Genomic DNA, 126,485 nt, shown 5'->3' with positions numbered 1-126,485 from the left:
TCTCAGGATACGACCAAATCTTGATGCATCCTAACGACTAAAAAAAACGGCATTTATAACAGATCGAGACACATACTGCTACAAGGTCATGCCATTCGGACTAAAAAAATGCTGGCGCCACCTATCAGAGGCTAGTCGACGAAATGTTCGCCGAAAAAATAGGAAAAACTATGGAAGTGTATATCGACGATACGCTCGTAAAATCCCTAAGGGAAAACGACCACATCGAACATTTGGTAGAATGTTTCAAAGTACTCAACAAGTATCAAATGAAGCTTAACCCAATCAAATGTTCATTCAGAGTCTCATCCTGACCCGGTGAGGAATCGAGGCAAATCCGGATCAATTGCGAGCCCTGAGAGAAATGCCCTTACTTCACAACAAGCGCAAGGTGCAAAGATTGACAGGCCAAATCGCCGCTCTCAATCGCTTCATCTCCCGATCTACGGATAAATGCCTTCCATTCTATCGACTCCTTAAAGGAAATAAAAAGCTCGAATGAGATGAAAAATGCGAAGAAGCATTTAAAGAGTTAAAAACATATTTGCCAACACCCCATATCCTCACAAAACCCGTTGAGGGAGAACCACTCTACCTATACGTCGCCGTATCCCAAGCGGCAGTTAGCGAAGTGCTTGACAGGGAAGAACAAGGGGACCAACGACCGATATTCTTCGTAAGTAAGTTGTTAGTCGATGCAGAAACACGATACGCTATTATGGAAAAATTGGCATATTGGCTGTCGTTTCTGCTGCACGGAAACTCCGACCGTACTTCCAATCCCACACCATAATAGTAATGACGACCCAACCGCTTAGGAGCTTCCTCCATAGTCCCAGCCCGTCATGGAGATTGACCAAATGGGCCATGGAACTAAGCGAATACGACATCGAGTGTCGAATTAAGACATGCGCCAAATCACAAAGTTTTGGCAGATTTCCTAGTCGAACTCCCCATAGAAAATCCCGCCGATGCAGAAATTGACGGCGCTTAGGTACTAAAAGTAGACGGGGCGTCATCAAAATAAGGGGCAGGGTAGGGATCCACCTAACATCCCTTCACGGCGAAATAATCGAACAATCATTTAGACTCGACTTCGTCGCGTCTAACAACGAAGCCGAATACGAAACGTTAATAGCCGGATACGATTAGTCACTGCTGTCGGGACAAAGCAAGTCCAAGCTTTCTATGATTCGCAACTCGTAGCTAATCAATATTCCGGTGAGTACGAAACACGAGACGAGCGAATGGAAGCCTATTTGAAAGTCATAAAAGACCTCACGGCGCAGTTCAAGCAATTCACTCTGACACGAATCCCTCGAGGCAAATCACACACACACTTCGTAGTATCCAAAAAAAAAATTGTACAAATAATTTTGAAACATTAGAAAATGAGAGAAAACAATTCATATAAAGTGATGGTTACTTTTACTGAGTTATCGCTTTTGTAATAAATACCTTCATTTAATCATTCTTTTCACACTAAAATAAAATTATTCTTTTTCAACCTTCTATCTTTTTTCCTTTTACCAAATTTCAACTTTTTATCTAAGTATCAATATATTCTTTTAATTTCTCAACAAATTTCTATGAAAATATTGATTACATTATCTCTAAACTACGGATCAACAATATTCTAGACTACGGATCAACGAAATTTTATTACAATATTTATTACATTTCTTTTAATCCAAGTATCGATATTTTCTCTTAATTTCTCGCAAATTACAAAATGGAAAAAAATAAAATTCTCATTCCAAATCCAAAATAAACGAATCCAAAAACTAGGGATCAACAATGTTGATATCAATTCCGCATTATATCAAAGCTCATAATTTCAAGATTCATTGATACTCATGACCATTCGACAAAATATCCGTGAAACACTTACGAAGAAGGTTTTCCACAACGAAGTCGAGGTACAAAAGTTAATACTAAAGCTCATTTATTTCCATCAACCCTATGTTCATGGCCGGTCCACCGTCATGCACACTTCTTACTATAAAAAAAAGCAATAATAAAAAAAGTTCAAATCATTGCCGGTGGTTGATTGCGACATAAAAATATATATAAATGACCGTTACATAATTTAACCAAACGAAAATAATGATTTAACAAGCTAAACATAGATCTAGATAAATAAATAAAAATACACCATTAGCAATGATTAGAAAAAGGATAAAAAGTTCAAATCATTGATGACGTTACGAAAAACCATTTAAAAGACCGAAAAATAATTCGTACAAAGCGACGGTTACATAAGTTTTTTTTTCTTCACTAATTTTTTTTTTTAATTAAGACCATCTTTAAATCATTCAATTTACACTAAAATATCTTATTCTCATTCAACTAAATAATTCTCTCTATTTTCCTTAATCTCTCCATAATTTTCTCTTAAATGATTTTTTCCTGATCTATTCCTAAAATGGAATAAAAAAAATCTCATTCGAAATCTAACCTGGATCAAGTAAAGACTCTGGGGTTTCGGCAAGCCACTGAGACGTCCATTTCATTAACAGGCTTTCGTATCATAGATTAAAACTCATGAATCCGATAACTATAGGATCAACGATATTGTTATTAAGCCCGCATTATATAAGGGTTCACAAATTCAAAATTCTTTGATGTTCATGTATGTTCAACAAAAAATCAATGTAACATTTAGGAACCTCAATCCATAAGAAAATCTTAATTTACAACAGAAGAAGGTGTTCAATAATGAAGTCGAGGTAGAAAAGTGAGTACCAAAATTCATTTTATTTCCACTAGTCACTACCTTCATGACACTTATGATGGCCTAAAGCTGGCCATATGGAACCCGGGAAATGGGATCCCCTGGTCCCGTCCCATATTTTGCGGGAAATGAGACTCCCGGAACCGTAAAAAATGGTACCGGGAAATCTCGGAACTATTTTCCACGGTACCGAGAATTCCCGGTACCACATTTCGTGGTTCCGGGATTTCCATATTTTCCATATGTTTTTTTTTTTTATTTTAATCATGAATACATTTAAAAATAAATAAAAATTCATATATTTTCAATTAAAAATATAATTTTAAAAATATGGTACTAAATGATGCTAATATGATTTTAAAAATATGGTAAAAATATGGTCCTATTTCTCGGATTGTTCTGGGACAAAAGTCCCGATACCACATTTCATAATATGATTTTTTCCCATCTCCCATAAAGGCATGCATTAGCTTCTAAATTGAATCAAAAGATCAATAGTTAATACTTAATAGTTGTTGGACACTCCGTTCTCCTTGACACGTTTCTACTCATGTCACTCCATTTCATAAGCTTTATGTATCGAGATTTGTGCAATCTCTAGCAGATCCTTACAAAATTTTTTTTTTTTTCAAATTTGACCGTGTTTATCCTATAAAAATCTATCAAAACTATCTCAATAAAAATCTGTCAAAAAAAAATGAAATCCGGTAGCTCGGTCACAAAAATCTTAAACTAAAATTATCACAATAATTAACTAATTATAAAACTTAGAACATGCTAATTAAACTATTTAAAACAGTAAAGTAGTTCTGTTGTTACGTTGTTTTGTTGGCTTTATTTTTTAGTGCAAGTGGTATGGAAAGATGTCGGATGTTATGTTTCATCTTCTGGGTTGACATCTTTCCTCGTGTGTGCAGACAGTATTTCAGGCAAGTTTCCAGTTTCGACAGATTGCTTCGCTGGTGATTTATTGCTGAGTTATTGCCTCGCTGCTGTCTTCATTACAAGATATCTGCCTCGCTGGAGCCTTCATTGCAAGTTATCCTCCGCTGCTCTTCATTGCACGAATATTCTCTTTGATGGAGTCTTTACTTTGAGATATTCGCATGAGGCCGGGTAAGGAAACCCGAGATATCTTCCAGGATTGTCCAGCTGCTATAAAAGCCGTGTGCTCTCCCTTAGCAGCCCGGACACTTTTTGATCAAACACTCAGAGCTCTTAGACGTGCAAGATCGGCGGACTGGGAGGCTGTGTGTTTTGGTTTTAAGTGGTGTACTCTCTCAAACACTTTTCTACAGATTGAGTGTATGTGAGATTTGGGTTCTTGTGCTTTTCGTGATTGAAGGTTCACGTGCTTCTGAAGACTGAAGGTCAACCGAGCCAGGAGGTTGCTCGAAGGGTGGAATTGAGACGGAGCTCAAATTCAGGGGGAGTCCCTGTCTAGGTGATCACTGGTAGTAATAGTCTCTAGGTTTTATTGATTTGTTGATTGTAATCAGATATAACCTTGTGTGTACTATTGACTACAAGATAGTGAAAATCCTTTCCACTGGCAGCGTGCCCCCAGATGTAGGTGTGTTTCACCGAACTGGGTAACCATATCCTGTGTACTTTGTTTACTGCACTTTTGTTGTTTATACATATCTGTGTTCAAGCAAGTTATCGGACACATTGTCAACACATTGTGTGCGACATCTTGCCATTGCAACTAATCAGAATTTCAATTGGTATCAGAGCAGGCACCTTGATCTCTTAGGTGGTTTCCTGTATTTTCTTTCTGATTGCCTATTATGGATAGTTCCCGAGAAGGAGGTTCTGTCAATCGCCCTCCAGTACTCGACGGAACCAACTATGGATATTGGAAGGCACGCATGACCGCCTTCTTGAGGTCCCTGGATAGTCGAACATGGAAAGCTGTGATACATGGGTGGGAAGCTCCTGTGACTACTGATGATAAAGGAGCCCGTACTGGAACCAAGCCGGAAAAAGACTGGACCCCCACTGAGGATGAGGCGGCCCTTGGTAACTCCCGTGCTCTCAATGCTATATTTAATGGTGTTGATAAAGATGTTTTCAGGTTGATAAATACTTGCACTACTGCCAAAGAGGCCTGGGAAATTCTCGCTGTTGCTTATGAGGGAACTACAAAGGTCCGGGAACAAAAACTTCAGTACCTCACAACCAATTTCGAAGCTCTCATGATGCTCGAGGACGAAACTGTCGCTGAGTTCAACGTTCGCATTCGTGATCTCGCCAATGAATCATATTCTCTCGGAAAACCCATGACAGATGAAGATCTTGTTCGAAAAACCCTGAGAGCTTTAAGCTCCAGATTCAAGATGAAAATCACGGCCATTGAGGAAGTTCATGACCTAAAGACGTTGAAATTCGACGAACTAATGGGATCTCTCATGACATTTGAACTCTCTCTTCCTAAGGTGGAAAAGAAACAAAGAGGGATGGCCCTCAAAAGTTCTGTTCATGAACCGAGGGATCAGGTATATTCAGACTCTGACAATGATATTGATGATACTATTGCTATGCTTGCAAAAAACTATGGCATGGTCATGAAAAGACTCAATCAGATGAATGGGAAAAATGTCTCACATGATGTCAAGGACAACTTCCAACAACGTTTCCAGAAAAATACTTATCCTCACAGGAATAGTAAAAGTGGTGAACGATCTGGGAAAGGCAAAGGCATTCAGTGCCACGAGTGTGAAGGATTTGGACATATTCAGAAGGAGTGTCCCAACTTCCTCAAGAGACAGAAAAAGGGATACAACGCTACTCTTTCGGATGAAGAAGATGAAGAGAGCGACTCAGATCAGATAAGTAATTTTGTAGCCTTTACTGCTTTTGTTCATACTCATGAGTCTACTAATGAATTTGGTGAGTGCTCTCAGAAATATGTCCTTGATGATGAACTATCTGACGATGCTATGAATGAAGCCTACAATACCCTTCATATCAAATGGGTTGAGGAATCTCAGATTCTAGACAAACAGGGTGCTCTCATCCTTACCCTGACTGAAGATAAAGCTAGACTTCTGGAGACTATTGTGGATCTAAAGAAGGAAGTCAGTCGTCTGAATGGCGAACTCGAGCACATGACTAAAACTGTTAGAATGCTGAATTCTGGGACTGACAGTCTTGACAAAATCCTCACCATCGGCAAACCCGCGAAGAACATGAAGGGACTTGGATATACCCATGGCGCTTCATCATCCCAGACTACGTTCGTTCCCCAAAAGCAGACTAGCCAGATGTCACGAAACTTGTCTCAACCATCTGGTAACAACAAATTTCATGACATTTCTCGATATCATCAATCTGGACCAAACAGGTCTCCTGTCAACAGACCTCGCTGGGTATGCCATTATTGTGGAAGAAATGGACATATCCGTCCTTTCTGCTATCGTTTGTATGGGAGAAATATCCGTCAACACAGGTCCATCCACAGAAATGTCTCTTCTCATCAACAACCTGCTACTCGGATGGAATGGAGAGTGAAGAATACCTCATATCGTGCCAACATTGCCTACACCTCTCTGAGCGCTTCCACCGGGAATGACTGGTACTTCGACAGTGGCTGTTCTCGTCATATGACTGGGGATCACACCTTTCTGACCAACGTAAAACCTTACTCGAACTGCCATGTTACCTTTGGAGATGGAGTCAAAGCCAAAATTGTGGGTAAATGTCAATTAAACTATCCTGGTATGTCTTGTTTGACTGAGGCTTTGTTGGTAGAAGGACTCACTGCTAATCTCATTAGTATTAGTCAACTTTGTGATCTGAATTTGCATGTCAACTTTACTCGTGATAAGTGTGTGGTGATTAATGAAGATCAGGATGAACTTATGCGAGGAAACAGATCACGTGACAACTGCTATATGTGGAACCCCGCACCAACCAGCAAGTGTCTCTTGACCAAAGCTGATGAAACCAAGCTGTGGCATCAAAAGCTCGGTCATCTAAATCTCAGAAGTATGCAGAAAATTGTCTCTGAGAATGCTATCATCGGTGTCCCAAACCTGAAGATTGTCGAAGGTAAAATTTGTGGTGAGTGCCAGATTGGGAAACAGGTCAAGAAGTCCCACAAGATGGTGCAACATCTTACCACATCTCGGGTTCTGGAACTTCTCCACATGGACCTAATGGGACCAATGCAGGTCGAGAGCCTTGGAGGGAAGAGATATGTGTTCGTCTGTGTGGATGACTACTCCAGGTACACTTGGGTTGATTTTATTCGTGAAAAGTCTGACACTTTTGCTGTTTTTGAAGCTCTTTGTAAGAAGGTTCAGAGAGAAAAAGGAGAGAGCATAGGCAAAGTGATCAGAATTCGGAGTGATCATGGGAGGGAATTTGAGAACATAAGCTTTGCTAAGTTTTGTACTGAAGAAGGGATAGCACATGAGTTCTCAGCTCCCATCACACCTCAACAAAATGGAATTGTTGAAAGAAAAAATCGAACCCTTCAGGAGATGGCTAGAGTAATGATGTTGGCCAAGAATATTCCACCACATTTCTGGGCTGAAGCTTTAAATACTGCCTGCCATATTCACAATCGAGTTACTATTCGTCCAGGTACTTCCAGCACTCATTATGAAATATGGAGGGGGAGAAAGCCAAATGTAAAATACTTCCATGTTTTTGGTTCGGTGTGTTATATTCTTGCTGACAGGGATCCACGGCGTAAATTTGACCCGAAAAGTGATGAAGGTATATTCCTTGGATACTCTAGAAATAGTCGTGCATACCGTGTTTTTAACAAACGCACTAAGACTATAATGGAATCAATAAATGTGGTGATAAATGATGATGATCATGATGCTACTAACAGTCCTAATGATGAGGATGAAGTTTTTCCCAGTAACCCAGATGTCAGGACAGATGCTGATAACTCCTTGGACGACATCTCCACTGGAAATCCAAATGTCAGGACTGATGCTGATGACAAAGTTAGCGACATTGTTCCAGATGAAGGCTCCCCTCCTAAGACTGAACAGAGAGTCCCCTCTCGAAGAATTCAGAAAAATCATCCTGCTCATGAGGTGATTGGCGAAATCAGTGAAGGAATAAAGACTCGTCCAAAACCTCCTGTTAACTACCGGGAAATGATTGGTAATCTCTGCTTCGTCTCTAAGATTGAACCAAAAAATGTTAACGAGGCTATTGATGATGAATATTGGGTTAATGCTATGCAAGAAGAACTGGTTCAGTTTGAAAGAAACCAAGTCTGGGAGCTGGTCCCCAAGCCTAACAATGTAAATGTCATTGGGACTAAATGGATTTTTAAGAATAAATCTGATGAACATGGTAATATAACTCGCAACAAAGCTAGACTTGTGGCGCAGGGCTATTCACAGGTGGAAGGCGTTGATTTTGATGAAACCTTTGCCCCTGTTGCGAGACTTGAAGCTATCAGACTTTTGCTTGGCATCTCGTGTCACCTGCAATTCAAGCTTTATCAGATGGACGTTAAGAGTGCATTCCTCAATGGGTACCTGAATGAGGAAGTTTATGTAGCTCAACCGAAAGGGTTTACAGATCCCAGCTCTCCACAACATGTCTACAAACTCAGAAAAGCTCTCTACGGCCTTAAACAGGCCCCTCGTGCTTGGTATGAAAGACTTACCCAATTTCTTGTGCAGAATGGGTATACTCGAGGTGGCGTTGACAAGACTTTGTTCGTGAAAAAGGAGAATGGCAATCTCATGATAGCTCAGATTTATGTTGACGACATCGTCTTTGGAGGAATGTCAAGCAAGATGGTGGATCTTTTTGTTCGACAAATGCAGTCAGAATTTGAGATGAGTATGGTCGGCGAATTAAACTACTTTCTGGGTTTTCAAATCAAACAAATGAATGATGGTATCTTCCTTTCCCAAAGTAAGTATGCCAAAAACTTGGTGAAAAAGTTTGGCCTGGAGAAATCCTCTCACAAGCGGACCCCGGCCGCTACTCACATCAAACTCACTAAGGATGAGCATGGAGAATCTGTTGATCAAAGTCTCTACAGGAGCATCATTGGCAGTCTTCTTTATCTCACTGCCAGCCGACCAGACATAGCCTACTCTGTAGGTGTTTGTGTGCGCTATCAAGCCAATCCCAAAGCTAGCCATCTGGCTCAAGCTAAGCGAATCATAAGGTACATCTCAGGTACTGCTGATTTCGGTTTACTATATACCTATGATACTTCTTCTACGCTTGTGGGATACTGTGATGCTGACTGGGCAGGTAGCACGATTGATAGAAAGAGTACTTCTGGTGGATGCTTCTATCTTGGAAACAATCTCATCTCTTGGTTCAGCAAGAAGCAAAACTGTGTTTCCTTGTCCACAGCTGAGGCTGAATACATCGCTGCTGGGAGCAGTTGCACTCAGCTTCTCTGGATGAAGCAGATGCTCGCCGAGTATGATGTTGGACAAGATGTCATGACATTATTCTGCGACAACATTAGCGCTATCAACATCTCAAAGAATCCTGTTCAACACAGTAAGACCAAGCATATTGAGATCAGACATCATTTTATTCGAGATCTCGTGGAAGAAAAGAAGATCAAACTCGAATACATTCACACCGAGAAACAGCTTGTAGACATTTTCACCAAGGCTTTGGATGCTAACCGGTTTGAAAATCTCAGATCCTCTCTTGGGTTATGTGTTATTGATCAATAGCAATTATTGTTTATCGAAGGATTTTTTGGTCTTAACTTTTGCGCTAATCCTTCGCTGACTCTTGTTCGTGTTACTGGTGTGTTGTTTCTCTCATGGGCCCATGTTTCTGGTTGGCCCATTCGACTGATTTGCCGGGCTATATTGCCAAGTGTTGTCTCTCAGGGCCCAGGAACGTTCAAGGCCCACTTGAAGTTGCGACGTCGTTTTTCTTGCCATGATCTCACCCATGCAGACGGTTGCTCTTCCGAGAAAGAAGGGGAAGTTATTTCCTGTTTGAATTTCGAAATTTCCTATTCTTCTTCAGTGCTCCTAAGATTTGTTTCCCGATTTTGCTTTCTTACCCATTTTGACAGTTACCCTTGTGGCAGTTTCCCTAAATTTTTATTCAAAATGGTTTGAACGAGAAGTGGAATCAGTACTACCACTCATTCTGAGAAAGCCACGATGAAGAAGAAACATGTCGCCTCAAAGAAACCTGGGGCTGAGAGTAACATGCATGGTGTCCGGGTTCGAGGTCTAAACCCCAGCATACGCGCCGATGGTCAGGCCGGAGGTGCGAACGCTGGGTTGACGGTCCCTCCTAAAAACCCATCTCTCTCTGCCGCCAGAAGTGCTATTTTGAAGAAAGCTGCTCTTTCCATCGCCGACATCACAGGAGAAGCAAGCTCCAGCAGTTCCTCCTCGGAAAAGGGACAAGACATTGCTGATCGCGAAGAAGAAGTCAGGTCTGGAGAGTCTCCTATCGAGAGCCCTCATAAGATTGTTCGAGGTAACCCCAAAGCTCCTACTGTTCCTGATGTTAGTTCTAGAAATAAGATTTCGCGCCCTGATGATCATGAGCCTACACCTGAGGATGTCATTGGTGGCATGATGGGCTTGAACAAAGATGTCACGAAAGATGTGCCCACATCTTCCCAAAGGGAAAAGAGGAAGGGTGATCAGGTTCAGGAGGCTGCAGAAGACATCCTCGCTTCTCTGAAGAAGAAGACTCAGAGAGATGATGATGTGTGCTTGGCTACTCTTCTGTCTGAAAAGAGGAAGAAGATGAAGTCTTCAGAAGAAAGCTCTCCAGTTGTCCCCATCCCGGCTCAGAAAAAGAAAAGGGAAAAGATGTGCATGATCAAGAAACGTGTGAAGAAACCGGCTCAGACTCCCTTGTCCCCAGTTGTTGAGGACCAAGTGATTGAAGAAGAAGACTCTGTTATTCCTCTCGGTTTGGGAAACAAAAGGTCCGTAGGAGGACAAAAGCTGCCGAAGAATATTCCTGCTGCTCCCATGGATAATGTCTCCTTCCACAAAGAAGATGGTGTTCTCAAGTGGAGATATGTCTATCATCGCGCCATTTTTCCTGAAAAGGAACTGTCCACTGAGGCGCTGAAAATTGATGCCATTATGGAGATGAAGTCTTCAGAAGAAAGCTCTCCAGTTGTCCCCATCCCGGCTCAGAAAAAGAAAAGGGAAAAGATGTGCATGATCAAGAAACGTGTGAAGAAACCGGCTCAGACTCCCTTGTCCCCAGTTGTTGAGGACCAAGTGATTGAAGAAGAAGACTCTGTTATTCCTCTCGGTTTGGGAAACAAAAGGTCCGTAGGAGGACAAAAGCTGCCGAAGAATATTCCTGCTGCTCCCATGGATAATGTCTCCTTCCACAAAGAAGATGGTGTTCTCAAGTGGAGATATGTCTATCATCGCGCCATTTTTCCTGAAAAGGAACTGTCCACTGAGGCGCTGAAAATTGATGCCATTATGGAGCTTCTTCACGACGCCGAGATGCTGAGGACTGTCACTGGCATTGGAGTGTTCTATCCGGCGCTGGTCAAAGAGTTCATTGTTAATCTCTCCTCTTCCTTTGATTCTCCTGAAGACCCAGAGTTCAGGAAGGTCTTTGTCAGAGGTCACAGTTTTGAGATCTCTCCTGATGTGATCAACAAGTTTTTGGGCCGGGGGAAGATCATCACAGCTGATCGTGTTCCCTCTCTAGACGTCATCGTGCAAGAAATTACTGGTAATGATACCAAGGTCTGGCCCTCTAAGGGAACTTTGCCCTCTGCCGAGCTCACCGTCAAGTACTCTGTCCTGTATCGCATTGGCATCGCCAACTGGGCTCCCTCTTCTCATGGGTCCAGCATCACAGCAGATCTCGCTCGGCTCATTTTTCAGATAGGTACTCGCTCCTCTTTCGACTTTGGTGATTTTGTTTTTGATCACTTGGCAAAACATGCCAAGTCTTTTGCAGTAAAGCTTCCCATCGGCTTTCCCTCTCTTATCACTGGGATTCTGCTTTATCAAAACAAGAACATCTTGAGGAGCTCAGATGTGGTGGGTAAGCGTCCTGGTGCCCTTTCCTTCAGTCCCAAATTATTTGAAGGGAAACATGCTCAGGATCTTGTCAGACCTTCTGGCGAGACATCTGACGCACCTGCAAGCAATCTTCACTTGAGTTCCATGACTGAAGGTGTTCAGAGAAAAGTGGTGAAGGAACTCATTGAAGAAGTTGAGATTCTGAAAAAGACCATCGAGACTCTCTCATCCAGAAAAGCCATGTGTGAAGCTCTTCTCAAAGATCTTATTGCCCCGAGCTCTGCCACCTCGTCTCAACCAGGTCCTGCCACTGGGTCTCATATCTCTGAAGCCACTGAAGACTCTGATTCTGAAGATGATGTGTATGTCTCTGAGAATGATCAGGATACTATTGGTTGATTCGGTTCTGGTCTGTAATATTCTCTGTTCTAGACATCTTTTGCTACTTTTCCCTTTGTGCTTCAGACTGATATGTTTCGTTTTGGATGTTTGTAAGACAGCTCTATCGTACTTTTTCTGCTGAATGATATGCTGTTTTTCCTAGTTCTCATTCCCTTTTCAGGCTTTTGTTCCTCCTTCTGTGTTGGTCGTTCCTTGCCTTTGGTATCTTTTTGAGGCAATCAGGGGGAGAGGCGTCATGAGGTCATTTATTTTGACTCTCTTTCTGGTTTTGACGCTTGTATGAGAACTGGTCCTGGAAGTGCTTGCCTAAAAAATAGCCAAAGGGGGAGATTGTTGTTACGTTGTTTTGTTGGCTTTATTTTTTAGTGCAAGTGGTATGGAAAGATGTCGGATGTTATGTTTCATCTTCTGGGTTGACATCTTTCCTCGTGTGTGCAGACAGTATTTCAGGCAAGTTTCCAGTTTCGACAGATTGCTTCGCTGGTGATTTATTGCTGAGTTATTGCCTCGCTGCTGTCTTCATTACAAGATATCTGCCTCGCTGGAGCCTTCATTGCAAGTTATCCTCCGCTGCTCTTCATTGCACGAATATTCTCTTTGATGGAGTCTTTACTTTGAGATATTCGCATGAGGCCGGGTAAGGAAACCCGAGATATCTTCCAGGATTGTCCAGCTGCTATAAAAGCCGTGTGCTCTCCCTTAGCAGCCCGGACACTTTTTGATCAAACACTCAGAGCTCTTAGACGTGCAAGATCGGCGGACTGGGAGGCTGTGTGTTTTGGTTTTAAGTGGTGTACTCTCTCAAACACTTTTCTACAGATTGAGTGTATGTGAGATTTGGGTTCTTGTGCTTTTCGTGATTGAAGGTTCACGTGCTTCTGAAGACTGAAGGTCAACCGAGCCAGGAGGTTGCTCGAAGGGTGGAATTGAGACGGAGCTCAAATTCAGGGGGAGTCCCTGTCTAGGTGATCACTGGTAGTAATAGTCTCTAGGTTTTATTGATTTGTTGATTGTAATCAGATATAACCTTGTGTGTACTATTGACTACAAGATAGTGAAAATCCTTTCCACTGGCAGCGTGCCCCCAGATGTAGGTGTGTTTCACCGAACTGGGTAACCATATCCTGTGTACTTTGTTTACTGCACTTTTGTTGTTTATCCATATCTGTGTTCAAGCAAGTTGTCGGACACATTGTCAACACATTGTGTGCGACATCTTGCCATTGCAACTAATCAGAATTTCAAGTTCAAATTTAATTAAAAACCAATCAATTAATTTTAAAAAATTAAAACGGACACATTTAGAAAAACATCAATTTTAAACCTGTAAAACAATCAATAAACTTATTGTAAAAATTTAAAACTAACAATATTTTAAAAACATCAATATTAAACTTATACACAATGTCAAACTAATTAAGCAAAACCAACTAGTTATACAAACTTAAGACTAAAACAATGTTAAGAACATCATTTTAAATTTAATTAAAAAAATCAATTTTGACCTGATTTTGAGCTCGAATATTATTCGCGTGCAGCTGTCTAGTAAGAGTATGAGATAGGTTTGGCATCTGATGAGTGTATGCAAAATCAAACTTTAATTAGAATAAACAAACTCATTTATCATGATAAATCCTAGTACTTTATTCTAACACTTTAATACTATACTAAAGAATATGGTGTGGGATCTCTTGTTTCGCATGAGATATACATATTGTCCGGCTTTATACACAATTGAGCGATCCATCTGGTAAAATCAACTCCTCGCCCTCTATGAATACCAGTGACCCTGATAAAGTGTAAAATTATCGATTTACCTCTCAAACTATATTTGTGTTCAACTCTTCTGTTTGTAAATAACAAGCTAATATATTATACCAACTTGCGACATATAATTTGCAATGTCTTATTCAATTATCGTATTTATTGGTTAAAGTCCGGTTTTTTATTCACTTCTATAAACAAAGAATGAAATAATATCTCTCGAATTTCCATGTATGAAAATTTCAAAATTTTCCATAAATTTGAATCATGTCCCCAATGCTCGAAGTTTTGTCCATATAGGCTCACATCAAAGAACACAACAAGTTATGTTAGATCTCTCTTTACCTCTTGATTTAGGTGATTATAATCTTACCATTAAACATGAGTTATTCAATAATTTGTTGTAAAATTGTTTTAAGGACATTATTTTTTTAACAAAAAATTAGTCAAATAAGCCACCGAAAATCTAAGAATTGCTAAATAGCCAATCTTTTGTAATTTTTTTGTAAATAGCTACCTTAACTTATTTACGGCACTCAAAAAGACAAAAATACTCAAATACATTCCCATCTATTTTGGGTTTTTTTATATTTTTTTTAGTGCCGTAAATAAGTTGAGGTGACTATTTACATAAAATTTACAAAAGATTGGCTATTATACAAAACGCTATAAATCAAATAGTTAGATAATTAAAAGAATTTTTTTTAATCTCTCAAGGAGGTCTTATTCAATATATGCTAAAAATAGCTAGATCAATAATAAGAGTCCAACTCTCAATAGATTACAACATATATTGTTCAATTAGTTACATACTAACTGCCCGACCATATCAACAAACTATGAATAGTTTACTTTCTCATGTACTCGTGTACTTAATTTTCATCACGTTGAAATCAATCAAGGAAATATAAACCTTCTACAAGGAAACTAATTTCCTTCTATTTTACCATGGTCCATTACCATCAAAAGTGATTTTTCATATGCTAATAGTTAAATACCGTCATTTTCCTTATGATAAAAACGACGTCTCAATTGCTAAAACGACATTACATTTACAAAAACGGCATCATAATGCAAAAGGATAACTTAGTCAAATAGGGCGAAAATATGCTTGATCAAAACTGAGGCCGATAAACATGCTTACAAATTATTTCATGATGACACGCGGCCCTGCTTCATGCCAAGCGCCAAAGCGACAAGCGCCAAACGTCAAGCACCAAGAGCCAAGCGCCAATATTCTATAAATAGCTCACTCACACAAACCAGAAAGTAAGTCATTCTAAACTCAGAAAAGTGATTTCAACTAAGAATTCTCTCAACTCTAAATTCTCTTAACTCCCATTTTTTTCTCTCAAACTCAAAAAAAATCTCTCACCTCAAATAAAAAAAGGAATAATCTACTCTCATTCTCTGTAGAATTGAAGAAGAAATATTTCATCTCTCATATTTTATTTCATAAACGAAGGCTAAAATTATGCCAAATTACATTCCCTCTCAAAAAGTGTCAAAGAGCTTAATTGAGAAATCTAATTCTCGTGTTCTTTGCTTAATAAGAGGAACATTATATATATATATATATATATATATATATATATATATATATATATATATAAATACCCCTTTGTACCTTCTATTCCAGCTACGGAGAAGAACACGACGAATCACACCGCGCACCTCGATTTCCTAAGGCCTCCATTGCGGTCGTAATACTACAAGTACAAGATATCCTCTCTCCATTACGATCTTTTAGAAAACCATAAAAATTCGACACTCACAACTTAAGATCGATACTCGTCGCCAGCTCGCACCACCAACACGTGTCTCGTGAATGTTATCATAGAAATCGCATTAACACTAATTCCATTAATTACAATTATTCTATCAATTGTTAGCGTGTTGCCTAATCAATACTGTATTATTGTAATTATTAATACTTGCAATACTGTATTATTGTCGACAAAAATTCAACATAGTCGTTTCTCAATGCCTATCGAATTAGAAAGAGAGTGAGATGTTTCAAAGAGAGAAGAATATAAAATTAAGGTTCTTGAAGAGGTCTTTTCTTAATAATCTTTAATCATAAATTAATGTTTAATTAAATTGAAGAAAGAAATAATATGTTTGTATATTAATGAGGAGAGAGATTTTTTTTTAAAAATTTTGTATTATAAATTATTTTGAACTAATTTTTTTAAAAACCCATTAATTTATCATTAAATATGAGGTTTGTCACGTGTTTTTTTTATCCAACATAACAGAGGAAGTACATACGGTGCAACTAGTACGAATTAAGTATTATTACCGGCGCAAAAAAAGGGCAATTAGACCCGTAACCCAATAGCTCATCATCTTTTTAAGAATAGTCAAAATTTCATTTTATTAAGAAAATAGTTCATCAGGTCCGTAGTAAATTAATTAACTAAAAAGTAAATTAAATTAGAGAATTGTCACCAAGTAAACCATTGGAAACGTGTAAATTTCATTTTAGCTCACGTTTTTTTTTTAAAATATCCATCATGCTGACGTGCCAGACTTTTAATACCCTTATTACCCTTCTTTTTATTAGTTAATAAAATAAAATTTTGAAATTAAAAATAACCAATTTATTAGTAAAATCTCCCTCATTAATAGGATCTCAAGCTCTCTATCGATATCCTATCGCTCTCATTTTTTTTTTGAATTTTTCTCTCTCTCCAAAATCACTCTCTCTCTCTGATGCAGTACTGGAATACGAAGTCGGAATTTCGCAAATCAGTATAGATTTTTTAGTGAAAACAAACAATCTTGTAAATTTGTCACAAGCGTTCGATGATTTTAGTCAAATTTTACCGTTTCGGCCTCCAAAACGGTGTTTTATGTTTTTATCCGATTAAGGGTTTAGAAACTTATGGCTTGATTTCTTTGTTGTTTTATGTGGATTACTTGATGTAGGACTCGCAACCGAAGAACGGGGCTAGGGTTTGTGACGACCCGACTTTTCGGACCGTCTTACTTATCTTACTTTTTAAAACTTAAGAAAATTTGAGGTAAATTTTTTTTTTTAAACATAACTTAAAATATAAAGTTTGAAAACTCGTAACCTAAAAATAATTTTTCATTTAAACTTGATGAACGAAAACAACCAAAAAGTCGAAGTTGCATAATGGAAATTTAAAACCAACAAAATACCATCGTAAAATAAATACCATAAATAAAGTCGTAACCTTTAACGAAATTGAAAAACATAACTTAAACTATGAACAATAAAACCTTGGGTTTGGATTATTGCAAAACTGAAAGCAAAGCGTAAGTCTTTTTATTTTCGAAAACGGCAACCATAACTCAACCCTCTCGCTATCGCCGCCGCTGATCCACCCTCCTCACTTGCTCATATGTTGTTTACCTACAACACGGACGTATAAACATAGAGTGAGCTAACGCTCAGCGAGAATACCTATAACTCACAAAACATAAGTAATAAAATAAAATGCATGAACCGGTTATTAGTATTTTAAATTTAACCGTGACATGAGATACCCTATTTAAACGTCTATCGTATTTTAGTTCGGGGGTCCCCTAGAGTAGCCGTACCGATTTCAGTGTACACTTTGGTAACGAACCATGGGGCTGCGACCTCCCATAGAACGCCCCGTCACATACATAAACATATAAGGAACTCTCTATGTGAGCCCGTAGTTCGGCTCGAGAAATTCCTCTAGTTACCTCCGTAGTTCGAGGCGGTACGACTCTCTTGCTTACTTAACTTATTAACCGTGTTTATTACGTTAAAAGCATGAGCGACATAAGATAAAAAAAAAACATACATGATAACATAGCTAGCAAGATAAGATGTGTTATAGATATTCTAATACACACAACATAAGATAACATAACTCACATATCGTCATACCAAATCATACCAAGCACATTCCGAACAAACACACACACAAAAATTCACACAATACATAAATACTTCATATCACATAATACTTAGTATATTTTGAACTAATCCGTGTTGCAGTGAGATTATTCTCACCTGGATATCGGAATTAGGATCGAAGACCGTCGAAGGAAAATGATGCTCTTAATGACTCGGAACCTAAACGGAAAAGGTTGACTATTACTTATCAGGTAAGAAAAGGGATTTAATACATGACTTAGTTTCTGGAAATTTCAAAATTTCGGCTGAAGGTGTAAATTACGAAAATACCCTTGGGGTCGATAAAATATTTTTTTTTTAAAATAAATCTATAAAATTACTGTGAGAGCGAAATAATATTTGGAACACTTCTTACTTCAGAGGCATGTACAGAATATGCTCAGATTATTTTTTAAAAAAATAAAAAGTGTAAGAAAGCAATATTTAGTCGTTTTAAAAACAAAAACTGTTTTGGAACGATTCTGCGCACCGTTTGGATTTTATCCCAAATATATTCTGTGGGCATCCAAAAATTCTAAAATTTGGAGTAGATATCATAAACATATAGAACTAGGCCGTGTATAAAATTAGCTCAAAAAGAATTTTGTAGATATATAAACAAGACGTTTTGTTGTAAAAAGATCAGGGTAAAAACTAGTCTGCGCACTGATCGCAATTAATTCATAAAATAATAATGAGAACTCGAAAAATTCTAAAATTTAAACCACAATTAAATAACATGTGAAAGTATAATCTGTAAAAAAATTAGATTCAAAAACCGTTTTTAGCTATTTTAAAACGTGCGATTTTTACACTGCTTAAAACTGATTTCTAAACAGGAAATATTAAACCTAATTTTTCACATAAAAAAACGAAATAAAAGCATAAAAAAAATAAAGGAAGAGTATGAACTGACCACGACAACTCTTGATGAGATAAGGAAAAAGAATTCGGAAGAGGTAAAAAGGCGTTTAGGGTTTTTCTTTGGTTAAAGAAAAATTGATGAAGATAGTAGGCAGAATTTTGTGAGCGAGAGAGAAAAAAGTTTTTCTCATGAAAAGGATCAGAGTTATTTATAGGCTGTGAACGCTGAACAAAATAAAATCAAAACGTGATAAAAGATACTATTTTATTTTATTTTCTTTCCTAATATCATGAAGACTCGTTCTTCCAAGTTCAAATCGCAAACTTATTTATTATTTTCTTTTCATATAACTGATGAGTTGCTATATTCAAGGCATGTATTCTTCTAGAAGCGGTGCAAAAAAAACCACTTGCTCAACACTACTTTCTCGGGCAGGAAAAAAAATATATACACACTAACAGTGCAAAAATATCTCACGTGCTCATACTTTAATATGTTTGTTGCTTATTGTAGAAAATAAACAGATATGTATACCTTGAGAAAAGAATACTTATTATTATCACCCACTTGTATATATACATGTGTGTTGTTAATTGTTGCGTGAATATTTACACATCAACACCTACACTTACACATCATTGATAAAATAATTAGTGTAAAGTTACACATAGGCTATATACGTACATATTTATACCAAAAAAAAAAATTTCTAATATATCTTGATAAAAAAAAATAAATCAATAATAGGATTTCACTAATCTTTTAATAGTCCAAAGTTTTGGGTTGCCACAGGGTTAGTGTTTGAAGATCAGTGCGAAGATCATCAACAGCGATTCTAATTTTTTTCTTCTAAATCTTATTAATTTAATATTCGGTAATAACTATTAATAGGTAACTGGATTTATGATTTTATGCCGTTGTTTTTCAAATTGCGCATTAATAATTGTTAGTATATGTTAAAGAATTTTTGGGTTTATGTTTTTCGAAGTTTTTTTAAAAATGTGCAGCTAATATTCGTTAATAACTGTTAATAGTTAGGTGTCTTCATCTTCTTCCGTGGGAAATTTTTTTTTCTTCTCGATTTGATATTTTTTTTGGTTAATGAAAAGTGACAATTTTTTTGTTTAATTTGTTTGATTTTTCTTTTGTTAATTGTGATGATTTTTTTGTTAATTTGTTTAATTGTTTAATTTGTGCGATCCTAATTATTATGCTTTAAAAAAAATTCTAAAAATGGATAATTAAAGGTATTTAGGTAAAATACTAACATGTTTGGCTAATTAACCTAAATTAATCAAACTATGGCTACATTGCAAATCCTATGTTTCAATTTGGCTAGATTTCATCAGTGCCCATTAAATTAATTAAAGAGTAGATTAAAGTTACTCTTTAGTTAATTAATTGTAGGACTATTTTCTTAATAATGTGAAATTTTGGCTAAAATCTCAAAAGAAGTTAGAGGATTGACTAATTGAAACAAATTTTTCAAAAACTAATGGATATATATGTGTAAACATCATATATTGTTACTGCATTTTTTCAAAAATATTTATGCACAAGTTTCAACAAAATTTGGACTTAGTAATTGTATTTTTTTTTTTTAAAATTAACATATAGAGTTTTAAATCACAATAAAAAAAAAGCTATTTTATATAGAAAAAAATGAAAAATTATACAAAATGGCTATTTGAGATTAGTAGTTAGAAAAATAGACAAACTTTTAAGTTTGAATAAAATAGCTAAATTTACCTTATCAATTTACTTGTTGAGACTATCATTAAAAAATTTAACGTTGTATATAATAATATACAACTCTAAAAAAATTAATCACATAATCAAAAAAATTATTAAGATTTAATAATTGCACATTTTTGTAAATTTTGTAACATGAGACAAATCGTAATTTTATTTGATGCAACGTCATTTGATGATGATTTCCCATTTTAAATACAAATAATTGGCTTCGTAGCCATCTTAAAAACTAGTAATTTGGTTTTAGTCAACCTTTCGTTAATTTCCCGTAAATAACCATCTTTCTTACGTGGTATCTTATTAATTGAATTAGTTTTACACATTCGCCCTTATTTATTACACCCGCTAATTGAATTAGGCAATTTTTTTTTTAATTTTGAATCTAACCGATTTGGAAATATTGTTAACGTGTATTTGGAAATTTTCAGCGTTGACTTTAACTAATTAGTTTCTATTTTCGTGGCAATTTATTATGGATAACATCTGTAAATATATTATTCATTTATTGATATTATTTGTTTTCATAATTTTAGAACGTCCAAAATATTTCCAGAATTTTTTTCAGTTTATTTACACGAATATACTGTAAATCATCTTTGTATTTACAATGCATTTTACAATAAAACAATTGGTATTAACTGTAAATAAACGTCGTATTTACAATTCTGGATAAGAATTCACCAGAACCAAAATCTCAGCAAATTCACAATCACTGAAACAAATCTCATACACTTAAAACCACCAGCAATTCCGATGAAAAAGAAGAAGAATAAGAAGAGAAAAAAAAAATCATCTTTGTATTTACAATGCATTTTACGATGAAACAATTGGTATTAACTGTAAATCAATGTTGTATTTACAATACTGAATAAGAATTCACCAGAACCAAAATCTCAGCAAATTTACAATCACAACAAATCTCATACACTCAAAACCACCAGCAATACCGATGAAGAAGAAGAAGAAGAGAGAAAAAAAAATGAAGGATCTTCATTAATAAAAAATAAAACATTTGGGTTCTTCTTTCCGTAAAATATTTGGGTTCTTCTTTCCCAATTCTTCTTCTTTACAGGCGACGGAGAATCCTTCATCGCTGGAGCATCGCCGCTCCGACACCGAGACTCATCTCTCCTCTTAGGGTTTTCGTTAGAGAGGGTTTTTTTTTTTGGTTGCGTGAAGATTTGATTTTGGTCAGATGGTTTAATATCCCGTGTTAATTGTATCCCTCAATTTGCGCGATGTAGTTATGGCTGAAAATGGGCGAGAAATATTTGAGGTCATTCAAGTCTTTTAACATGCTATAAATAGATTCATATGGCTATTAACAAGAAATTAACAAAAGGTTGGCTAAAATCAAATTCTCATATAGCCGTGTGGCTATATACCTAAATAACCCTTTTAAATATCATCATTTCTGTTTGATGTAACATATAATTGAAGTTTATATTGATTAAAAAAAAAAATCTTACTTGTTCAAGTTTAAAGGTTGTTTCTTTATTACTTTTGTTGTGTTATGAATTGTAACGGTCGTAGGGTGTAATATTTTCAAAATAGCGATTATAATAAGAATAAATTGTATAATTGTCCCCTGATTTATGGTCTCACTGCAAAATGCCCCATATCTTTTTAAAACTATTTGTTAACCCCCTGCTATATAAAAAAGTAGCAGTTGGGTCATTCCGTCAAAAAAGAGGCCCAATCGTCAGTTAAATAATCACGTGGAACGCACGTGTTCTGGTAAATAAGGGTAAAATCGTTATTTTGTTAGTCGGATGAGTAAGTGTATTTTATTGTTTGTTTATTCATTTAAATTAAATAACTTGAGGTGTCAGAGTAAATTAAATAAAGAAAAAAAAATAAGTCGAATGTAAAAATCTCAAAATCGCATTTCAATTTAATCGAGTCTTAACACTAAAACCCTAGAACTCAAAAACTCTATTTGTGAACGCCCCGCCGACGAACGCCCCAGAAGCTGAAGAATGCCCCGCCGACGAACTTGCTCCACTTCGGAGACGAGCTGTAGATTGTCCTCGAGAAGGCGACGACGATGGAGATGATGTTGACCATAGCGATGACGATCGGAGGAATCATGAGCGGCGACCACTTCACAAGGTAGAGATCCGCAAAGACGTCGTCGGCGTCTTCCCCGGCGGCGGACTTGGAGGTGAGCATGAAGGAGATCTCGATCCCGACGATGACCGTGAGGAGGCCCTGGACGACGGCCGCGAGGTGGGCACTAGTGCCGGAGTCTCCGGCACTAGTGCCCACCTCGCGGCCGGCCCGGAGATGAGCCAGAACTGCTCGTTGTGCCACCACTCCTCGAGGCCGACACCGGACCACTTGACCTCGAGGATGGCGAGGCCGATGAGGCAGACGGTGATGATGGGGAGGTAGATAAGGAAGGCGACATTGAGCGTCTGGACGATGAAGTGGCCGGAGAAGGAAGCAGTACACGATGACGAAGATGGAGGTGAACGGGTAGATTCCGACGTTGAGGTACGCCAGCCTCTGGAGGAGGAGAAGCCGCCGGGACGCCAGCAAGGCATTGTTTCGGGAGAAGAAAATCTCCATCGAGCCCGTGGAGATTTGGATAGCTCGGGGCTCAGTCAATTTGGTGGTTCTCTCTTTTTCGAATGGTTTTATTGAATGAAAATGAGAACTGAAAATAAAATGAAAAATCAAAGCAATTCTTTTACTTCATACATCGTCCAAGGACATTCTCGTAAACTCGTTTAACTCTGGTACCATGTGATTACCACGTGGCCATTTAACTGACGGAGTGAGCTTATAATACACGGAAGGTCCATAAATTTTGTCGGTCATGATATTGAGGTCCAATAACCTCAACTTTATATCATAAGTCATCTTTTGTCGGTGAGGTCATAAATCAAGGGGCAATTATACAATTTATCAAGGTATTGAAATTCCAATGCTCATTTAAAAAAAAAAAAAAAAATAAAAAAAAATAAAAAAAGTCCACAATGGTATCACTCCGATTCCCATTCTTGTTTTCTCAACCCATAAGGCGGCCACCTCGAACCCCCTCTCCCACCTCCCGCGGCCTCAATGCCGCCGCCGTCACTCTCGCACTCGCCGGCGCCGGCGCTGCCGCCTCAATCGCAGTCTCGTCCGGAGTCGCGTCGCCGTTTCTCGACGACGCCGCGAGCTTCTTCTTCGCAAACCGTTCCTCGCGTCGCCCACTCTGGGGCTCGCTCTCGCTCACCGATCCGGCGCTGGATTCCAGAACCGGTGTCTCGTTTCCTTCGGTGCTCTCCGATTCTCTCAGCCTTCTCGGCGTCGGCATCAGAAAGAAGAGCGTCTTCGGTCTCAAGAACATCGACGTCTACGCTTTCGGTATTCTTTATCTTACTCTCGACGTTCTCATTCTGCGTTAGGATACAGAATTGAATTTACATTTTTCTTTCTGTCTTTGAGATTTGATGTGCTTTGATTACAAGTTTGTGTTGCCAAGGCGCGAGATGAATTTGAAATTGAGCAGACTAGTTTGGTTAGATAGAAATGTCTGCGATCGAAATGCTGTTTTGCGTGTTGCTGTCCTTGCTCTTCTATCCAAATGCACTTTTTAGGTTGCTTGTGATTTGATTAAAATGCTAGTGAGAAATTTGAAATCAGGCAGACTAAGTTTTTCATCAGCTACAAAAATACTTGTGATCCAAAAATTGCTATGTCTCTCCATAGGAGTTTATGCCGATGAGGATGACATAAAGAAAACACTCGGAGATAAGTATGCGAAGCTTTCGAGCTTAGAGATCGTTCAGAGCAAGGAGATTAGTGATCAACTGTTGGAAAGTGACATAAACATGACTGTAAGGCTTCAAATTATGTACGGGAGATTGAGCATTAGGTCCGTACGCAGTGCTTTTGAGGATTCGGTTGGAAGCAGACTGAAAAAATTTGGGGGTTCCGAAAATAATGAACTCCTTCAAAGGTAAAATTTGATCGGTTATCTACTTATTGTTTACCTTTTTATCATGAGCATTGTAGATCATTTAGAATTGTAGATTGAATTTTTTATGACGTTGAATCCATTGTCAATGTCAAATCTTGTGATATATTGTTGCTGTGACTATTAGTCTGATAGCCACGGAAATTTCAGGTTCACATCCCAGTTCAAAGATGAGTATAAACTACCACAGGGATCTGTGATAGAACTTGCAAGGGAAAGAGGCCATGTTCTTCGAACAACAAGTAAGATATTTTTGATGTAGACTTATCTTTCTGTTGCACTATGTTGAATGTGTGTTGGATTAAAAAAGAAAAAAGAAAAAAAAACTGATAAGACTACGAAAATCTTGTCAATAACGTCCGTATTGCAGAGAGAATCTTGGCATAATAAGCTTAGAAAAAGTTCAGTAAATTCATCAAAGCCAAGCGTAGTTCATAGAAAAGCTATAGAAGAAAGAAAGTATTTTGTAATGATAAGTTGATAGTTAGGGGTCAATTACAGAATACTGAGAAGTTTCATCAGTCTATCAGTAAGAGGGATTATTTGAGAATAGAGGTACGACTATTAGAATTCTCGCTGTGGTCTTCGGTTCTCTGTGCATGTATGCTTAGAAATCAAGCAAGCAAGGGACATTCGGTTCAGATAAATGATTTCTCAAGTTTAACTTGTAAAAAGAGTCACAGAACCACTTGAAGTAGAAAGGTCTAGATCGTAGGGATATGCATATCATGGAGATATGAAACTTGTCAAACAGATTTTGCTTCATTTAACTTACTGGTCTAGTACATCTATGTCTCTAGAAGTTTGTACTAAAAGATCCGATTTCCAAATTTGGAATGCTTATCAGTGTGGACATATATGTTTATGCCAAGTATTGTACAGGCTTAGTCAAATGACCTTGTTTGAAAGTTACAGTTGCCTAACCTTGACTCAGCTTAGCATTTGCTCACTATTTCATGTTGTTCTTTTACAGGCATAAAAATATCCGGAAAATAAATATTTTTTGTATACACATTTATTTTTCTTAGAAAAAATTTAAAAATTGAATTGAGAATGAAGTTAGCATTTAAGTTGTAAATGGTGTAAAAAAATCTTTTACAGTACCAAACTTTTCTATTTAATATATTAGCGGATTCTACTCGTTTAAATTTCTCTCTCAATTTTCTATCATATCAAATATGGTGTCGGTGCTAGTTTATAGTGTGGCCTTGAGACTCTTGACAATAACCAATTCCAATATATGATGGGAATCGGTTTGTTGTTTTCAACCTACTAGCGAACACATGCACGATGTTTTGTTTTTTTTTTGTTTTTTTTTTTTTTTTGTCTTTTCCATTGTCGCATTCTCGTTCTCTCTGAACAGCTTTAGTGTCTGAAAACATTAAAGCTGGACATCCATTCAACGAACTGAACTAAAAGAATGATTTTTATAAATTAAAAAACGAGTGACTCTCTCCTTTGTACTTGCTCCCTTTTGTGTATATGTTTTGCACAAACGACATCTAATTTAGATGTACATCTTTGTTCTTTCTTGCCCCCGTGCCCTTAATAAATAATAAAAGAAGAGGTGTTTGAGAGACATGTGGATGAAATGTGGCATTCATGTAAAATGCAGAGCAAGAGGGTAAAAAAGGCATAACGAAAAATATCTTTCTATCGATTTGTTGTCTCCAATAATCAATCATAATATCTGTGGCTTGCAAATTGCAATATTGACTGTTTTTGTTGGTTTCATTTCATGCAGTTGATGGAAATGAAGTGGGAAGGATTCAGAGCAAGCTGTTGTGTCGTTCCTTATTCGATTTATATATTGGCGACGATCCCTTCGATAAACAAACCAAGGAAGATGTCCATCTCACCGTAGCTTCTCTCATTGACAAGTAGAGAGATCAAGTTTTGAGCCATTTCAGATTCAGACCACAAAATGTCGCCTTCAACATTGTGTTGTACTTGTATTGTTAGTTAGAGCATCTCCACTGGAGCGCCAAATCCCAGCTATTATAGCGTGGGTGCTCCAGTGGGTCTTCATATCTCACGCTATTATAGCGTGGGATAGAAATTTTGAACAGTGCAGCGCTATTTGTAGCGCTGCACTGTTCACTGCTCTATAAATTTTAAAATTTGCTCAAATACCCAGATTTTATATAATTATTTAATATTTATCCCTAAAATTATTTAATTTATATAAAATTTAATATTTAGCATAATTTAAAAGACAACAATATTTTAAAATACAACAATGATATATGCACATTACAATAAAATTCTAATATTAAAACGGTCATAATAAATTAATATCAAACACAATTACATTAACAATTTTATTTTTTTGTGTTGTAATTTTTATTAATAGAGTGAAAAATAAAGTGAAAAATAGAGTGGGAAATAGAGTTCGATTGGAGAGAAATCACTGTTTACTGAAAAATAGAGTGAGAAATAGAGTGATCGGTTGGAGATGACCTTAGTGGCTAATGAATTTACTCTACATTGCTTTGATACTGGAAATTCCATCTTTTTAAATAAATAAATAAAATATTCAATATTGTTTGTTTGAAATCTGTATTCATTAAATGGGGAATGGACGTGAATAGTGATTTTTTTAAGAATCATGTTTTTAAATATAGTAGCACTCACGAGAGAAATTTCTCCCATCCTACTCTTACCATAATTGCAGTGTTTTTATTTTATTTTTTATATGACATTTACGATACTTTCATCATAAAACATAGTATTTCTTTCACTATAATTAACATAATTGTCAACATAAATACAAGTTCATGGATGAGAATGAGATTGACAAAAATTAGAAGCTTGCAGAGTAAATTAAAATATTAAGTATTAACAGTATACATTAAAACGAATAAAAAGCAGACTATAAAAATAAAGTGTAAAAATAAATTTTTTTCATGAATATTATTGTTCCAACTAAAAAATTGTCAACTAAGACTATTTGTGCTGTTAGTCTTTATTTTCATTTTAGATTTGATAAGAAAATTTTCGACCTTAAATTTTTATAATGTCACAATTTTTTCGGTTAAAATAGTCAAAATTAAAAAAAAAAAAAAATAGTAAAGGGAGGAATTAGAAAATTAAATCATCAAAGTTTAGGGACAACATTAAATTTTTTTTTTTTTTTAAATTTCAAGACAAACTGTAGAAATTCGAAAGTTCAAAGGTCAATTAATCTTTTATAAAAAAAATATCAGCGTATCTTTTGAATTGAAAAACATATAACATTACAAGTGATCCGCAAAACCAAACTGTGGGGTGAATTTCAAGTTGCAAAAACAGAAGAGCTCAACCATCTACATACATCATACTCTTTGCATTCATCGCTATACAGTAAGCAATTCCTGAAAGACAGTACAAAGTGAATAGAAGATCAGGGCTGACACAAACATCTGTGAATTGATAGAGAAGTAAAATATATACATTATTAAAAAAAAATCTACATAAATAAGAAGCATATGATCAAAACTTAGATTGAACCACAAATTTCTTTTTCAACAGAAAATATTAAGTATTGAATAATTGCTTGTACCTTTTCTTTCTGCTTTAGAATAGTATCGACCTTCTTCATATACTCATCGGTCAATTTCTAAACGAGCAAGGAAACATTAGCGCTAAACGTACGCAAACTTAATGGACAAAAAGGGTGTCGATGAACAAACTAAAGCATTCATAGGTTACCTGTAAATCGACTGACAAGTCCTTTACATTATCTTCAGAGAGCTTTTTGTCCTGCGGAATTGGGAGCAATTGGAATTTAAAATAAAATAAAAAAGACAAATTGAATAAAGTTGAAAAAGCAATAGCATAGAGTGGTGTGACTTGACTAATCGAACCTTCTCAAGTTTTTCGTAGGCCCGTAAACCATCTCTTCGTATATTCCTGAGTGCAACCTATACTCATCGGCGAACAACTAAATGAATACATATCTTATGTCCTTGCATAGCATTTGCAAGAAAACACAAATGAAAGTCTCATTTGAAATTTAAATTATATGAAGGCATGAATGTTTAAAACTGTCAATAAAATGCAAATGTACCTTTCCTTCTTCAGCCTGTTTTGCCACAACTTTGGCAAACTCCTGTACTTTTAATGGTTAGCAATAAGAACACGAACATTAAAGCTCACGATCACTTCAAAAGGTAAAAGGTACTTTCAAGCGATAATGTACCTTCCTTCTATCTGAAGTGAGTTGAGGGAGTGTCAGTCGTATCACGTCACCGTCATTGTTTGGAGTCATACCAAGATCAGAGTTGACTAATGCTTTCTCAATAACTTTTAAGCTAAATTACATGTCAAAAAAATGGTTTAATAACAAGGATAAGAACCGTATGGATATTCAGTATCAAAATAGTTCAAATCTCTTACAAAAAATAAAAAGTAATCTAAACAAAAACCAAGTATACAGAGAAAAATGCAGATATAAACACCAAGAGTCTTACGATCTTATTACTGTTTTTTTATATCATTATCATTATTTCGACGTAGCATTTGCCACATCAATATCGTGCATATTATTAAGTTATGTGGTTATCACGAAAGGAAATTTCCCGATTCCAAATGATATATCTCGATATCTTCAGTCAACTGTCACCATCAATATAAAACGGAATACCTGGACTTGTCATAAGGCTGAACCAACAGAGAATTTGAATCAGGAGTACTGATTTGAGCAATAGTCTTCAAGCCAACTGGACTTCCATAATATTCAACCTTCAAGCACAGCATATGATACATGATTAAGGATATGCCTAAATGAAACATGTATGGACACAACTCTATGTTCAAAACGGATACAAATGTTGCGAAATTCAGAGTAAACTGGTCACAATAAAGCAAATGATAAAATAAAAGTTCAACCATATGCAAGTAATTTGACCAACACACCTCAATCTTGTCAAGCATGGCTGGGTTTGAACGCCCCGTTCTAATGGAGTTGAAGTTGTTTCGCACCGATTCAATAGTTTTCTCCATCCTCTCTTTCTGCAGAATATGATCACACAAATCAATAAACAAACTCGAACTGATTCCGAGCTAGCATCAACTAAAAGCCCTAGCAGAGAAGAAACTTACAACATCTTTTTCAATCGTAAACTTCTCCGCTTCAATTTCATCCATAGTCGCGGCCTTCACAATGCCAACCCTGGTAAATCACAATTTCACCCCCAAAATCAACCACAATTGGCATAAATAAGTCCGACTGAACCAACGAATCAACTATGAATAATCATCAATATCAGAAAACACGAATTTTTGAACTTGCCTCTTCGCAGGCAAATGACTAGCAAGAACGGTCTTTCCTTTCGCCGAAAACCTGGCGTAGCTCGCAGCGGAGCTCCATGAACGAACGTTAATCCTGCTCGGACTACATTTCGCAGAAGCCGGTCCTCTAAAAGAAGAATCTGCTGTACATTTCACAGTAAAGAGGCTAAACGTCTCAAGCTAAAATCGACGAAATGGCCTCAGAGCGGAATCGTTCGATAGGTTGAAAGACGTGAATTTACCTCGGAAAGAGAGGATGATTTGGGGAGAGCTTTGGTTGGGTTTTAGGGCAGACCGCGCGAGAGGCGTTGCCGGAGAAATAGCTGTCGCCATTAGAGACCGAATTGCGTGGGTGAGTGAGTGAGTGAGGGGTTTTGTAATGGTTTGTGGATAAGGGATTTTTTTTTCCCCCCCGAGTCCGCGCAAAATGTAGAAATAGGGTATGACACGATATTGATACCAAGTTTTCATTTTTACCTCCAAAATCCAATAATCACGCTTATAGAATATCAAATTAAAAAAATTATTCGCATTTAATACCTCACGCTTATAAATTATAATACCAAGTTTACTTTCTTACTTCCAAAATCCAATAATCATATCAAAATTTAATGTTATAATTCATTTTTTTGAATAAAAATAAGGGGAATTGCCATATCCAAGACTTTTTTTTTTTTTAACTAATTATTCCAATTCCTACACAAATGAAAAGGGTACCCTAAAAATTCGTATTAAAATCGAGTTTAAGTACAATAAAAATATGATCATATTTCGTCTTTTTAGTGTAAATTTTGACGCAGATTATTGATTTTTGAGGAAGACATTGTTAACCAAGAAAATAGTATAATTCAATAATATAAATACAAAAATCATCGGACTCATTAGATATCAGCGGAATCCATGAAACTTCCATAAAAGATTACAAAATATTATAAAAAATTTGAACGTGATTCATTACTTATCTTATTTAATTTGGTGGAATAGTGGCATGAAGTAGTGTGCTGGGTGGAATGGTGCGGCTGCAGTCATTAGTGGCATGAAGTAGATCTACAACGGAAGCGACGGTGGTGTGATGATACCTAACAGCGATTTGGCGGAGACGTTCACTAGCAAATGTGTTGCCTTCTTGGTCGTCGTTGATGGTGCTGCACCAAGAGTCACCATCGGATGTCCTGTTTTTGTCGAGCCTCTGCCCAAGTTATTTCTCGGACAACTACACAGCGATGGTGGTATCTTTTTATCATTTTATGTTTCTAAATTGATTTCGTTTATTAGTACTCTATCTTATTGTTGTATTGTGTTTGTTTTTTTTTTTTATTGGAGACAGACTTACCGCCTTCCACTTTTCAAGTGGTATTTCCTGTTAGATTTTTGTCTATACAGACTGATAAATCATCTTTTTCATGGTCATCGGACAGCGGTTGTTTGGATTTATCCATCAATCATTGTAGATATATCAAAAGAGCCAAATGAGTGCTCGAATTTTTTTTTTTTAAGGCAGCTTTGCTGCAGTGGGGATTGAACCCACGATCTCTACACAGGAGGTGGTGTGGAATTACCACTAGGCTATCTTAGGTACCACATGAGTGCTCGAATTTAAATGTGTTAATCTTTTTCTGTGTTGGAAGGCGAATACATATACTTAGTGTTAGATTCATTTCGACCTAAATTCGTGTTATGTTTAAGATGTTCTTCACTTGTATCCATGGGTGTTTTACCCTTACTCTAATTAAAGCTTTGTGCAATTCTAAAAAAAAATAATAAAAAAAACTAATCACATATTTATTTTATTTGTTTTTTCTCTTGATAATGTAATTTGGATTTTTCTTTTCATATGATTAATATGCTTTTGGTATTTGATTCACAACTAATTAAGTTTAGATGTCTAAAAAAAATTAAATAAGTTAATATGTACTCGCCTAATATTATGCCATTTAATATGCAACCATGCGAGTATACCATTTAATTACTAAAATATCAAGTTACTTAAAAGTTATAACTGGGCCCTTGATATTTTCTAGGCAAAAAAACAAGATTGATATTTTCATGGCCGAAATAATAGGGAAAAGAAAAACAGAAAATGAATTTTTATCTCGCCGATAAAATCTTTTCTGTTTCCGGAGTCATTAGTTAACTCAGGTTTACACGTTATTCTGCATAATTTTTCATTTGACTTTCTATATTTCCTCTTGCTTGCTCATCTTCCTTGACTAGAAGAAAAAAATCTAGAGACATATCTTGGTTCGGTAACCATGAGTTCCGTTAAAAGCATTTCTATGGTTTTGGTGGTTTTAATGGCATGGTTTGGGGTTTCTTCTGGAGTCCTTTACACCGTTGGCGACATTCACGGATGGAGTAACCACAGCGACGTCAATTACAAGACTTGGGCTTCTTCTAAGCAATTTCATATTGGAGACTTTATTCGTAAGCTTCTCTCTCTCTCTGCCTTGAAAGATATATATTTTGTTTGTATTCGCATGGCTTCACGTGCGTAAATGGAGAATATGAGAATCTGTGAAATGTACATTCAGTATTTTTTTTTCAGTTTTCCATAGGGACCATCATTTTGCCCAAGAGTATAATACTTTAGCATTACTACTAATACACAAAATTAGGCTGTATTTGTTACTTTAGCAATGGAAATTAAAATGACTCAACTATGCATTGCATTTTTGTTTTTGCCCAAATTTTTATCAGCTTTTTACATCTTTAGCTTATATGATATTTTCGTATATGCGGCTTAATCTTTTTTTTTTTTTTTTCAAATTTACCCTCTGACTGCAATTCTTGGTTCCGTCACTGCACGTAGGTTTCAAATACGACCCAAGAGTGGACAACGTGGTGAGAGTGACCCACAAGAATTTCAGGGCATGCAACGCAACCAATCCGATCCACGTCACGTCTTCCGGGGAAGACATCGTGGCGGTGAAAAACCCGCACTCGCACTTGTACTTCATCTCGAGCGCTCGCGGGCACTGCGAGGCCGGCCAAAAGGTCGATATCCGAGTCTATCGCCCGCCTTATCACTATTCCGGCGGCAGTTCCGGCGGCGCTCCCTTGGAAAGCGCCGCTCACCGCTCTCTCCACCGACCAACCACCGCCGTGCTTCTTCTTTCAGTGCTCTCCTTATTATTGGTGGTGGTGGCTAGATAGTTTGTTGTCTTTTTTTTTTTTTTTTTTCTTCCCCCATGTTATCAGTTGTAATCATTTAAGGTTTTTTGTTTTGTTTGTTTTGTTTTATGATACGTTCTAGATAGGTCTATATGTGCATGCATTGTCAGGTAGATCGAGTTTTGGTTAGAAAGGGATTGTTATATGAGTGTTTTTTTTTTTTTTTTTTTTTTTTTTGTTGAGTTGAACTTCTTGATCTAGACTGTGGTTATATGATTCTATTATAATGAAACCGGCCGGGAGATTTATTTGGAAAAAGTGAACAGCTTGTTGTGAAACTAAACAGATTTATCGGATAATATTCACTGAAAGTTAAATAAGTTTGCCGGGAAAATCTATAATTTGGTACCAGCTGTCAAATATATATATATATATATATATATATATATAACTAGAATTTCTTTATTTATATCTCTGTATACGAAGAATTTGTTGCAATTAGTCAATTTCCTACATTTTTTTACTATTTTAGTTAAAGTTTTGTTTTATTAAGAAAGTAGTTCATAAAATGGAAATAAATTAAATTAACTAATATAGTTAATTGAATTTATTCGTAACTATTATCTTAATGAAATCAAATTTTGATTATTTTTTTAAAATGGGTAAACTATTGGGTCAGTGTCCTAATTGTCCCATATAAAATTTGTTATTGCCCTCATTTTTTCAATAGCCTTTAATTAATTTCTTTTATAAAAAAATTTCTTCTACGTTTGTTTATAATAATAGGTTTAAATGTAGACAAAAGAAAAAATTATTAGAAACTCTTTTAAGGTTAACGTTTTGCTTCTCCTAATTTGTTTTCTCTTATAAAATTTATATTTGATAATCGAACTCTCCTTCATCTTAATTCCTCTTCAGCGGTACTATCTATATATGTGCATAACATCTCTACAAAAATAAAAATTGTTTACCTATTGTCACGTGGAAACATTGATGATAAGTGATAACTACGAAATTGGTATAGTTTATTTTAATGTAAGGCAAATTTGTGCAAAAGGTCACACAACATGGTATGACATACTTGTTGACCAGGACAAATCAGCAAGATCATATGACCTGGGGTAACTACGGTCAAGATTTATTTCTATGCAAGATCAGAACCAAATAACTTTTAGGGATGAGTTGCATTAGGAAACCGTAAAGAAACACCCAGTTGGCGAACCATTATAGAAGAGACATTCTACCATTATTAGTTCTTTTTGTGCATTGTTTATTTTCGAGCTTGAAGGTTTTGTGAGAGTAAAAAATTTGACAATGAATTTGTGCGTAATTTTTTGTCTTGCTTTATTTCGCTTATGTGAGAGTGGAAAACATTGAAGTTGTAAATCGTGATTGTATATTTACGATGAACTCTTCAGAAAGTGTCAAACTAGAGGTAAAGAGATTTCTAATTAAAGAGACCCGAGTCGACATGTAGTAAAAGAAAAATGACTCTAGAGTAGAGATAATTCCATTAAGTACTTGCCGATTGTTGAATTTCATTTGACCGGGTCATAACCCTCCAAATCAGACTAATACTTTATTGTGTCATTTACTTATACGTATTGTTATATTTATTTGTTCATATTTTGCTTCTATGTGCAACGTGTCACGCATCTTGTCACAATGCTATGGTGCGACATCTTGCACTAAATCAATGAATTTTAGGGATCATTGAAATATTTCACACACACGGGTAAGTTTTTATTATAGTTTTGTTTCGTCAATGCTTTTCGATATGGTTTGGGAGTCAATCACTGAAAGTGCAATATATTTATATTTGTCTAAGGAAACGGTGAGATTTCGATTTGAAACTCTTTCATGTTGCCTTGTTCCCTTCCCGCAATCATTATGCGGAATAAGATATTAAGTTCATGTGTTTCATCCACCCGCGTAATTATTATGTGTGTGTTTTTTTTTATTTAATATTTCATACTATACATTATGTAGAGTATCCTCATTTTTTCGATTTTCTACAAAAAGAGTTCCCTAATATTTTCAATTTTACAGTTAATGCCTTTGCTTTTATATAATGCGAATTTATACCTAAATTGGTCATATAAGTATAGCTCTCTGATTTCTAAATGGACTAGTTTAAAAAACGCGCTACGCGTGAGTCAGTAATTTTTTTTTTTTTAAAAGTGAAAAAGAAAAATAAGTAAAATAAAGTAAGTTTAGACTTTTAATTGTATTAAATATAATATACATTAAAAAAATTATACAAAATATATTGATAAGAGAGGGAGGAAAAAAATGAATATACATACAAAAATTATACAAAATATATTTATGAAAGAAGGAAAAAAAATTCAAAATCGGAAGTAAAAAAAAGGGAAAATATCAAAACTATCCCTCGTGTTTAATCGAAATGCGACATTTATCCCTTCTATTTCTAGAAATATCAGACATATCCCTTTAGTTTAATATAAATGACATATACCTCCCCTAAAAAAATGTTATATTACAAATATCACCCTTTTCGTTTATTTTTTACAAAAAAATAATTTAAACTCCCCAAAATACCCTTAATAGAATAAATATTTATTTACTATTTTATTAAAAAAAAATCAAAATCCCTCTTTATAAAAAAAATCCTTAACTTTTTATGAAGAAATTTTTTAATTTAAATTTTTTTTATATAGAATAGAAAATAAAAAATTATTTCATTAAGGGTATTTTGGGGAGTTCAAATTATTTTTTGTACAAAAATAGACGAAAAATGGTGATATTTGTAATATAACATTTTTTTAGGGGATGTATATGTCATTTATATTAAACTGAAGGGATATGTCTGATATTTCTAGAAATAGAGGGGATAAATCTCGCATTTCGATTAAACACGAAGGATACTATTGATATTTTCCCTAAAAAAAATCAAAACCGAAAGGGAAAAAAATGGCTCCACGTGTCGCTGCCTGGTGGCATCAGATTCAAGTTGAAATAAAAATATATACAAAATATATTGATGAGAGAGGAGAAAAAAATTAAAGGTCGGGAAAAAAAATAAATGATAATATATGTTATTGATATAGTATAATATAGTATTAGTAATTATGATTATAATATACATAAAAAAATACAAAATATATTGATGTTTGGAAGGGAAAAAAATCAAAATTGGAAAGCAAAAAAAAAAATCAAAATCGGAAGTAAAAAAAAAAATCAAAATTGGAAGGAAAAAAAATGGCTTCCACGTGTCGCTGCCTGGCGGACCAAGATTCAAGTTGGAAAAAAAAATATATACAAAATATATCGATGAGAGAGGGAAAAAAATTAAAGGTCGGGAAAAAAATAAATGATAATATATGTTATTGATATAGTATAATATATTATCAGTAATTATGATTATAATATACATAAAAAAAATATAAAAAAATCAAATTGGAAAGAAAAAAAAATCAAAATCGGAAGTAAAAAAAAAAAATCAAAATCGGAAGGAAAAAAAAATGACTTCCACTGTCGCTGTCTGGCGACACCAGGATTCAAGTTGAAATAAAAATATATACAAAATATATTGATGAGAGAGGGAAAAAAAAATTAAAGATCGGAAAAAAAATGATAATATATGTTATTGATATAGTATTAGTAATTATGATTATAATATATATAAAAAAATTATATAAAATATATTGATATTTGGATGGGAAAAAAAATAAAAATTGGAAAAAAAAAAAAAAAAACCTGGAAGGTAAAAAAGAAAAAATCACGGAAGGCTCCCTCAAAAAAATAAAAAGCCATGTGTCGCCACGTGGCAGGCATTGCCTCTTAATTTAAGTATGGTAAGGATATACTGCAACTCCCATACCGTAATCATTTACCCATATGGGCAATGGAAAACGAGAAACAGACCAGTTGCTCATTTGTTGCTGGAAAGAGTCTCAAGTGCCTTCTTTTCAAACTTATATTCTAAAATACATTGTTTACTGTTTCTATTTCATAAATACCTACTTTAGATTATTTTCCTTTTTGTTAATCATTTTGTTTGACTAATTTTTTTGCTATTATTTACAGTTTCATTCAAATTTTTCTTTGATGTTTATAGCTTTATTTAAAAATTTGTGTGAAAATTAAAAATGTTGTGAGAAGTTTGAAAATATAAGGTATTCAAAGCATTAGCATCTTCAAAGCAAGTATTTGTGTAACGTCCCTCATTCTTACTCAAGTCATTTCTAGTAAGTGTTTTAGTTATTCGATTTGACGTCCTACGTATTTAAATTTTATGTAAAATCAACCGGATTGTTCAAAGTTACTCATTAGTAAAACTAAAGTATTTTCATACGAATACTATTGGAGAAATATGTGCCTGAAAGAGAAAAACATTATGTAGTTCTCACACAAATAATGTTACTACAAAATAGCGCCAAGTCTTGCACTTCAAATTCCCACACATCTAAAAAATCTCATGCTCACTAAAAATTGCTTATGCTTTGCCAGTTTCTTAATTAAAAACCTCTCCTTTTCGTTTTCTTTTTTTTTGGAAAAATATTCTGGGCTATTTATAGCCAGTGCATTAGCATTTCACAAAGGCCAAAAGAAATAAACTTGAAAAAACCAAGTTTATACAATTTTTTTTTATTATTATTATAATCAGAACCAAGTTTATACATTTGGTCATCAAGAATGCGTATAGAGCATATTATTAGTGGGAAAAGGGAGTGAGAGGTTGAAAGAAGAAGCCAAAAGGATTATTACGATATATCCACCAATTTCTCGTATTTAATAATTTTGTTGTTATAAAACGTGTTGATGAGTTTTATATTTTTATTTTTTTCAACTTGAGATTTTAAATAATATGTTGTCGATGACCTAACTATCCTCAACATTATTATTTTGTCCTTTTTTCCCTAGAAGTTCTACATTTACATTTTAATCACATTTAATACTTGCTGGAATAGTTTGTTCTCAAACTAAAACCCCGCAAAAACACAGTTATAATTGCCCATCCACATTGTGATTTATGTACGTATCTTATAGACAGAACATTTATGGAGTATCTTTCTTGATATTTGATAAATGATAGATGATAAAACTCATAAAAGTATATATCTACAAACAATAAAAATAAAAATAATAATTGAAACAAGTAGTCGATGCCCATCTCTCTCCTATTCGCTTTTTAAAACTCAAACTTTAATTAATTAACACCGTACCTATTGCCGATTATCCATCTAATATTGTGGGGTTATTGTAGTTCCTAATAATTTGATCTATGATGCTAACTTCATGTTAGTGATACCATGAAATCATTGAATTGAAAGAGCAGCCATTGATTTATGACAATTAATTTTAAAACTAGATAAGTATAAAGTTAGATAGACTCTCATAGTATAATTGTGTTACCCCAAACTAATTTCAAAGCATTGAAGTATTTAAATCCTTAGAATAATAATGGCCACGGTTCATTTGAATTTGAAATATTTGTAACTTGTAACTTGAAAACAAATATGTGAAATATTTGTGACATTTTTTTTAGGGTCAAGCGGCTAAATGGCCAAATAGAACTTAAGGATTTGCAAAATAGCCAAAGTTTATCAAGTATAAGCAAAATAGCCAAGCTGCGATTATTAATCCAGACAGGATTAAATTTAATCCACACAAAATATCGGGATTAAATTTAATCCAGGCAGGATTAATTTAGTCCAGGGATGAGAGTAATGGCTATTTTGGTTAACCTAATGAAACTATGGCTATTTTGCAAAAGCCATAGTTTGAATTGGCTAGTTCATGCCATTTTTCCTTTTTTTTATAAATGGCCACAATGTTCGGGACATTTATATGTCATATTTTATACCTCTTTAGGAGTTTAGATAGAGGTTCGCAAATCGTGATATTGATAAAAACAAGTAATAATTTGGTTATAAGACTTTTTGAAAAATAAGCCATGCATGTACATTTTTATATATAAAATGTTTTTCAAGCTTTATGTTTTCCTTGTTGAGCTGCATCTAATTACTCAGAAATATGTACTCATTTGTACTATGGGTAAAAAAAAAAATAGTTTGATCGTTTTGGTGGATAGATGACTTGTGGTGCGTGACCGAGGGTGTCCTTTTTTTAATGCTTTTGTATATATTTCGAAGTTACTACATATGTATGCATTATGAGTTTAAGACAAGGTGATCTTAAAGCATTTCAAAGTCAAATTAATTTCGAGGAGATCTTTTGATCCTAAGTATATTTAAAGGGTTAAAAAATATTCTTGGTATTATTTTAATTTTTTTTTTTTTAGTTTACCTCAAAATATTGAAGTAGTTTTCACTTTCCAAAATTTGAGTTCAAGTTTCAGTTTTGAGAGAGAAAATGTCGACAAGTCGGGTTCTCATAATGTTATCTCAACTAAAAGTATAAAAGATTCACCATCACCAAAATTTGCCTTGAAGGGTAACAAGCTAACTTCAAACTTTCAATCAAGAAAACAAGAGATGTAAAAAGACTGCACATTATTATTGAGAAATACAATGAGAAGAGTAGCAATGACACAAATAGAAAAGGGTTTTTGGTTTTCACATTCCCTCCAAACTTCTTTTCTAGACATAACTTGACAACGATATGTTTCCAAAACTTAGTCTGACTTTGGCCTCTCTCCACGCGACATCGTGAAATGAACTCACCTTCTTCAACCTCTTTCCCTTTGTCCTGGAGCACACAACACATATCACATTCCTTAAAAAAAAAAAAGACTCTTTTTACACCACTAGACACGTATTTATGCTTAACACGTGTCTCCATGTACATGCGTTGTGGTGTCTCCGTTTCATATATACATCATGTTATGATATCCATATATCATAAATTTCAACGAATCGTCCAATTATTTTATCCTCACGTATATAGTTATTCTGGTGATGAATATGGTGATAAATAATACTGCTTCTAAATCTATTACAGGCCAAAGATTTACAACTTTGATCCCGGCTTAAGCGTGACAACTCTCTCTCTCTCTCTCTCTCTCTCTCTCTCTCTCTCTCTCTCTCTCTAGAACGTTGTTTCAACTAAAAAAGATATAAGATTCAATCAATTAGCAAACACTTGGATATTTTGTAATTTCCACATAGAACTTCTGAAGACTTTCTTCCAATTTTCTGAATTTATTATCACATTTTGTTTGTTGTTTTAGGAGCCTAATGTCATTAACTAATACGTCATTTGTACAGCACAGAAAAGATAGTCGTTTTGTAAACAAATACTCCATGATTTTAATTACAGTGATCACTACTACAAAATACCTTTTTAGAGTCGCTCAAAAAGCGACGCGTTATATTTTGGGCGTCGCTTTTTGAGCGACGCATATGTTAGTGACGCCCAAAGGTTTGGCGTCGCTTATGATCGAGCGACGCTCCACGTAAGCGCCACGTTGGATTAGCGGGTTTTTTTTAATTGGGCGTCACTCTTTTTATTGGTGTCGCTTAATAACCTGGAAACGCTCAATTTTTGAGCGACGTCAGCTTGGAGTCGCTCAAAAATTGAGCGACGCCAGTTTGGAGTCGCTCAAAAATTGAGCGACTCCAAAAATCTTTTTTTTAATATTTAAAAAATACGTTTGCCCACTATAATTTTCCCAATAATCATGAAAATAATCTCAGAATCTCTATATCATATTCAAAATTAAGAACCCCCAATTTCAAACATTCATAAACCCTAAATTTAAAATCTCGTCCAAAATTCATGAGAAACTCAAACAAATGCTTTCAATTCACAATTTCGAGCGCAAATCAATACTATTCGGTTACTAATCCATATCAAATCCACTTCAATTTTACAAATCCCAACCAGAAATCAAAATTCCCAATCTAAGAGCAAAACCCTAGATTTCCAAAAATCCAACTCGGGTTTGATTTTCTCACCAAATCTCTGTGAGATTCCGACTCCCCGGTGTATGTTCTCTCTCTCCCGGTGATTCTTTCTCGAGCCGGCACCTTGATGGCTCGCGGCGTTCTTGCTTCTCGGAATAGCATGATGAAGAAGATTAAAATGGACGGCGGTAAATAACAACAAATGTACATCCTTCACACCGAAATCAATAAAAAAAAAAAACCTAAGAATCTTTACTCATAACATCATGATATAAAAAAATTAAAAAAAAAAAAAAAAAACCCTAAAAAAACCCTAAAACTAATCTCTTACCCGTGCGTCATGACTGAAAACGTTCACCAAAACCACGACGCCGGCCGGAGTAAAGTGCTAAAGATGTGTAATGGTGGTGGAGGTGGTCGGTGGAGATGTGTAATGGTGGTGGAGGTGGGTTTCAATGGAGGATTTTGGGGTTTTTGGAGAGAAAATGTCGAAGAAGAAGATGAAGTGATAACTGTTGTGCGAAATCTCGAGACTTATGCATTTTAAAAAAAAGAGGGAGGGGGGGGGGGGGGGGGGGGGGGGGGCGTCGCACAAAAAGTGAGCGACGCCCCATGCCACGTGGCCTGGCGTATTTTTTAAATATTAAATAAAAAAAAAGATTTCTGGAGTCGCTTAATTTTTGAGCGACTCCAGGTTGGCGCGCTCAAAAATTGAGCGACTCCAGAATTTTTTTTTTTTAATATTTAAAAAATATGTCAGGCCACGTGGCATGGGGCGTCGCTTGCTTTTTGAGCGACGCCACGTCACGTGTATCTGGCGTCGCTCAGATACCTGGCGTCGCTCAAAAAGCGAGCGACGCCCCATGCCACGTAGCCTGGCGTCGCTCAAAAAGCGAGCGACGCCCCACGTCGCTTGCTTTTTGAGCGACGCCAGGCCACGTGGCCCAATCAAATTAAAATGCATTAATTTAAATATTTTCCACGTCAAACGAGCTCCAAAAAATAAGGTTATGCGTCGCTCAAAAATGTACCCGACGCAAATATAGCGACTTCTAATAGGTATTTTATAGTAGTGGATAACTTTTTTTTTAACTACTACTAACCATATAATTCTAATTACTATGAAAATTTAAAACCTAAGTTTTCATATTTATATAATTAGAGTGGATGAGTCGATTTATATGTACACGAATGTGAAAAGTATGATTTTTATAATTTTAGCTCATTGTTGTTCATTATAATAATATGTTATACTTGCAAAAAAAATTAGTATATTACGCTAATGTTTTCGCTTGACCAAATATCAATATTTTGCTCATTAAGCGGTATATATATATATGTGTATATATATATATATATATTATATATTAATATATTAATATATTACGCTTTTTTTTCTCGGAAGAAAATATATTTTTGACGCTTTAAGTAGGCACAGTTTAAGAAGAAAAAGAAAAAGAAAAAACATACACTTTGACCGTAGATCATACATTTTTGTCATCACATATAATATAAGATCTAATCTAAGTGACAATATTCATATATATAAATAAAACCCCTCTATTTGGATCTAGATTCTGTGGTGACTGGGTAGGCACTTCGTGTTCCGTTGCCTATCTTTCGCATCTCTTTCCTAAGCTTATCAAATAAGATGCTTATGAAATTTAATTATTAATGGAGAAAATAAGGAGTAAAACTGTAAGCGGTGAAGCGGAAGCCGAGCCGGGTGAACAGCCGAGGTTCGCGCGTCGCGTGTCCCAATAACAACACGCGCAGACGCACGTGCATGCACAGATTCAATCAGTAAAACCGTCTCTCCAATATATATTATTATATTGCGTGGACAGATTTTGGAAATAAACTTCGCAGTTGATGTTATTTTTCTGTTTTATTTTATTTATTTTATAAAGTGCCTTAAAAGTTATAAATAAATACTCTTCAACATTTTTTTTTAATGAAATCCGGATTATTGCTACAATTGATAAAAAGTGAATACAAAATTCAAAACGGAGATAAATTTTTAAATAATTGAAACTGTTTAGGTAAATAGCATAAAATAATCAATAAATAAAAATTAAAACTTCTAAAAGGTAAACAATAACAAAGATGCGATGCACGTATTTTGTCTAATATAACTGAAAATTTTAATAGAGAAAAACATTATTTTTTATGTAAGAATATATATACGATAAATATATAAAGGCCCCTCAATAAAATATGTTAATAAACTTAAAAAAAATATTAAAATTAAGTTTCAAAAGGAAATTTTAAGACTCCTTGAAATAGTGAAAAAATAATTATAAAGAAAATAGTCACAATATTACAACAAGCATCATGGAAGTATACATATCAACAACGGACATTGTTTTATACATTCACTTGTTGCAGATTTTGGGAATTTTGTCCGATTGAGATTCACAATATAGAAAACAAACTGTAAACTACACTAATCAAAACTCCGTTTCTACAAATATCATGTTTAAAGTATTGGATTATTGAATCATTAAAAACAAGATATTTGTAAATAACTGAACCACTTTAAACATGTGATTTTGGATGTAGTTTATGTTTGACAATTTTTAGGGATATAGTCAAATGGCTTATGTGACAATAATTAAAGTATACTTTGCCCTTATTTATTAACAAATTCGTTAGTTTCTCTCTCCTATTTTTTTTCAAATGATTTTTTTTCATCAAAACTTAAAAAATTCGAATTTTTCTCATACGAACTCGAAATTGAGTGATTTCATATCCTACAAATTTGTGGCGTCGAGATCTTCAAAATTAGACCCATTGTGTTTGATGAAAAATTATGTTTAATGCATCATATTTACGTTTCCATTTATTTTTTTGATAATTTCAAAAAGTTCAGTTATTTCCATATTTAAAGTAGTAATGTGATTTTTCTACATCTATGGTATTAAACGTGATTTTTTCATCAAACACAATGGATCTATTTTTGAAGATCTCGGCGTCACAAATTTTTAGGATTCGGAATCACTCGATTTCGAGTTCATATGAGATAGATATGATTTTTTTTGAAAGTTTTTATGTAAAAAAAGTATAGGAAGAAAGTAGGAGAGAGAAAATGACGAATTTGTTAATAAATAAGGGCAAATCAGACCTCAATTATTGCCACATAAACATTTGGTTATTTCCCTAAAAGTTGTGAAACTTAAGCTAAAAACAAATTTCATAATTTCATTTTGGTTATTTTGCTACACTGCCTTGAAAACAACCTGAAGTGGAGATGAGGTCGATAATACTAGCTGGCACGACAAAGACAAATTGGTAGAAATTGACGAGGGCAATTCAGAATAAAAAAAGCGTAAGTTAAAATTTCATCTTCTGAGTGAAAAATCCTCCGCTAATCAAGATCATAAATCAAAGATACATTTTTAACTTATGAATACACATGCATATCAACAATATACATCGTTGTATACATTCGCTTATTGCATTTTACGTCATTGGAAATCTTGTTTAACTGAGATTAACAACATAGAACAAATCATAAAATAACACCGATCAAAAATCCGTTTTTTTCAAAAATCTTTCCCTAATCAAGGTCATAAGTAAGAGTTATACATTTTTAAGTCATTAATACACACCCTTACAAACTTTAGTAGATGAATAGCCACTATTTTAATAATCATTCCTAAATTTGAGATTATTTCTGTGCAAGAAGAAAAAAATTATCAAATTTCAAAAATATTTTATAAAGCTGCATCAAAATATATACATATATATATATATATATATTTTATAAAGTTCTCCTTATTCTTTTTAGTCACGCTAGGCAAAAAAAATAATAATAATAATAAATAAATAAATAAAATCTAAAGAGAAAATTAAATTGTACTGACAAAAGAGGTGAAAAGTAACGAAACATTTAAAATATATAAAAATAAAAACAAAAAGCTACGGGACATGAATATATATAACTCTACCTCCCCTGTTACTATTGTAGAGTGTAATATTACATCTCAACTACTCACACACAAACACACAATACAATCAGTCCTTCGGAGAGAGAGAGAGGGGCTTGAGTGAGTGACTGAGATCAAGACAGGAGAGCCTTTATAGGTACACAAATACCATTTTCCATAAATGAGTCTCAGCGACTAAGCGTGATGACACTGCTCTTTCACTTTTAATTCTCTAAATCTTCACTGTACTCTACAATACATCACTGCAATATATATACGAGTGGTAAAGAGAGAGAGAGAGAGTGAGAGATCAGAAAGAAAGATCATGGAACTGAGCCAGGTAACCCTAGAGATCTTCACCAAGCTGGAGCAAAAATGGCTCTCCCACTGCGAGTCCACCAAGAAGACTCGCATCCTCAGCATTGACGGCGGTGGAACCACCGGCATTGTCGCCGGCGCAGCCCTAATCCACCTCGAAGACCAGATCCGCCTCCAAACCAGCGATCCCCTAGCGCAAATCGCCGATTTCTTCGACCTAATCGCCGGCACCGGAATCGGCGCCATCCTCGCCGCCATGATCGCCGCCGACGACAGCTCTGGCCGTCCGCTTTACACCGCGAGGGAGGCCGTCGCCGCCGTCTCGGATCGGAATCGCGAGCTCTTCCGGTCCAAATTCGCCGGAATCCTCCATCGGAGGAGGAGATACTCCGGCGCGAGCATGGAGAGCTCGCTGAGAGAGGCCTTCACGAGGCAGAGCGACTCGAAGGTTCTGACTCTCAAGGACACCGTGAAGCCTCTTTTAGTTCCGTGCTTCGACCTGAAAAGCTCAGCGCCGTTCGTCTTCTCAAGAGCCGACGCGACGGAGTCGCCGAGCTTCGATTTCGAGCTCTGGAAAGTCTGCCGTGCCACGTCAGCGACTCCGGGGCTCTTCAGACCGTTCGATCTCTGCTCCGCCGACGGAAAAACTTCCTGCTCCGCCGTAGACGGCGGACTCGTCATGAACAACCCTACAGCTGCCGCGGTGACTCACGCGCTTCACAACCGCCGCGATTTTCCGTCTGTTAACGGCGTCGAAGATCTCCTGGTCCTCTCCCTTGGAAACGGACCGGCGATCCGCCGGAAATCCGCCGGCGCCGGAGGATGCTTTGCTCCAGCGCCGTCGTTCGTGGATATCGTGCTTGACGGAGTTTCGGAGACCATTGACCAGATGCTTGGAAACGCCTTCTGTTGGAATCGTACGGACTACGTTAGAATTCAGGTAAAAAGAAATTAATTACATTTATTATACTTCTTCTTCCTGCTTTTGCTTTATGTTTGGTTCCGTTCTCTTTTCTGTTTTCGGTTAGACTAACGGCGTTTGATCACGGTTTCAGTCAAGCGGGATCGGCGGAGTCGAAGGACTAGTGGAGGAAGACTCGGTGTTGAAGGAGAGAGGGGTCGAGTCGCTACCGTTTGGCGGGAAACGGTTAATGACGGAGACTAACGGACAGAGGATCGATGGTTTCGTGCAACGCCTCGTGGCATCCGGGAAGACAAGCTTGCCGCCAAGTCCATGCAAGGAATCTGCCGTTAACCCACTTGTTAACGCCTGTTAGATTAGTTTTTGTCGTCTTGTACTTAGATGATATAAATATTTTTTTATCTGTTTTTTTTCTTTTGTTATTCTTTCTTTTGATTTTCCTTTTCTTTAATATATTGTTTTTGACTGTGTAAGACTGGTAGTATGTAACCCACTCAACGTTTACCTTTAACTATGTCAACCGTTTCCAACAATTTTTTTAATAGTAAAACTACATAAATAAATAAAAATAATAAAAGACGTGGGACGAACACCAGTAAAATCAGCACGAAACGACAGACAAAGAAAGTATATGGGCACCATCATTACACATAAAATTCCTTATTGATAATGGGAGGGTTTCACAGTTAAACCTGGGTCCGTGTGAAAGAAAGTGGATATCCACTATCATTGAACACGAAATCCTGAATTTGACTAAAATGAATTATTCTTTTCAGTATCAAAATTTCACTTAAAAAAAAAAAACATTGCATTTGTGAAAATTTTCACTTCCATTGCATGCATTTAAAAATTAAAATGTTTTATTAAAGAATGACTAAAAATGTAAAAGTGAATAAATGAAGAATAATTTATTGAAAGTGACCTCGATAGAGGAAAGACTACATTTATTCATATATTCCAAAGTTACAAATACAAATCTATTTCATATATTTTGACGAGAAGAACTTCGATGAGAAGAATACATTTTTTTAAAATTAAAACTACATATTAAAAATATATTTGATAACTACATAAAAAAAATTATACATGAAAACTTTATAATAAAGATATGAGAAAATGGTGGCATAAATACCCAAAGTTTAAACATATTTGCATTTTCTTACCAATTGTTTAAAACCTGCGGGCAAAATACCTAAGGTTATATTTCATCAACTCCGTTACTACCTATGGCGTTATGTTGGATGAGAATTACAGATGTCATCATCTGGGATTTATTTGAAAATTAAGTAATGAGAATTGAATGAAAAAACATAAATAGAACTAATAAAAAAAACGCAATCCAACCCTCGCCTGAAAAACATTAATGAAAAAAAAACATTAATGAAAAACGCAATAAAAAAAAATTAATGAAAAACGCAATAAAAAAAAAATTCGACTGAAAAAAAAAATCGAGCACTGGTTCACTCACCCAACCCTCGCCGAAGTCCATCTCCGCCAATACCAAAATACCTCTCTTACTTGTTATCTTCTCCCTCTAATTCGACTCTCTCTTCTCTTCCTAAATCGACAGACCATCTCCGCCGAAGACCATCTCCGCCGAGCCGTGAAACCCGTCCTCCCCGTCGTCGCCTCTTCCCCTTCAAGGTAATATACTCCGACTTCCTCTTTGGGATTTTGTCTCTGTCGATTTTGTCTCCGCCGATGTTGTGGATTGCGTTTTTTATTTTTTATTTTTTATTATTTTTTATTATTAGTTCTATAAATGTTTTTTCATTCAATTCTCATTACTTAATTTTCAAATAAATCCCAGATGATGACATCTGTAATTCCCATCCAACATAACACCACAGGTAGTAACGGAGTTGATGAAATATAACCTTAGGTATTTTGCCCGCAGGTTTTAAACAATTGGTAAGAAAATGCAAATATGTTCAAACTTTGGGTATTTATGCCACCATTTTCTCTAAAGATATATATATGAGAAGATTTTATGAGACTTTTGAGTAGTGAAAGAGAGTATGAGAAGATTGTATTGTGAAGTGTGAATAAATGATGTGAAAGAATGTGATATTTATAGGAGAATTAGAAAGATTGATTTAAAATTAAATATTTGTATATGAGAAGATTTTATGAGACTTTTGAGTAGTGAAAGAGAGTATGAGAAGATTGTATTGTGAAGTGTGAATAAATGATGTGAAAGAATGTGATATTTATAGGAGAATTAAAAAAATTGATTTAAAATTAAATATAAAAAATTATGCAGCCTCCAAAATTACATTCATCCAAGTTTATTTATGGCCGTTGGATTTATAAAGGTCATAAATCCAATAGCCGAGTTTTTTATTTATATAAAAAAATATTAAAATCAAAAGTCAAATAATCAGTGGAACACACAGAAGAAAGAACTTCTACTTGTTTCCGTGCTCTACCACGTATCCAGCGAAAGAAAATCCTTTCATTCATGCGTCCCCATGAAAAGAGTCATTTTACTCGATTTTCAAGGCCGAAAAGGATGAGATTTTCAACTCTCTTTCATATCATAAGCCCATGTTTACAGAGTACTTACATTTTTTATGCACAAAATAAATAAATAAAAATGGTGCATAAACTCGGCTATATTAAAGTGTTATTAAAAAAACAAAATGTCAAAGTGTTATTGACGAGTAAACATACAGAAATCCAATTTCATGTAAAGTTTAGAATGTAAATATCACAAAGTGAACTAAATATTTTCAAATATGAAAACTGCTTCTCTTAGAGCCTTAAATATTACGAATGTCTTCGTCTCTCAATCTAAACTTAAACTCTGCCTCTAGCCAATATCTCCTCTTTCAAAAATGTTAGAAAAAGTTCATATCTTAATAGTGGAGTGTGTGTAACCGGTCATAAGCCGAAGATTTATTTTATAAACACACACGTATCTAGTTAAGTGCTTCAACACCGTCAATTATATAAGTACACGTCAAAAGACTATTTCAAATGTCCATAATGCTCGTCGGAAAATAGTTTCTTCTTTCAACCTTATGAACAAGCTCTACAATTCAAGTCGCAAGACTTGCGATTGGCCTTTGTAGCAAATACACAATTCTTTCATGATGTGATAATGTCATCACATGGATTTTCACCGAAACATCATTCATATTTTGATCTGGCGTAGTAGCAAGCACGTACATAATTCCCTCTTGATTCAAAGGCTGACACTATATGCTGAATGGCGTCAATTTCTTTCGTCTAGACTAACTCCAAGCCATTACCACTTCAACGATGTCGATGTTTGTACTCCACGTAAATATATATATATATATATATATATATATATATATATATATATATATATATATATATTGTCAATTTTTTTGCTTTCGACAAAGAGGGTAAAGACATTAAGCTATATCAAGAAACAACAAAACAAAATAAATATAGAACATCTAGTAGCACACATTTGACATGTTTAACGATAAGATAAGATACTAACTTTATAATTTAGAGTCCCAGTACGCGAGAGTCACATAATTCACATAGTCACATAAAACATCAACTCGACTAATGAAAAGTTTGCCTTCCATATTTGATAAGTCTAGGATAAGAAGCAATATATGAGTTAAACTTACAATTTTTATCATTATTGCCTTGACTCTTATCATTCGTTATTGGCGGCGTAAGTGTACAAGAAATAGCCAAAAGTCTCAATAATCATCATATGAATTCAAACTTGTTACAAGCATGTTTACTCATACATCGGAAGACAAAATCAAGGCGTCACAAAACCTCGCTCTCGCTTCACCCTTACATATGGTTCTAATATGTTTCATGTCTTCAAGAACACTGGAGTGGTATAGGAGAAAACAAAGCAATCCTTTTTGTCAGCCCGTTAAAGTTCTCAATCTCATATGTGGATTGATGCCATGAAGATTGAGATGAATAAAATAGAGGTCAATGGCATTCAATTGTCTCATATGAGATGAAGAATGAGACGCCCGAGTGGCAATTTGGAGAGCGTAATCCAGCCTTGTCTCTGATATTCAATTGAGCGTAATAAAGCCTTTGTGCTCAAGCTCGAGTGTCGAATTCTAGGTGTTCGACCAATTTTTTGGGATCATAAGGCCAACATAAATTGTTTGATAATATGACGAATTCCTACAGTAACACTACTTATCGTTTGATTTTCATTCAGCGCATTAGTTTTTTAGTTGTTAGTGACACTTATTAATACAGTAATACTACTTATCGTTTGATTTTTTTATTATATTTACTGTCAATCTGATTAATTGTAATGGAACATATAGCTTAGATGTTTGGATGTGATTTTGAACTGCTGTGTGTATTTCGATCCGATCGATTTCATCGATTTTGATGTGATTTCGAACTCTTGTGCACATAATGGAATTAAGTCTTATAGATGTTTGGTCTGAGCTTTTTTTTTTTTAGTAATAAATGTTGTAGATTGAGATCACAAAAGGTACATCAAGGAACGATTGGAGATTTGTGTACTTAATAGCTTTTTCGCTTTGCTATGCTTTTGCTCATCAGATTTTGATTCTTGAAACTTGAGGTCTTGCAAAAGGCCAGCAAAGATGGATTCATGGCAAGGACAGAGACGGGTCGAAAAAGCTTGGAAGCGACGCTATTTGTAGTAGCATAAAGTCGAATCTGATTGCGCTGGTGGCGAATATATGTATCAAATATGGTGTATATATGATGTTAATCGGTGTAAATTGTTGTAAATAATCGTTAATTTCATGAATGCCGCTAGTTCTTATTTACTGGTCGTTCTTCATTGTTATGTTAATACTTGTATTCAATTCTGGTTCATGATACATTAGATATATATTGTAAATTACTGCAAATTAATGTAAATAACTATTAATTACTGTGAATCATTGTTGAAGTTTATTTTTAAATTTTCATACAATTTTAGATGAGAAAAATAATAATTTCAATTTGTAATTTCAATTCAACAACCATTTCTTAAAAATTTGAAATAATGAATCCACTTTAGTAGAGAATCAGATTTTAAAAATATCAACCGTGAGAAAGAAGAAAAACCGCCGGAAACTTTGAATTTGATCTAATTTTTAATAATAAATAAATCTTTATATTTTCAACAACTAATTCCTAAAAATTAGGACTGACGACATTAATTTCGATTTTATATTATTTATTTATTTTCCTATTAAATTAGGGGAAAAAGTAGCCTAGAAATTTTGTTGGGTATTTATGTCATTTCAACATTGTAAATAAAATGGAAAATAACACATGTATACCATATGTTTTAGTGAAATGTCGAATTTAACATTTGGTTTTAAAAAACGTCGAGTTCATTTATTATATTTAACTAAAATGACGAAATTATACCTTGAAATGGAGAACAGTGTCACAAATCTCTCTTTCATTGATATTAACTCTTATATAAGAAAAATTGAATCAAATCTAATCCAATACCCTAAATTCAAAATTCATAATTTTGAAATAAAAATAGCCTTAAATTGAAATTAAATAATTAAATTTATATCTCCCAAGAGATGATTTCATTCCGTATTCGAATTGCAACTCTGAATCCTGGATTCTCTATTAGAATATGTGATTTTGATGACTATCAATTCTCAATTATTACTATTTTTACCTCTTTATGTGTTCGTCACGATTAAGAGACTGTTGTTTATTTTTTAGTTTTTAAATAAATTACATATATGACGCGAATGAACAAAGATAATTGGTGTTTACATATAAATATTATAGCCAACATCAATAAGAAGTCAATAAAAAGAAGATTCGTGGCATTGTTGTCTATTTCAGAATATTTTTGTCATTTTAGTTAAACATAGGGTATGAACTCGACAGTTTTAAAAACCAAAGGTCAAACTCGACATTTCACTAAAACACAAGATATATATGTGTCATTTTTTCTAAATAAAAAGTGGAGGCTAAATGACCCTTTATTAAATTACGCTTTTACTCACATTTATAAGCTTATAATTTTGAAAATTTATCTAGTGTTTTATACATTGTATTATTCCCATATATATAATTACAATTATGCTCTTAGGTAATTTTTTTTAAATGTTAAATCAAACAAAATAGAATTTATTTATATTAGTTGCTCAATAATAAGAGAAAAATGTAAACTGTAAAAAAAATAAAATAATAAACCAATGTAGTTTGTGAACCGTGAAAGCTAACAGATGTATGGAAAGACATCATATCGGACAGCTAGCAGATTTTCTTTCCTTTATAGCCGGACAACATTATCATGAAGACGTAGAAACCAGAACAAAAAAAAAAGTGGAAAAACACATATACACAAAAATAGTCCAATTTTATTTCATATTATATGCTTCGGCGGCTTCGAAGCTGGCTTGTAGTTTGAGAGTTTACCGGCTCTATTATTATACTATTTTCACCCTAAATCTTCAGCGTTTATATTAAATAAACACCTGAACCGGACAAGATTTGGAAATGGGTCAGATCCTCGGGCTAATCACCAGGTCCACCACTTTCTAATAAATATATAAATAAATAAATAAAACCCTCTTCCTTAATTAACTAGTACTAACTTCTAAGGTCCCTTTGTCCTTTTGTGTACCCAACAAATGTATAAAAAAGACCACAAATACGTGGCTCAAAGTATTCACTACTAAGATAAGTCCAATGCATTTCCTGAGACCACATATACCCTATTTTTTTAGTGTGTATAAATATATGTTTGATGTCAGATATAAACTTTCTCAGAGATTATACTATTTTAGAGTAGTCTCGTGTAAAAGTAAGTAGGTATTGGTATTACTTCGTGGTAAACAAGTTACGGCTTGGTAAACCGTATTGCAATTATTTATATTTTTTGTTTTGGAAAATGTCTCGGAGACAATAATTAGATAATTATGGTCTTAAGTTAACATACCTTTAGGGTAACTTTCGTGATAAGTTTCTAGGGGAACATATTTAAATGACAATTATTAATAATAAACTTAGGCAGTGTATGGGCTGGTCTGTTACACTCGCAAAGAACAAGAAGCATCCCAATAGAAGATCAAATAATATACTGGAAAGATGCCAGCTATATGGGTAGCATTGTATCTATGAATATATAGTTGATTATATAGAATCAAAATTGACGAATACAATGCAATGAGCATGATAGAATTATACCGTGGAGTAAAATATAAATCTAACTCTAGGGGTGATGATATTTTACGGGTTAGGGCAAACCTGAGCACATATTTACCTCTGGGCGCAAAGCCCATGACTAGCCAAAGTGCCAAACCCATTAGGCAACAAATAGAGTTATAGAGATAAGGGCTTTTTTTTTTTTTTTTTTTTTTTTTGGGATTTGGAGTAAAATATAAGAATTTTTCTAAAATCAATTAAAAGTACAATAATTATAAAGATATTAGTGGCCTCATAGTATGTCAACAAATCTAGAATTTGTTGATATACATGTAAACAAATCCATGATTTAATGCTACTTATATCAAGAAAATCATGATTTAATGACATCTGTCAACAAATTATGGATTCGTTGAAATATATCAATTTAGTCCATTAATACATTTGTCTTAATTATTATTTTTATTTAAAATATTTAATTATTCTGATATTTGGGTCCAATCCCTACTCTTTCTTAATGTATTTTGTTATTAAAGTTTGATAGATGATTATGTTACTTTATAGAATAAATCAATAACTATTATGTTTGCCTAGTATATTTGTGTTAAAAAAAATTGTAATCCATAGTTTTTTTCCCTTATAGTTCTACCTCTTTTCAGTAATATGTGAAATCCCAATTTTTTTTAGCTTAATTAAAAAGCTAAAATTTTTGTGTTCGAGTTACGTTAGTTTTTTTATTTTTATAAAGTAGTAGTGAATGATTTATTTATGTGGTAGTTTTTGAAGTTTTATTTTTCCTTATGTGTTCTTTAGAGTGTTTTTGAATTTAATATACTCTTTAAATTATAAAATAGGAATATAATATATATATAAGTTATATATTATAAATAATATATGTGTGTATAAATATACATACTTAACCTATCTTATATAAATATATATATATATATATGTATATATATATATTATGATTTTAAAGTAAAGTTAATATATATATAAGTTAATATATATAAGTTCATGTATGTACGTATAAGTTATATATATATATATATATATATATATATATATATATATATATATATATATATATATATACTTAGTAGGTTATATTATATAATATAATATTTTTCAAAAAAAATTTATATGTTAACGATTCAGCTTTTTGGGGTTAGCATATACATAACCGTATATATATATTAATAATAGTAATAATAATAATAATTAATAATTTATGAATAAAAGTAGGATTAGGGTTTGGGCTTTTAGGGTTTAATTAAACCATATATAAGCCTCCCATCCTTTTTTTTAACGCTTCTTCTCTGCTCTCTCTCCCCCATCCCTCTCTTGGCTTGAAAAATTCGTAGCTCCAATTAGGTATGTTTTCTTTTCTCCCTGGTTCGGATGCCCTGAAAACGGTTTCTTAAAACGCTTGTGCTGGTTTCAAAAAAATCGTTTTTGCGTTGATTCTTTTTGGAAACGTTAGTTTTAAGTGTCTTCTATCTAAATCTGCAATCGAAAAATATTTTTATGAAATACAGAATATTTTCTGATTATTTTCAAATCGGCGCACAGACCTGAGACCTATTCCCGATTTTCAGACTTTAAACGCTTACTGTGGATTCAACAAATTTGGGTTTACGTTGATTCTTTTTGGAAAAGTTAGATTTAAATGTCTTCTATCTAACCCTTTAATCGAAAAATATTTTAAACAAATACAGAATATTTTATGATTATTTTCAAAACAGTACGTAGACAGTTTTTGACAAAAATTTTAAAGTTAGTTTTAGCAATTCTTCTATTTTTAATAAATAGTAAAAAAATTATTTTGGCCGTCATATCTTTACAAAAAGTGATCCAAATTATGTTTTATACGTACTGGATTTTTTACAGAAGTTTTCTCAGAGTTTTAATTTTTCACCGAAACCCTAATGGCCAAGGGTATTTTCGTAATTTCACGTTGAATGTCGTTTCTGAAAACTTCCATAATCTAAAGTATGTCTTGAATCTTTTTATAAGCTGATCCCGGTAGTCTTCTATCCCGATTAGGTTTCAAGTCGTTTTGAGCGTCTTTTTCCTTCGACGATCTACGATCGTAACCTCCGATATCCAGGTGAGTATAATCTCACTACAACACAGATTAGTTCGAAATAAATTTTATGAGTGTTTATTCATGATATGAATTGTTTATAGATTTATATGTTTGAGTATGCGATTTTGTTATTTGATTGCGTGACTAGTTGAAGTAGTATGTGATTTATGTGTGGTATGCCATGTGGTGTTATGTTAAAGTAGATTTGAGATACATGTTTTATTCTAGTCACGTTTTTGTATGAGGATATATATAAAAAAAAAATTATGCTCATGTCATATCAGTATGTAACGTAAGATTCAAAGTGAAAAGATAAAGTTAAGCAAGGGAGTCATACCGCCTCGAGTTACGGAGGTATTATGGAGAATTTCTCGGGCCGAGGCTCAAATGGGGAAATTTCTCGGGCCGAGGCCCTAATAAGTTTATTAGCTAGATTGAGCGAAGTGTGGGCTTTGCAACCCCATATCTTCGTCTCTAAAGTGATCACTGAAATAGGTATGACTACCCTAGGGGCACCCCGAACTAAAAGTTGATAGAAGCAAGATAAGAAAGATCAAGTCATCAATTAGTTTAAAATACTAATAACCGGCTCATGCATTGCATTACTTTATTTTGTGAGCTTTATATTATTCTCGCTGAGCGTAAGCTCATCTTTTCGAAAAAAAAAATATGCGTCTGTGTTGTAGGTAAACAACTCGCAAAGAACTGAGTAGGGTGGACTAGCGGCGTCGATAGCGAGAGGGCGGGTCATGGTTTCCATTCACGAAATAAGTCTTCCGCTACAAGTTATTAAGAAATAAATTTTAAGGTTTTTGTTTTCTTTATTAAGAAATAAGTTTTCCGCTACAAGTTAAGATTTTCTAGTTCATTAAAGTTATTTTATGGATTACGTTTTATTTTTCTAGTATGTTGGTTTGAATTGAGTATCTCATAGTTTTCATATTTGGTTAATTACTTCTCAAGATATTTTGAAACGCAATCTATTTTTTTTATTTAATGCTTTTGTTTCTTTTTAAAATGTTTACAATTTTGGTTCACCTTTGTATGATATGTAAAAAAAAAAAAAAAAAAAATTCCTCCAATTTTTCTATAAACAATTTTCTAAAGTTTAAAAAGCAAGTAGAAGTAAGACGGTCCGAAAAGTCGGGTCGTCACATAATAAATATACGATAGACACTCAAAACTTCATTTTTTATTGTTGTTATACTTCTACTTTCTTCCCATCTCCTTCCTCTTATTATTCTCAAAATTACTTGGAAAAATGATATTTTTGACCCCTCAACTTTGTCGTCAGTAATAAGTTGATCCCTTAACAAAAAAAATCTACAATTTTACCTTTTCGTCATTGTAATTGTATCATATTTGGTCCTTATGTTACGTATATCGTCAAACTAAACGAAATTCGATTGTGTATCTATCATGTGTTGAAAAACAATGCTATATTGGTTATAACATGAGAAATTAATTTGAAAGAGACTCATTTCGAGAGAGATTAATTACTTACCGATGGTGGCGACAACGGCTTCATGAAGGCCAAACCGCCTCAAAAACACTGCCGAATGGAATTGAATGTTGCGAATTTCGTTTATTTTGACGATATAAGTAATATAAGGATCAAATATGATACAATTACAATGACGAAGGGGTAAAACTACATTTTTTTTGTTCAAGAATCAACTTGTTACTGATGACAAAATTGAGAGGCCAAAAATATCATTTTTTTTTTAAGTTTATACGCATTTAGTTAAAAGATAAATTTGTCTTACAAAAAAAAAAAACTCTTTATTAGGGTTTGAGATATGACTTGACACATATTGCTTATGCATCGCTATATAATGGCGCTTTGGCATCTTACAATTTGCAAGGAATCTAACTAGTTAGTTGCTAATTAATGCTCTTGAAGTGACGTAGATGACAGCTTAAGAAATAATAAATACGGCGGCATTTTGGTGGTTGGTAATAATCAAAGAAAAATAAAGGGTCCTCATGCTCGTTTTAGTGGAAACAAAAACTTGTATCATTATAGGAGTATATAACTTTATACGAATCAAAATTAACTTGGGTCCTAATCAAATGGGGTGCTCAAATTTTTCATCATAAATAGATCTCTTTGAGCTTACTCTCTTATACATACAATCAAATTGGGCTCCAAAACAAACGTGGTCATATTGTCCAATGAATTGGATGGCTAACCAAACAATACTCTTGTCATACTCACTAAAAGATCTTCCTTTATAGTATTATTTTATAAGCCTTTTAGGCCACTAATAATACCAATTGAAAGAGCTAAACCAACCGCTAGAAGACACACTCTCTATCTATCATGTATGACGTGGAGGACCTTCAATCAAACAGGAAATGAATAACCAACCTACCAACATAATCATAGATTCTATATATCCATATCTCATCTCCTTCTCTATTATTTAACTTCCTACCAAACCTATATAGTTCTTTCATGGAATAATATAATGGCGTACACACTAAAAAGATTATTATAGAATCTGCTTTACTAAAAGAAGAAATAATCTCCTCTTAAATTACAAGCATTGACAAGAAATCATCAACTTTGCTAAAGCCTATACATTTTACACGAAACCAAATGCTATTCTACTACCCTTAACTTTGCCTGTTCTTTTAACCATTGTTTATTAAGAAAAGTTGGCTAACAAACTAAAGTAATAAATAATAATGATATTATTATTATTATTATTATTAAAAAGCATGGGAAATTCTGAGACTTATCTAAGATCTAGAAGCTAAGCTAGAGGATATGTTCATGTATTAGTATTACTGAGTAGTACTGACCAAAATTAAATATGAAACCGTCAAGTCAAAAACAAAACGTACAAAAATATGGTTACCCTCAACCTTATGAATCTTTGCATGTACGTAACATATTCATGTACGTCTGGGTACAAAATTAAATGTTAGACCTTCCAGGCCATGAATCCAAGCGTACAAGTTTGTTTTGTGGTTGACTAAAATTTAACTCTTTGGTTGGTACGAGAGCATTGAAGATATTTCTGCAACAATATATATGATGAGCAGAATCGCTGAGCGATTTTAAATTGGCAATAAGTATTTAATTTTTTATACTGACTTTACCCCCCATTTTTATTTTTTACTTGTCGGAACTGTTATCAGTTATTACCACTGCTTGCATTTAATCCATTTCTTTTCAATGTCGTTGATGTTAGTTATTTATAAGAAGATGGAATTCAAGCATTGTGGTAATAAATCGTAAACTCACTTCAATTTAAACACGATTTTGTGTGAATTCTATATCATATATATATATATATATATATATATATATATATATATATATATATATATATATATTTAGCATCAACTGATCATCTAGACGAGTTTATGGATGTTTGGGACCGATTATAATTGTTATAGTATGTGAATGGAAAGATATAAAACAAAATGAAAACATGAAGAAAACTGCGAATTTTTATTTTTTTTGGGATACTTCAAAAGGAACATTACAGCAAGCACACGAGACATGATAACATGTTAAACAATAGACAACGAACAATAGCCACTTTTTATTTTTATTTTTTTAAATCAGCAATAATAAAAAGATGAACGAATAAGACCGCAAAGGCCAAAGCTTGCCTAGCTCTCCACGCTTCCTCGGTTTTATTATAGGTTTAGGCTTCCTCGTCCGTGCTCGCCCAATCCTATCTTCTTCTCCGACCAACTCTCATACACTTGGGTAAGAAAAAAACACATATTCACTTGGTTTTGTGTTGAAATTAATTTTTTATTTGGATTTGTGTTAAAATTTTGGGGGAATTTGATATTGTTTTGAATTTAGGAAGAATTGTCTTAGAAGTAGAATGGATTTTATTTTTTGTTTTGAATTGTCTTTGAAATGGAGATTTTATTTTATGTTAGATTGAATTGTGTTTGAAATTGAGATTTTATTAAATCGTTAGACTTGTAAGTTGTGAGTTTGCATTTGATATTAGATTAAACTTAGAATGAAATTGTGTTGAAATTGAGTGTGTGATTGAATTTTGGTTTGGCCTTGTGTTGGAATTGATATTGAGCTCTTGATTAGATTTGAGTTTAAATTTCAAAGTTTGTTTGGAATTGTGAGTGGATTTGAGTTGGAAATTGAGATGGTGTTTTGAATTGTGTTTTTTCTTAGATTCCATGTCTACTAGTACTAGCGGTAACGGTAAAAGGAAAACTAGAAGATTACTCGATCCCAATGCTATCGGAAAAAGAAGAAATACTCTGATGAGTAGGGTTACTAAAGTTAAAAATATTGGTAAAAAAATAAATGTAGAATTTAATGAGAAAATGCAACCAATTGGGAAGATGGGTGACGAGTTGTCAAGTTATTTTGGCGTGTAATCTAGAGAACACGTTCCAATTTCGATGCTCGATTGGAGATTAAAAGAGAATAACCAAGTGAAAGAACGAATTTGGAACGAAATATGTGTAAGATTTATGGTTTCTGTCGAATTTAAGCCAAATTGTCTTACGATAGTGAGAGAAGCGGCAATGTTATTTCGTCATGAGTTGTACAATGATCTACTCAAAGACACGATCAATGAATCAATTGCCTTAAAGAGACCTCCGTGTCTTTTGAAATTCTTCTCAAGTATCACCGAGGAAGATTGGATAAAGTTTGTTTAAGTATAGACAAGCCGAAATGTTCAAAGAATCATCGAAAAATGGGAAAGAACTACTACGGAAGACTTTGTACATATCTAGAACCGACCGAAATAGATATTGAAAACTTGATAAACAAAAGGTTATTAGATTTATATGTTTTATTTGTCTCCATATTTCGTAATTAATCATTAATTTATTGTATAATTCTTGATAATAGTACGACATGTGAATGGCCTACAAAGAAAGTATTATGAGTGTTTTGAGTCTCAATTTAGGTCATTTTCAACTCCAGACCGATCTTGGCCCCAAGGGTGGAGGGCTTGGTTCTGGGTTGGGTCTGAGGTTATATTCTTTAGGTTCAGCCTAACTTGACCCTTATGTTAAATAGTTTTGGTCCGGCCCATGGCCAAACTTCTCTTGGGTTTGAAAAAAGGGTCGACCCAACCCAATTAATAGCTTTACACGATGACATTGCAAAACATGAAAATATATAACCGTTCTTTTACACCCAGCGTGTACGCAGGTCTACAAGTGGTACGAATATCATCTTTAATGATTTTTCATTAAAGAATATATTTGCTTTAGTTTAAACAATTAGGACTCTATTTGCTTATGTTGCGAATTTTCTCGCACACGCAAGTGCACGTGGTCGCAATAGTAATAAATCGTAAGAACGAGTCGATCCCTCGAGGATTAGCTAAATATGGAATTCGATACTCACAAGCTAATATAGAACTAAAAATAGTTGATTGGATTGTTATCACAAAATTTCACTAACACGTCACAAAATTAAATAAATAGATGCACACAAAAAATTCTAATGGCTAAAGGGAAGGACTATGGTTCACGGGTTCATAAAACAACTTGGATTCGCTGAACTAAGAAAAGAAATAAGCTATTGAAATTCACACTTTTTACTACTCATACTCACTTTAATCGAATTGATAGATCTCTCTCAAGCATCTAACAACCTAAACCGATACCGGAATATCATCTCTCGATCTCAACTCCTAACAAGCACGGCTAGCATTAAAGAACAAGAATATTATCACGAGTCTAGAACAACCTAGTTATATCTAGCCTAAGAATGAATTCTAGTAACCCACACAAAAACACAACAACCTAATATTTCTCAAGCATTAGAGTTGAATATAAAACAAGCATGAGTTCATGACATTCATACAAGCATTAAGCATAGTTGTGGATTAAGCAAAAAGTGATGAGAAAAACAACAACCTAACAATTCTAATATCTTGAATCCTACATCGTAATGAACCCGCTACACCATAACCCTACATGAGACTAGTTCATATTAATAACCAAGACAATAAAAATGCTTAAATATGGACACAAGAACAACACATCAAGAGACATCATGATCATATGAAAAACTTGAATTAAAAATAGTAAGAGTTAGATAATAGAACACTTGATTAGATTGTAGCAACGGTAGAACTCTGCAGCTCTCCTTCTCTTCAAATTGGAGCCACAAAAGTATGAATAAGTCTGGAAAATTTAGAAAAATTCAAGAAAAACTAAGACAAAAAAGTGTTCTTCATAGATTCTACAAAATTATCTCTTCATGCATGACTTCTTCTGAAAGCATTGGTCTTTTTAAGGTTGAATGGACTTGTTTTCAAAGCAATCTAGGCCTTCCAATCACATCCAATGGCCAAAATCCGCTCATAAACGCAACATTGGAAAAAGCTGATTTTTGGACCGCGCGGCGCGCCCTTTTGTCTGCGCGGCGCGCAGACCATTTTTTCAGCTTCGCGCGGTTCGCGGGTACGACTCTGGAGGTGAAAACGGCGAAATTTTCGTCCGCGCGCCGCGCGCTTCCTGCTCGCTGCACACCGTTTTTTAAACGGTCGTAACTCCTAGCTCCGACGTCCGATTTCTGCAAATAAACATGCGTTGGAAAGCTAAGAGAGAGATATATCCAATTCTGGAAGTGGATCATCCAAAATCATCATTTAAAAATCCCAAAATCGTGCGGAAGAGGACGTCGTTCCTTATTTCGCTCCAAGTTGTCCAAATGTGTATGAATCTCCTTGAAATTGTTCGGAATCGTCACATGATGCGCTAATAACCTCCTCAAGACCCAATTGACCTCTTAAACCTGAAAATCACTCATAAACACACAAAAGCTATCAAAAACACTTGAGGACTCGTTAGTTTTTAGTCCGGGAAATAGGAGTTTTACGCGTAATAAACGCACCTATCAGCTTATTAAGGAGTCCCAAAAATGGGGATTTAATATCTAAGTTTTAACATCAAGAAATAACACCGACATGATTTTGTATATATTATAGTGGGCATGGCATATGGTAGATAGATAACTGGTAAAACATCGAACAAGTATTTTATTACTATAGATATAATTTACGTACGATATCTTTATGTATGCTGCATTAATTATATAGGGAGGGATCCGATATGAAGCTCACTTTGCAGGATCATTACGAAGCGGTGATCATATACAATTAAAATTAAGCCAAGCTTGCACTTAGAGTCATAAGAATTAAAAATTAAGATTTTATGCAAGTTCACTGCAAAATTTCACAAATGAGTCTTGCCTCTCACTCTACGTAATATGGAGCTAATTAATGGTCTGACGATTAGGCCTATGCTCTCGTATATGGCAGTTAGGCTTATATTAGCTAATCCTCAACATAAATCAGTATATAACTATTGAGGACCAAGTCAAAGTCAAACTGATGATTATGAATGGGTACTAGCCATGATCGTGAATGGGCTTTTTCAAAGTTCTTGGGTTGGACATTGAAGGGGAGGATGATCCGACTGCAAAGTACGCCATCCTAATTTGTGGCTCCAAAGCGTGGGCCAATTCCTGCGATTAGGTGCATAATGTGTATTATTGAAAAATTAATGTCATTTTTATGAACAGTAATTTGGTTGTCAATGTGACTTATTTTTGTGTCACGCTGACATTAGTCATGCTTATCAAATACTAGTAAGTGGTGGTAGAAGCTGAATCAATATCATTACACACTCAATTGAACCGGACCATCAGTGAGTAAATCGATCCGGCCATCTTTTTATGAGGTTTTGGGTCAGACAGACGCTTTTCAAAAAAATGTCATCCCTAATCGGACCCGTTGAAGGGTCTTGGTTGGACATAGGGTATATGCCCTCAAATCCGGGTCTGTCCGGTTCCTCAAAAAAGCTCAACTTGAGCTCGATCCGGGCCTAATCTTGAGCTCGATCCGGGCCTTGATTAGGCCCGGTTTGGGCCTACCCCTTTATACTAAAAAAACATTTTATTTAAAACTTATAATTTATGCATAGAAAGTTTTTTTTTACCTATAAATTAAAATAATTATTCATAATATAAATTTTTTTACTAAAATATTTGTTATTTGATTAAAAGTGTATTTTTTGAATTGAAAATTATTTATTTATTATTTTTTTAATGATTCTAATATGAGATTTTTTTAGCCCGAATTTAGGCCTTTTCAAGACTGGGCTCGGGCCTGGCCTATGGCTTCATGCTTGATTCTGTTTGGGTCTGAGATTTTATTCCTTAGTGTCGGTCTGGTCAGGCCCGGCCCTTCTTTTAAATAGTTTGGGTTGGAGTCGTGCCCAAACCTCTCTTGAGCTTAAAGAAAAGGGCCGGCCCAACCCATTTAATAGCTTTAATTAGTGAAATATTCAAAATTTACACAAATGTATAGGTACACGTATCAATAATAATAAAAAAAATTATCTTAGGAGTAAATTTTTATTGAAAGTAATAATTTACTTATATACAATGTCAAAATTGAAACAAAACAACCATAACATTGAAACAAATAAACAATTATTTCATCCTAACAAAAACTCCAACTATTATCAATTTAGGCTACATCGTAGCTCTAAAAAGAAACGAATCCCTATAAAACAATTCAGCAAATCGACTTGACTCTGCACTTTGGCTAGCATCACGACGATAGCGAGCTTTGGATCTCGGAAGACAGCTTAACCGGTTCTCTAGTCTGGACCAATCAGAGCTGACTAACAAAGAGTTCGAGAAACCTCGAAACCGAATTGTACAGGTCCGGTGTGTAACGGAAGTTCCATCGGCAAGTAAGAGACGTAAAAGTGTCGAGGGAGTTCTTGAAATCTGACTTCCGCCGAGTTTCTTGAGCATCATTGTAATCCAGAGGCCAAATCACTCACCGCACAAACAAAAATGAAATCTTCAAAAGTGAAACAAGCGCTTAACAGCAAAGCAAATGGGACGAAATCTCAATTCTTGAATCTTTTTTCTGGCTTCGTTTTGCATCCAAAGACGAGACAAACTAGTAACAATACCGATCAGGAAATTATTCTCTGCTAGACATTTCATCAAACACCCGGTGGGCCCAATATCAGCTACAGCCGCTATAGAAGATCAAGAGACTCGGTAAGAATAACTTATCAAAATACAAGGTTACTGAGTCTGGACGAGGACAATTCAGAGATATAACGTCGTAGAGCAAGTATACGGACATGATCATTCATGGTTGAAGAGCCAGTCTTTACTTGAATATTTCCATGGCGAACAAACCCAAGCTCTCATTGGAATCAAGCTCTTGTTAGAGTCTAGCTAGTAACCATCAACGCACAAATTACCTTTAGTCTTCTTGTCTTCCACACGGAGGAAGGAACACTAGAGGGTGGACAAATAGCCGGGACACGAGTTTCTATAGATTAATTTTAGAAAATATTATTCTGTAAAAATAAATTTTAGAAAATGCTACTAAAAGTAGATTTAATTTGATTTATATCTAATGTGTCAAGAACTTGGGGTGAAACAAAATATTCTTTTGACCAAAATGAGCTTAATATTCTTTTGATTCAGCGGTCGCTAAAAATGAATAGCAAGTTAGTAACTAGGTTTTGATTATGTTAAATCAAATTAATTTTTTTCAGCCCGATTGGTATAAAATTAAAAAGCCATTTTTTTTAACAGTAATAGAATGTTTTATATTAAAAAAAAAGGGTGTCATGTCTTAAGAATGATATTTATATATTTATTGTACTAAGAAATAGACCTCTAATTATTTAGAAAAATCATTAAAGTCTTGTTAGGCTTTGAGTTTATGGGTAGATTCACTTTCAACACTCAAGAAAACTGAAGGAGACTTTAAAATAAAATAAAATAAAAAGAAAGAGAAGTTGAAACAAATAGTTTTCCGAAACAAAAATGACCGTTTGTCGTTTCGCGTATTTTTTACGTCGACACATTCTCCGGAATTTCGACCGTGCCCACATTATTTCTACGCCATCTGTGCAAAATCAACAATATTTCCATCATTTCTTGGAAATATCGCCGAAATTCCCGTGTTATTCCCACTGTTTTGTGACGACAGTTTGAACTTGTGATGAAATCAAATCGTTTTGATTTTTTTGGAAAAATCTTGTTGAATGAAATATGTGTATTTATGTTGTGTGGTTCACATATGTTTTTCTCAATTTTTTATTTTTTAATAGAATCCAAATTTATTTGATATTTGAGACTTAGATTTCAAAGTTAGAATTTATTGTTGTTTTGATAGAATCCGAATTTATTTTAATGGGCTGACTACTGTGATCTCCAAGCACGAACCGGGAGCTACTATCAACCACACCGCCACTCAACCTACTATTGAGTCTTTTTATCTATGTTGAACCTAATATGTGTTTTGAACTTATCTTTGTTTTTGAACCTATTAAGTATTTTGGACTTTTTGTTTATGTTTTTTTTTTATGATGTGTGGAATTATTACGTGTGTTGGAGACTTGAATTTGGAGTTTAAACTTATTATGTGTGTGATTGAAACTAATTTATTTGTTATATTAAGAATTATGCAACATTATTTCCGTCGGCATTTTCGTGTTTTATCGAAATTTCTGTCGGCACCGCAATTTCCGTCGGCATTTTTGTGTTTTATCAAAATTTCCGTCGGCACCGCTATTTCCGTCGGCATTTTTTTAAGCAAATTTTTACATTTTTTCGTCGCAATTCCCATCGGTCACCGTAATTTTTCGTTTTTTGAGGCCATCGGCATGAAATCAGTCGTCGGCATTTCAATCATCGGTTTTAATTATGTTAATCAAATTTTTTTTTTCAGCCCAATTGGTATAAAAAGCCATTTTTTAACAGTAGTAGAATGTTTTATAAAAAATAAATAAATAAATTAAGGGTGTCATGTCTTAAGAATGATATTTATATATTTATTGTACTAAGAAATAGACCTCTAATTATTTAGAAAAATCATTAACTTGTTAGGCTTTGAGTTTATGGGTAGATTCACTTTCAACACTAAAGAAACCTGAAGGAGACTTTAAAATTGTGTATGATTAAAAGGATTATCGAATTGAAACACTAATGTTGAACTACACTCGAAAAAATTAAAATAAAATAAAATAAAAAGAAAGAGAAGTTGAAACAAATAGTATTCCGATACAGTACTACAATGGCATGAATTGTAGGTAGTGGCTAATCTGAATGCCAATGAATTAAAAATGTTAATTATTTTGAGTAACTAGTAAATTAATTTGCAAGGAATTGAATAATGAATAGGGGTTTATCTTATTGGCACTATAATATATCACGCCGCAAATAATTGTAATCATAATAGTAAAATTATGAGTAGATACTTTTCAGTAGTAGATTTGTTTTGAACGAAGGTATGGTTATTTGTGAGTAAGAATATGTTTTTAGTCTCAGGAAAAAAAAAATTGTGATTAAAATAGAGATTGTGTGACTATATAATTCACACATTTTGCGTAGTTAGAAAGTTAAAGAGATGTTTGAATGACACTCAAATAACATGGTATATTTTTTTTCATGAAAGCTATTTAGTTGGGTCATTATAATTTGGTTGGAGATTATCCATGCACAGAGACTGAGTAACCGTAAGTTTCTATCTGTTTGGTCACACATTGCACCACATGTGAATCTCTAAATAAATACCTTAACATAAACTATGTTAGCTACGGCCTAATTCTCTAAACTTGTCTACGTAATAGCTTCCCTTTTAAATTTTTACTTCAAACTTCCCTCACTACAAAAGCCAATATAATATCATAACATATACTATATTATGGCTACGCCTAAGTCCTAATTCTCTAAACTTAATCATGAACTTGTCTACCTAACGGTTTCCCTTTTAAATTTTTACTTCAAACTTCTCTCACTCCAAAAGCCAGTATAATATGGCTACGCCTAAGACATAATTCTCTAAACTTAATCATGAACGTGTCTACGTAATAGCTTCCCTTTTAAATTTTTACTTCAAACTTCTCTCGCTCCAAAAGCCAGTATAATATCATAAGCTGCGCTAAGTCCTAATTCTCTAAACCTAATCATACATTTATTTCAAACTTCTCTCACTCCAACCAGTATAATATCATAACATACACTGTTATGGCTACGCCTAAGTCCTAATTCTCTAAACCTAATCATACATTTGGATTAGGGTTTCGGTCAATCAAATAAATTACCAATTCAAATATTTTGCAGACTGATTTGCGGTTATTGTTGGGCCCGAGTTTTGTATTCCTCTGAACGAATTGTTGGTATTTTGAATGCATTTTTTAGATTTTTTTAGATCTGTCTTCGGTTATAAATTTATAATGTGTTCTGATTTTATGTCCAATCGTGTTTTTTCTGATAAACCACACCTTTCGTAATTAAATTTTATATACAGAATTGCTAATCTGTTTTCTCAGGCGGTTAGCTCAATGGCCACAAGTGACTTTCAAGGTCATCATATCTTACTTTCGCTCCTCATTCTTACGATTCTCGCCGATGTGAATCTCCTCTTTGCTTCATCTCCGAAGTGCAGTTCTGAAAATATAAATATTCTTCTTCAAACTGATGATGATCCCGGACCAGTTCCAACCTACGCCGATGGGGATTTAATTATCCTTCAACATGTGGTACAATATCTTGTCATAATTCCAAAGAGAGAGAGAGAGAAAAAAATGCTGTTTTATTCAAAATCTTGTCAAATGTGAATCAATCATTTCATCTACTCTTGACTTATTTTTACACGCTCGCACATTGTTATTCATACTTTCAAATGAATCTGTGAGGTGTAATCTTGACTTGGTCAAGATGTTATTTTTATTGTTTTTACTGCTTGTTTGTTTTTAAATAAAATACGCTTGGCTTGTGAACGTTACTTTACTTCAGGACCTAGTCTTTAGGAATTTTTACAAGATGTTAGTGTGTGTGTGGAGTTAGTGGAAATGATCTCACGTGTTGTGAAGATCATGGAGCAAATATAGGGCTTTCAAGTTGTGTTCTTATAAATAGCTTATCACTTGTACGTTTTTATTCAGAGAAAACAGATAAGAAAACTGTCCCAAATATTATCTTAGATATACTTATTTCTCTCCTCACCATTTCTTAATGTGAGTAAAACACAGTGTGTTCATTTATATTACTGTACGTGTGTGTGTGTTTATCTTTCAGGTTCTGCAACTACAGAATCCTGGTTTTTTTTCAGCTCAAGATGAATCAACCTGGCTCGATAGGCCATGCTTCAGCGAAGAAAGACCTAGACGAGGCTATCGCTACAATGAAAAGAGAGGATGATATTTTCGACAGTCTCAACGACTTGCTGATTGAGAACTAGCCAATCTCTCGGATCAACAACAGCAACGTCACGTATTCCCGCCGCAGCTGCTCCTCGTCACTTGTGAGTTAAAATCTTGGTTTTCTGTTTATGTGATCATAATTTTATGATATTAATTCAGGGTGTTTTTTTCACGGGCAGTACCATATATATTAGCATAACAAGGATATTAAAAAGATGTGCGAGGAAGGTGTGACCGAGCCTGAGATGATCGAGGCTACGATTTGAGCCTGTAATCACCCGGGCCGTGCTGAACAGGTTTAGACAGTCCGCTACAGAGGAAAGGGACTCCTTAAAAGTAATAAAATAGTATGTATATGATCGGATCAGGGACTCAAGTCTAGTTATGAGTTCTCATTTTGATACCTCAGTATCTTAACATATATTACCTAGTTCAAGTAGCAAGGATTTTGGCTGGGAATGGTGTCTTTAGCTTACCAAAGTCAAATAAATCATGCTAAGCTAGCTAATAGGGATAGGATAAATTACTAGACTGAACTGAAGGACTGGTACATCAAAAAATTTAAGGGAATGAACTAAATTTTTATTTAGAACTAGAACTACTAAAATATGCACGATAGTTTAGCTGTGACTTGTGAGTGAACTACAGGAAAATACCCTGGGTTTATACGCGTATTACAGCATTAGAATTTAGAACTCATGCACAAGCATTCTGGTACTTCTATTTTTCTGAAATTTATACGTTCATTAATTTTTTTTATTTTTTATTATTCTACAATTTCATTATATCACCTCTGAATCCACATTTGCATATAAAATACATCAGTCAGATCTTCATTCTCGCTTTTACTTGTCCAACTTCCGAATCAAGAAGCCTTTTTACAAACAATCTTTATATTCTCTTATATTCCGTATTTTTCACTTTCATAGGCACTGTGTTAACAATATTGTAGCGCCACAACTCTTATTGAATCAGCCATTGCGTGTCACCAACCTCAATTTGGAAAGAAATGAACAATAAAGAAAAAGAACAGAAAAAAAAAACAAGCAATCGATCCTTGGGATGAATTAAGCTGCCACGGGAAGTTTAAGCAATTCGAGAATCTTGTCGTCTAAGTCGAACTTGATATCCTTCTTGTCCCGACCAATTTTAACGTACTCCTCGAATCTCTCCTTCAAATCCTCTGGAAGGTTTGTGGTACTTTGCCACCCCAAAAGCTCCTTTGCAGCTCTCGGCTCCGCATAGAAATGCTGCAAAACCACACACACACAACATCATTAAGCTTTTCTTTTAGGTTATGTAGCGAACCAATCACGTACAAATATAAATTTTGATGAACGGTCAACGTTTTGTTAATTGTGCGAAGTAGCCATTAACAGAAATTAACTTAGAAACGTCATATTCATTAACTGTATATGAAACGTTAGTTAAATAGAAATGTTAACATTTCAACAACTTTCAAGTGGCCTAATCTGTTGTATATATTTTTAATACAAAGAAGAAGATATAAAAAAAAAGGTAGACAAAATTTATTACCATGTTACGAAACGGAAAAGCTTTCTTGGCATTGGATTCGACAGCTTTCGGGTCGTAATGGACGATGCTGACGGGGCGACCGGCAGCTTTTGCGCAGAACTTGGCCATGCCGTCCAAAGTCACGGCGCGGTCGCTCACGCAGTTGAAAATATTGCCACTCGCGGCCTCGGGCTTCTCCACGGCCACGGAAAGCATGGAAGCCAAGTCCCGGACATGAGATATGTTCGTCAATTGCATCCCCGAGCCCGGGATCAAGATCGGCCTATCCCTCACAATACCTGCTTTTTACACCCAAAAAATATTAAGGAAAAGATTAAGAGATTTATATCTATTCAAACTTGAGAATTTCATTTTATCATATGTTTGTGATTTTTTTTATTTCTAGTCATTCTGCTTACGTGGCACGTGATTTATACCATTTTTACCCTCATTAATTATTTAATATAATTTATTTTCGAACTTAATGAAATTCAATTTATTATTTAAAATCTCTAATTATTAGAATTTCAGTTCTCTCTCTCCACATTTTTAGCCATGAAAAGAGGTCAAGAACATTAAAATCGCAATTAATAGTCAATAATAACTACTAATTGGTAATAACTGTTAATAGACTATTAAGTGTGATGTTTTTTTTTTTACTTTCGTCATGACTAAAAATGTAACGAAGAGAGAGAGCATTTATGTATAAATAAATTATTTTAATTTAATTTATTTTTAGCAAAGAATAAAGAAAAAAAATAAAGGTAATTATCTTATTGCATCAAGTATTAATATTGCATGATTACTAAATATTATTAAAACATTGCCTATTTCAAGATTCTACGAAAAAGCTAATAACAGCGCCCAAAGATTGATCTTACAACGTTTAATTAATTTTTGGACTTACGGTCGAAGAACCATTCCTCGCAGTCTTTGTTGTTTCCGGACCCAATCATGTACTGTGGACGAAACACCGCCCACGACCCGAAAGCCTCCGCGATATACTTCTCAACCGCCACGTGGCTGGCGTCGCCTTTCACTACATCCTATAAACAAATAAAACAGATCATTTCACGAAAACTCTGAAATGGATCAAGAAATATAATTAATCACAATTGTACCCCTTCAACATGAGGAAGCTCATCGGCGGGCTTGTAGATTCCGGCGCTGCTGATGTACAGAAACTGCTTCACTCCGGAGCTTTTGGCCCAATCTATCACTGGCCTAATATTCAAAAGGCACCAAATTAATCAAGCACTTTGCTAATTAATTAAGCTCTGTTTGGTTACATAAAGGTTTTTCAAGAGAAAGATGACCTAACAGTGTCCAAATCCTTGCCATTGTTGTCCAACACCACATCGAACGCCGCTCCGGCGAAGACCTTCCCTACCTCCGCCGGATTTCCCCACACAGTCTCTCCTCCGGCGCTCACTATCTCCTGAACAACCATATAATTGAGTCAATTGAGGTCAAACTCGGTCAACGCATCAACGAGAGAGCGAGAGAGAGTAATAGCTGAGAATCTGCTGAACGGAGGCTTGTTCATCTTGTCGGAGGCTTGGTCGCCGACGGTGAGGACGGTGACGTGGTGGCCGGAGGAGAGGAGCTCCTTGGCGAAGTAGAAGCCGATCACGGCGTGGCCGCCGCTGTTGGTGTTGACGATCAGCACTTTCTTCTTCTCGGCGGTCGCTGTGATGGCGGCGAAGGACGAAGACGACGGTGGTGTGATGAGAGGGCGACGCGTGGCGGCGAGGAGGGAGGAAGAAGCGGCGGCGAAGGAGGAGGAGAGAGAGAAGGAATTAGGGCGGAGAAGAGAGAGAAGGCGATTGGCATTGGCGGTTGACGGAGTTTTGGAGGAGAGGGAGTGGAAGAGGAGAGTGGATGATGATGATGTGGAAGATAGAGTCGCCATTTTTTCTTGAGGTCGTTAGAGCCAGCAGTTCCTATGCTTCTAGATAAAGGTATCGTTTCTTCACTTCTTCTTTTCTTTTTCTTTTTTCCTTTATTTATTAAAACTAAAAACTAAATGAAATCACATTTAGCACAAACAAAATGTCTATATTGAATATATTGCTTGATGAAAAAAAAAAAAGTGTTATGTTTTAATGAAGAAAAAATGGTATGAAGTAGCCAATTCAAACTATGGCTTTTGCAAAATAGTCATAGTTTCATTAGGTTAGACAAAATAGCCGATTCGAAAATCATTCCCCAAAAATCCTAAACAGAACACGTTCGAGATCGTGGCTGATGAAGAGGCGGCGGGCAATAGTCAGAGCTACAACAGCTACAAGTTTTTCAAGTACTTCAAACGGAAGTTCAAGCTCACCGAGACCGCGCCGCCGAGCGACGTCGTTGAAGCCTTCGCCAAGTTCTCCGACAGCGATCATCGGATGTCAACCGATCAACTCCGGCGATTCATGGCGGAACATCAGGCCGAGTCCGGCGAGGTCACGCTCGCCGAAGCCCAGGCGATCGTCTCCGAGATCCATAGGAGGCGAAACGAAACGCCGAGGGACAGAACGACGATTCCGGATTGGCTCGGACGATTTCTTCTACATGCTGTCAAGGATTAAATTTTAGGGCTGAATAAAATCTCTGGATTAAATCATGTCTGGATTAAATTTAATCCAGCCTGGATTAAATTTAATATTCCTGCCTGGATTAATCGCAGCTTGGTTATTTTGCTTATACTTGATAAATTTTGGCTATTTTGCAAATCCTTAAGTTCTATTTGACCATTTAGCCGCTTGACCCTTTAATGAAATATTTTTCTAAATAGTCATTTAAATCTAAATAATTAGTAAAATAGTTGACATTTTAATTTTTTAGCAAAATAGCCTAGTTTCCGTTATTTAATTTTTTAGCAAAATAGTCTAGTTTCCGTTATCCTTTGCAACATAGTCTAATTTTCCGTTTATTACCGAAATAGTCTAGTTGACATTTTAAGAGTTTCACATTGTCTATAAAAACTTTTGACACTGTTTATTATTTTTTATTGATACTTTATATAACGCATTTGTCACGTTATGTAGTTTTATTTTTTTATATTTTAGTTACTATATTAATAATTTTAAATCTATTTTAACCATTTTGTAAATTATTAGTTTATATATTTAATATTTAACAATAGAAGGCAAACTTAAGAAAATGAAAAATGGGTCAAATGTTTATTGTGGAAATGAAGGAAGCAAATAAAAAAAATATATTGTTAATTTTCTCGAACACAAAACAAATAGCAAGTTCTTTCAGAATTATTTTACCAACATTCTTCGAAAAAGATTCAATTAAAGACAATTATTTGAACTTTTTCAAGACCTTAGTATATTATATAAAAAAAAAAAGGAGAATTCAAGTATATAATTAAAAATAGATGCCACATTTAATATCAAAATTAATATTTATCTACTTAGACTTTTCTTACAAAAAAACAAAAGTAACGAGACACAATCGAAAAAAAGGAGTGGACCAGATCGACTTTGCTTCTTGATTAGATATCCGAACGTTAGAGCTTTTTAACTCCACTTCGGAGTTCGGTCCCATATTTATTTACTTAAACTCCCCCGTTTTCATAAAGACCCTTTCAAAACTAGCCGTTACTCTCTCCCTCTCTCTCTCTCTTTACGATTCCCTAATGGCAGCTTCTCTAGAGACACCGTCACCAATCCTCCTCAACAAGGTAACCTCTATCCAAAGTGTCTCTCTTCTTCTTGTCCTTTGTCATTCACTGATCTTCGTTTCTCATGCCTCATCTGTGCAGGACTCAGTTGGGTCTCCAATCTTCAGCCCATCTTCAGATAAGAGATTCTGGAGCGCCCTCCGAACCCGAATCGACGTGCTTCTCGAGGAACGCAGCTCTAAGCCCGACGATGATCGCAAAAATTCCACACACCCCGTTTGCACCGCCACCCAGATCGTTAGCTCTCTCAACTTTGCCTTTCTCAGACTCTCTCTCTCTCTCTCTCTCTCTCTCTCTCTCTCTCTCTCTCTCTCTTTATTCATGGATATGTATGAATAGAGTGTCGGAGATTCATCATCGGGGCGAACGAAAAGATCGAAAGAAGACGCGCTGCTTTTGATGAGAGGGTTCGACTCGGTCGCTCAAACACTGTCTCAGCTATCCAGCAATTTGGACACGGCACTTCAGGTTGAGTCTCAAGTTATATATATTTGCGGTAATAGCAATCTATATGAATCTGGGTTTCAATTTGATCTTGATTTCGAACTTTGTATAGGGAGCCAATGATCTAGCAAAACCGCCGACGCTATCAGAATTGTTCCATGACGGGCTGAAGAGGCAAGAAAGCAAAGAAGTGGACGAGATAGAGGAACCGAATAATGCTGGAGTGAAGAGGAAATATAACAGCAGCCATTGCTCGGAGGAACAAAGAGACGACTCGAAGAGCGAGAAAGAGCAAGAATCAGTAGACGGCAAGCTCAAGAAAGCAAAAAATGTTGGTTTTTCTTTAACCTTTTGTAAATAATATCAAATAATTAGTCAGCGGTGGTTGGTTGATTAATTGATTGATTGAATTGCCTAAACTTGTTGAACCAGCTCGCGGTTTCCATGGCCGCGAAAGCATCGTCGTTGGCGAGGGAACTCAAGTTCATAAAATCGGATCTGGGTTTCGTGCAAGAGCGGTGCTCGCTCCTCGAGGAAGAGAACAGAAGACTCAGGGACGGCCTCGATAAAGGAATGAGACCCGAAGAAGACGACCTGGTAAAACGAAAAAAACCATAACTTTGCAAACTGTTCCTTTTTTTTTCTCGTTTTCTTTTGTTGAGTGGTGTGTTTGGTGGTGGTGGCAGGTGAGGCTTCAACTCGAGGCGTTGCTGGGCGAGAAATCGAGGCTGGCGAACGAGAACGCGACTCTGGTGAGGGAAAACCAATGCCTGAACCAGCTTGTGGAGTATCACCAGTTGACTTCTCAGGACTTCACTTTAGTCCCTGACTCCGATTACGAGCAAGTTATGCAGGGAATGTGTTTAGACTTCTCATCTCCGCCACCGCCACCACGAATTCCAGAGGCCGACGAGGAGACCGAAGACATCGCCGAATGCTTTCAAACACCTTCCAATCATCTCCATGGATGATTGCGCTAAGCTATTCAATCAAGTTTGTTTCGCACGTTTTTGGTGTAAAATAACAATCTATTGTTATTAAGATATGTATAATTATTCAGTCACGCATTTTAACAAACAGATGAACTGCATTATTTTTCCTAAAAGAACGATACAACACAGAAGATAACAAACCGATGGGTTTGGTCATCATCGCGGCCGTGGCCGCGAGGCCTTGTCCTTCTCGATCTGAGCGACGAGCTTCTCGACGGCGGATTCGACGGCGTCTCGGCCGCCGATGAGGAGGCGCGTGACGACCTCCGGATCGGTCTCGAATCGCGCGTGGTCGAACTCCTTGCGGGCGTTCTCTCGGAGGACGTCGCGCCACGTCACGCCCTGGGGGTTTGGCCAGACGAAGTAGCGAGTGGCTCGGAGGACGTCGCGGTAGAGGCTCAGGGCCTCCCTTCGGGTGCTCGTGAGTCGCCGCCGAGTCGAGGACTCGTCGTCGTCTCCGTCGCCTGAGGGTTTGCGTTTCTCCTTCGCGAGGTGGCGATCGAGGAGCTCCTCCACGGTGTCCGGTCCTTCGTGGAGAAATCGCCGCCGGGATATCACCGTCGCGACGGCGTTCCGACGAGTGGCGTGAAGCGAGAGGCGTAATAGCTGCTTCGTCGTGGTTGTCATTGATTTCATCAGGCGGTGGGGATCGAGACCGTCGATTGCGAGGAATGCTTCAATTTTTATTTTTTAAATTATTTGTTTACACGAAATGACGTGAATGCCCACACTTCTGAAAGAGATCCATGACGTGTTGAGTTTGAATTCAGCGGTAGTACATCTCACTCTTTCAAAAGTTTAAACTTACGAAGATCCTATGCTAAAATGAAAAAAAGGATAAACTTACAAACCGTAGTTCAGAGAAAAATTAGAACCAAGTAGTGTATGTCATCAAACCATACATGTTATTAGTGTATGTCATCAAACCATACATGTTATTAGTGTATGTCATCAAACCTAGTGACACAAAACACTAAAATGGTATGATTGTACCTCTGAATAATGTGGCATTTGTTTCTTCTCTGAGAACATATCTTGGGACGCTCTAAGAGCATCTTTAATGGTGTTTGGTTTAGCAACTTTAAGGACTTGCTTGCAATTAGGAGAAATATTAAGCTGTTTGTTTAACCATTATTTTGCAATTTAGCTATGTGATTGGCTAGATAAATTAGCTCTATAGAGCTACTTGCTTAAGCCAAATACATGGGACCCATTTAAATTATTGAGAGCACATTTATTCATTGTTTATTTAAATTTTGTCATGCTATTTTTCTTCTTCTTATTTGTGATATTGGTTAGTATTGTATCATCTTTTTAATAATAAGATTATATGTGTTGTGTTGTTAAATTTATTATTTTACTTAAATTTATAAATTTTTAATTACCAATATTTTAGTAATATTTTTTTCTGTGAATTATTTGTTGACACAATTTTTTTTTTGTATATATATAATTAATATATTGTTAGTATAATATAGTCAAATTATTTTCTTAAAAAAAATTACACGTTCTTCATTTGGTCTAATAAATTGAATTATACAACTTTTAATAAAAAAAATTATAGTTTTAACAAGTGAAAATTGAATAAAAAAATAAACAAAAATAGCAATTGACAAGTAGGATAAATTTAAGCAAGAGGAGAAATTAGCTTACCATTGTGGATGACTTAGCTTAAATAAGTTGTATTTTGCTATGACTTATGTGGCATGGTAAGCTAATTTGACATTAGCTTACCATTAAAGATGCTCTAAAACGCTCATAATAATATTATTATGAATTTACAAAACAAAACTATAAAACCTAAAAATATACATACCCAATTGAGATACCATATAATTGCATTGCGATACCTAAGAGTACAGTCTAGCGCAATGCCTAAGAGTACAGTCTAATAATAGATCGTCGTATTGAGTGGTTGGATTATAATCTCTTACCATCAAAATAGTTGCCTGCTTAGCAACACCAACTATGAGAAATCCACTAATCCACATATGTTGGGTGAACAATTAAAGTTGTGTACTATAGTCAATGGCTAAATATGGATAATGGAAATTCTGCATCGTGGACTCCAAAATATGAGTCGCAGATTTCTAGCGACGCATCAATGGTGACACTTGCAGACACTAGTAAGCTCTTACTTGAAGCTACGAGAAACCCTGGGATGTTGACCTTCCACTTTGTAGTGTCTTCTTTCTTTCCCACCTTGAACTTTTTTTTCATGACATATTATTATGAATAAATTACATGATGCATGTTGAATTGGTTGACCAGCTTAATGAAATATATTTAGTATCCGTACTTTGAGGAGGACATTGACGAGAAAGTTAAGTAGTATAAAAACTTCATATGCTTTGTTGCATCACCCAATCGAGCTTAGGACCTCGTGCTGGTTAAAGGCATCATTAAAGAAGAATGTAGATGTACAAACTTCCCTCCATCACATCTACGTTATAATCGAACCCTTCATAGTTTTCAACGAAGATGCATTTTCATTTGAATATTACTACAAAAGACCCATTTTCATTTATTGCCCAATGTGTCCGAAAGTCGATTCGTCTACGTGTATTTGTTTCTTTGTTGATTCATATACTCCTAATATAATTGACGTTTTAGAATATATACATAAACATACAAGAAAAATATTTAGCGATATAAGTCACAAAAACATAAGTATTTGCATTTTAGCCAACGTTTTGTAAATTTTTCGTATATAGCCATTAATATTCCGTAAATAGCTAAAAATATGATGTAACCAATGTTATTTACACATATTTATTATAAATTTACTCTGTGTAAATAGATTTACGTGGCTATTTACCAAAAATTAACGAAACGTTGGCTACTTAGCAATTTTTAACATTTCATTTGGCTAGATAACCACTGGACCAAAAAAAAAATCTGAAATTTAATATATTTGCTGATAACATGTTCTCTTATTATCTAAGTTAGGCTCAACCCAAAAAAAAATGCTACGTTTAAAAGCAAAATAGAGATCTCTAAAGCCATGTGATCAAAATCATCAAATAATTATTGTTGACATGAGAAATCACACCAAAGCAGTCACGACAAATTTATGAAAGAAAATTGGTCGATTTAGATTTGTAGATGAACCTCAATTCTCCGTAACAAGATCAAATCGAAACTCTTGACAAATTAGACAATAAACAAGGACGAAAAGCAGAATATAAAGTAAGTTCGGGGTTGTTTGTATTATGATCACTAAAAACAGTACAAAGGTGTTAACGTGAAGATAAGAATCGAAAGATCGATAATGAAAGTAACGTGCCCGACATGGGCTTGATTGTCTTATATTTATAGTGTGGGAGGTGAGGTTGCGAGCTCCGGATTGCAGGGGACACGTCGTGTGTCAGTTAGGACTCACTACTGCGTCTTGGGACACCTGTTATTAGAGACCTATTCGTATGAGGATCAGTTACGGATCGACCGGGCTGACGGGCTTTGTATTTCCGGATCTTTGGGGAGCGATTATCTCGAGCTGATATTTGAATTTTCTGACAGGCCAAATCTCTCTCTTGTTAGATTGAGGACGAAGTCAAATATCAACGATCACCATCTTTTTGTATTGGACAATCGGTGTCTATTATAGTCCATACTCAATTTACGAAGTATTCTATATTTCTTTTTGGGTCACAAAGGAAGGGGTCATTAGTCCCCACAGAAACTAATCAGTACTTTGCCTGAAAAATAAAAATAAATTAATGTATTTGACTACTTTCCTTGGTCTGACTCTGATTAGTTCATAAATTAATCATTATATTGGCCCAGCAACAGTTGAGTAATCAATTTACAAATAAGAAAACATTTCATTAGTTTATATTTGAGAAGTGACCACATCCACATACCACCTATACTATTTTAACAAAATTAATGGTGAACAATAAACATAAATAAATAAACTACCACTACGTGACACTATATTTGATTTGACGTTTAGACGGAAAGAGATTGAATGAGAGAAAGCTTGCCATGTGAATGGGAAGGGAGAGAGAGAGAGATGGATGAGCATGTCATATGGGAATGAAATTAATCAAAACAATGATTTGTCGGTGAAGAAAAAAAATATAAAGTAAAATGTAGAGAGTCTACAGTGGGGAACACTTATAATATCCACCGGTAGAGATTTTTATGTCATATTGTCAGATATTTTTTAAGCGCTAAGTTGGTCGACTGAATAATCATATGCTTCTAGGCCGCATCCTACGGCGGGATTTATTCTACAAATTTTTTTTTTTTTGGTGGGGCTTTGTGAGTAGAAATTGATTCTACAAACCTATTAAATTTGGGTAAGCATAAATAGTGGAAGAATTATAATGTTATATGACTGTTATTTTAAGGGAAAATAATATATGGATAATTTACAAGAATACACCCTGAACTCTTGATCGATTAACAATGTGCACCATCAACTTCGATTTTCAACAAAAATACTCTAAACTATCATTTTTTTTAACTTTTGCCCCTTCCATCAAAATTTAACAGTTACCATCCATAAGATACGCACGTTTTAGTCACATGTTACCTCAATTGAGGGTAGAATAGTATTTTTTTAGTATATTGAATTAATTTTTAATTTTTTTTGTATAAATTAACTCTCTGTCTCTCTCTCTCTCTCTCTCTCTCTCTCTCTCTCTCTCTCTCTCTCTCTCTCTCTCTCTCTCTCTCTCTCTCTCTCCTGACACATACACTAACAAATCAATACACACATAAACCCATTTATATATACAACTTTTTTAAAAAAAAAATCAATACATACACAACACACACATTCATAACCTCCATTTGGTTTGTTCGTCGAGAGTCCTGGTAGAATTTCTTATTATTTACAGTACAATGATAGACATCAACAATCAAATATAAACCCAGATTTTTGTGTCTTCTTTTGTCTAATTCGGTAACTGAGAAAAATAACAAGCAGAGTATAACAGAGAGAGAGGGAGACCTTAACCCAAGAAGAGGGCTTTAGAAGAGTAAAGCCCTACTCGGAATCGGTGTACCTCTCGAGCTCGAGCTCTAAAGCAGAGACAGCCATGGAAATGGCCATGGGAGAGTTGGAGATAAACCCGTCCAGAATCAGTATGGCGAGAGAGGAGAGGCTGAGTTGTCGCTTCTGGAGAGAGAGAGCTTGAGTCTCCACCGTGGAAATGGGTCTCTGGTTTGGGACCGAAGCTGGTGGGAACAGAGTCGTTGTCGGAGATGGGAATGTCGGCGCCGGAGAGAGAGAAAGAGAGAGAGAGAGATGATAATCTCATACGGGTTAGTCTCGCCGTCTTCTTTGTGGGACCGCATCGCTTGCACTGCCCAGGGATCGGCTCCCGTGTTTTCGTATTCGTACATCGAAGCACGTTTCAGGAGTTCGTTCATCACTTGGACTGACCACACGTGTTTCTCTTTCTTTTGCCGGACTCTCATTATCATCCCAGATCCTTAAAACCATGTCCACATAAATAATAAAAAAAAAAAGTAAGATATTTTGTCAGGCAAAGCCTTGGTTGGCTTCAGAAGATCCTAGATTTTGAATGTACCGAGTCCGAGAATGACGAGCAAAGCCTTGCAAACAATCTTGAAAAAATTGAAACATGTGTTGTAGTTTGGAGGAAAGAGCTTTTGGGCTTTGGAAGGTTGTACCGTTCTTGGGTTTGTGTCAGGAGAGAGAGAGAGAGAGAGAGAGAGAGAGAGAGAGAGAGAGAGAGAGTTAATTTATACAAAAAAAAAAATTAAAAATTAATTCAATATACTAAAAAATACTATTCTACCCTCAATTGAGGTAACATGTGACTAAAACGTGCGTATCTTATGGATGGTAACTGCTAAATTTTGATGGAAGGGGCAAAAGTTAAGAAAAATGATAGTTCAGAGTCATTTTTGTTGAAAATCGAAGTTGAGGGTGCACATTGTTAATCGACCAAGAGTTCAGGGTGTATTCTTGTAAATTATAATCGATGACACTCACCCTGGCCAATGTGTAGATATTGATTCGTAATTTAATGACAAACTTAAACGAGATCTTATCAATTCCTCTAAACAAGCTTTATGTGGACAAATGAATATAGTGCAAAGACTATAATACTGAAGCATTACAAAATCACTAGTGTAAAGACTATTTTACTCTAAAGATTAACTAAGAGATTAAAATAAGGGAAAATAACACATTTATACCCTGTGTTTTAGTGAAATGTCGAGATTAACCCTCAGTTTTCAAAAATGTCGAGTTCATACCCTCTGTTTAACTAAAATGACGAAATTATACCATGAAATAGACAACAGTGTCACGAATTTTCTTTTTATTGACTTTTCATTGACGTTGACTATAATTATTTATATATAAACACCAATTATCTTTATTCATTCGCGCCATATATGTAATTTATTTAAAAACTAAAAAATAAACAATAGTCTCTTAATCGTGAAAAACACAGAAAGAGACAAAGGGGTAAACATCGATAGTTGATAGTCATCAAAATCGTATATTCGAATAGAGTATCCAGGATTTAGAGTTACAATTCGAACACGGAATGAAGTCATTTCTTAGGAGGTATGAGTTTTATTATTTAATTTCAATTTAATGCTATTTTTATTTCAAAATTGAGAATTTGGAAGTTAGGGCACTGATTTAGATTTGATTTGGTTTTTCTTATATAAGAGTTAATATCAATGAAAGAGAGATTTGTGACGCTGTTATTCATTTCAGGGTATAATTTCGTCATTTTAGTTAAACAGAGGGTATGAACTCGACATTTTTGAAAACCGAGGGTTAAACTCGACATTTCACTAAAACACAGGGTATAAATGTGTTATTTTCCCTTATTTTAATCTCTTAGTTAATCTTTAGAGTAAAATAGTCTTTACACTAGTGATTTTGTAATGCTTCAGTATTATAGTCTTTGCACTATATTCATTTGTCCACATAAAGCTTGTTTAGAGGAATTGATAAGATCTCGTTTAAGTTTGTCATTAAATTACGAATCAATATCTACACATTGGCCAGGGTGAGTGTCATCGATTAAAAGTTGGACGATAAGTTTCATACGGCAATTATCTTGCTTTTATAAGCTCTTCATCGGAGGTGGTAGCTAACTTGGTCTAGCGGTAATCTCACACACACATCGACGGAGAGGTCATGAGTTCAAGCCCTCATGTGATGCAGAAATGCATACCCCGTAGGATTTATTCTAAAAATTATGTAATATTGGCCAATAGTGTCACATACTCTGTAATCTTGGCCGATAGTGCCACCTGCGCTTTGCACTGCTAATATATAATGTAATCATGTCCGATAGTGCCTCTACTAAAAAAAAAAAAAGCCCTTCATCGGATACTTGCTTCATCTCCCCATTATACTATAATTGCTAGTGGTTTAGCTTTGAATCCACTTATGTAGCAAATTTTATTAGTTTATGGAATAACTCTAATTTCTTCGAATTTCTAAGGAGTTTTGACGCTAGATGAATTGATGGTACATAAAAGGTGTCCTGTCGTGAAATGAATTCATGATCTTTAAAATATTTTTGGTAATATTTTTTAAAACTATTTGATGTTTTTTTAATTAAGAAAGAGTGTTAGAATTTTTTAAATTTTGATCCTACCAAATGCGATACATGTTATACTTTGTTAAAATTTTAACAAACGGGCGTATTCAATACAATTTAAAAAAAAAAAAAAAAAGTAAGGAAATCGAATCTACCCGAAAAAATTTCACACTTTTTTTTACATGTGGATAGTCGCGGGAGAATGTTTGTAATTTATCCATTTTTTTTAAATGCCATAAACCAAAAACTAAGGGGGTTGAATGCCAAAAAACAAAATTTAAGGGTGTAGGTATTATTACACGAGAACTTCAGAGGACTAGTGTCAAAACGGGTCCACAATCTCAAGTGTATGTTAGTTTTCAACCTTTGGATCATTGTCCACTGGCAGGGAAAATAGGTGTCCCGTACCGGAGAATTTCCAGATAAGGAAAAAAGAACTATTAAACTTTATTTCTCTGAGCGTGCATTGAAGAAAAACAAATGCGATTTAACCGGCGATTAGACGGTAGTAGTGTCTCTCGGTTGAGTGTATGTGTATCGCATTGCAGTTGTCTTTTACTATATAATATGTATATATAAGCTGAAGAAAAAGCTTCGTTGAGGGAATTAGAGAAGACAAAGACTGACTAGAACATATCTCTCTGTAAGTTGTTTTGTTTTAATTAGGAGTTGAAGTAGATCTCGCGCGTTTTTTATTTCCCCATTGTGTGTCTGTGAAAAATTAGATAATAATATATGGGTGTGTTTGTTTTGGATAGGTTTTGGGTTTTCCTTTTCTTGAATTGTCTGAATTTGTTGCTGTAAATTAGTACCGAATTTGGATGCTAATTGTTGGCAGGGATTTAATGTGAACGCGCTTTGTGGAAATAATTATATGACCTGCTCTTCTTATTTGGCATAGTTTTATGATCATCGCTGTCAATTATTTCACAATATCGGATTAATTATGCTCCTACATCTCAGGATATCTTCTCTTTTTTTTTTTTATAATAAATATTTCATGTTTGTACTTTGGACAATTTGCTTCATTGTAATGTTGAACTTTGAAATGCCTGGACTTTGGATGTAGTTTGATTTTAGCTTTCTGGGTTAGCTGAGAGCCTAAAAAAATGCAGTCTTTTAATGATGACTTTGCAGATTTGATATGGGAAGTTTGGCAAGTGAGACCGATAACAAAGAAGCACGGTCCGATGATTTGTACTTCTCACTGGGGATCAAACAACTAGGCAAAGGAGTCCTGAAAGTTCCCAGGGTTCTCTCGCTCCTCTCGTCGCTCCTCGAGAGATCCGTGCGGAGAAACGAGGCCGAAGAATCAGACGCTAGGAATAACGTGCACACGGTATTTCACGGAATAAGGGCTCCGAGTTTGAGCGTTCATCAATACATCGATCGCATATTCAAGTACTCGGGCTGTAGCCCGTCTTGCTTCGTCGTTGCAAACATTTACGTTGATCGGTTTCTTCACGGCACCGAGACCCGTTTGACCTCTCTGACTGTCCACCGCCTCGTCATCACGAGTGTAATGCTCGCGGCAAAGTTCATGGATGACGCGTGAGTAGAGCTCGGAATCCGATTTGTTGTGTACTCCTTTTCTTGTGGGGTTTTTTTTTTTTTTTTTTTTTGGAAAATTACAGGAGTACTAATGTTTTGTTTTTTAAGCACAACATAGTGGTAAAAGTTATTTGAGATTATTAGAACTTGAAAATCACTATTTTTGCGGTCAAAGTTTTGGACACTCTACGCGATTACTTTCAAAAAATTTATTATCACACACAATTTCCACTTTTTTTCGCAGGTTCTTTAACAACGCTTACTATGCCAAAGTCGGGGGAGTGAGCACCGGAGAGCTAAACAGATTAGAGATGAGGTTTCTGTTCGGTATCGATTTCAGGCTACAGGTGAGTGTAGAGACGTTTGGGAAGTACTGTATGAGATTGGAGAGCGAATCGGGCGAAGGGGTCGAGCAGATCGAGAGGCCGATGAGAGCCTGTGGGATCAAAGAGGGTTGGTCAAACAAAGACGACTCGGCTTGTGCTCCGGCGATTATGCGATTTTAGTTTAGAGATCATATTGGATTTGTTTCATTTTTATTGCCATTTGGTCATTTTTTTTCCTCTACGGAAATCTGTTGTACAAGTAGAATTGTTTTGTGTTCTTGTTCTTAGTGTTTTTCTGTGTGCCAACCAGCCATTCATTCATTCTTTTTTTTCTTCTTTTTTTATGTTCTCTAAATTGTTATTATTTCTTATATAAGGTGCATGGGAAGTTGAGTATGCAACTAATACTATATACTAATACTAATATTATATACTAATCCCTTCAAAAAAAAAAAAAAAAAATACTATATACCAATAGTCCATGAAAATGGAAAATAAATGGTAAATGACCTGTCAGTAGTGCTGCTTTTAAGCTTCCATACAATATAATAAGATTGTTAGCAGGTTGTCTTTATGTCTCTTCTAATATTTATTAAAGAAACGGACTTTCCTCCAACCTCACTCAAGGATTTTTATATTGGCCTAATTGAGAATATAGCTTAACCCGGACAAAGATAGAAATACAAACCCGGTATTTTTTTCGGTACACTTTTCCTTTACTGCCTATTTAAAAATTACCTATTCAATTAAGCGGGTACAAATAATAATTATAAAAAAAAAATGAACTAAATATTTATATGTTTATGTTATGGTTTAATTTTTCTCAAGTTTACTTTTCGATTCCTGATTCAGAATTTTGATTGTACTCGAATTGTCAATTAAAAAACAGTGTCACATCTGAACGTATTCCAAGTCGATTTATGAGCACATGATTTTGAGAATCTCATATGCATCATCAACTTCAATCTAACCATGGATTAGACTATTGTTCTAATCCCCGTTAGCTACTTTGAGGTCGATAACTCAAAGGTCCTCGGGAAGGAAATGTCGGATTATAAGCTTAAAACTTCGTTCTCGGGGAATCCACGTGCCTTCGAGGATGTCTATGATGTCACCATCGCCAACTCTTTAACAATGCTTTCTCTATAACGCATCTACCCCATTGGCAACTCTCGCTCATAAAATCTAAGTTTGGAAAGTAGGAGGTCTTAAGAATCCGATTCAAGAGAGTGGATGGGTACCGAATTAAATTCCAAGTCCCTTTGGCAAGAAGAACTTTGTTGAATGCTACAACATCCCAAAAAGCCATTCCACCCGCTAGGGATGTACACAGTCCAGTTTATTCCAGTCTAAAATCGCTCTCCAAATCGGACAAGACCGCTTTAACATGAACATTCTATTAAATTTGATGTTCATCCAAAATTAGCAAGTTTAATGTCTTGGAATTACATATAAATAATAATAAATAAATTAACTTGCAACTTTAGGATATGGTCCTGTCTAAACCGCGGTTTTAATTTTTGAAAGCAGATCGGACCGTATCAGATCGATCTAAAAATCGGATCATACAATATAAGATAAAATAAAAAATTAAAAAATTAAAAAATTAAAAAATTAAAAAAAAGTTTTGAACCGGGTCGACGATGTATAAAAACGGTGGTTCGGTCCGGTTTATGGTATTTTTGCACTCTCCTAACACCCGCCGAGTTCGGATTACATAGATTCGACCAACATACCCAATGGATCTTCTTCTCTTTCATTGAATCCCACCGAAAATCCGCTAAAAGCTTCTCTATCTCTCTAAGATGACTCTCATGGGCAGCTTGAACACACTCATCGTACATCTAAGAATAGCTTGGATCACTACCTTGATAAGAACTCTATTACTAGTGTTGAAATTAAACATGATATCACTCAAGTATACGATACCTTAAAATGCAAGCAATCAAAGGAAAAAAAAAAGATATATATATATATATATAGAGAGAGAGAGAGAGAGAGAGAGAGAGAGAGAGAGAGAGAAAAACACACATAATTTGTTAACGAGGTTCAGTGTAAACCTAATCCCCGCTACTCCTTAATAAAGATGTTCGTTCTGTACTTTTATCATCTTCGTCTTCAATACAATATTCTGATCAACACAAACCTCCAATTACAAAGAAAACCCGATCCGAAATACGGGAGACAAAATGGTTATCAATCTCAGAGAAATAACACTCATAGATCCCTCACTATATCGTTTCTTTGATCTGCTCTCAATTACAAACACACGGGATTAAGGATATAGAGGAAAAGAAAGAAAAAAAACAAGTGAATTTGACCTCATTGCTAACTAAATTATATAAAAAGAAAACTTGTGAAGTCTCAACCGTTGATTACCCCTTATACTTGCACGTCATAGTAGATGAGGCTGATTCTCACAACTAGACATACGAATGAAAATAACATAAGATAAGAAAAACAGCATGATTCTCGACCATAATTAACATAAGATAAGGCTTTTGAAATTAACTGTCGGTTATGACAATGAGTAGGGTTTGGATAGGGTCCTACAAAATCATATTCTACCCGCGATATTTTTTTAAATCATATCATATCCATACTCATTTATTTTTAAGAGTAATGTAGCTAAATAGCCAATTTAAAGTTATGAATTTACAAAATAGTCAAAATTTATCTTAGTTTAGTGAAATAGCCAAAGTGTGCAGTAATCTTATTTCAAAAAAAAAAATTTGACCCCAAGATTAATTTTTTTGAAAGTGATAAATTGCTTACAATAATCGTAAAAAATTTTAATCTTGGCTGTCAAAAATTTTTTGAAAACGTAAATTTATCTACTTTGCTGAAAAGTTGAAACTTTGGTTATTTTCCTAATCAATAAGGTTTAAATGGCTATTTTGTACAATTTAATAAAAATAGCCAATTTAAACGTTTGACATTGCTAAATAGCCAACGTTTGGTAAATCTTAGATAAATAACCACTTTCAGACATTGATGTCAACTGTTGACATCTATATGTCAACAATTGACGTCTATTGTTGACATCTATTGTCAACAGACATTTGCGCGTTTGCCAAGCTTTAGTCTCGGGGATTCTTAAATACGGGCGCTCAATGACGCTTATGATTGGGCAGAACACTTTGTCGAAACAAAGAAACCTTTTGGTAATTCAAATTGGAGGTCCAACTCTCAAATACCTAACGATCTGCAAAAAAAAAATCCAAAATTACGATTGAACCAAGAGAAATCGGCGGCCAACGAAAAAAAAGTTTTGGCATTGGTGGAGATGCATTCTTTGGCACTGGAGGCCGCGGTGGAGGCTGCGTGGAGGGACGAGATCTTGGCGTGGTATGAGGTTAAGATCTTCATGGTTTGACGCCAACGATCGAGGCAGATACAAAATAAATTAACATGACAATCGACTCACATGGCAGAGGATGTCGTGGCTAAACAAGAAGATGAGACAGACGATGTGGCTACCCTGGAATACTGGGGGGACGACGTGGTGGCGACAAACAACGCGGCAGTGGGGGTAGACATTCTAGCCGTAGCGACACACAATGTGGTGGTGGTTGCGAACAAGTTCATGTGTGTTTCAGGAACAGGTCACGGGGAGACAGATTGGTAATGTCGAGCTAAGCACCGGACTCTATGTCATCAAGCCAGATCAGCCCGCCATGTGTCAGCTCGCCCAACATTCACCCCAGTACAAAGAGATCATGCTAAATCACCTTAGACTAGGGCATCCAAATTTCATGTATCTCAAACGAATGTTTCCTTCTTTGTTTATCAATAAAATATCAATTCCATTCAGTGTGACATGTGTGAGTTCGCCAAACATTCTCGAAGCTCGTATCACCCCACCTCGTATAAACCATCTCGTCCTTTTACCACAATTCACAGTGATTTATGGGGACCCTCAAAAGTTCCCAATATCACTGGAGTTCGATGGTTCCTTCTCTTTGTTGACGACCACACTAGACTCAGTTGGATATACATGATGAAACAAAAATATGAAACATCCAATCTATTCAAAACCTTTCACAAAATGATCCAAACACAGTTCGACACATCCATTCAAATTATCCACACTGACAACGCTCGAGATTACTTTAATTCTGAGCTCGGCGATTTCTTCAAAACACATGACATAATTCACTCCAGCTCGTGTGTTCATACCCCGCAACAAAATGGGGTAGCCGAGCGGAAAAATCAACACATTCTTAAGGTCGCCCGAGCTATCATGTTCTCCTCAAACGTCCCATCTCATTTTTTGAGAGAAGCTGTCCTCACAGCCACCTACCTCATAAACAGAATGCCATCTCGTGTCCTTGGCTATAAAATCCAATCTCAAGTCCTTCTAGAGACATACCCTCACTGTCGACTCATCTCAACCCTACCTGCGAAAGTGTTCGGCTGTTCAGTCTTCACCCATTCTTATGGCCAAGGTAAACTTGAACCAAAATCGCTCAAATGCATCTTCCTTGGCTATTCAGCAACCCAGAAAGGCTACAAATGCTATGAACCCCGATCACAAAAATTCATAGTCTCAATGGATGTATCTTTTCATGAGTTCAGTTCTTACTTCGCCAATTCAGCTCGTCAGGGGGAGAATGACGAAAATGACTTCCCAAATTGGCTCATCATAAACCCAGAATTCAGCTCGCCTCAAAATCCGACTTCACCTGTTCCAGAAATTCCCAGCTCGCCCAGCTCGCCTCAAAATCCGACCTCACATGTTCCAGAAATTCCTAGCTCGCCGACCTCACCTGTTCAAGAAATTCCCAGCTCGCAAGCCTCTGAACCCTCTCCATGCGAACTGAATATCACCCAGAGTCCGGTACAAGCTCGCGACCAAGATGTCTCTCCGAACCTGAACCACGACACTATTGAACAAGGTAACATCGAATCTCCAGACTTACTCATTGCATTGAGAAAACCTCCTCGGTCGTGTGCTCAATACAGGATGGCAGATTACGTGTACTATGTGAATTTATCTACGAACTACCAAGCCTATGTGGCGAAGTTAGATGAAGGAAAATTGCCGAACTCCATCGAGGAAGCCCTTCAAAGTTTCGAGTGGCGAGACGCAAGTCATGCTGAGATCCAAGCCCTCGAAAAGAATGATACGTGGGATATCGTCGAGCTACCACCAGGCAAGCGAACTGTTGGATGTAGATAGCTCTTCACCATCAAACACAATCCAGATGGGACAGTGGAGAGATACAAAGCCCGACTTGTCGCAAAAGGGTACACGCAGACGTATGACATTGACTATCAAGAAACATTCGCTCCAGTTGCAAAGTTCAATACCATCAGAATCCTCCTTTCACTAGCAGCCAACTTAGATTGGCCTCTCATCCAGCTCGATGTAAAGAATGCTTTTCTAAACGGCGAACTGGAAGAGGAAGTCTACATGCAACTCCCACCAGGATTTGACAAAGAGACCTCTCGCTCATTCCTATTATCCGCCGAGGTTCCAAGTGTTTTTTTTATAGAAAAGTTATCCATATCGCTACCCATGTCATAATAAATAGAATCCCAACCTGCTCTCATAATTCAAGCTTGCCCCTTTTTGAAAATTTGTTTAGAAATATCCCTGATTATTTCTTGCTGCATGTTTTTGGTTTCGCTTGTTTCGTGCTTCGACTTCACGTCGAGCACGATAAATTATCTCCTAAGTCTGCTTGTGTGTCTTTTTGGGTTATGGTATTAGTAAAAAAGAATATCATTGTTTTGATCAAATTAGCAAAAATTGTATGTCTCTCGTCATGTTGTGTTTTAGAGCATGTTCTTTTCTTTTATGTTCCCCTAATTCTCATCACATAACTTTGTAAGATCTTATTTGTATTGATCTTTTTTATATTGATACCAATGAGGATATACCCACTGATACTTTGGTTCTCGAGACACGTACTCGTCCTTATAAGTCCACTAAACTTCCTGACTTTGCTTATTCTTCATACTCTTCTTCTTTTGTTTCATTTCTTGTGCCTCTTTACTTTCTGTCTGAGCATTTATCATATAGAGAGGTTGTTGTTGACCCTTTTTGGTAGACTGTTATGGCTGAGGAATTTACTGCTCGATCTACATCAGACTCACACTTAAGACTTCGTACCGTTGCCATAGGGGAAATGAGCCATTGGTTCTCGTTGGGTCTATAAGATCAATACCAAATCTGATGAGCCTGTGGAGCGGTACAATGCTCGTCTTTATAGCCACAGAAGAAGAAGACTACGAAGCGCAATTACGAGCAGTTATGAAGAGGTCAAGACAAGAGGCGGCTAAGACGGAACGGGAGGCTCGGATGATGTCGGGGCCCGGCAGTGGTTCTACGGCAAAATCTCCACCAGCTGCTCCGTCATTATATAAGTCAGCGAGTGCGAAGCAAACAAAAATTGATGAGATAGTTGATCCGGAGCGAGTGCTGAACGAGGATGTCCAACCTCAACGCGGATCCGAAGACAGTTCGGATTCAGATTGCGGAGGTTCAAGCCGTAGATCAAGCAGAGCAGGTGGAGGTGCAGGTGACGTGGATCAGGGGGAGGTGATGGAGGTTCCTATCGGTCTGGGGGTTCCTTTACTACTGGAGGCACCTCATTTGGTGATGTCGGTGGTGCTCAACTTGGATACGCACCATCGCAAGAAGATTTTGATCTTCTTCATCACCCTGCCTTTTTTTATTCAGGATACGGGCGCGGAGGTCAGGGCGGAGGTATGAATGATGTCATGTCATTTACGTCTAGCAATGACATTGATGACTTGTCCAACAGCTTCGGATCGGTATCAATTGGTCCTCAAGGCACAGAGTCATCTTATGATGGCGGATCTTTCAGTTACAACCAGGACGCCTATGCATCAACTCACGCTCCCGAAACGGTGCGACCATATACAGGTTATCCCATCTACTCCATGTTTGTTGGTTCATCTCAGTATGAGTACGACTATCACTTGGACAGGTACTTTCGTGCATGTGCTCATTATATGACTTACTCATTGTTGTGTTTGTAATTTGATACTGTGTTGAAACAGTCTACACTATTTTTAATTTTATGAATTTTATCCTACGTACTTTGTATGTTTTTTTGTATATTTCTTTTCTGAATTCCTCTCGGTAAATACGGTATTTGACGGTATTCCTCTACGCTAACGGTAAGTTCAACGGTACCGGTTTCCTTTTTTTTCCTACTTCCCTCGGTATTCCTTTACGGTACGGGGGTTACCAGTAAATTTGAAAGCTCGGAACGGAAACGGTAACGGTATTTCGATCCTTGCTTTAGATATATGAATTATGTGAAGTTTCGGTAATCCAGAAATTTCCTTTTTTTCTTCAAAGATATTAAATAGTAATGAACTAAGTGGGTAGTTTTCTAATTTTATAAATTAAGTGGGTGTATTTTAAAATAATAAAGTTAACGAGAGGAGAATGGTCTAACTTCTCTCTCATCAATATAAGCTCTCATTCGTTTAACCTCGACCCAAAAATACGTCCAGCGAGGCCAAAGCTGAACCCAGGAGTCCAAATTCTTTACACCTCCGAGTCTTTCGATTCTTTTCGCTTTCAAGGTCTCAATGGTTTACATAACCTCCTGGGACGAGTTTGTTGAGCGATCCGTACAATTGTTTCGTGCTGATCCACAATCTGTGCGTCTAATTTTCCCCTAATCGTTTATTTTTCTATAATTTTCTGAACTCGATAGTGCCTTCATTTTTTTCTGCTTAGTACAGGTCTGTTTAAGATAGCTGAACTGGATTATGTCTTTGCAATTTTCATCAGCCTTGCTATGGCATTGAATTTTATGTGTATTGTTTACTGAGATTTAGTTCATTGATAATTGTCGTTTAACTAATCTATATCGGTCTATGTTTCGATTTAGAATTTATTATTTTGGATTGGTTATGTTGATGCAGACACGATATGTCATGAAGTATAGACATTGCGATGGAAAATTGGTTCTCAAGGTCACTGACAACCGTGAGGTACGATAATTTTCTGCCAAACTATATTTATTCGATATAATCCACGTTCATTGATTATTTGATTTTAGTTGCGCTGGTGAGTAAATTTCAAAGCGTGTTATTTTGGAATTGATGAGCTCAAAAAATTGGATTTGAAGCCAAGGGTTTAGGTTTTCATGAGTTCTGTTTTGACTGATTTAGTGTGTGAGCGTCCTTAATTTTTCGGTTAAAACTTTGAAAAGTATCCAATTTCCTTGAGTACCGACTATCCAACTTCATGAGTGACCGACTATCCAATTTCAGTTAAAACTTTGAAAATTATCTAAAAGGGTTATGTTTTAAGGTGAAATTGCCCCACATTAAGCGGCCACCATATTTGGGGAAATCTCCGAATAACAAGATGTCTGTTGTCACATTTTAGATTGCTAACTGGATCATAGGAAGGTAACTAATTTTTTTTTGTGTTTGGAACAGTTACATGAATCAAACTTCGATCTAATTGTACACCAATTTAAATCGTTGTTCTACTCTTCTGAATTTTAATTTTAATTTTTTTTCTAAAACTGTCCATGCACTACATTTAATTTTCCTCAGATATATATCATATACAGATCTGTTGAATTTGATAAGTACTTGTTTTTCCACGGGATTGGGGTTTGAAATCAATTCTTGAACTATGCTAAGCTGCAATTAGTTGACTGAATATGAGACAACAATCCACTTGTTTAAGTAATTTAGTGTTTTAATATACGCTGAAATTAGCGAGGTAATCTACTTTTTCTTTACTTACCTTGTACTGTATTTATTGAAGAAGTCTACTGGTTTATAAAAAATCACAATTATTCATTCAGGCATTTGTTTTTTTCACTATTAGTCATTTTCACATCTCTTAATGACTACTCTAGAGTGTTTGTGAAATTCTGCATATGTCCTTTTCGTTTGTTACTATAAATTGATCTGATATCCAGGTGATTCCTTTTTTTGAAACATGTAGAATTATATATCATTCAGTATAGGAACTATTTTTTGTTATTCAGGTTTCGGTTGGTGCAAATTTTTTGTCTATTTGATTTATTGAATCTCGAGATGTATCACTGACTATCTTAAAACTTAGTATGCCAAAATTGAAAGTTGAAGTTATCATTGAATAAGCCGAGGCACTTTTGAAATTTTACACGTCGTTTGTTTCATGCTTTTCAACTGGATAAATAACACGCTTCTCTAGTTAATGACAGAGACTAGTGCATTAACTTGGCGAAACAAAATCCCTAACTAAACTGATACCCAGGAAATTATTTTACATGTCTGCATAGGGATGCACATAATTTGCGGAGCTTGAATCATAATTATAATAATTTTATACAAACGCTCTGATAATTCATATGCTTTTGCAGTGTCTCAAGTATAAGACAGACCAAACTCAAGAGGCAAGAAAAATGGAGAAGCTTAACAACACATTTTTCACTTTGATGGCCCGGGGTCCTGAAGGTAAATTTATGAATTTAGATTTCTTAATGGCTCGAATGCACTACCACTGACCTAATTATTTCTCAAAAGAGTATCTAATTTAGCCAAGATATAAATTTTTGTTAGCAAATGCGAGTTCCAATAGTATTGAAAATATATATTCCTAACTTCTATTCAGATCTCGGATTTAGGAAGAAAGGGAAAATTGACGAAAAATAAAAAAATATTTTAAAAAACACTGAGTGAAATGAAAATTTCTTGTTGCTTTAGGAAACTAAACAAATTTAAATGAAAAGAAAAATAGAATCTAGTCTACTTCCTCAAATCTTTGAATATTTTTATAAAGATACTAAGATTTTCTGATGAAAAAAGATAAAGTTTAAAGAGACAAACACACATATAGGATAAAGCCTTTCATAAGATTGAATTTAAGATTTATGTTGGATTTAAATTTTTTGGAGAAAAATAAGTAGACTAAGTTCAGTCTAGTTTGTTTGAATTCTCCATATTTCTTCGAAAACTTTGTTTTGCTTCTTTTTATTTACGTTTATTTTTTCTTTTAAAGAGAGCGGTTTTGGAGTTAATTACACCCTATTGATAGAAGCATATACTCCAACTAAATGAGTTTGTTATTAACAAACCCCAAGGGGTTGGTCTAGTGGTAAGGGTAATTCTTGGGACCTTATCATTCCCCAACTGATATATTTGAATGGGTCAAATCTAACGTAATACATAGCATTGTGCTTGTTGGCATTTATCAAAAGATTTTGATCAATTACAATGGATTTTATTTTTAGATTTAATTCTAAAGTAGATATCATTGTGCTTCGAAAATAGTAGGAAAAATTATAATTCAAGGAAATTCACTCTGGGTTCCCACTTGATTTATCACATTACTCACACGACTACTTCCTCTTTCTAATTATAATATTCGCCCGACATAGATTAGCATTTAAAATTACAAAATTACCCGGTTGCTTACATTTTATGGGCGAGTGTATAATTAAGTAAATTATTATGACTAAATAGTGTGTAAGCTTTATCCTATTTCATGTGTTTCTGGGCGAATATTTTCAGAGCTTACGCTCAAGGCGCACGCCTCAAAACCAAATATTTCCAGGCTTAGGCCTTGAAGCTTTTTCCGACCGCTTTTTTAAACATTGGTCAAAAGTTTATCTATTTTAATTTGCCCGACCATAATTCTGGTTGCGACTCTTAATTTGACGTAATTGATGCAACTAGGAAATTTATTGACACAACTGTGACTGTGCAGCGGATATCTCAGAAGTTGCTGGGAAAGAGCAGTCTGAGGCGCAGCCAACCAAGAAAGGGAGGGGAAGGAAACAGTAAAGCTTGTTGGAAAATAGAAAACTAGTTTAGTGACAAACATTGGTAATCCCTGGATTACTATTTTAACCCGAAAATTGCCAACCATTTTTTGCAGTGCATTTTACCGAATCAATGACAATGTTTTGAAATCCTTATGATGTACTCATCAATTAATACATTTGAATTACCTCCTCGTAAATTATCCGAGCTACCTCGTTAAAAAAATATCCGAGAATAATTTTCTTCTCATTCTTATTTGGAGTAGATCTCCTTTGTATAGTTTTTTCTTTAGTCTCATTTAATTTTTTCTCACTTATTTAGGATTTCATTTGGAGTTTCATTTAAAATGTCCTGTGCACGGCCCGGTCCGGTCCAAAACCGGCCAAAAAACCGGACCGGACCGTTCAAAACGGTTCAAAAAAACCCAAACCGGACCGGACCAAAAAACTGTAAAAACCGGACCGGACCAAAAAACTGTAAAAATCGGACCGGACCGTTTTAAATCGTCTAGACCGGACTGGACCGTTTTGAACCGTTTAAACCGGACCGGACCGTTGGACCGTTTTACATAATTTAAAAAACAAAAAACAAAAAACCATTAATTTTCCACCAAAACACAAACATATAGTCATGTATGAGAGTTAAATACATGTACAAATGCCTAATTTGGCTAATTGAACATTAATTTATTTATTTTTATCTTTTTTTTATAAATAAACCGGCCCAGTCCGGTTTAACGGTTTTTTTTTTTTAAAAACCGGACCGGACCGTTTGCATTGAGTAAACCGGATCGGACCGGACCGCAAAAAAAAACCGTTTTAAACCGGACCGACGGTCTAAAAATCATCGGTCCGGTCCGGTTTACGGTTTTTTTACGCCGCCCTAATAAAAATGGATGTCAACTCCAGCATCATGATTTTGCACTCGAAGTATAAGAGACAACGTCGCAAGAGTTGTGCACGGTCCGGTCTGGTCCAAAACCGGTCAAAAAATCAGACCGACCGCTCTAAACGGTCCAAAAAAATCCAAACCGGACCGGACCAAAAAACTGCAAAAAAAAAAAAACCATTTGTAATGAATAGACCGGATCGGACGAAAAAAAAAAAACCGTTTTAAACCGGACTAGCGGTCTAAACATCACTGGTCCGGTCCGATTTATGGTTTTTACGGTTTTTTTGCGCCGGTCTAAATGTCGCCGTGCTGCCACTTTCGGTGGTTATTGCCGAGTCCCCGCCATAGACGACAAAAACTCACACCGCCATGTTACGTTGGTTTCTAGTTTATAGGATATCAATTTCCAACTATTCAAATTAGCTTTGTAATATATTCCGAACAAATTGTACATAAATAAATATAAGAATATCAGAGGTCATCATATTTTTCTCTATGTTCTGCTTTATTCTTTTCTTTCTCGATTATATACGTTTGAGGAAGAGGAGTTTAAAAATCTCAAGATAGAAATTTGAGAATACAATCACTATGTTGATTGAATTTTTTCTCTAAACGATGTCTTTAATTATAACTTTTCCCGAGTCCTAAAATTGATGAAAAATCTAATATTCACTTAACCAGTATTCATACTCCCTTGAAAAAATGCCCGAGTTAAAAACAACATTAAAGCAATGGGTTTGGCCTATAAATCGTAACTTGAGCCCAAAACCAATTCAAGACTCGAGCTCAAAGGCCAAACGAAGTACCATACAACATAAGGAAGAGAAAAAAAGCAAAATGGTGCTCGCCGTTAACCTCTTTGGCTTCTTTGTAAATATCAAGCCTTTCTCAAGGATCAAATATTAGACTCTCTCTCTCTCATTTTTTTTTTTAGGAAACGTGGTCGGTGCCACGAAATATCATAAAAGCTCTCACGTATGGCGGAGGAAAACCGTGGTTACAATGATAAGAATGGAACATAAACCAACGGTAAAGAAAACAGAAATAAACTCAAACAAACAGGGCCCTAGGAGGTCGTGCGGGACCTCAACTCGCGATCATCGGCCCTAATGGCCTCTTCCGAACAAGGCGGGACTAAACCCAGTCAGGTCGAGGACGAGTGATGGTTAACCGCATAGCGCGCTAGATTATGCGCTGCAACATTACAAAGACGAGAAATATGCATAATGCGAAAAACCTCAAGCTTCCTCACCTCTCTGGAGATGCGGTGCAAGATCGTCTCAAGCTCAGTCGCAGGCGTCACGCCCTCATCGATCATCCTCACCACCCCCAAGCAGTCAGACTGGATCTCCGCTCTCCTACCACCGACGCTGCGAACTAGCTCTATGCCCTGGAGGACAGCATACGCTTCCGCAAGCTGGGGGGAGAACCCTCTAGCCAGGAAAAGCGTCTGCGAGGCGATCACCTCTCCGGTGTGGTCTCGAACTATACAACCGACACCAAAGCCTCCACGGTCGCGAACGAGTGCCGCGTCGACGTTAATCGAGAGGGTCCCGTCCCTAGGGGGTCCATCTGGGGGTCATAGTCACCCTCGTGCTCGTCGGAGTCTCCCCAACTGTAGCCGCTCTGTACTCCTCGAGGAAGCTCACCGTCCACTGGACTAGCTGAGGCTGGCTCCAAGCTGATCTCCCGGCCAAGACATTGTTCCTGTGGTTCCAAAGTTCCCAAATAATGGTAATGAAAAGCTCATGGAAACAAACCTCAAGGTCTCCGTCGCTCTGAGGATAGCGTCGAAAACATTGCCGTCTCTGAAAGGCAGAAGAATGTGGCCGAAGCCCACCTCTTTCCAGACTCTCCTGCTCCACCTGCAACCCCAAAACGCGTGGAAAACAGTCTCTCTCGCCTCCTGACAGACAGGGCAGCTGTCGTCAGAGGTGATCCTCTTCTTGGCTAAGACTGCTCTGGCCGGGATCTGGCTTAAACAGACTCGCCAACAGAAGAGTTTCACCTTAGGAGGAACTTTCAGCTGCCAGAACTTCGTCCACCACTTCTCCATCACCGTCGGGTCAGAAGAGCTGGCGACCGGAGTACTGGCTCTCTCCATCGCAATACGGAAGCCGCTCTTGACGGAGTACTCTCCGTTCTCAGTGAAATGCCAGCGACGCACGTCAGGAGTACCCTCACCACCACACGGAATGCTCAGGATCGCCGCAGCGTCCTCCTCCCCGAACATCGTTGTAATAAGATCGACATCCCAGCTACCGTCGAATCTCATAAGCTCAGCTACGCGCATGTCGGGGGGTATCCAAGGGGGATCAATCCAGGTGGCCGGTCTGTCCCTCGGAACCCAACTATCGCCCATGACTAACACAGACTCCCCGTCCCCGATCCGCCATCTCGAACCGGACTGAATGATCTCACGTCCCCAAAGAAGACTGCGCCATATGGTGAACTTTCAAAAGTCCGATCTGAGCCAAAACCTCACCCTCCGTACCGAAACAAACATCGGACTTTTGAAAGTTCACCATCTGGTCCGAGGCCTCCGAATAAGTCCGTAAAATGTCTGTAACCCTCTCACACTCGTCAGGTATCGCTCGGCAGAAAACCAAGATGTCATCCGCAAAGAGAAGGTGTGACACATGAAGATTCCGGAACCGGACTCCTGAAATCGCTCCAGCATCCTCGCTCGCTCGAAAGAGGCTCGAGAGACCCTCAGAGCAGAAGAGGAATAAGAAATGAGAGAGAGGGTCCCCCTGGCGGAGGCCTCTGAAAGGAGTCACACTGCCTCGGATGGAGCCATTGATGTTGAAAGCAAATCTGACTGAGGTAACGCATCTCATGATAAGGTGCACCCACCGCGTGGTGTATCCCAGTCTCAGCATCATCGACTCCAGGTAGGCCCACTCGACCCTGTCGAAAGCCTTCGCCATGTCAAGCTTGAGAGACGCACACATTCCATTTCCAAAGCGTTTCCGCTTCATTGTATGGAGAGCCTCGAAACCAACCATGACATTATCGAAGATCAGTCTACCTCCAACGAAAGCGCTCTGGGACTCAGAAATAGCATCGTGCATAGTAGTCTTAAGACGGTTGACCAAGCACTTGGCCACTATCTTATAGATCACATTGCACAGGCTAATCGGTCTGAAGTCGCTGACCCATCTCGGGTCCTCGACTTTGGGGATGAGGGTGACCACAGTATCATTAATGGTGGCCACCTCGTCCCCATCGTTAAGAATCCCAAGGCAGGTCTTCAAGACCGATTCGCCTACTACGTCCCAATATCTCTGGTAGAAAATCGCGGGAAGGCCGTCACTTCCCGGGGCCTTGATCGCATCCATCGAGAAAAACGCATTTTTCACCTCTCCTGGCTCAAAAGGGCGCTCCAACTCGGCGTTCAAAGCCTCCGAGATCCTAGGCTGAACGCCCGCATAAACTAACTCGATTCTCTGCGGAGAAGGCCTCGCTGAAGAGAAAATGTCACCAAAGTAACCAGAGACGATCATCTCTATCTCAGTGTCTCCACTGTGTCAATCCCCGTGTTCGTCCTCCAGTCCTCTAATAGCGTTCTTCTTTCTCCTAGCAGAAGCCTTGCGGTGAAAAAGCTTCGTATTCTTATCCCTGCACCGCATCCAGGACACTCTGCTCCTCTGTCTCTAGTACTGCTCCTCATTCTGTACTAAGGCGTCAAGCTGTCTCTCCTCCCATCTGAATAACTCCATACAAAAATCCGGGCCCGATCGTCCCGCAAGCTCAACGATCTTCTTCTGCTTCTCAATCCTGTCTCTGATCTCTCTGTTCCTCTCTCTGCCCCAGCGGGAGAGGCTCTGTCTGCACTGATTGATCGCATCAGTTAAGCTCGGACTCTGATCACCACTCTGGCCCGTCCCCCAAGCTCTACGGATCTGCTCGTCACACTCAGGCTCACCTATCCAAGACTCCTCAAAGAAGAAGCGCGTCGGCCTCCTACACCACCGGCGATCTCTGAAACCCGTTGTAAGCAGAAGTAGTGGTCTATGGTCCGATCTCCAGAACCTCAAGTGTCGAACTGTGGCCGAAGGGAAGAGATCGCTCCACTCGTGACTCGCAAGGCATCTATCCAGACGCTCCTCTATACCTCATCTGCGCCAGGTGAAAGGGTCTCCCTCGTAACCTAAGTCATGGATGTCGCAATCCAAAATCGTCTCTCTGAAAGCTGATAACTGGCCGGGACCTCTGTCTCTACCTCATCTAATCTCTGAGTTGGAGGCAACTTCGTTCATGTCGCCCCCAACTAACCAAGGGCCCGTGAAAGAGCTCCGGAGGCGTCGAAGGAGCTCCCAAGTATGCCTCATCTGGGCGCTTACATGATCCCCATAGATCCCCACGAATCTCCAACTCTCACCTAACTCACTAACCAGATCTCCCTCAATGTGATATCTCGAAAACGTCCCGAGAATGAATCTCACAGGCTCTTTCCAAAGTAACATCAAGCCTCCACTCCTGCCAAGACAGTCCACCGTCATACAACCATCGAAACCCAACAACACTCTCACACTTTCAGCCCCCTCACGCCGTAGTCTAGTCTCTGAAAGGAAAATAAAATCGGGGTGATAATAGCTATTTTTTTCTTGTTTTCAGGGGTGATTCGCGGTGTCACGAAAGACCGAAGACTAGCTTTTCAGCTTGCAATTATGGATCTGTTCTAGATAAACCGATTTGAGTGTTTGATCTAATAAAAGAAAAACATCAAAATGTAGCTTGCTTGATATCGACCCCAAGATTGAGATTGAGTCGTGTTGATCAATAATTGTTGATGTATCAAAATTCTATTGGAAGGCATTTGAATCTCATTGCTTGCATACTAAAAAAAACAACTTTCTTAACTAACGTTGTGTAGTTGTATTGCTTTCTAAAAATTAAAATTAAAATTTAAAAATAAAAATAAAAAACTAACCTTGTATTGATATTTTCCCCTAAAGTTAAAGCTACTTTACTTTTTCTTTACAACGGCTAAAATTTCTACTTTGATCGTGCGCACAGGTAAGGTAGATACTTTTTTCTGTTTTCATTTTCATATTATTATTATTTTTTAGAAGCATTTTCATATTATATATATATATATATATAAATAAATTTCATTTCTTATGATAATTATAATAGACATCTTTTTCTTTTCAGTCACCTGAACTTTACAAAGTGAGATGAAGACAGTTTGAAAATTATTTTACCAACGTGAAAGGCATTCATTACACTCAACCAAAAACTAAAACCGTTGATTACAACACTGAAGAAAAGAGTTATACAACAAATTATACACCACCTAATACAACCGGAGAATTTTCTTCACATAACTTCCAACCCAAGCTGTCCTTTCTGTTCCTACAGGCTGGCAAAAAAAGACCTAAGAGACTTGAAGAGCCAATGAGCCTAAGCTATAAATAAATAAATAAAAAGAAAAAGAAAAATGCTCTGTTATGAATCCATTAAAGCTATGTACACAAACACCAGCATCTTTCTTCACTAAATAAAGCCATCACAGATAAAAAGAGGGTAGTTCAGTGAGTTTGGTAGGACCGTCTGTGACCTTTGGCGATGAAGATTAGAAATCCGTAAAGAGTGTTATGTGTTCGTGGACTGAGATGGGACTCTTGGGTGATTATGTTCTCCTTCGTAGGTGACGATAAGCATTGAAGAGTCTTCCAAGCACCTCTCTACATGCTTCCTCGCCGGACAACCTCTCATGCTGCTACATTTGTAATAACCCCTGGCACAAAACAAAATGTTATAAATGAATTTTCTGTTTCCGCTTTCAAATTTAAAAACGTCATAATCAAGTCGTAAAATTCAATATGATCAAGACAATGAAGGATTAATATTTAAACAAGAATGATGTACATGTATCCTGTATGTCCTACTGTGACGATACTAGATCGAGTCAGAAAACTGATAAAACTAGTATTTCGTGAGATGGCAACACCCACGCAGCTTAGTGCTCAATTCCTTATTAGTTACTTGTGAAAGTATCATGGGGTTCCATCTCAAAACCAATTGGTAATGAGAGGAGTAACTCATGACCTTTATAAGCTCTTGTTAGTTCCCATTCACTTTCGATGTGAGATTCCTAACACGCCCCCTCAAGATGGCGGCTCTTTGCGTTCGCTCATCTTGGGCCGAATCCCAACGATTAGATCGGATACCCGTTTGGACTTAATGAGTTCTGATACCATGTGAAAGTATCGTGGGGTTCCATTTCAAAACCAATTGGTAATGAGAGGAGTAACCCATGACCTTTATAAACTCTTGTTAGTTCTCATTCACTTTCGATGTGAGATTCCTAACATTACTAGTCAAGAAATGAATTATACTTAAATTTCATCCTCCCAAACATTATGGGGTGCGAGGATGTGGACAAATTAACCAAAAAAAAAGAAAACCCCCTCAAAATGGCTAATTCGTATTTTTGTTGTACCATCATGTTCTAGATGGCTTTCAAGCGGTAGAAATGGAGCGGAAAAAAAGGGCTAAACCCATGCAAGAGGGAGTAAATTAACAAGTAAAACACATCATTTTGTAATGTTTTTATAATCGCGTAGTCCGGGTTTAACCTACTAAAATCCACTAGGCCTTGGCATTATCAACACAGAGTCTACCCTGATGAGCCACAATTCTTGCGTACAAGGAGAATTGAACCAAGGGCAGATAAGGTCCCAAGAATCGCCTTTACCATTAAACTAACCCCATGGGATTAGTAAAACACACATTATTAATTATAATAATTTCTATCTGCTCCAAGAAGAGAATTTGAACAAGCGTGGCTACGAACAGATCTGCGAGTTTCAATAATAAGGAGCAAGCCATCTAAAAAATTTGCTAGTTCGACACAAGTAGCAGAACTTTTTTTAAAAATTCACAAACATATAAATATATATATATATATATATATATATATATATATAAGTACCTAGGATGAGGAGAACCCTTGATGGGCTTCTGGCCGTACTTCCTCCACGAATAGTCGTCCGGAGGAATATCGGCAAGCTTGTTGCTGATAGCCGGCACCTTGATCGATCTCTTCACCCGATGCTTCCTGAAGAGAAACCCAAAAAAAAGACAAAAATTAAAAAATAAAAAATAAAAAATAAAAAAGGAAACCATAAATACAACTGAAGCGAAAGCCGGACCTCTTCTTGGAACAGTGACATCTACCACCGGATCCACATTTGACGCTCCCATCGTCGCCCCTGGCCGAGCACTTCCTCTTGTTGTGCTGCGAATTCTGGTCGGAGGATTGATGATGATGTGGCGCCCCGATGAGGTGGAACGGGCTCCCGTCCAAACTGGCCACGCTGTTGTCCATGCTCAGCGACGAAATGAAAGAGCGGGTCGACGATGAGCTGTCGAAGTTGAGGTTCACTCCTCCGCCGCCACTGTTGGCCTTCCGAAACATCATCATCTCCGCGGCCTTCTGGCTCTGGAGCAACACCCTCTGCTGACTCTGGAGGCTCTGATGATGATGATACTGAACCGCGGGCCCGAGCTCCAAAGAGGGGTTTCGATAGAGCGGCTGAGGAGCATTGTGGAGAAAGTTCGAAGCTTTCGGCCATTGCTGCTCTGTTCTGCTGCTACACTTGTTAGGGTTGTCCAAGAGGATGCTTTCGGGCAAAGGGATCGGGAGTTTCTTGAGCTTTCTCCCTCTGGCGTGGCCTAAACCGGTGTTGAGAAGAGAAACTACTCTCTTGAACTTGAACACAGCCTCGTCGGTTTCGGATACTATACTCCTACGGTGAGCTTGATCTTGCCGCGCCAAAGACAGTAAGTTCAAAACTCTGTGGCAGCTCTCAACCGCTGCTTTGTTTGCTTCTTCAACTTCCTCCATTTCATATAATTGCTATAAAACAGTTCTAGAGAACAGAGGGGTTGAGAATTAATTGAAAGCTCTCAGTCAGAGACTGTCGAACAACCAAATATGGAAAGAGAAATCATATGCCCATATTTAGACCTAAAACCCATATCTCGCCAAAAAAAAAATCCAGAAGAGGATATAAAGCTAAAAGCTTGAATAGAAAGCGATTCCGAATTCGTAACGGTCCGAGAAACCCCAATCAGCAGAAATCTGAGGCAGAGTTAAACGAGGAGAAAAAAAGAAAACGAATGAATTAGGGGATTGAGAGAGAGAGAGAGGAGAGAAAGAAGCAAGATGAGAAATAAACGGACCTGTTGTGTCAAACCCTAGATTCGTGTGTTGTCCATGGTTTTGAGATTGAAAGGCGTGAAAGAGAAGACTTTTGCTTTCTCTCATTGAGAGAATTCACACAGACTGACACCCATTACAATACACACAAAGTCTCTATCTATCTATGTTTACTTTTATTTTAAATTTTAATATTACAATTATTTGCGTCGCGGAGAGAAAAGAAAGGACTATAGGACTCAAAATTCAAAGAGAGAAAGAGAGAGAGCAGCAAAAATTTCTAGAGAGAGAAACGCGAGGGGATTAAAATATGGGGGAAAACGGAGGAGAGAGAGAGTGGAACGAAACTTGGCGTCTATACTCTATATCACAGATTTGAGCGGGACCCACCAGAAGACCTTTGCTGATCTTTTTCTTCTCCCGATTCAACTTTGTCTTCCTGCTTTTCTTTTCTCTTCTTCCTTTCTTTCTTTTTTTTTCGCTTTACGAAATTGAATTTTAAATCCTTCTCCATCAGCTATTCGGCTTCCTCCGTTTCGATTTCGAACAAAAAATTAAAAATCCATATAATAAAAAAAATTCCTCGGAGTAACTTATTACGTGAAAATTTTCCAAGTCATCTTGTTTTTTTTTTTTTTTAAATAGAGTATATATGTATAGTCTTTTTATGATTGGAAATTATAAACTTATAATAATGATTTTTCAAAGATTATTAGAAAAATAGTGTGAATAATCGTTTTATATAAAACATAGCTCATAGTAGTATAGTGTCAATTTTACTCATTTAATCATTTTGTGTAATATGTCATTGTTATCAGTTTAATTTTTTACACAATACATTTAAAATGTGTATAAATTATTCTGATGTTTTATAGATGTATATTGATTGTATGTATACTGAAAACTGTATACTTAAAAAGTGTATAACATATATTGAAATTATATACTGAAGGGTATTATCGTCTTAAGTATTTAAAAAATCAACATTTTTTTATATTTTTTGAAATCACAATTATTTTGAAAAGAACGCCTCCAAAAAAACATCAGTCCTCAAAACTCTTTTTTCTCTCTCTAAAAACTAGGGTTTTCTCCTAAACTTCTTCCCCTCCATTGAAGTAGTCGCCGCCGCCCCCCGGGATGCTGCTCGCCGGCGTGCTCTCAGCCCCGACGTCGGTCCTGGGGGGAGCTCTGCCCTTAGGGCATTCGACACCAACTCCGGTCAACCGTCTCCTTCCCCTCTCTGATCTCCATTCTCGTTCTTGGTGCTAGGAATGGCAACGGGTACGGATTTTAGCGGGTACACCAATACCGGTACCCGTACCCGCCTATTAAAATACCCGTTAACCCGTACCCGTTAACCCGGTTTTCCCAACGGGGCGGGTAACGGGTATACCCGCCGGGTGACGGGTGCCAAAATTGAGCACCCGCTAACCCGTTTAAAAAATAAAAAAATAATTTTTAATAAGAATCAAAACAACAACCTACTCATTATGATGTAATCTAATGTTTTCTTAAAAAAAAAATATCTAGTTTTTTTCCATAAAAAAATTAACGGGCGGGTTTAATATTTTCGCTACCGACCCGTACCCGCTAAAATACTAACGGGTAATACCCGCTAACCCGTTAACTCATTTTGAACGGGTATTATCCGACCCGTTAAGACCGGGTAACGGACGGGCTAACGGGTTTCGGGTAAAAATGCCATCCCTACTTGGTGCTACTCCGCGACTATTTTCTCCGATCTGAGAGCCTGCTCCTCTGGCCGTCCTCGTGTGGTCTTGCTCAGGTGGTCCTCCCGGTGTTGGTTTTTGCAGGTCTCGAGAGCGAATGAGGAACCTTTCCGGGAGATCTCCGGTGCACCGAATCCCCTCCACCGGAGGTCCTCGCAAATCCTCACCGATCTCGGTGGCTTGGGTGTTGACAAGCTACCAAGATGCAGCGGAGGTTTCTGCTCATTCACGCCCCACTCGCCCTTGTCGGAAGCCACCCTCGCCGGCGAAGGTTCTCCAAGCCGGAGATCTTCTACGGTCGACGTCCCCGGCACCGGTTCTGCCCCGACGGCGTGGACCAGCGTTTTTCGGAGGTGCACAGCGAATCCCACCCTCTCGTGTGTAGATCCGAAGCTCCGACGTGGTCCCGTCGACCCCGATCCTTCTGGTCCCTCTCGGATGGAATCGCTGGAGGTGCTCTGTGCCACGGGTTCGAGCCATCGAAGCCTGATGCCGAGTGACAGATGTGACTCGTCGACGTTCGCGACGCGGCCGTGCTCGCTGCAGATCTTGGGTGCTCGTGTTGGCCTTTTTTTTCGTTTGTTTTAGTTTTAGTTTTTTAGTTTGTTTAATTTTTGGTGTTGGCATGGACATATCCTTTTACTGTTCTGCTTTGTTTTTTTTTTTTTTTGGACTCGGATTAGCCGTAGTTCTCTTTTCCGTAGTGGATTTCCTGTTAGATTTTGATCTGTGCAGGTTAAAGAACCATCTTATTCGTGGCTATCGGACCGAGGTTGGTCGGATTTTTCCATCGCCAATTTTTTTGTTTTTGAACGAGCCTCTTGTGTGCTCTATTTGTGCTTGTAATCCTTCCCGTGGTCGGAAGTTTGCACATACGTACTTCTACCAGAACTTAGTGTTAGATTCACTTCGATTTAGGTCTTGGTGATCCATGTACTAAGGATGGAAAATCCGTTCTATTAAAAAAAAACGTCAGTCCTCTAATTTTTTCATTTTCTCTCGAAAAAATAAGTTTTGTCATATAATTCTCATTTTATTATAATTTTTTCTCAGTGAATACGCGATATTTTAAGTATTTGAGAAAATGACTAGTTTGCAATTTTGCGGTATTTTAAGAACAATAGCAGTATCTATAAAAATACCACAAGTTTTTACCAGAATACAAGCTTGCAAGAACCGGGATATTCCTATCGCGCGAGGTATAAACTTTGTCCTGAAGTTAAAGTGCAAAATAAGACATTTTTTCAAACACAATAATCATAATATTGTGGTATCATCAGATAATACTAATCTTAAACAATAATATATTTGTCAAACAAACTTTTTCAACCATGGGCTTCATCTTCGAATTCTCCGGTCATCTATTTTTCATTCATACAAGGATAAACAAAAAATACGATTTTTTTTTTTTGCCTTTTGTGATTAAAAAATATTGATTATATCATTACATTTAAGTTTTCTCAACAAATATTTTTCAATAGACAATATAGACATGTTGACCGCAAGTAAGATTTTATGAATTTTCATTTTGAAAGACTTCTCTCATAAGACACAAGACTCATGGAAATGGTAAATTTCAATTGGATTATTATTTTCTTCTTGAAAAACAACTCTTAATATTTTTAATTCTGGAAAGAAATCTAAACCATCAAAACCAAAAGATTTATTTTTTCAAAATATTTTCAAGATTTATCAAAAGTAAATAGAAACCCAAAATCTAATAACGTACTCTTGAAATTGCTCAAATCTAATTTGAATTGAAGAAACGTGTCGATCAATTATGTATTAAAAAAATAGAAATGATTCTTCAAGCAATTTAGATTCAGTAACTCGTCGAATTATCTCTTGATTATCAAACATCTTTCACAAAATTGGTGCTTTCCTCACATATCATTTGCAATTTTCTTTGCTGAAATCATGACAAACGTGAATCTATTTTCTATATAATTCTCAAAGTATGAAGAAAAAAAAAGGACATATTATTTGAACTAACGCCACATCAATATTCATATACTTACTTTATAAACTTTTGCTAACTAAATTTATACCATGTAAGGAATCAAACCTAATAATCGCTAGATATTTTTTTTCATTCTTAATTTAAGATCATGTCTAGGTTCTGCAAGTCTAATAAGAGCATCTACAATGCATCTCCAAACATTCTCTCAAATGCATCTTTACATCAGTTTATAGTGGTTTAAATCTCTTTCAAAAAAATATTTAGGGTTTTAATTTGAACCCTTTACTATTTTCTATTTATAAATTTGCCCAGCTATATATATTTTTATATGTCTTATATTTAAATAAACCGTATGTATGCAATTGTAACGCAAATAAAAAGTATAAAAATTATATATATATATATATATATATATATATATATATATATATAATGCACATTACGTACAAAATTGTAGCTTCAATTTTACAATTAAAAAAAGCTACAAGATAACAAAAAAAAATTATAAATGGATGGGTTAATAGTGGTGATCCAAATTTGAATAATGGTGATCCAAATTTGAATCATCACTATTCATTTAAGATGCAAATATGAAGAATCCATCTCAAAATTAAGATGTATTGGAGCACCATCTCTATATGCATCACCAAAATTAATGCATCTCTAATTTTTTAAGCTTGATACCTTTTTATACGACTTTATCATCGAATTTATGATAGTCAAACGAGATGTATTATCTTTCAATATCTTCTATCGCAATTGATTCATGAGAAAAACAATTAATATATACGATGTAAAATCCAAAAAAATGATATGGCTCTAAGACAAGAGTTGACCGTATAAAAAATCACCAAATTAAGATTATAACAACTAAGATGTGTTATACGTGCTTTTTGGGGTTGCCCTTGGGTTCGGAAGGTTTGAAAAGTGACCGGGTTTGGCGATGTGGCAAAACCCCTCCATGGCATGGATGTTATCGACCACTTCTTTAAGGCGATGGAGGCTCTCGAGGTTAGTAATCTTGAATTTTTTTTATTTTTTTGGTTTGGGAGATATGGAATCATAGGAACAATGTCTCCTCCGGCAAACCTCGTTGGACACCCGAAAATCTCGTGGATTGGTGTGGATCATATTTGGAGGACTTCCAGGCCTTTTGCGGTGGCCTCTTCCCCCGAGACCTCCTTGTGGTCGGCTCCAGAGAGGGGTTGGGTGTCCATTTGTGTCGACGCGGCAACAAATAATGAAGCGGGAAGCTACGAGGTGGGCTGCATCATTCGTGACCACGTTGGCAAAGTTATTGCGTCCGGAATCTCGTCGAAGACCCGAAAACTTTCCCCGGTAGTTGCGGAGGCCTCGGCGGTGCTTTTCGGCTTAAACTTGGCTAGACAATTTGGGCAGTCCCATGTGGTGATCTAATCGGACTGTTTGGAGGTGGTGGCCGCGATCAAGAAAGGAAGTATCCCCGCAACGGAGCTTGGTACGATTCTTAAAGATATAGAGGTGTTGTCTTCTTTCTTTCATTCTTTCGAAGTTGTTTTTCTTCCTAGAGCTAAAAATGTTGTTGCTCATAAACTTGCTCGTTATTCGCTTAGTTTTATTTCGGAGGTTTGTTGGGCGGAGATGGTTCCTCCGTGTGTGTGGAAGGAGGTTATCTCCGAACAAGTTAACCCCCGGGTTTAATGTAACCACGGTATTCCTCCGCCACTAAGTGAGGGTTTTAATGAAATTTCACCGTGGTGCCGTCCACGTTCCAAAAAAAAAATGTGTTCATGCTCTATAGTTTATTTCTAATAATCTTTTTGCATAGCTTGATGTTTTATTTTCATGTTAGATTTTTTATTGTGTACTTGTTTTCTTACATCATTAATATATATGAAGTTTCAATTTTTTAATCTCGCCCACAAATTGTGATACTAAAAGAAGCCTTTATAGATGTATCGCCAATAGTTAAAAATCCAAAAATATTATTATAATTGAATCAAAACTTGACATATATACACACCTTGATATTATAGACATTTATTCTTCGTACAAATACAATCAAGTGGAATAGAAAGCTATTTTCCTGTTCTACTTTGTCTACAATTTTTGTTTTTTTTTTTTGTTTTTATTTCAAGTGACATTTATATGAACTATCCCAAATAATGATTATGAATCTCACCATTTTTTAAACACCTGCTTATGTATTACCTGATCAAATACAATTACCATCTCAACTAGACAGATAAAAGTTTCCATTACTTTTTTGATAAATCTTATTATTAGTTTTCCGAAAATACTGAGTTATTCTTAGCAAAAATTTTAACAATAGCAATGATCATTATCAAAACACTACTTTGACGCTCTTTCTCTTTGTTAATTATTTATGAGCACTCTTATCAATTCCCTTATTTTTTTTTACCAACTTCAACTTCAAATTGAACCAATAATTTTATATTACTCATGTGCTCATCACTTGTTCTGTGACTTTTTAGTTTGGCCCCCAATACTTATCTAATCATTTGCATCATCGTTTCTTAAGAGGTTTGTAGTGGACTTCATACTAGACAATTGACAACCAAAACACTATACATTGTTAGATTCCTGGATAGACTTACCATCTTCTATAATGTATTTCCCTTTTCGTAATTTTCTTGTAAAAAGAAGTTGAAATTTTTCTAGAATTATTATCTTTTCAAAATATTATATCACTATTCCTAACTGGTACTTTCCATCAATAAATCTTTCAAATTCTTATCAATATTTTTCATTTAGAGGATGAAATATATATATATATATATATATATATATATATATATATATATATATATATATATCAATCTCCTTAAGTGTCCATTTCAATTTTTTATTCTTCTATGATTTATTCACCTTCATCAGCATTCTTCTCGTTCACTAGCACTTTTTATGCCGTCACTTCGTCACTCCTTAAACCATGTCCATTTTCTTCTATAGTGGTTTCTTCAAATTATGTCAATTTTTTTCTATTGTTAGTTCACTCTGATAACATGTTCCTTTGTGAGAAATTTTCAAATGCTCTTTGTTCGATTGAATCAAATTTTTTTCTTTTTGTAATTTTATCATATCCCCGTACATATTTTTTCCTGGACATAATTGAACCGAACCAAGAAATGTTGGCACTGCACTAAAAATTCCAAAAACACACCCACACACAAATAAATAAATAAATGAAAGGTTATATAGCTAAATAGCCTCCCAGTTTAGACAGTTTTGGATTTAGCCAACATTTAGTTAATTTCGTGTTAATAACCAGCCCAATTTATTTACATAGATAAAAATACCAAAATAACCTCCCAACCGTTCCCGCCCATTAACATGCTGAAAATAAAACATTTAATACAAAATATTCTGATATAACTGCTCGCGGTTATTAAGGACGTCATTAAGATCATTAATTAAGATCATTAAGAGAGAAAGAAAGAGGAAAGAAGAAAGAGAGCCGAGAAAGACAGATCGATGGAGTAGGGCGCCGCGACACGCAGGTGATCCACATCGATCCCACCACCGGCGCGCTTGGCCTCGATCCCGCCGGCGATTTCGAATCTGAGAAGGACGCTGTGAAAGAGGTGACGCGGGGATCGCGGTGGACGGCGACGAAGGCGCGGGCCATTTTGGGGTACGCGGCGTGGGGCTGCTGCTGGTGGCAACGAAGGAGGCGGCGACGATCCCGTGTCTCAAGGCAACAATCTATGATTTTATTTTTCTCTCGACTAATTTTGGTTCTCAGGAATTTTGTTTTCCTTTATAACCCGGGAATCAAGTTCATTCTTGTTCCTGGAACGCATGTGCAAATCGACAAGCTTCTTGCTGAGAGAAGTTTATGGTTTTTTTTTTGTTTTTTGTTTTTGTTTTTAATACAGTATGTTCGTGTAAATAGATATCATATTTACAGTATGTTCGTGTAAATAGAAATCATATTTACAGTATATTCGTGTAAATACGAAGCTTATTTACAGTATATTCACTGTAAATACAAAGCCTATTTACAGTATATTCGTGTAAATAAATTGAAAAAATTCTGGAAATATTTTGGGCACAAAAATTCTGGAAATTATGAATATATGGAAGACAAAATAATATCAATGAATGAAGAATATATATACAGATTTTATCTATAATGAATTGCAACGAAAATATAAACTAATTACCTAAAGTCAACGCTGAAAATTTCCAAATACATAACAATTAATGGGCTGAGAACTTTCAAAATCTGCTCAAACTTCAAATTTCAAATTTGAAAACTTCCCTATTCGGTTTCAATATTTAATTCGAAATTTAAAAAAAAACTGCCTAATTAAAATAGCGTAAGGGCAAAAATGTAAAACTAATTCAATTAATAAGCTGCAACGTAAGCAAGATGGCTATTTACGGGAAATTAACGAAAGGTTGGCTAAAACCAAATTACTAGTGTTTAGATGGTAAACAGCTAATTATTTGATAAATAAATAAATAAAATCTAGAAAGAAGGAGAAAAAAAAGCCCAACATATAAAATCTATAATAGTATACACAATTTTATTTTTTAAAAAAAAAGTTCTTAAGAATAGTGTTTTTTTTAAATTGTGAACAATCATTTTCGTCATAAACAAACATGTGGAACTATATACAAAAAAATTAAATGAAGCATATAACAGTGTACAAAATTATTTTTTAAAAAAAATTGTAAACATCGAGAAAAATGATTGTTTACAACTTGAATTATTTTTTGTGAAAAGACAATGAATAAGATCGGAATTTATGCATTGCTGATTTGCCCCTTCAATTAAAATCGGAATTGAGTTTAAATTTGAAATTTTTCACGTTTGAGTTTTAAACTTATCAAGAGATATTCGGTAATTAATTTTCAAATAAATCCCAACAATTTAGCAACAAATATAGGATTACGTGCGGATTTTTGTTTCAAATACGTGATTATGTTTGTATAAAATCTCCAATTATAATCATTTTTATGTATTACTTTTCTGAAGCTTTAAAAATCAAGCTTTCTTTCATAGCCTTTTAGTCAACGAGGGCAACGAGGTGAAGCTATGCCACTTGTCGACAGCGGCGAGGACGTTGCGAAATCAATGGGGTCAAGGCGGAGGGCATGGCAGAGCATGGACTCGAGGACTCGAAATCATTTTTGCATGTACTATTAAAAGAAATTGGATCTCGAATTAGTTGTAAATAAGTATAAACTTTTTGAATAGTTGTTGTGAAACCTAGCTATTTCAGAATTTAACTTTTATGTAGCGTTATTTTGTTTATTGGCTTTTGTTTATGTGTTAGTGTTATATGTGTTTCAGATTGTTTGGTTTGTTAATATGGATTGCTTTTAGATTAGTAGGATATATATATAAAATAAATTCTTTTATACAAGTTTTATGGGGCGTATATATAGATATAGTTGTATATATATATATATATATATATTAATAAATAAAAAGAGCTATACGTATGGATATTGCATATATTACTTTTAAGTATGTGACACTATTAAATAGTTTTATTTATAACTTTCTATTGTTTTCACATTACCTTTTTAGTATACTTCGATACTGAAGAGATATATATATATATATATATATATATATAATCTATACATATATTTCAGCTAAATATAAATATATATATATATATATGCTTTAAAAGTTATTAATTGTGAAATACTAAACTTTTGTGTAACCGAATTAAGGAACGCCTTTATGTCCTATGCGTATATATGCTTTTGGTTAGCATGTAATATCTTTTGAATGCTTTAAGGAAATAAATATAACCCCATAATTACGCACCTAAAATATTAGGTTTGACCTTTACGAAGATCAATTAGAAAAGAATATTACCCACGTTACTCTGATGAGTTTCTTGTTATGTCAATTGTTATTCGGCAATTAATTCAACCGTTCAAAAAAAAAGAGAGAGAGTCAATTATCTTTTCAAAACTCTCCCTCTTTCTCATATAAGCCTATATATTTTCCTCTTTATTTTTTTCCTTCACCGAACCATAAACCCCTTTTAAACACATCTCTCCCCACAATCTTTTGGAGTCCTAAGAAGTTCCAGGAACATCTTTACAACGTTTTTCCAAGGTATCTTCTGCAATTTATAGATAGGTTAATCTTTTCTTTTGCATGCGTTGGTTTTCTTTATGGGAGAATATATTTTTTTTATATAGAGTAATGACCCATATGCAGATGTTGGTATCTAAAAAAAAGAAGAAAACCTCTGTCTTTTATATAAACGTTCATAATGGTTAATCTCAGTTAATACCTATTGTTTTGTATTACGTTTTGGACAGTAAGGAAACGCCTTGTTTTAAATATCTAAAGGTTTTATTTTAATTTGATATTTTCACTTACGAATATTCAAGATGTTTTTGGCATACTTTTAAAATTTCATGATTTTTAGCCTAACCGTTTTTGTTATAAAAATAATTTACGATCGGGGCGCGGACAATTTTATTTATGTTTCCAGCAGCATGGTTTTGTATTTTTTAAAAATACATAAAAAACGTATTTTGGAATTAAATCTTAACAAAATACTATTATGTGTTTTTTATTATATGATAAAATTTTGATGAGTTTTTAATTAGCGGAACTATTTCTAAATTATAATTTTGGACCAGTGCGCAGACAGGTTCCAGAATGTTGATAAAACCTCTTTTTACATTTATGCCTCTTATTTAGTATTCGTTGTTATGGCCTCCGAATTTTGGCAACAACGGCCTCCGAATTTTATCTTGCCACTGAAGAAGAAAACGTTCAAATTATTTTTCTCTAGCTTCTGGAAGTTTTCCATAATTTTTCTCTAAAATGCATGTTTTGCCGAAACCCTAGGGCAAAGGGTATTTTTGTCTTTTCACTTTCGAGTCTCGTCTCTGTGTTTTTTCCAGAAACTTTGTTACGTCCAAAAGTGATTATTAAAACCTAACTCCTATCTGTTCGAATAGGTTCCGAGCCGCATAGCTTTTCCAATCGTTCGAGAGTCTAAGATCTTTTCCTCAACTCAATAAGGTGAGAATAATCTCACTACAATACGGATTAGTTTAAAATTAATTACGATGAGTGTGTGATCTGAATTCGTTAATATGTGTTATATGAATGTGTTATTGAGTGAATTGTGATTATTATGTTATGTCTTGTTATGATGAGTTTATGTATGAGTTTAGTACAACTTTGGCATAACATGTTCTAATTATTAGCATGTTTTATTTATGTTTATGTCATATGTCATCTTTGTATGTAACGCAAATAATCAAATGATAAGATAAGTAAGAGAGTCGTACCGCCTCGAGCTACGGAGGTATTAAGAGAATTCTCTCAAGCCGACCTACGGACTCATAAAGGGAGTTTTTTCATATGATATGTTTATTAGATGGTGCGAACTATGGGAGGTCGCAGCCCCGTAGTTTGTTTCCAAAGTGTACGCTGAAATTAGTACGACTACTCTAGGGCACCCCGAATAAAATATAATAAGATTTATGATACGAAAAACCATGACACTGTTAGAATTTAAAACACTAATAACCGGATCATGCATCGCATTACTCATCTTTTTTTGAGTCATAGTTATTCTCGCTGAGCGTTAGCTCATATTATGTGTATTCGTTCGTATTGTAGGTAAGCAACAAATGAACACGTAAGGAGGGTGGATCAGCGGCGTTCGATGGCTAAGGGATTGAGTTATGGTTCTGCTTGCTTATTTAAAAGACTTCTGCTACGCAATTTTCTAAACACTCGGTTTGAGATTTTTATGCTGAAGATATTTTCCAAGTTTAATTAGTTTTGAAAAACTGAAGTTGAATTTTTATGGTTTTATTTCCGTTGAATATTCCAACCATCTACTTTAGTTTGGAATTCCGAATTAAGTAATTCTCTTATTTTCATCAAATGTTTTGTAAGATTTCAAGTGTTGGTTATTTTCAAAGTTGTTTTTATTTTAGAGTCTAAACTTTATAAATGAAATGATGTTTAAAAAAAAATATCCACTTTTTTTTCTAAGTAAAAGAATTAAGATAAGTATGACGGTCCGGAAAGCCGTGTCGTCACAGTTGTAATCAGTTTAATAATTGTAAATAATAGTGCAAATATTGTTACGTCTATGTCTTTCAGATTTTGTTAGTGTGTAATCAATTGTAAATATTCGTAAATAATAGTGTAATTAGTTGTAAATAATTGTAACCGTAATAAAAATTATAATAAGCAGTTTTTTTAAATTGAATTTTATTTTCTGCAACTTTGTTTGATTTTGAATTTTTTTTTTCGTCTGTAAATAAAAAAAAAATATATTAGGGAGTTTAGTTGTAAATTTGAATTATTCGGTCAATCTAAAGAATAGTTCCTTATTGATTAGCATTTATTTATGGATTGCGTGAATTTAGTCTTTAATGATATATAATTTTTTTTTTATTGAATATTGATATATTACGTGTATTATACAATTAAGTCATTCAAATCTTTTTATTTTAAGAAGTTTAGTTTTAAATTTAAATTATTTTGTCAATCTAAAGAATAATTCACTATTGATTAGCATTTAGTTACGAGACTGCGTGGATTTAGTTTTTAATGGTATATAATATGTTATTGAATATTGGTATATTAAGTGTAATAGGCAGTTAAGCCATTCAAATTTTTTTTCGGAAGTCACAATTTGAATTCTCACATAATTGGTACGTTTTTCCAAAAGTGTTTTTTTTATTATTTTAAAGTAAATAAATATAAATAAGTGTTAATTATATATAAGTTTTCAGTATATACTTTGTACATGACACAAAATTTACATCATTTTGAAGTAAATAACAGTACATTAGAGTTAACTATACACAAATTTGCAATAGAAACTATGTAAATACAACGTCACATGTAAATGCAACGTCGCAATTTTGCAAACGTAGAGACACAAAATTTAGTGATTAGTGTGTCTCTATATCTACTTAGGTGTTTTTATAATTTTTTGACTGGTGATTTCTTCTGGCCGACTTTTCCTTGCCATATTAACAGTATGTGTACACAAGAAAATGAAGAGTGTGTAAATAGCTGTAAACAAAAGAGTTGTCTAAGGTATTGTTATGATATGAAATATTTACAAAAATTGCAAACAAAAAAATCTTTGATGGAGTTTGTATGCATAACAAATTTGTAACATGAATGTTGAAATCATCTTCAAATTTAACAACTTCAAAGGAAAAAATTAGGGAACTTCACGGAGTAAATTCAAAATCTCTTTTAAACTTCTATCTTGGTCATATTTTCACATGCATTCACAAAAAACTCAAAAAACCCAAATTTCAACATCTCATTTGAGTATTTACGAATGAAAATACCTAGTTGCTTCATTGTATATTTAGAACAAAATCAAAATCGTGGCTTCACTGTATATTTGATATTTAGAACACTGTTTCCGCTCTTAATTATTTTCGTTTTTATCAAATCTTGGTTGCACTCCACTAAAACCTTGAGAACGAACTCTTGAAGTTATCATAATTATATTCACTCAATCCTTACGACAAAGTGTCCATGGATATGGCTAGTACGTATATACCTACCTTCCAAGTCAGCCCGTGATACAAAGTTTGTATATTACTTTGTATCCTTCAAGTCACATATTAGTCAAGAGTTCCACCAACTCCTAGCAAAATATTTATTTGTCATTCTTACTGAAAACGTGTGCTCAATCTCTCGATTCCACTTTGTAGTTTATATTTCTTAGCTCCATCGATCATATTTCCAAAAAAATACAAATGTTTATTACATGCTCTTCTAGTAGGAAACAATCCTAACACGTTTGTATTAGTCCGATTGATACCATAAAAAGGATATATTTTAGGGAAAATGCTTTAAGTCACGGAACGAGTTGAGATTATGACATGATAGCTCTTTTTGTTGTTGTTTTAGTCATTATATGATGTGATGTTGATAAGGTAAAGGCGTTTTTCAAGAACAATAATTTGAGTCTTCAATTTTCGCTCCATTAGACAAGCAGAACTAGTGATATCTTTGATCTCTCTAACCTTTGTGGTTGAAGAGGAAGTTAGATATCTACACAGAACACATAGATGAAGCAATATGGAAATAGAAGATTCCAACCTACTCTAGAGACCCTAGTTGTATGACTCAAGTTCCTTTATATGAGCATTCAACGCCTATACATTATTATCCTAAGTATCGCAATAATAACTCAACTGACATGCTTAGATTCGAGTTTCTCAGCATCAAGCTCCTAGGAATGTGAAGAGCACTTTTGGCCAAGGGCTTGATAGTGAATATACAGCTGCCAATTGTTATCCACATATGTGTGGTGCGTTTTATGTGTGGCCTTCAATAAATGACGGTAATGGAGATGGCTAAGGTTAAAGTTAGGTGAACGTCAATCTAGTTGACGTCAAAGAGAAGGGAATTCGACAAGAAAGAGTTTTTTTTAGAGTGTAAAGTAGGTGATCTTGTGTATGTGAATAAGAGTGGTAGAGTATCAAGATCGCTAGTTCTAATTGACAAACATGAATAGCAAAATTTGTTGACACAAGCATATACAACTTCATATTAGAAGACCACGAGGGAATGGTTTTTTTATTTTTGAAATCCATTTATTGAATTGAAACAAATGTGTAGATGTGGAACATAAAGTTCGATGAAATTGTGAAGATCTTTGGGTCTCAACTATTAGTAAAAAGAACTTTGTGTGTATAGAAGGATTGACAAAGAAAAAGTGGAATTTATATCATCGAACGCAAATGACATACTACTAGCTCAAAATAAGGTAATAATGATTATATCCATTAAAATGTGGATAGTGAAACTAGATGAGATGAATGAGTTATACAATTGACTAGTTTCAACCTCCGAGTACATAGACAAACTTTGTGATATGATATATTATAATTTGCAAGAATTCTATGGAAAAATTAAATTACTGTAGGTGGCCAATAATTTGCTTGATTTTGTAGGATATAAAATGGTATAAATATATACAAAGAATATACCTATGTGATTTAAATGTTGCATATCTCACTTCAACACAAGCATTGTGATGTTAATGGAAAATCTAATAGCTTGCTCTCAAATAATTTGAGACAAACAAAATTATAAAAAATCAGCTTGATCTTTCATTATTGAAACTGAATTCATATAATATATCCTGCAACTTACATGAAGTTTCTTTTGCACAAGATTTTCATAGATGTCAATCATACTATTGCTCAACAAAAGTAGATGATGTTCAACCAAAAATTTGAGAAATTCCCGAGAGACAACTAATATTTTTTTGTTAATAACAAAGTTGCATATATGTGATCGCAATATAAAAGCTTCATTAGTATGTTAATTTTACAGCTTTATGAATTGGTAATTTTTGTATAAACTTGGACACACACTGAACACACAGCCAAAGTACATGCCTTAAATTGAACACATGAAAGTTAGATGTTCAACTTTAGTCACGCTTCCACTAATAATTCTATGCTCAAATCTCATCCGATTTTCAAAATTCTTGAAGCTGTGTAATCCTCAGCTAAGTTACTACAACGCATGAAAAAAAAATCACGATTTCGGTCTCAGCATTTTCCTAGAATCATTAAAAACTACAATAACATCAAAAGGAACTCATAAATTGACCACTGGAGCTTCAAACTCAAATATCTTAATAACGAATGAACCCCAAAACTCGAAAATACACTCATTGGAAAGCTCACATAATTATTAACCACCCCATTTTTATCTCACTCCGATCCATCGACTCTACCCCAAGATACAATAAAATCAAGAGGACATAGAAGCACAACCAAGCATGAACCTCAAATTCCTCCAAAGCCTCATCATCCATGCGTCCCCTTGTCACGCGATACGAGCCGTTGATGGAGATTCCATCTAAAGGCTTAGATTTAAACTTGGCAATGGTTGCGATCCTTGTCCTAAGACTTGTAACCAATCAGCGCTCAGCGTTCGGATATAGTCTCTAAAGCACTTGACTATTTAAAGTATTCCATTTCCGTCGTCGTCTCACAACCGAAATTACCAGTACGAAAATTACTCACCACTCTTTAGATCCAATCTCTTCTTCTTCCTCTTTTCTCAATCCTAACGTCCCAAGCTCTCTCTCTAATGTCGACCGAAGTCGAACCCATCGTGCCGCTCGAGCCCGTGGCCGAGGCAGCTCCGGAAGAGCCGACGGAGGAAGCTCCGGCGGCGAAGACCGGCAAGGCTGAGAAAGAGCCCAAGGCGAAGAAACCGTCAGCTCCGAAGAAGGCGCGAAACCCTGCCGCACACCCTCCGTACGAAGAGGTAAATCGAATTGCTTCGATCAATTCAGTCTCTCTTGTTTTTTGAATATTGATTATTTGATTCTGATTCGGATCTGGTTTTGTGGTTCTGTAGATGATCAAGGACGCGATTGTGTCGCTGAAGGAGAAGAACGGTTCCAGCCAGTACGCGATCACGAAATTCATCGAGGAGAAGCAGAAGAATCTCCCTCCGAACTTCAAGAAGCTTCTTCTCTTCCATTTGAAGAAGCTCGTCGCCGCGGGGAAGCTCGGAAAAGTCAAAGGCTCGTTCAAAATCCCCTCGGCCACTTCTTCGGCGCCTAAGAAGAAGCCAGCCGCGCCGGCCAAGAAGAAGGCCGCCACGTCTGCTAAACCCAAGCCGAAGCCGAAGGCTGCGCCCAAGGCCGCCGCCAAGCCCAAATCCGCGGCTGCTAAGCCCAAGCCGAAGACCAAAGCCAAGCCTGCGGCTGCGAAGCCCAAGCCGAAGGCGGCTGCGAAGCCGAAAGCGGCCGCGGCGGCTAAGACGAAGCCTGTTGCGACGGTGAAGCCGAAGGTGACGCTGGCGAAGCCGAAGGCGGCTTCTAAGCCGGCCGCGAAGAAGAAGGCGGCTCCGAAGCCGGCGGCGAAGGTTTCGAGGACTTCGACGAGGACGTCTCCGGGGAAGAGAGCGGCGGCGCCGAAGCCGGCCGTGAAGAAAGCCGCCGCGCCGAAGAAGGCGGCGCCGAAGAGCGTGAAGTCTCCGTCGAAGAAGAGCGCGAAGTCTCCGTCGAAGAAAGGTCCGGCGAGGAAGGCCAAGAAGTGAAGAAGCGGCAGAAGAACATAGAGGGTAGATTTGTAAATTTCTCTTATAATCGGGGCATATATTTATGCTTCTCCATATCCAGCAACAGCAGTCAGCTTGAAAATCTGTAACAGGCGCTCTTCCTTTTTAAATTTTCACTTTCCGGGATATGTTTAAATCTCTTATTAGTTTTTGCTATTTTTTATTTGTTTTTTAGGGATTTGAGTTTGTAATCGTTTCTAAGACCTTAATAGAAATGGCCTTTTCTCTCGTATAATACATACTATTTCCAATGTGTATGAATATAAATTCCAACGAAATTCTCCATAATCCCTTCCCTACTGAAACGCAATTCGGGTGTTCTGTAATTATGGAAACACTAGAGCTAAATTGGATACAAAACAAGGGTGTTTAATATTTAGTGGCTTCGACTTTGTGGATGGCGAACTTGAGCTCTTGTTGAATGGCCAATCTGGAGGGAGAGAGAACGATGTCCTTCCAAACAGAGCCGTCCTCGCAAGCTGGGTTGGGATGCTTGTAAAGCTCGTAAATGGTGTTTGCTTCGTCGTTAAGCCTCCCCACTCTTTTCAAGCAATCGATCTCTTCCTGATCCACCAGCAGTGTTTTGTCTCTGTCTTTCCACCCTATCATCTTCCAAATTCAAAAAAAAAAAAAAAAAAAAATCGCTTTCCAAGTCAAGGAATGCCTGGAACAAATAGTTAATTGTTCAAATACCTCTCTTAATGAGGAAACAATTTTTGTACCTTAGGTTGGCCCTCCAGAGCATTTGTGCAGTACAATCTTGCATTGTCAACAAGCTGGCAGTAAGTTGGGAACGCATTTGCAAACCTCTTGTGAGATTTCAGCTGCGACTTCACTCTAACAGCTCTTCTACACATTATGGCTCTCCTATAATTTGGGACAATCAAACCTCAGAAATTTTAACTAAAAGAAAAAAAAAAGGCATGGAAATTGATTACTACTACTACTACTACTACTACCTAATGCCTCTAATAACGGCGAGATAGGCGTCGCACACGACTCCGACGAGCTCTATCCTGTAAGGCTTCCTTTTCACGCCTTGGGCGTTGTCCTCGATCCTCTCCCAGTAATTCTCGACGACGCTCCCGTCCTCACGAACGTTGTAGCCGGTCCCCATTCGGTAGCGGTATCGGTGCACGTTCCGGGCCATTGTCACGGTTTGGACCACAAAGGGAACCCAAGAGAGCGTCCCGTCCATGATCACGTCTCTCCCTTCGTTTAGGGCCGTCACTAATAGAGATGATGCCGCGTCTGTTGATGATTGGTGAACCTGTTTCGATTTGATGTTTTTTTTCTCTTTTTTCAAAATTTATATTTGGTTGAATAGTTTTTGTGTACGAGAGAATCGAGGAATTTTACGAGCTCCGCGGTTTGAAGCATGTCGTGGTGGCCTCTGGAGCTTAGAGCTTTGTAGATGACGTCGGATTCCTTGAACGCGTCTGCTTCGATGATCACTGCGTTCGCTGAAGCTTCTTGCCACAGAGGTCTGTCGAGAATGAGAGTGACGTCTTTAGTTTTGGAGCAAGGAAATGAGAATGAGAGAGTCCCTTGCAAGGTTCTTGTTTGGTTTGGGCTCAATTTTTTTTTTTTGGGGCAAATTTGTTTTTCAAGGAAAATATATGATGGATGTATAGTATAACTACAATGAAGATTACATTTTCTTATGAAACTAATGAGAAAAGCATCAATACAAGAGAATTCACTTGTGCTCGAGAGTCGGCAAGGTATGATGGAAAAAAAAATTGAGGACCATTTAGTTATAAATTCATCTGAAAAAAGGAATGTATTTGTTCTTTTGATAAAACAAAGGGAGTTGTCACCAAGTTGAAAGCATAAGAGTACTAGTTTTGATAAAACTTTTGGGAATTGGATTCGAGTACAATTAAAGGGGTCTCAAATTGACATAAAAAACCGCCTTTTATATTACAATTTTTATTACTCTTTTTTAAATTCTTAGATGGAGAAATACTTAAATGTGAATATATCATCATAAAATATTATGAAAATACTATATATTGCATAAAAGGTAGTTGTATAGGGTTCCTATGGATTCCTCTTTGAGAAATTTTGTTTTCTAGAATTAGATCTACCAAGTACCAAACAAATTATAAATAGATTTGTTGTAAATTGAATTTTTGTCACTCTTTAAACAAATGTCCCTTAAACCTTTTTCTCTCTCTCTCTCTCTCTCTCTCTCTCTCTCTCTCTCTCTCTCTCTCTCTCTCTCTCTCTCTCTCTTATTTTCCAATGGTCTAAAATTATTTCCGATAATTTAAAATGGCTTCAACTTTCGATGCTCTTGGATAATTTCAAAACGTTTCAGGGGTATTTTGTAAAAAAAAAACATGAAAAGTCTAATTTTGATATTGTGTAAATAACACGTCCATGTACGACTTTTTTCTACTTATGTCAATTTAGATGTAAAAAGGAGTGATAGAAAAGATATCTAAAATGAAAAGTGATTCTATATTTATTTATGTCAATTTAGGCCTATTTGGAGAATGAGGCTTAAGTTCTTACTCTTTAAGGATGTCCTTAAGCACGGTGCTCTTCCCGGCCCCCATGCCACCGCCCATTAGGAGGAGAACTGGACTCCTGTCGCCATGAGCCACCGGAGCCATCACTTCCGTGCACCGCGACTCATCATTCGATGCTAATCTCATTGCCTTCAATTCCTCTACTAACGTACTGAAAACTCTCGCCACCTTTAGATTTTTTATTACCCTATCAAATCTTTGCTGCCTGTAACATAGTGAACATTTTGGAGCTCAAATGGGTTAATATGTAAAAAATAGTAGCGGAGGCTAATTAATATGATCTTAGGGGAGCATTTATATAAGCCTCCATAGTCCTTACATATAGCTGACTCTTTCCAAATATTTCCAAGATAAATAAATTGCAAGTTGCAAATTATTAGTTAATTTAGCAAAATACTATAAGTTCAATTGGCCATATTTATTTTTGAATTAAGCATGACCATATTTAAAAATACTCAGTCATAAAGCAAAAAAGTTTTTGTTGCCCTAACAGGATTCTCTCACTCATAATTTCCTAAAATAATGTGGTTTAGTTTGCTAAAATTGAAAAAAAAATGTTGAATATTTATTTTAATAGTTCACCAGTACATAAAGACATCTATTATGAATTCTCCAAATAATATTTAAAAAGGCTATTCAAAATGGGTTCATCAATTTCATTAGTAAATATATACACACACATACACACCAACCTTGTAGCCTGCATAATAATGTCCTTGAGTTTCTTTTTGGCCTCCGCGTCTTGACTCAGTACCTAATAATCACACCAATCAACATGCTCATTTAACATCCCTAATAAAAAAAAAACGATTTAACAATAAAATAAACATATATACCTGGCTAATCATAAGATCAGCATGGCTCCAATGAAAGGCAAAGTAGCTGAGAATACACCTCTCAAACTCCTCAACAAGCTTCACAAAGAGCGAGTCCGCGTCAGGCTCGCCGGAGAAGAATGTGTAGATATCATCCTCACACCCTTCTGATTTTCTTATATATTCTGAGGCTAACTTGCACAGACGTGGACATTCTCTCTTGTCTTTAAAACCCATCTGCCTAGCTGGTACAACATTATTACCAATGAATAATAAGACGTCCACACTTGACACGCCACAATTAAACATTGACAAAAATATTATAATCATATAGCATTTTATTAATTACCAACATAATGCGAGAATCTCTCGAGCTTCTCAGCTCCGTTCTTCGACTCCTTTTTACGAGGAACAATCTTCTGGTCCTGTAATCTCCGGATTCGGAAATGGATCACCGCCGCGATAATCAGGCCAATCGAAGAATAAGCGAAGATCTGAGACATTGTTGCTTTGATCCCGCCAACTAAAAAAAAAGAATAAATAAATGAATAATATTGAGTATTGTACGTAGTGTATTTAAATTTATATCTCATAATCAGAATTATTGGCTCATAATATTACTACCACTTTGCATGTCTTGGAATTAATTCACGAAATTGGATCTCGATTCTAACTTTTCTTCGTCTGCTTTCCTGTTTTCTTTCCTTTTTTTTTTTTACTTAATTTTCTTGGGTAAGGAAAGTGGACAAGCAAAAAAAAAAAAAAAAAAAAAAACTCCTCCGGGTTTTGCTGGCCGTGACTTTCCTTTTAATAGTAGCATGTTTCATGGCGTAGGTGTGGTGAAACTCTACAACTGACACGTATAATTCTTATCTTCCCTTTCTTTTTAGTTTCTTCATATTTCCTTAAAATCTTCCCATTCTACCATGGTACATAACGACCATAATGTCTGAACTTGAAGGAGTACAATGAATTGAATTATATGGAACATTTAAACACAAATTACATATAAATAAGATAAACTTCAATAGTAATTGTTATGTGAGATTTTTCCTATACTAAAAAATATTAAGGCCCAACCCGAACGAGGAAGCAAGGCGAGCCCGGTCCAAAGAGTAGAGCCCGGAATTGAGACAAGTCGGGCTCACCCCTAAGCGGACCTCCCATCCTGGCGTCCAGGGTCGACACCTCCACCCTCATAGCAGTCAGGCTCGACATCTAACTTCGTCAGCCTCGGAGGTCAGGGTCGACTTCCACTCTCGGATGTAAGGGTCGACCTCCACCCTCATAGCAGTCAGGCTCGACCTCCAGTCAGGCTCTACCTCCAGTCAGGATCGACCTCCAGTCAGGCTCGACCTCCAGTCAGGCTCTACCTCCAGTCAGGATCGACCTCCAGTCAGGCTCAACCTCCAGTCAGGCTCGACCTCCAGTCAGGATCGACCTCCAGTCAGGCTCGACCTCCAGTCAGGCTCTACCTCCAGTCAGGATCGACCTCCAGTCAGGCTCAACCTCCAGTCAGTCTCTACCTCCAGTCAGTCTCTACCTCCAGTCAGGCTCGACCTCCAGTCAGGCTCTACCTCCAGTCAGACTCAACCTCCAGTCAGGCTCGACCTCTACCCTCGTCAGCCTCGGAGGTCAGGGTCGGCCTCCACCGTCATAGCGGTCAGGCTCGACCTCTAACCTCGCCAGCCTCGGAGGTCAGGGTCGACCTCCAGTCAGGCTCGACCTCTAGTCAGGCTCGACCTATACCCTCGTCAGCCTCGGAGGTCAGGGTCGACCTCCACCCTCACCCAGCCTCGACGACGAGGGTTGACTTCTACCCCAGTGATGAGGGTCGACCTCCACCCTCGCCCATGACGACCTACCTCGTCCACGACGACCTACCCTCATAAGGGCAGCCTCCTCCACTCCCGCCAATGATGACTTGCCCTAAAATAACGGCCTCCCCCCGTCCACGACGACCTGCCATCGTAACGACGGCCTCACCCTCAGAATGGCGGCCTCCACTCTCGCCAAAGGCGACCTGCCTCATAATGGCGGCCTCCACTCTCGCTAAAGGCGACCTGCCTCATAATGACGGCCTCCACTGATACGAACCACGCCAACAATGTGACGGTGACCCGGAACCAATGTTGGTGCCTTCGCAAACCAGGATCTCAAGTTCGATGACTCCGCGACCCAACGCCTAGAGAGACGCGAACCTTGGAATAATGAGGACGCCACAAACGAATGTGTAAGTTCGCTTGATAAGTCGGGGATGAACGCCACAAGGAATACCTTGATAAGTTCAGAAGTTTCCTCAAGAAACAAAGAGAATTCTCTCACTTTTTAATAAAAAACATAGTCTGCC

At 36.1% G+C, this 126,485-nt stretch overlaps 11 protein-coding genes, 1 long non-coding RNA gene and 2 pseudogenes across 16 annotated transcripts; 8 read left to right on the top strand and 6 right to left on the bottom strand.

Moving 5' to 3' along the window:
- Positions 1–22,334: 22,334 nt before the first annotated feature.
- Positions 22,335–23,166, bottom strand: LOC149388755 (cellulose synthase-like protein D4 pseudogene; annotated as a pseudogene).
- A 187-nt stretch (positions 23,167–23,353) lies between these two features.
- Positions 23,354–27,022, top strand: FAP1 (Chalcone-flavanone isomerase family protein). Its single transcript, XM_089623600.1, has 5 exons — positions 23,354–23,753; positions 24,099–24,348; positions 24,517–24,608; positions 26,111–26,332; positions 26,832–27,022. Exons 1-4 carry the CDS (start codon positions 23,381–23,383, stop codon positions 26,248–26,250), a joined length of 855 nt encoding a protein of 284 aa, XP_089479726.1. The 5' UTR covers positions 23,354–23,380; the 3' UTR covers positions 26,251–26,332; positions 26,832–27,022.
- A 510-nt stretch (positions 27,023–27,532) lies between these two features.
- RRF (ribosome recycling factor, chloroplast precursor) lies at positions 27,533–30,068 on the bottom strand. Of its 2 annotated transcripts, none has more exons than XM_089624748.1 (11): positions 29,880–30,068; positions 29,639–29,780; positions 29,449–29,518; positions 29,263–29,358; positions 28,991–29,088; positions 28,547–28,658; positions 28,415–28,456; positions 28,212–28,268; positions 28,057–28,107; positions 27,908–27,964; positions 27,533–27,719 (listed from the first exon to the last, which is right to left on the bottom strand). In XM_089624748.1, exons 1-11 carry the CDS (start codon positions 29,968–29,970, stop codon positions 27,702–27,704), a joined length of 834 nt encoding a protein of 277 aa, XP_089480874.1. In that variant the 5' UTR covers positions 29,971–30,068; the 3' UTR covers positions 27,533–27,701. The 2 variants fall into 2 exon arrangements, with proteins under 2 accessions (XP_089480874.1, XP_089480875.1); XM_089624749.1 differs by having other exon boundaries at positions 29,639–29,777.
- A 1,821-nt stretch (positions 30,069–31,889) lies between these two features.
- Positions 31,890–32,790, top strand: LOC149388752 (mavicyanin pseudogene; annotated as a pseudogene).
- An 11,741-nt stretch (positions 32,791–44,531) lies between these two features.
- Positions 44,532–46,282, top strand: PLP9 (PATATIN-like protein 9). The gene is made up of 2 exons (XM_089621547.1): positions 44,532–45,767; positions 45,883–46,282. Exons 1-2 carry the CDS (start codon positions 44,835–44,837, stop codon positions 46,102–46,104), a joined length of 1,155 nt encoding a protein of 384 aa, XP_089477673.1. The 5' UTR covers positions 44,532–44,834; the 3' UTR covers positions 46,105–46,282.
- Positions 46,283–67,369: 21,087 nt separating this feature from the next.
- LOC149388750 (uncharacterized) lies at positions 67,370–68,500 on the top strand. The gene is made up of 3 exons (XR_016301056.1): positions 67,370–67,488; positions 68,027–68,252; positions 68,331–68,500. It is a non-coding gene; the product is annotated as an uncharacterized LOC149388750 (long non-coding RNA).
- Positions 68,501–69,088: 588 nt separating this feature from the next.
- On the bottom strand, positions 69,089–71,635 carry CSP41A (chloroplast stem-loop binding protein of 41 kDa). Its single transcript, XM_089624770.1, has 6 exons — positions 71,183–71,635; positions 70,983–71,104; positions 70,788–70,890; positions 70,574–70,712; positions 69,688–69,965; positions 69,089–69,401 (listed from the first exon to the last, which is right to left on the bottom strand). Exons 1-6 carry the CDS (start codon positions 71,576–71,578, stop codon positions 69,219–69,221), a joined length of 1,221 nt encoding a protein of 406 aa, XP_089480896.1. The 5' UTR covers positions 71,579–71,635; the 3' UTR covers positions 69,089–69,218.
- A 1,587-nt stretch (positions 71,636–73,222) lies between these two features.
- On the top strand, positions 73,223–74,809 carry LOC149388748 (uncharacterized). Its single transcript, XM_089624484.1, has 6 exons — positions 73,223–73,342; positions 73,424–73,579; positions 73,682–73,810; positions 73,899–74,117; positions 74,219–74,383; positions 74,473–74,809. The coding sequence occupies exons 1-6, from the start codon at positions 73,298–73,300 to the stop codon at positions 74,755–74,757; spliced, it is 999 nt and encodes a 332-aa protein (XP_089480610.1). The 5' UTR covers positions 73,223–73,297; the 3' UTR covers positions 74,758–74,809.
- A 125-nt stretch (positions 74,810–74,934) lies between these two features.
- LOC149388747 (uncharacterized) lies at positions 74,935–75,586 on the bottom strand. The gene has a single exon (XM_089624485.1). The coding sequence runs from the start codon at positions 75,412–75,414 to the stop codon at positions 74,935–74,937; it is 480 nt and encodes a 159-aa protein (XP_089480611.1). The 5' UTR covers positions 75,415–75,586.
- A 7,145-nt stretch (positions 75,587–82,731) lies between these two features.
- Positions 82,732–84,522, top strand: CYCP1;1 (cyclin p1;1). 2 transcript variants are annotated; one of them, XM_089621747.1, is made up of 3 exons: positions 82,732–82,968; positions 83,441–83,876; positions 84,121–84,522. In XM_089621747.1, the coding sequence occupies exons 2-3, from the start codon at positions 83,470–83,472 to the stop codon at positions 84,380–84,382; spliced, it is 669 nt and encodes a 222-aa protein (XP_089477873.1). In that variant the 5' UTR covers positions 82,732–82,968; positions 83,441–83,469; the 3' UTR covers positions 84,383–84,522. The 2 variants fall into 2 exon arrangements, with proteins under 2 accessions (XP_089477873.1, XP_089477872.1); XM_089621746.1 differs by having other exon boundaries at positions 82,734–82,968; positions 83,463–83,876.
- Positions 84,523–91,629: 7,107 nt separating this feature from the next.
- Positions 91,630–95,209, top strand: LOC149388745 (Signal recognition particle, SRP9/SRP14 subunit). Its single transcript, XM_089621786.1, has 4 exons — positions 91,630–91,846; positions 92,114–92,182; positions 93,556–93,649; positions 94,902–95,209. The coding sequence occupies exons 1-4, from the start codon at positions 91,775–91,777 to the stop codon at positions 94,976–94,978; spliced, it is 312 nt and encodes a 103-aa protein (XP_089477912.1). The 5' UTR covers positions 91,630–91,774; the 3' UTR covers positions 94,979–95,209.
- Positions 95,210–101,049: 5,840 nt separating this feature from the next.
- Positions 101,050–104,338, bottom strand: LOC149388744 (putative WRKY transcription factor 21). Of its 3 annotated transcripts, none has more exons than XM_089622825.1 (4): positions 104,045–104,338; positions 103,012–103,943; positions 102,792–102,917; positions 101,050–101,594 (listed from the first exon to the last, which is right to left on the bottom strand). In XM_089622825.1, exons 2-4 carry the CDS (start codon positions 103,704–103,706, stop codon positions 101,450–101,452), a joined length of 966 nt encoding a protein of 321 aa, XP_089478951.1. In that variant the 5' UTR covers positions 103,707–103,943; positions 104,045–104,338; the 3' UTR covers positions 101,050–101,449. The 3 variants fall into 3 exon arrangements, with proteins under 3 accessions (XP_089478951.1, XP_089478953.1, XP_089478952.1); XM_089622827.1 differs by having other exon boundaries at positions 103,012–103,731; XM_089622826.1 differs by lacking the exon at positions 104,045–104,338 and having other exon boundaries at positions 103,012–104,014.
- A 15,348-nt stretch (positions 104,339–119,686) lies between these two features.
- On the top strand, positions 119,687–121,020 carry LOC149388743 (uncharacterized). Its single transcript, XM_089622027.1, has 2 exons — positions 119,687–119,982; positions 120,076–121,020. Exons 1-2 carry the CDS (start codon positions 119,803–119,805, stop codon positions 120,760–120,762), a joined length of 867 nt encoding a protein of 288 aa, XP_089478153.1. The 5' UTR covers positions 119,687–119,802; the 3' UTR covers positions 120,763–121,020.
- On the bottom strand, positions 120,894–124,638 carry LOC149388742 (P-loop containing nucleoside triphosphate hydrolases superfamily protein). The gene is made up of 8 exons (XM_089622026.1): positions 124,485–124,638; positions 124,157–124,380; positions 124,013–124,074; positions 123,304–123,525; positions 122,143–122,269; positions 121,743–122,053; positions 121,506–121,650; positions 120,894–121,392 (listed from the first exon to the last, which is right to left on the bottom strand). The coding sequence occupies exons 1-8, from the start codon at positions 124,636–124,638 to the stop codon at positions 121,153–121,155; spliced, it is 1,485 nt and encodes a 494-aa protein (XP_089478152.1). The 3' UTR covers positions 120,894–121,152.
- Between the last annotated feature and the right edge of the window lie 1,847 nt (positions 124,639–126,485).

The sequence above is a fragment of the Urtica dioica genome, chromosome 8 (genome assembly GCF_054948205.1).
Source record: "Urtica dioica subsp. dioica isolate 48M chromosome 8, U.dioica_male_clone48M_v1_H2, whole genome shotgun sequence".
NCBI lineage: Eukaryota > Viridiplantae > Streptophyta > Magnoliopsida > Rosales > Urticaceae > Urtica > Urtica dioica.
The sequence above is the reverse complement of the archived record's forward strand: the minus strand, read 5'-3'. Positions and strand labels throughout refer to the sequence as shown.

Coding starts and splice junctions, on each gene's coding strand:
- FAP1 (XM_089623600.1), top strand. CDS start 23,381: ATGGTATCACTCCGATTCCCATTCTTGTTTTCTCAACCCATAAGGCGG. Junction 23,754..24,098: donor CATCGACGTCTACGCTTTCG/GTATTCTTTATC, acceptor GTCTCTCCATAG/GAGTTTATGCCGATGAGGAT. Junction 24,609..26,110: donor CCATGTTCTTCGAACAACAA/GTAAGATATTTT, acceptor CATTTCATGCAG/TTGATGGAAATGAAGTGGGA.
- RRF (XM_089624748.1), bottom strand. CDS start 29,970: ATGGCGACAGCTATTTCTCCGGCAACGCCTCTCGCGCGGTCTGCCCTA. Junction 29,519..29,638: donor AGTCATTTGCCTGCGAAGAG/GCAAGTTCAAAA, acceptor GTGATTTACCAG/GGTTGGCATTGTGAAGGCCG. Junction 28,108..28,211: donor CCTACGAAAAACTTGAGAAG/GTTCGATTAGTC, acceptor CCAATTCCGCAG/GACAAAAAGCTCTCTGAAGA.
- PLP9 (XM_089621547.1), top strand. CDS start 44,835: ATGGAACTGAGCCAGGTAACCCTAGAGATCTTCACCAAGCTGGAGCAA. Junction 45,768..45,882: donor CGGACTACGTTAGAATTCAG/GTAAAAAGAAAT, acceptor TCACGGTTTCAG/TCAAGCGGGATCGGCGGAGT.
- CSP41A (XM_089624770.1), bottom strand. CDS start 71,578: ATGGCGACTCTATCTTCCACATCATCATCATCCACTCTCCTCTTCCAC. Junction 70,891..70,982: donor AAGGATTTGGACACTGTTAG/GTCATCTTTCTC, acceptor TTTGAATATTAG/GCCAGTGATAGATTGGGCCA. Junction 70,713..70,787: donor AGCTTCCTCATGTTGAAGGG/GTACAATTGTGA, acceptor ATTTGTTTATAG/GATGTAGTGAAAGGCGACGC.
- LOC149388748 (XM_089624484.1), top strand. CDS start 73,298: ATGGCAGCTTCTCTAGAGACACCGTCACCAATCCTCCTCAACAAG. Junction 73,343..73,423: donor CACCAATCCTCCTCAACAAG/GTAACCTCTATC, acceptor TCATCTGTGCAG/GACTCAGTTGGGTCTCCAAT. Junction 74,384..74,472: donor GACCCGAAGAAGACGACCTG/GTAAAACGAAAA, acceptor TGGTGGTGGCAG/GTGAGGCTTCAACTCGAGGC.
- LOC149388747 (XM_089624485.1), bottom strand. CDS start 75,414: ATGAAATCAATGACAACCACGACGAAGCAGCTATTACGCCTCTCGCTT.
- LOC149388745 (XM_089621786.1), top strand. CDS start 91,775: ATGGTTTACATAACCTCCTGGGACGAGTTTGTTGAGCGATCCGTACAA. Junction 91,847..92,113: donor TTCGTGCTGATCCACAATCT/GTGCGTCTAATT, acceptor ATGTTGATGCAG/ACACGATATGTCATGAAGTA. Junction 93,650..94,901: donor GATGGCCCGGGGTCCTGAAG/GTAAATTTATGA, acceptor GTGACTGTGCAG/CGGATATCTCAGAAGTTGCT.
- LOC149388744 (XM_089622825.1), bottom strand. CDS start 103,706: ATGGAGGAAGTTGAAGAAGCAAACAAAGCAGCGGTTGAGAGCTGCCAC. Junction 102,918..103,011: donor TGTCACTGTTCCAAGAAGAG/GTCCGGCTTTCG, acceptor GTTTCTCTTCAG/GAAGCATCGGGTGAAGAGAT. Junction 101,595..102,791: donor AAGGGTTCTCCTCATCCTAG/GTACTTATATAT, acceptor GTTTTGTGCCAG/GGGTTATTACAAATGTAGCA.
- LOC149388743 (XM_089622027.1), top strand. CDS start 119,803: ATGTCGACCGAAGTCGAACCCATCGTGCCGCTCGAGCCCGTGGCCGAG. Junction 119,983..120,075: donor CACACCCTCCGTACGAAGAG/GTAAATCGAATT, acceptor GTGGTTCTGTAG/ATGATCAAGGACGCGATTGT.
- LOC149388742 (XM_089622026.1), bottom strand. CDS start 124,638: ATGTCTCAGATCTTCGCTTATTCTTCGATTGGCCTGATTATCGCGGCG. Junction 124,381..124,484: donor GAGATTCTCGCATTATGTTG/GTAATTAATAAA, acceptor ATGTTGTACCAG/CTAGGCAGATGGGTTTTAAA. Junction 123,526..124,012: donor ATTATTATGCAGGCTACAAG/GTTGGTGTGTAT, acceptor ACTATGTTACAG/GCAGCAAAGATTTGATAGGG.